Here is a 141,988-nt window from a genome sequence, read left to right on the forward strand (position 1 = left end):
CTCCTGCGTGTGTGTTCATCCACGTTCAGAGCGGCATTTTCCACAGTAGCTGAAGGGAAAACCCAACAGCCCACCAGCACGGGCAGGCATAAACAAAACAGGGCCCGTCCGTGCAGTGGGCTGCAGAGGCAGCTCCGCCCCCGGGTCGGGAAGACCTCCCGGAGGAGGGCACGGCAGTCCGCCCCAGTGTGCCTGCCTGGAGAGGCCCACGGACGGAGGAGCCTGGGGGCTGCAGTCCACGGGGTCACAGAGGGTCAGACGCGACTGAGCGCCCAGCACTGGCTGGCTGGCCGGAGCCGGGCACACAGGACTCTGCTCTCGTAGGGCCTCCGGAACTGGTGGACTTGCAGGGACGAAGCGCGGAATGGCGGCTGCCGGGAGGAGGGGTGGGGGAGCGGGAGGCTCTGCTTCCGGGCGGGGCGCAGGAGAACTGGAAACCGGGTCACAGTGCAGGCCGCGCAGCACGCTGAGCGTGCTGATGGTCTGCCTGTGCGCTCAGAAGTGGTTCAGATGGTCTGCTGTGTATTTCACCATAGTAGGAAAATGCGTAATGTTAGAAAACAGCATAGACCACGCCATTCGCAGTCTTAGACAGATATTGAATAGATATGGAACCAACGGCATTTTAAATATTTATATTACTAAATAAGTTAAGATTAATATTTACTTTTAACAACTTTTTTGCATTTAATTTTTAGTGACGCAGATTTGCAACGCTGCGTCAGTCTCTGCTCTGCAGCACTGTGAGTCAGCTACACGTGCGCGCTTAGTCGCTCAGTCGTGTCCGACTCTGCAGCTGACCAGCCTCCTCTGTCCGTGGGATGCTCCAGGCAAGGATACTGGCGTGGGCTGCCAGGCCCTTCTCCAGGAGATCTTCCTGACCCAGGGACTGAATCTTGGTCTCCTGCACTGCAGGCGGATTCTTTTCCATTTGAGCCGCCAAGGAAGCCCACGAATTAGCTCTCCATATACAAACAACTCCTTTTTAGTTTCCTTCCCATCCAGCTCACCACAGAGAACTGAGTAGAGTTCCCTGTGCTGTACAGCAGGTTCTCATCAGTTATTGACTTTATAAAACTGTTTAGACCTCTACGTGAATATTCACAGCAGCCCTACTCATAATAGCCCCAAACTGGAAGCAATACAGATGCCCTTTCAACAGTCCGATGAGTCAGGAAACTCCAGGGCTTTGACACGGGGGAATACTACTTGGCGGTAGAAAGGAGCAGACTGTTGGGATAAGCTAACAATCGGAACCATTTCCAGGGCGCTACGGTGAGTGGAAGGAGCCAGACTCAGGGGGCTACCCGCTGTCTGATTCTATTTATACAACATTCTTGAGAAAGCAAATGCACAGGGCTGGGGAGCAGACCCGAGGGGTGCAGGAGACCTGAAACTCAAAAGGGAGCTCCAGGGGGTCCAACTGGGCCTCCCAGGCGGCTAGTGGTCAAGCGCCGGCCTGCCAGCGCAGGAGACGGGGAGGCGCAGGTTCCGCCCCGGGCCGGGCAGAGCCCCTGGAGGAGGGCGCGGCAACCCGCTCCAAGACTCTTGCCTGGAGAAGCTCATGGACAGAGGGGCCCGCGGGCTACAGTGCACGGGGTTGCAGAGAGTCGGGCACGACCGAAGCAACTCAGCACACAAGGGGCTTCAGGGACGGGAAAGGACCTTAGTTCCGTGTCCCATCTCTGCTGGGGGGCGCACGAGCCCGCGGCTGGGTTAAAACTCATAGTGCCCAACACCAGACCAAGTCCGTTGTCTTGTTTGACCGGAGCAGAGCTGGTTTACGGTGCTGCCTTAGTTTCGGGTGTACAGCGCAGTGATTCAGCGGAACGTTCCCGTACATTCTTCTGAGCATTCTCTTCAGAGTGTTCCCTCCTGGACCAGCCCTCCCCACCCCGTGTCCCCGCCGACTGTCTCCCTGCGGCCCCCGCGGAGCTTAGCCCTTGGCGCCCGACCCCCTGGGGGCAGGGACCCTCCTGTCTTATCGGGATGAGATTAGAAGCCAGTAAAAGTGAAATGTGCGTCACCGGCTCCTTACATGTGGTCACCCGGTTCCCAGCCCCGGGGTGGGGCGAGGGGATGTTTTTCCCCAGGGGACGCTGGGCAGAGTCTGGAGACTTCAGCAGGGGGATGGTGTGCTGTCGCCTCCAAGTGTCCAAGGCGTTGAGGGAGACTGGACCACATCCTGAGCGCCCCAGACACTTCCCGGCATCTGTGCGCCCCGCTTGAGCAAACCCACACTCTGGCGAGGACTGTCCTTCCACAGGCATGTCTGAACACAGCTTTGCATCCCGGCCTCGTAAGATGTGACTGCAGGGGAGCCGGGGCAGGCGGCCCTTGGAGACCCATCTGCGAGCCTGCATCCGCTGTGTCAACCACCGTGAAGGGAGCAGAGACACGGCCGCCCCAGGAAGTCAGGGCACACCAGCCATCGAGAGCATCTAGGGACAGTCCAGTTCAGTCGCTCAGTCGTGTCCGACTCTTTGCGACCCCATGGACCACAGCATGCCAGGCCTCCCTGTCCATCACCGACTCTTGGAGCTTACTCAAACTCCTGTCCGTTGAGTCGGTGATGCCGTCCAACCGTCTCACCCTCTGTCGCCCTGTCTCCTCCCGCATCTAGGGACACACTCCGCAGACAGCTGCGGCCTCAGTGTCTGCATGGCCTGACGACAGACGGACCCAGCAGCATCGTGTGGGTCCCAAGCAGCCTCTTCTTCCCAGGGCCTTGCCCCTCAGCCTGGGGGAAAGTCCATACTGAGTGGTCAGGTTCAGCTTTTGCCTGGTGATGGGACTTTTTTTTCTTCCCCCCGTTTCAACTGAAGTATAGTTGATTCTCAATGTTGTATTAATTTCGGGTGCATAGCAGAGTGGTTCAGTTAGAGACACACACACACGCATATATATCGTTTCTTCACATTGTTTTCCATTATAGGTTATGCCAATACGTTGAATAGAATGCAGTTTCCTCTTCTGTACAGTAGGTCCTTGTTGGTTATCTATTTTACATACTGTTGTTCAGTTGTGTCCGACTCTTTTCGACCCCACGGACTGTGGAATGCCAGGCTTCCCTGTTCTTCCCTATCTCCCAGAGCTTGCTCAGACTCATGTCCATGGAGTCAGTGATGCCATCCAACCGTCTCACCCTCTGATGCCCCCTTCTCCTCCTGCCCTAGTCTAGCAGTGTGTGTATATTAATCCCAAGCTCCTGGTTTATCCCTCGCCCCCGAATCCCTCTCCCCTTTGGTAACCATAGGTGTGTTTTCCATGTCTGAGTCTGTTTCTGTTTGTAGATAACTATTCGTGTCACTGTTTAGATTCTTATGTGAGTGACATCGTCTGGTGTTTGTCTTCCTCTGTCTGACTTAACTGCACTCAGTGTCCATCCCTATTGCTGCACATGGCATTATTTCACTCTTCTTCGTGGCTGACTAATATTCCATTGTGTGTATGCACCACGTCTTCCGTATCCTTCTCTCTGCCAGGGGACGCTTAGGTCCCTCCTTGTCTTGACTAGCGTGAGTACCGCCGCTGTGGACACAGGGCTGCGTGTGCACTCTCAATTTACAGTTTTGCCCAGATGTACATCCAGGAGTGGGATTGCAGGATCATACGGCAGCTCCAGTTTTAGTTTTTTAGGGAGCATCCACACTGTTCTCCATACTGCCTGCACCAATTTCCATGCCCACCAACAGTGTAAGAGGGTTCCCTTTTCTGTACACCCTCCCCAGCATTTTTAGTTTGTAGACTTTTTGATGACTGGTGTGAGGTGAAACCTCACTGTAGTTTTGATCTGCATTTCCCTAGTAACTAGCAGGGCTTCCCAGGAGACGCTAGTGGTGAAGAACCCGCTTGCCAATGCAGGAGACGTAAGCGATGAAGGGTCGATCCCTGGGTCGGGAAGACCCCCTGGAGGGGGGCATGGCAACCCACTGCAGTGTTCTGGCCTGGAGAATCCCGTGGACAGAAGAGCCTGGTGGGCCACAGTCCGTGGGGTCGCAGAGAGTCGGACATGACTGAATCAACTTTGCACACACGAGCACACAGAGCAGTTACTGGCACTGAGCATTTTTCACGTGCCTGTTGGTCATCTGCATGTCTTCTTTGGAGAGATGTCTGTTTACAGCTTTTTTTTCAGTTGTCTGTTTCAGTATTCGGCATGCATGGACTGTTGGGCGACGTGACATTCGAGCTTCATCCCCTTGGGCCCTGAGGGCTGGGGTCAGAATGTTTCTTCCCTCTGAGTCTTCTTTCCTGTGTGGCACTGGATGAAGCCCCTGGTCCCCAGACCTAGGTGCTGTGTGTGTGGATAACAGTGTTTAGTGAGAGAGGGGGCCCTGGCTTCCTTTCCTAAATTGGTTCGAGGGACCCCCAGGGTCCCTGCCTCCTGGTGTGCACACCCTCCCCAGTGAGTATCACTGGGACTCAGGACTTGGCTCTGGCCTGTGGACCACGGCCAAGACCCTTCGATGCCACTTCCATGATTGTGTCTCATCCCCTAAGCTCTGTCCTGCCAGCAGACGGACTCTGGTTTCTCTCCGCTTCTCATAAACTGACCGTGTCGGCAGAACTCAAATGGCCAAGGAGCCACGGGTGGCCCCTAGTCGACAGCCAGCGAGAAGCTGGCCCTCCGTCCTATGGAAGTGAGAGTGTTAGTCATTCAGTCGTGTCCAACTCTCTGCAACCCCACGGACCGTAGCCCGCCAGGCTCCTCTGTCCATGGGATTCTCCAGGCAAAAATACTGGGTTGCCATTCCCTTCTCCAGGGGATTTTCCCCACCCAGGGATCAAACCCAGGTCTCCCACATTGTGGGCAGACGCTTTGCTGTCTGAGCCACCAGGGAAACCCTCCTCAGTCCTGTAGTCCCAAGGAGACAGGTTCTGCCGACCCCCTGAGTGAGCTTGGAATCACGTCCTCCCCCGTCAGAGCCTCAGTGGGAAACAGCCCTGCTGTCACCCGGATCACGCCCTGTTGAGACTGAGCAGAGGGCCCAGCTCAGCCACGCCTGCATTCCTGACCCACAGAAATGGTCATTTTTCAGCCTCTAAGCTTGTGGTTATTGAAACACAACAATGGAAAACTAAGGCGCTCACCACCACCACCCCCCAAAGAAAGCAAATAGGATGATTACTATATGCTGTTGTTCAGTCACCAAGTAGTGTCCAGCTCTTCGAGGCCCCACGGACTGCTATGCCTATGCATGTCTGTTTCTACATGAAGTTGCAAAGTAAGAAAAATGAGATTCCTCCCATGTTTTCCCCCCAGGAACACAGGGTGTCTTTATAATCAGAGTGCAAGAGACCTGGTTAAACATGACCCCAAACCATCAGCATAAAGATGTAAATTCATGAATATGCCACAGACAGTTTGAAGATGTAAGTACCTGGCGGGGCCAGGGCAGAGAAGAGCCCGCCGTAAACAAGGTGGGTGGCGAGTCTCTCGAGGGCCACCCGCTGGTGACAGGATCCAGCCCACAGCCCTAGATGATCTGAAGTTTGCGGGGCAAAGGGGGACACGCTGTCTTGTGGGCAGTGAGGGCCACAGAATTTCCTCTTCAGGGGAGCTTGGAGGAGGCAATGTTTTGCGAGAGGTGGGAGGTTAGGAATATATCTTGAAACGTCATTTGTTTGTCTTCTTGACTCTCCACGCCTAGTTCTTGTGAGAGAGGGAAGCAGAGACTTCCCTGGTGGCCCGATGGCCAAGGCCTCACCTTCCAATGCACCGGGTGTGGGTTGGGTCCCTGGTTGGGGACCTAAGGTCACACATGCCTCATGGCCAAAAAAACCCAAAACATATAACAGAAGCCGTGTTGTAACAAATTCAGTAAAGACTTTAAGAATGGGCCACATCAAGAAAAAAAAAATTTTAATACAGATATTTTGAATAAAATATATTTTATTCGAATATTTAAAGATACTTTAAATAAAATATTTAAAAAGGAAGTGAAAACAGAAAGACATCCCTGGTGGCCTAGTAGTTAAGACTCAGCACTTTCACTGCTGAGGCCCAGGTTCAATCCCTGGTCCCAGAAGCCCTGCTGCATGGCCAAAAAAGAAAAAGGAAAGAAAACCTAATATTACTGTGTGTATATATATTTCTACATGAAGTTTCAATGGAAGAAAAAGTAGACTCCCCCCTCCCCCATTGTTTTATACCTTTCATTTAACTCGGGGATGTTTTTCCGGAAATCAGAGTGGAGGGGCATTTATGGATCACTAATTATGTGGCAGGCATTGCCATCTCCATCAGGGACTCAAAGCCATTACATTAGAAAATGAAAGAACAGATTCTCAGCCTTTGAAAAATCCGGGAATAATTACAGCCGGTGGTCTCCATGGAAACGATCAGCAAAACAATCTTAATGGACTCGAACACCTTTTTTTTCCAGCACCATTTTGAAAAGGGCATCTCTTGAATAATGAGCATATTGTGGTGTTTCTGAGAGACCCATCTCCTTTTGCTATTCATTAAATGGCAAGTTGCATCCATACACAGGGACTGGGCGCCCGATCGGGACTTCATCATGAATTTGGGGAGTTTTTAATGTCACAGCTTGGGCCCAGGTCCCTTGTATACACACCTGGTGTGCCCTCTTCTCAGGGGAGGAATTTCAACCCCACTCCCCCCAAAGTCAGATCTTATTTGGGGCGTTTTATCAGCTCAGAGCATCCCTAACTTGTTGACAGCATTTCAGCAGCAGAGGCTCTCTGTCTCCATGGCAACCCCCATTAGCCTCAGGTGCCCGTCTGCCCTCGGCTCCCAGGTACCCGCAGCATCTCCCTCCGCGGACCCCTGGCGCGGCCCGCCCTCTCCCGCGAACCGGGCAGCCTTTACGCCCTCCCTGCCTGCTCGCCCTCCTGGAAACTCTGCCCTCACCTGGCGTGTTCAGCTAAGGACAGCGGCGTCACTGGATGACTCAGAAACACACGATTTTCTCTACCCGCAGTTTGCCTCTGATGGGATCGATCCCCTTAGGAGATAAACACCTTTGAGGGACAGTGGGTATCTTGCTTCAGCTGTGTCGTAACCTCAGCGTGATGTTTTTCTGTTAAAAATAACTTCCCTCCACCCTGACCCCCTGCCCCGAACTTTCCACAGCATTTGCGCAAGTTTGAGCTTTAAATCAATCAGTGTACAACCTGTCAGGTTCTTGCTGTTTCTGGGTTCAGAGAGCTATTGATCTTCTTCCCCAGTTTGCTGAATTGATCTTACTTCTTGATTGTTCTATGGAGTATTTTGTCTCTCGAGTCCGTCCCTGTCCTGAAATCGGGGCTTTCTTTCCCTCTTTACCCTAATGATCCGTACCTGTAGATAGCCATCTCATCCCCCATTTAATTCTTCCCCTTAATTTTCATTGCAAAATGAACTCACACACGCTGTTTGTTTTTGGAATCAAATAACATTGATCTGTGTGTCTGTGAAACAAACAAGGGGAAACGGAAAAATCTTTCATTGTGGCAAAGGAGCAACCAAATATTTGGAAGACTGTTTTCAAACACAGATGGACCTAGAGATTGTCACACCGAGTGAAGTTAGTCAAACAGAGAAAGACAAATACGTGGTGATATTGCTCATATGTGAAATTTTTTAATGGTGCAAACGAATCTACTTAAAGAACATAAACAGTCACGGACGTAGACAACAAACTTATGATTAACAAAGGGGAAAGTTGTGGTTATTGAGGGGGCAGAATAAACTGGGAGCTTGGCACTGACATATACACACTGCTATAAATAGAGCAGATAACTAATAAGGAGCTACTGTATAGCGCAGGAAACTCTCCTCCGTAATGACCTTTATGGGGAAAGAATCTTAAAAAGAGTGGATTTATGTCTATGTATAACTGATTCCTTTTGCTGTACAGAAGACACGAACACAGCACTGTAAATCAACTATACTCCCATAAAAATTTGAAGGGGGGGGGGAAAAAGATTGTTTTCAGTCATGTTCCTGGAGACCACCCGCATCCAGGGCTGGCTGAAAACGCAGGACACCCTGGGAAGCAAGGTCTCCGCCTCAAGCAGCCTTCCGCGCCGCCCCGCTCCGGTTCCTTTCGCCGTATTCCGGTGTTTTTTTGTCACAGTCACCAGTGACTGAAGTCATCTGGTTTGTGCCTCTGCTCGCTGGTTTATTGTCAGTGACCTGGGGAGAGAATCGGGCCCCCCCACCCACCCCCCGAGTCCCGAAACGCTTGCCTATCTGATTCACCTCTGCGTTCCCAGGACCCTAAAGACGCCAGATTTTTGCTGTGCTCGGCATACATGTTTTGAGTGAATATAGGATGTGTCAAAGGTTATCTCAAATATGCACGTGTCCTTTGGCCCAGCAAACTGACTTGTAGACTATATCCTGCAGGCGAAGCTGAACCTCCGCCAAATACAATACAGACACGTTGCTTTTCCGTGGCTTTTCGGGAGCGGGGGAAAAGAACTGAAACAGCCCGCCGGCCCGTGGGTGGAGGAAAGCTGAAATCAATGCCGGTGTCTGCGCGCCGTGAAGGATTCCGCCAAAGCGAGCGGAGAAGCGCTGAGTCCTGACAGGGAGCCATGCCCACCACGGGCTGTCAGACGCAGCACAGGTGTCAGAGAGTCTGTACTGTCATGTTGTATGATGTGCAGACAAACGTACTCGTAACCGCACGTGAGGGTGTAATTGTGCACAGTTACGTGTGCTCAGCGCTGGGTAACACGGCAGAAGCTGGTGTTCTGGAAGCTGCCACCACCCAGGGAAGGGAGAGGGGGAAGAAGAAGCAGTGAGGGCGGGAGACAGATTTCTTTCTGTTCTGTCTGATGAGGGCTTTTGTGCTCTCTTCAAAATGAATCATTCAAGGAGCGAGCCTAACGGGAGACAGCGATTTGCATGACGTTAGCTGAAAGCTCCATCTTGCGAGGTGGGCGAGAGGCTAGGGTTTCTGTGATGTGTGTGCTGAGACTTCCCAAACTGCTGCCGCAGAGGGCAGAGAGAAAGAAAAAGATGAACGCACAGGATAAAAATTAAAGTTTTAAGTCATGAGGAAAAGGTAAACGGCATTTAGAAGGTGATCAAGGAACAGCTGGAAGATGAAAATTTTAAAGGAGCATGTTAAGATGCAAAAATATGGGGTGGCTAATGTAAATTGCACAGAAGATACAGGAGGTGGTCTAAGAGATCACAAAACATTGCTGAGAGGTTAAATAAGACCCAAATAAATGAAGAGACACATGAGGCTCAGATGTTTGAACTCTTTTTTAAAATTTCAGAATATATATATTTTACTGAAGCACAGTTGACTTACAACGTTCCAGGTGCACAGCACGGTGATTCAGCTACATATATACACATATATCATTTTTCAGATCATTTTCCATTGTAGGTTATTACAAGATATTGACTCTAGTTCCCGGTGCTACACAGTAAATCTTTGTTGCTTGCTGCATATCTGGTTTTTTTTTTTAATTTGAAATCTATTATTCATAGTCAAACAAGTGGCGTCAAAATGTCATAAATTTTTTTAGTTAGGCAAAAATTTATAAGTTTTCTAAGATATAGATATTATACATGTTATTTATGTAATATGTATACAAAGGCTTTTCTATGCTTGATAAAGGCTTGAGAAAGAACAGCAGAAAGAAAGAAAGATGAAGAAATTGGAAAACAAAGTAAATGAAATGAGAGCACTGAGCATGCTCCAGAAAAAGTGAAACGAAAAAAAGAAAAAGAAAAGCAGCCGTGAAACGAGCTCGGCGAAAGATCCAGAACTCTCGGCAATGTCAGCAGGACTGTTTCCTCCAGGCTGGTCTCATATTCCCAGTGCCGTTTTTGTTTTTTGTTTTTTTTAGAATCAACACACTGATTCTAAAGTTTATCTGGAATTATGGGAGGGGGGAATAAAGTAAGAGCTTGAGATGAATAGATATACACTACTATATAGAAACTAGATTTAAAAAAAAAACACCAAGTACCTACCGTATAGCACAGGGAGCTATTGACATATTCTATATACCTCAATAGCTGTAGTGGGAAAAGACCTGAAAAAATATACACATATATAAATATCAATATGCACACAAGTGCATTTCCATGCAAACCTGAATCACTTTGCTATGCTCCCGAAACTAACACAACATTGTAGGTCAACTGTTGATTGCTGTTGCTTAGTCACTAAGTTGCGTCTGACTCTTTGGACCCCGTGGACTGCAGCTCACCAGGCTCCTCTGCCCTTGGGATTTCCCAGGCAAGAATACTGGAGTGGGCTGCCGTTTCCTTCTCCAGGAGATCTTCCCCACCCACGGCTCGAACCCGAGTCTCCTATACTTCAGCTAAAAATAGATCAATAAATTTTATATGGAATCAGAAAGGATCTAGAATTGGAAAAAAAAAATACTTAAGGAAAACAACAAAGTCAGGGGATTTAAGTGATCTGACTTCCAGTCTTTGTTAAATGCATTCGCAAAATAGATAGAACCGATGAGGCAGAAGGGTACCTATTGCAAAATTCCCTCCCATCCTCCATCCTCCAACTACTGACTCCTCCTCTTGTGAGGCAACCAAGGTTATCAGGTTTTTGCTGTATGCTCACAGGTTCTGGGCCGTCCTGTAGTGGCTCAGCTGGTAAAGAGTCTGCCTGCAGTGCAGGAGACTTGGGTTTGATCCCTGGGTCAGGAAGATCCTCTGGAGAAGGAAATGGCAGCCCACTCCAGTGTTCTAGCCTGGAGGACCCCATGGACAGAGGAGCCTGGCGGGCTACAGTCCATGGGGTCGAGAAGAGCTGGGCATGATTGAGCAACTAACACTTTCACTTGCACAAACATACTGCCTATGCAGAACAAGTATGCTCTCTCTTTTTCCTACATTAACACAAGGCGTGATGCTCTGTCAAGTTTTGTGTTTTACTTTTTTTTGGTACAGTTATGTATCTTAATGATTGGTCCATAGCAGTTGCACAGAGAGGCACTTCGTCCCTTTTCGTGGCTGTATAGTATTCCACAGCTTATATGCTGAAGTGTGAGTGGACGTTTAGAGTGTGTCCATTTCTTATTACAAATTCTGCGGACGTGAATAACTTGTTGGGGACGGTCTAGGGCTGTGAAGAGAGATGCTAGCGTGAGGCATCCAGGCCTCCATGTACCTGGACAGTGCAGACCCCACCCCCCACTGTCTGTGCATTTGACAGCCTCCGCCTGGGTCATCTCAGCAAGTCCTGAATGTGTCTGGGTCATTGCTTCCTGCTTAGAGCTCATCTCCATACACTTAATAATAACAATAATAAGACCCATATCACCTTGATTCTGAACTGTTTTCAAAACTAAATGTTAAAAACTTAAAAAAATGAGATAGAAGCAACCTAGATATCCATTTATGAATGGATAAAGAAGATATGGTGCATATATATATCTAACCCTAACCCTAACCCTATATATATATAGTGGAATATTACTCAGCCATGAAAAGGAACCAAATAATGCCGTTTGCAGCAACATGGATGGACTTGGAGACGATCGTCCTAAGTGAAGTCAGACAAAGACAAATACCATATGGTATCACTTGTATGTGGAATCTAAAAAAATGATACAAATGAATTTATTTACAAAAGAGAAACAGGCTCACAGACTTTGAAAACAAACTTACGGTTACCAGAGGCAGAAGGGTGAGGAGGGATGGATTAGGAGTTTCCAGTTAACACACACACACTATTATACATAAAATAGATAACCAACAAGGACCTGCGGTGTAGCCCACGGAACTGTATTCAGTCCTCTGTAATGACCTATGTGGGCGAAGAGTCTGAAAAAGAACATATATATGGGCTTCCCAGGTGGTGCCAGTGGTGAAGAACCCGCCTGCCAGTGAGGAGACGTAAGAGTCGAGGGTTCGATCCCTGGGTTGGGAAGATCCCCTGCAGAAGGGCATGGCAACCCACTCCAGTATGCTTGCCTAGAGAATCTCCGTGGACAGAGGAGCCCGGTGGGCTACAGTCCATGGGGTCGCCAAGAGTTGGACACGACTGAAGGGCCTCAGCACAGAACGCATGTATAACTGGATCACTCTGCTGTACACCTGAGGCTAAGGCGACTTTGTAAATTAACTACAATCCAATATAAGATAAAAATCAAATTAAAAAATAAATGAGAGCTTATTCGGTGTACTGAGAAGAAAAATATAATATTTGACAAAGCAGACGTTGAGAACCCTGTGCGCTCTTCCATCAGCCTCTTTCCTGGGTGGCGGAGGAGGCACGAATTTTCCATCCTGCTAATGGCTGTTTTAACTGCTCCATTCCGGGCTAAGAGGTTGACATTTAACCGATAAATGTCACGTCTCGAAACCCAGCACAAAAAGACATTTCTACAGAACTGTTAAGAGCCCTTTTCACTTGCAAATTTCCAACCTGAGCCCATCTCCGCGGGCTTGCATTATTCATATAATTTGGAAAATGACTCACCATTCCTGAGTCGTGATTGTCTGCAGGGCACAAGCCTTGAAAGGTGCCACGAAGCAGCTCTTTCCAGCTTTTAAACAAGACAAATATTCACCTTTTTTTTTCCCCCCTCTTCGGTGTCATGGGATTATATTTTCTTACAGCAAAGGATTGCTCACACATTTTTAAAAGTTTCCATAATGCTTCTCACTGGGAGATATAAAACACAAGGGGGGAAAAGAAGGTGCCTCGAGCTCATTTGTACAGCTTAACACACTAGTTCCCAGGTAATAAAGGAGCCAGGGCTCCCCAGGAAAAAACCACCACCACCACCCCTCCTCCAGAGATAAACACCATGCCAGCTTTGAGGATAATCACTCCCTGGCTGTTCCTCTTCGTTTCACCCGCCCGGGGTAAACCACTGTTGACTTTTGTTTGTAAAACAACCACCTTTTCATTTGTTAAAATGGTGGTAATCCTTGTTTTGTTCTGTTTCTTTCTTTCTTTTCTCCCCAGCTCCTCCACGCCCCCCTCTTCTCTCCCATTTAAAGCACAGGAAACTGTTTTGCTTTTTCTCCATCATTGCTGGGATTCAAGTTGCTCCCTCTTTCTGAAAACCTTCACTGTGGTCCAATACACAGGACGCAAAGTCTGCCCCCCACTGTTTTCAGCGTCCACTCAGTACACTCACGTTGCAGGGCGCCGTTTCTCCGCCTTCCACCTCCTTAGCGCCTCCTCTTCCCCAACTGAAACGTCCCCGTTTCCCCCCTGCCAGCCCTTGGGAATCGTCATCCTATGTCTGTTTTTATAAATCTGACTCTTCTGTTGTTCAGTCGCCCGGTCGTGTCCGACCCCTTTGCGACCCCATGGACTGCAGCACGCCAGGCTTCCCTGTCCATCACTATCTCCTGAGTTTGTTCAAACCCTTGTCCATTGAGTCGGTGATGCCATCCAACCACCTCATCCTCTGTCGTCCCCTTCTCCTCCCGCCTAAAATCTTTCCCAGCATCAGGGTCTTTTCAAATGAGACAGTTCTTCGCATCAGGTGGCCAAAGGATTGGAGTTTCAGCTTCAACATCAGTCCTTCCAATGAACATTCAAGACTGATGTCCTTTAGGATGGACTGGTTGGATCTCCTTGCAGTCCAAGGGACCCTCAAGAGTCTTCTCCAACACCACGATTCAAAAGCATCAGTTCTTCAGCGCTCAGCCTTTATGGTCCAGCTCTCCCAACTGTGCACGACTACTGGAAAAACCATAGCTTTGACTAAATGGACCTTTGTCAGCAAAGTGATGTCTCTGCTTTTTAATTCGATGTGTAGGCTGGTCATAGCTTTCCTTCCAAGGAGCAGGTGTCTTTTGATTTCATGTCTGCAGTCACCATCTGCAGTGATTTTGGAGCCCAAGAAAATAAAGTCTGACACTGCTTCCACTTTTTCCCCTTCTATTTGCTATGAAGTGATGAGACCAGATGCCATAATCTTAGTTTTTCTGATGTTGAGTTTTAAGCCAGCTTTTTCTCCTGTTCTTTAAAGATACTAATTGATATTTGTATAACGAGCGAGAGAAGGAAGGAGTAAATTAGTAAACGGTGAGAAGCGCTGAGTGTCACGCCCCAGACACTTGTCCAGCTGTTAGAAAGCTGTGCTTTCTGCCTCGCAGAGGCCAAACACACCGGTTTTGAAGCCGCGTTTTGATTCCCAGCCAGAAACTGAAGTCAGGCCCGGGCAGTGAGAGCTGAATCCTAACCAGTCGACCGGTGGTCAGTGACAAGGCCCTGGCCCCTACGGCTTTGCAGAAAATGAAAATTCCCACAAACAGACAGAAAGTAGTGAAACAACTCAGGTGTTTATTAGGAGGAAAAAGACCTCAGTATGCATGGACAGACTCGCGGGTGGGCTCAGAGAAGCACTCGAACCCTCCTGGTGGTTAGAATCCTTGTGGCCAGAATCTTGGCCTTCTCTGCCACCGAAGCCGAATTAAAAAAAAAAAAAAAAAGAAAGAAAGAAAAACAAAGACAGAGTTTGGAGGAAACAGACAGGTGACTTTAATTCCCGGCCGTGGAAGTGGGGAACACAGCAAGCTCATGCTGCGAGAGCTGTGGCCCCGACTCCGTGTAGAGTCTAGGGGCTCATGTGAGACCAGGGCTCCCGGGCAGGACCCAGGGGCGGAGAACAAAGGCGTCGGGGTCTTGGCCTCTTCCTTGCTGCGCTATTTCAGAACCGGTCGTAGCCTGGCTTTGGTGACCCAGTAATTGAGTCTGGTTACCCGTGGCCCTTCTTTCTGTGAAGCAGAAAGGGAAAAACTCCAAGAGGTGGCCTGCCAAGACAGGACTGTAAAGGTGAGCACGGCATGCAGGAGGTCATGAGCATAGAGTCAGAGGACAGTAGGTGCAAATCGGGGCTCCCACAGGGTTAGGGGGCAAAAAGGCAAAGTTAGTTACAGACGACCAAGAACAGCTCGTGTGAAAGCCAGGAGCAGTCAGGCCTGCTCACTGTTGTTGTTCAGCCGCTCAGCCGTGTTGGACTCTTTGGGACCCCATGGACTGGAGCACACCAGGCTTCCCTGTCCTTTGCTATCTCCCGGGGTTTGCTCAAACTCATGTCCATCGAGCCAGCGATGGCATCCAACCATCTCATCCTCTGTTGCCCCTTCTCCTCCTGCCCTCAATCTTTCCCAGCATCAGGGTCTTTTCAAATGAGTCAGCTCTTCGCATCACGTGGCTAAATATTGAAGCTTCAGCTTCAGCATCAGTCCTTCCAGTGCATATTCAGGACTGATCTCCTTTAGGATGGACTGGTTGGATCTCCTCGCAGCCCAAGGGACTCTCAGGAGTCTTCTCCAGCACCACAATTAGAAAGCATCAATTGTTCAGCGCTCAGCCTTCTTTGTTCTGGGGAAAGAAAGCCTCATTCCTCTTTTCCTTTTCCCTGCAACAGAATCACTTTTATGGGGCGTTTCTTCTGGGTTTCCTCTGGCCAGTCATCTTGCTTTGCCTGGTTCTGAGTCTGTATTTGGTTTAATCTTAGGTTCCCTCCCCGTGTGTGTGGTCATCTCTCAGCCAAGATGGATTCCAGTTACGAGGCCTATGGGTAGGTTAACATTCCTTTTCTGACCTCCAGGGAGCTCTGTAGTCAGGAAGCTCTCCTTGACCTCGAGAAGGAGAAGTATGCAGTCTCTTTCCTGGGCAGGCTCCTCTCCGCCTCCTCTTCATCCTGCAGTCTGTCCACAGGCGACAGACTCCAGCTGCTCAGCCTGGGGCTTGTCCGTCTCTTGCCTCAGTTTTCTCCTTCTATAAAGTTGTTCTCCAAAGACACGATTTTTAAATTTATTTCTCTTTTTTTTTGGCTGCACTGCATGGTATATGAGGCCTTAGTTCCCCAACCAGGAATTGAACGCTCACCCCCTGCGCTGGAAGCCCAGAGTCCTAACCACTCGGCTGCCAGTTGTTGAGTTGCCCGGTCGTGTCTGACGCTTTGCGACTCCTTGGGTTGCAGCGCGCCAGGCTTGCCTGTGCTTCCGTGTCTCCTGCAGTCCAAACTCACGTCCTGGGCCGGGAAGATCCGCTGGAGGAGCGAGAGGCTGCGCGCTCCAGTGTTCTCAGGCTCCCCTCGTGGCTCAGCCGGTAAAGAATCCGCCCGCAATGCGGGAGACCCGGCTTCGATCCCTAGGTCGGGAAGATGCAGGAGACCCGGGTTCGATCCCTGGGTCGGGAAGATTCCCTGGAGAAGGGAAAGGCTAACCACTCCAGTGTTCTGGCCTGGGTTGCAAAGAATCAGACACGACTGAGCAAACTTCACTTTCACTTTTTAACTTTCATGTCCATCGAGTCGGTGATGCCGTCCAACCATCTCATCCTCTGTCGTCCCCTTCTCTTCCTGCTTTCAGTCTTTCCCAACATCAGGGCCAGGGAGGTCCCCAAAGACACAATTTATTTAACACGCATGATACACAGGCCTCAGCCCTACTGACTGAAGTCTCAAGCCCATGCTTCCTCTCTGGACCCCCAAGTCGGGCCAGTTTCGGGGTCCCCTATTCCAGTATCCACATTCTCTCCTCAAGCCCCTGGTGATGGAAACAGGTTCAGGTAGTTGCCATGGAAACCAGTGCTCTCCTGAGCTGGTGAATGATTTCTGAAATTAAGTGTAAAAGCCAGGTCTGAAGGACTCAGAGTGAAAGCGCTATTATTTGTTGTTAAAAAAAAAAAAAAACACAGAATTGAGGTTAGAAATTAATGCACATTCTCAGAGAATATAGAAACACACAAGAAAATTGTCACTGGGAAGCGTGGACGAGAGAGAAAGAGGATAAAGTGAGCGGCGGGGGAGGCATATTTGTTTCTGCTTTATCGTTTCTCTCCTGCTCTCATGCAAAGAATCACCTGTCCAAAAATTAAAATAAGCAAGAGCATCTAGAAAGTCAGAGCCGCTGATACAAAGTCCAGCTTGCACCCAAATTGCTTCAGTGAAAGGTGGACGATATGATTACCAAAGTAAAGTGACAAACAACAGCAAAGTGCTTCTCCGCGGGAAAAGTAGACCCAGGAGCAACTTTAATAACCCTAATAGAACCATCCGTGTTCCTATGAGCCCTGTTGGAACAAACAATGAACTGTCTTAATATATAAAGCACTGAGGGAAGGGCGGCCAGCCCCCGAGGCAGGCAATATGCATGCAGTTACGGCCGCTCCCGCTGTTGTATGGAAGAAACCAACACGGTGTTGTAAAGCAGTTTTCCTCCAATTAAGAGATAAATAAGCAAAAAGAATTAAATTGTCAATAAAGAAAAAAGTAAGTATCTCAAGGGAATAATAAACTGCAATAATTAACAAGTGAATCATCACGGGAAATGCAAAAAGAAAAAAAGGAATATTACTCAGCCATAAAAAAAGAATGAAATAATGCCGTTTGCAGCACCATAGATGGACCTAGAGATGATCATACTGAATTAAATGGGTCAGAGACAAGTATTACATGGTATCGTTTATATTCAGAACCTAAAATATTATATAAACGAACTTATTTACAAAACAGAAATACAAATGAAAATACAAAAAACAAAATGGAGATATACCCACAGATATAGAGAACAAATTTACGGTGACCATAGCGTAAACGTGGGGAAGGGTGAGGGATAAAGCAGGAGTCTGGGATTAACCGATCCACGCTCCTGCATATAAAATAAATAAATTCAATTTTTAAGTTACTTTTTTGTGCTTTAGGTGTATGTTTACTAATATGGCAACCTGCAGGTAACAGGCCAATCCAGGCAGTATAATTAAGAGACCTGTTAATGAGATAAGTAGGTAATATATATGCAGGTCTAGTAACTATTTTTTTTTAAGCCTCATTAACTGCTAGGGGTGGGCTGGACCGGGCAGGCTCAGTAGTTGCCATGGGAACCGCAGCTGGAGGGGGAAGGAGGGGCTGGGAAGGGGGCGGAGAGAGCCCCAGCGACTGGGACTCTGGACTCCAAGAGAGAGTCTTGGAAGTGGGGGAGGAGAGAGGAGGGGAGGGGTCACAGCTGGAACTGGGTGGCCCCAGGGGTGTTTACAGAGTGAAGAATGAAATGCAGGGTCTGCGTTGAGCAGTTCAGCTCGGGGAATAATCTTTTCTAGCTCATTGTGTCCTTGCAAATATCAGATGATGTTTATAAAGCATATGGTGCATTTCTGGCGTTTCCATGGTGACAGGCAGACACACTGCCAGAGAATCACCTGTTCTGATGGTGGAATGGACCTGATAAAAACGCAGACTCTTGAGGCTTACCTTAGCCCAAGGAAGTAACTCTCTTGGTTAGAGAACTGTACCTCTTCTCGAGGTGTAGCAGGAATCTCTCTTAGCCTTCTGTCTGTCCGTCTCTCTATCCATCTATCTGTATGAATATACGTGATTTGTTTGCTGTTCAATACTGGCTGAATTAAAATTATTCTCCGTTGACTGTCATCTCCCACCCACTACAGTGTGTCCCATGAAAGCAGAGGTCTTTCCATCTGCTTCCTTCAATGCGTGGAAAATCACAGTTCTGGCTTGAATGGGGTCTCCCAAGACTAAGATTTTGAAGTCCTAGCCCCTAGTCCCCCAGAATGTGACTGTGTCTGGAGACAGGGTTTTTAAAGAGGTGATTAAGTTAGAACAGGGTCATTAGGATGGCTTTTAATCCCTCCTGTGGTTGTTCAGTTGCTCGGTCGTGCCCCACTCTTAGCGACCCCATGGACTGCAGCACGCCAGGCCTCCCTGTCCATCACCAGCTGCCGGAGCTTGCTCACATTCATGTCCATCGAGTCCGTGATGCCATCCAACCATCTCATCCTCTGTTGTCCCCTTCTTCTCCTGCCCTCAATCTTTCCCAGCATCAGGGTCTTTTCCAAGGAGTCAGTTCTTCTCATCAGGTGGCCAAAGGATTGGAGTTTCAGCTTCAGCATCAGTCCTGCCAATGAATATTCAGGACTGATTTCCTTTAGGATGGATTGATTAGATCTCCTTGCAGTCCAAGGGACTCTCAAGAATCTTCTCCACCACCACAGTTCGAAGCATCAATTCTTCAGCGTTCTCTGGTGTTCCTATAAAAAGAGGAGATTATCAAGAGGGAGGGGACATAGGTATACCTATGGCTGATCCCTGTTGATGTATAGCAGAAACCAACACAATATTATAATTATCCTTCAATTAAAAATAAATATTTTTAAGAGGTGATTAGAACATAGACACGCTGAGAGAAGACCGTGGCCATTTACAAGTAGAGTCTTCAGAAGAAACCAAGGCTGCTGACACCTTGATCTTGAGCTGCCAGAATGAGGAGAAACTCAATTTCTGTCGGAAGGCCCACCCCCCACCCCCAGTCTGTGGTACTTTGTTATAACAGCCCTAGCAACCTAACACAGTCACCCTTTTTTTTTTTTTTAAGTTTGTGGTTAAAAAGCAAGAAACAGTCTGAAAACATGTGCGTAGAATTGATGGGAAAGCAATTACTTAACATCTTAGAACCACCATAAAGTCTACAAATATTGATAATAGATGCTGGAGAGTGTGCGGGGAGCAGGGGACCCTCCTACACTTTTGGTGGGACTGTAAGTTGGAGCAGCCACCATGGCGCACAGTACAGAGGTTCCCTAAAAACTTGAAGACAGAGGTAGCCTATGGTCCCGCAGTCCCGCTCCTGGGCGTAAGTCTGCGGAAAAACATGGTTCGGAAGGATACGTGCAGCCCAGAGTTGTCTGCAACGCTGCCTCCAGGAGCCAGCCCAACGTCCATCCACGGAGGGGCGGATAAAGAAGATGTGCGTTTGCACACTGGAATATCGGTCAGCCACGAAGAAGAATGAGGTTCCGCCATTCGCCGCAGCTCGGAAGGGCTGCAGATTTCCACACTAGCGCAAGTGAAGCGACTCGGAGGAAGACCAGCGTCGTATGGGACCATTTCTATGTGGAAGCGTGAAGGATACGAATGAACTTACAGAACAGAAATATGACTCACAGGCATAGAAAACAAACTTATGGGTACCAAAGGGTAAAAAGGGGAGGGATAAATTAGAAGTTTGAGATTAACAGGTACACCCTGTTATATATAAATAGATAATCAACAAGGTCCCACTGTATAGCACAGGGAACTCAATATCTTATAATAATCAATAATGGAAAAAATATTGTATTATAGGAAATTATAAAATATATAAGATACATAAAAATTCTTCCCAGGTAGTGCAGTGGTAAAGAATCCACCAGCAATGCAGGAGATGAGAGTCCCCTTCCTGGACTGGGAAGATCCCCTGGAGAAGGAAATAGCAACCCACTCCAGTACTCTTGCCTGCAAAGTGCCATGGACAGAGGAGCCTGGCGGGCTACAGTCCATGGAATTGAAGTCAGACTCAACTTAGCTAGTAAACAACAACCACGTAGACACATACGTATAACTGAATCAATTTGCCATCCTAAAACGTTGTGAACCAACCACACTTCAATAAAAATAAATAAATGGGGAAAAAGCTTATATTAGAAACTCTTTAAACAAAACCCTGCAGGACTCAAACAACCTGAACTTTGGAGACCCATGAGTGAATTCCGGCAGAAATGCCGATCCACAGACTGGGTCTGTGCTTCCCAGTATCTAGTGGGAATCCCATCCGGCTGTCCCCCGCGAGAGTGTGGGCAGTGGTCAGGAGGAAACACGTGGCCTTGGGGTGAGTGGTGGGAAATGGCAGCATCGTTCCCTCTTCACTGCCCCTCCCCTGCAGCCCGTGGGCATCCCACACTCCCCAAAGGAGCCAGAGTGAGAGCTTGAAGCCCTCACGCAGACCCGGCGGCTTCCCCTCTGCCACCCAAACATGCGTCTTTGCAGTGGACTTTCCAGGGGCTATAGAATGAAACCCCATGTCCTCACCGGGACAACATCCTGGAGGAGGAATCTGCAAGCATCTACAAAACTCGCAGGCGCACTTTCCCTCTGGCCTGCAGGCCACTGATCAATACTTAATCTAAACCACAAGCGCACGCAACCTTGAATCTGCAGCGGCTCCCTGAGTTCATCCAAGAGTCAGAACAGAATTTGGGTGGAAGGACATCTGTGCAGTCATGGATCGTTCACTGCCCCGGGGCATTGTCGTCGTCATTTCTGTAGCAGAAACACACCAGAAATGCGTCAGGAAGTCAGCCTGTGAGATTGCAGCAGAGGCGCGCGTGGAACAGTCCATAGCCGTTAAGAATGCAGAACATCTTTGTGGCTGCAAGGACATCAAACCCATCCATCCTAAAGAGAATCCACCCTGAAGATTCACTGGGAGGACGGATGCTGAAGCTGAGGCTCCAAAACTTTGGCCACCTGATGGGAAGAGCCAACTCATTGGAAAAGACCCTGACGCTGGGAAAGATTGAAGGCGGGAGGAGAAGGGGGTGGCAGAGGATGAGATGGTTGGATGGCGTCACCGACTCGATGGACATGAGTGTGAGTAAACTGCGGGAGATGGTGATGGACGAGGGGGCCTGGCGTGCTTGCAGCCCATGGGGCCGCGTAGAGTCGGACACGACTGAGCGACTGAACAGAAACAGCTTTGTGCCTCAACGCGGGATCAAGACGTGGTGTGAAGTGATGAGGGCGAAGTGTCAAACAGCGCAACGCCAGCCACGCTGTGTGTCTGTGAAAAGAGACAGAAGGGTGTGAGCATCAAGGTATATGTTGCCGCCGATTCACGTATAGAACACTCTGCAGGGAGACCTAGGAACTGGCAGCCGGGTTTGTCTCAAGAGCAAGTGTTGGTAAGCTTTTTCTCTAAAGGGCAGGTACTCAGCTCTGCCCCTGGGATGGCAAAAGCGGCCACAGATAGTTGTTAAGGAATGGAAATGACTGTGTCCCAATAAAGCTTTATTTACAAGCGTAGGTGGAGCCAGGTGTGAGCAGATGGAGGGCGATTTCCCCTTTTTATTTACTTTATTGAACTTTAGTTGAGGTACAATGTGGTGTTAGTTTCGGGCGCACAGCACAGTGATTCAGTTACACACATAAATAATAGCCTGCTTTGGCTAGCTAACCCCAAACTCCCGATCCTCCCCTGCCCCGTGGAGACCACTAGTGTGTTCTCTGTGTCTGTGAGTCTCTTTGTGTTTTGTAAACAAGTGTGATTGTATCATAGCTTAGATTCCACGTGTAAGTGGGTATCATCTGACGACTTTGTTTTTCTAACTGACTTCCCCCGGCATGGTGATGTCTAGGCCCATCCGTGGTGCCGCAAAAGCCACTGTGGGATTCTTTCTCACCGTTGACTAATGTTCCATTGTCTATGCACGCCTTCCCGACCTGTTCCTCCGTCGGTGGACGCAGAGTTACTCCCTTGTCTTGGCTGCAGTGAACACCTGAGGGGCATCTGTCTCATCGAATTAGAGTTTTGTCTGGATATGTGCCCTGGGGTGGGATTACTGGATCATATGGTAACTCTGTTTTCAGTTTTCAAGGCACTGTTCTCCGTGGTGGCTGCACCAAGGTACATTTACAGGATGTTTCTGGGGGCTGGGTTTTCTGATCCCTGGGCTGGAGCGTGAAAACTAGGGCAGGAGCGTCGGGCCAGAAAGAGAAACACACCCTCCTGGTTCCCTTCCACGCAGCTCTTCGAATCCTCCAACGACGCCTACGGGAGAGGAACTGTTTTTATCCTCAACACACAGGGTTGGAAACCTCTCTTTAGAAAATTGCACAAGAACGCAGCTGGGAAGTGGGGGAGCCAACACACACCCACGCCGAGTGACTCCACAGTCTGATGGTGGCCACGTGTCACTACCCGGCGCTCCCCCGCGAGCAACCAGCCTTCTGGCTCCAGCCTGGAAGGAGGGAAAAGACCGGCTGGCAAGGAGAGGGGAGTCGGGGCTCCCTTCCATCTCCCCGATCCAGGTTTCGGGGCTGAAGTGCAAGGGGCCTGGGGAATTTTAAACTTGGGTTTGGTCTCAAGTCAGTCCATATAAGCCGCTCGAGTTGCTGGAAGTCGGGTTTTCCTCACTGAGGGACTCCTTGCTCCACAAAAGGCTCTGATGGCAGCATTTCAAGTTCCCTAGATTGCAGATTTTCGGTCCTCCTGAGGACACGGGTTCCCAGGCTGTTTATACATTCACTCCCGGTTTCATCCATCACTGCCTGCGTTTCGGTTTTTGTTTGTTGGTTTTTTCTTTTGTCGTGCGTTTGACTTGGCTGCCCCGGGTCTCAGCTGTGGCACTGGGAGTGCCGGTCTTTGTTGAGGCATGAGGGTCGGGTGTTTTTTAGTTGGGGTATGCAAACTCTTAGTTGCAGCTAAGATATAGTTCTTACTTATCTTACTATCTTAAGATATATAGTAACATATAGTTCCCCAACCAGGGATCCAACCTGGGCCCGCTACACTGGAAGTGCAGGGTCTTAGCCACTGCGCCACCAGAGTGAAAGTGTTAGCTGTTCAGTCATGTCTGACCCTTTACAACCCCATGGACTGTAGCCCACCAGGCTGCTCCATCCGTGGGATTCTCCAGGCAAGAACACTGGCGTGGGGAGCCATTCCCTCCTCCAGGAGATCTCCCCGACCCAGGGATTGAACCCAGGTCTCCTGCACTGAAGGCCAATGCTTTATCATCTGGACCCCCAGGGAAGCCCCAATCGCCAGCGTGTTTTAAGGGAACAAAAGCGGCCAGAGCTGGTCAGTGTTTTACGTGCTACCCCCCTTACCTTGGCTTCGCAGGCAACACAGTGGTAAAGAATCCATCTGCAGTGTAGGAGCCGGAGGTTCAGTCCCTGGGTCGGGAAGGTCCCCTGGAGGAGGAAATGGCAACCCGCTGCAGTACTCTCGCCTGGAGAGTCCCGTGCACAGAGGCGCCTGGCGGGCCGCAGTCCATGGGCTCGCAGAGTCTGACACGAGCAAGCGCACGCATGTTACCGTGACAGAGGAACTGTGTTTCTCCCATCATTGACGCAGGAAGGAATCAAAGCACAGAGAGACTGAATAAGCCTCCGCCGGACACACAGCCCGTCAGGACCCACACTCAGTTCTCTCGAAACCCGCTTCTGTCAGCGGACAAGGTCTACTGATAGCCTCAGGTGCCCGAGTGTCTCCTGATCTCCTGGCATCCCTGACCCTCCCCTCCTGAGCCCTTCCACCAATGGGCTGGACCCCACCCCTTCAGCACCATCCCAGAGTTATAGAAAGGCCCCCGAGACTACGTGCACCTCGGATCCACCTCTCTCGGTGGTGGGGACACCACCTCTCCATCTGATGAGCATAGCTTCATCACTCAGCCTCCGTGACAACCGCAAACTATTTTCTCTCTTGTAAAAAAGTCTTCCAACCTCTGCATTTAACCCAAGGCATCCAAACATGACCCCTTCAAAACGTAACCCTCATCACAACGATAAAGAGTATGTTCTACGATCTGTCCTGCATTTATCTCACGCGTGTTTCATGGATACAGCCCTTCTCCGTTTGAAAGATAAATCTGATCAGATACACTTGATGTGTATCGAGAATTCACACCATCTGTGGTCGCAAGAGAGGCTTCTAGCAACTGTGTTGTCCAAACACACCTTGAAACGTTCCCACAACGGAACCGAGTCTTGGTTTTCAGAACTGAAGTTACGCTCGTTAAAATGAACCGAATGCAAAACCCCCACCCTGTGGGTTACCGAGCTGCATCTCGTGGTGTGGACGGGCCGGGTCCCGGTGGGATGGGTCACTTGCTGTGCGTGAGAGAGCCTGGAGTCGCACCCAGCTTTTGGCGACCCTGAGGGTCGGGCTGCTCTAAACCTTTGCATTCAGGTTTTCCTCTTTTTGCAGGTCAGATAACTCAGACGGAGAAAGCTGGATGGGAGGGTGAGTGTGTGTTTACCTGTGAAAGGAGGGACCAGTCGTTTTCCTGGGGGGCGCGCTGTTCTGTGCGCCGCCCCCGCGGTGGAGAGAGTCGCTGAGGCCTTGGTGCGGCCAGCAGGTGATGCCCCTGTGGCTTCCGGCGGCTGTGGGGTGTTTCAGCGCATCGGAGTTCAGTCCTCCTGGGGGCTGTGATTGGAGCCCATTCAAGACTTTGCCTGCCTCGCCTTGGTGAACCACCTGTTCAAGTCTGTCTTTCTTGCTCTCGTTTTTTTTAAAAAATACTGAGAGCTTTATTGTATGCCTCTGCCAGTGGACGTAAAACACTTACGCTTGTGAAACAGAAATTCACGAAAATTCAGAGGTAATGTTAAGGACTGGCAGAAGTGGAAGTTTGTATTGTGCGGCCGGTGTTACAGAGACAGGCTTTGGAACAGGCTTCAGATTTAGACCTCCTTTGAATAGTCACTGGTTCATGAAGAGTGGTCTAGAAAACCTTGTAAAGATTCCTTTCTCCATGAAGAGGAGCAGGCTTTCTGGGGTCTGACAAGTCTCCTTTGTAAAATTCTATTTTTTAAATAAAGATTATATATATTTAAGGCAAACAACAGGATTTGCTACACACATACATAGGGAAATGATTACTGCAAGCTAAATAACATAGCTTCTCACACAGTTGCCAGTATTTGTATGATGAGAGCCCCTAAAATCTACGCTCTCGGTAAATGTCCAGTATTCAGCATAGTGTTTTTTGGTTGCCTATTTGCTTCATTTATTTTTACTGAAATATAGTGGATTTACAATGGCGTGTTACTTGCAGGTATACAGCAAAGTGACTCAGCTATATATATAACTGAGTATATATAATTATACATACATTCTATGTATATTATAGTATGTATATATATGTGTGTGTATATATATATATATATATATATATATATATATATATGTCGTTGTTTAGTTACTAAGTCATGTCCAACTCTTGTGCGGCCCCATGGGCTGTAGCCCACCAGGCTTCTCTGTCCGTGGGATTCTCCAGGCGAGAACACTGGAGTGGGTTGCCTCATCCTCCTCACGGGTATATTCCCCAACCAGGGATCGAACCCGCGTCTCCTGCGTTCTCCTGCTTCGGAAGGCGGATTCCTTACCATTGAACCACCAGGGAAGCCTTTTTTTTTTTTTTCCAGATTCTTTTCCCATATAGTTTATTGCAAAATGTTGATTGCAGTTCCCTACGCTATACAGTAGGTCCTTGTTGTCTGTTTTCTATGTAGTAGTTTATACCTGCTAATCCTAGACTCCTAATTTATCCCCCCCCCCCCGCATATTTCCTCTTTGGTGATCATAGTTTATTTTCTGTCTGTGGGTCTGTTTTATAAATAAGTTCATTTGGATCATTTTTCTAGATTCCACCTGCAAGCAGTGTCTTATGACATTGTCTTTCTCTGTCTGACTCACTTCCCGTAGTATGACCGCCTCTAGGCCCATCCACGTTGTTGTGAGTGGCACGATTTCATTCTTTTCGACAGCTGGGTAATATTCCATTGTCTATGTTTACCACACCTCCTTTCTGTCGATGGACGCCTCGGTGCTGCACACTAGGCCTCCAGACGTCTTCATCCGTCACAGCTTGACGTTGTCCCCTCCGCCCGTCACCCGTTTCCCCATACCCCCTCTCTGGCAACCATCAGTCCACTCTCGGCTTCTGCGAGCTGACTTTTCCAGATTCCACCCGCGTGAAAATGCGCACTTTTTCCCTTTGCCTGACTTGGGTCCCCTAGCATAGCGTCCCCCGGCTTCACCCGTGCTGTTCCAGATGGAAGGATCTCTTTCCTTCTTCAAGGCGGAGTCATACTGCATCACATCTCTATCCCTCAATTTCTTCATCCATTCCTCTGTCTGGGAAGACCGGTCTTTTGCCTGTTTTCCGACGGGGTCATCTGTCCTTACCTGGAGATGTTTTTTAGTTCCTATCCCTTAACTGATTTTTATGAGGAAGGAAATGGAAGCACAGAAAGGTTAAGTGACTGGCCCGAGAATGCACAGCTGACCCCTGCAAGAGCCGGAAAGCAGGAAGCCAGGCCTCCTCATTGGCGGAGAAGAAGCAGGAAGCCCTCAGCCCTCTGGACTGACCTTTACAGACACACGATCGTTCTGTGTTCTGAGAAGCAGCTCCAGAGGGTGTCCCGGAATGGGATTGTCCAAGGACCTCTGAGGGACTGACTTGTACCCACCTGAGGGCCTTTACACCTGCTGCCCTGCCCTTGGCCGGGGAAGTCCTTACCCAGACATCCTGCGTCTCACCCTTCAGGTCTCAGCTGCCACATCGTCACCTTGGAGGGCCATTTCCAGAGTTACTCTGACTGTCTCCTCCTTCCAGGAGAGTTTGAGCTCCATGAGGTGGGGTGGTTTGTCTGCGCTGGGTCACATTTCCACCCCATCTCTCACCAAATGCTTTCTGTGCCCCCAAACATTTTTACTTCCTCAAACGTCCCACATTCTTGAGACTTCCCTGGCGGCCCAGCCGTTGAGACTCCGGACTGCCGCCGCAGGGGCACTGGCTCAATCCTTGCTCGGGGAACTAAGATCTCACACGCTGCGCGGTGTGGCCAGAACTTTTCAAAAACAACAAAAATATAGTGCCACGTTCTCTGCAGATACAACCCAGCAGAAGCGACACACGACACATACTTGTTGAATGAAGTAACAAAAATAGCAAACGTGAAATCTGGGAATGCACTGTTTTTAACAAGTTGGCAGCCACCAGATTAGAATCATGGAAATTGTCTTCTCCCGAGAAAACACATGCTGTTTTTGCTCGAGTTCTGACGCGTCTCTGGTTCCAGGAGAAATTCCCTGTGCACCGTTAGGTTAGTGAGGAGGGTCCCTGCAGACCCCTGCAACAAGACAAGGGGCAGGAGCCAGCCCCCAGGCCGGTCCCACCTCCCTGGCCAGCTCCTGTTCACGGTCTCATGAAATGACTTTTTTTTTTTTTTTGGCCTCACTGCAAATGGGATCTTAGCTCCCTGAACCAAGGATCGAACCTGTGCCGCCTGCAGTGGAAGCACGGCGTCCTAACCGCCGGGCCACCAGGGAGGTCCCTTGGGAGGTGAACCTGACGGTGCTGCAGCCGCCCCCGTCTTCCGCGGAGTCCCCTGCGTGGAGGTGGCGGGCTCCAGCACCCCGATGGAGTTCTGTCCTACAGAGAGGAGAGGACCCTGGTGGGCCTGGCCTGACGGGGTGAGCCCTTTCCAAGCTTGTCACAGAGGAGCCAGAGAGACACTCTCCTGGGAAGAGGGGAAGCGCCTGCCGTGGTGGGATTCCCTGCAGGAAGCCCCGGATGGGGAGCTGGAGCCACCCCCACCGACAGCAGAGGAGAGGCAGGGGTCCCGGCCGTGGGACTGCGAGACTGATTCTGCCTACGGCCCGTCTCGCTGTGCCTGCACGCCTGTGTGTGTGTGCTCGTGTGCAGGCGTCTGCGCGTTTCTGAGCGTTTGTGTGTGTGTCTATATGTGTCTCCTTGTGTCTGGGTGTGTGTGTGTCAGTCAGTGTGTGTGTAGGTGTCTGTGTGTGTGTCTTTCTGTATCTGTGTGTCTCTGTGTGTGTCTGTGTGTGTCTCTGTGTGTGTGTCAGTGTGTGCCTGTGTGTGCCTGCATGTGTTTCTGTGTGCCTGTGTCTGTGTGTGTCTGCATGTCAGTGTGTGTGCCTGTGTGTGTCAGTGTGTGTGTAGGTGTCTGTGTATGTGTCTTTGTGTATCTGTGTGTCTCTGTATCTGTGTGTCTGTGTGTCTGCGTGTGTGTGCCTGTGTGTGTCTCTGTGTGTCTGCATGTCAGTGTGTGTGCCTGTGTGTGTCTGCATGTGTCAGTGTGTGTGTCTGTGTGTCAGTGTGTGCCTGTATATGTCTGTGTGTGGCTGTGTGTGTTTCTGTGTGCCTGTACGTGTCTGTGTGTCTCTGTGTGTCTGCGTGTCAGTGTGTGTGCCTGTATGTATCTGCGTGTGTCAGTGTGTGTGTCTGTGTGTCAGTGTATGTGCCTGTATGTGTCTACATCTGTCTGTGTGTGTCTGGGTGTGTCTGTCAGTGTGTGTGTCTATGTGTGTCTCTGTCTGTGTGTCAGTGTGTGTGCCTGTATGTGTCTCTGTGTATCTCTGTATGTGTGTCTGTGTGTCAGTGTGTGTGCCTGTATCTGTCTGTGTGTCAATGTGTGTGTCTCTGTGTGTCTGTGTGTCAGTGTGTGTGCCTGTATGTGTCTGTGTGTGTCAGTGTGTGTGTCTGTGTGTCTCTGTGTGTCTGTGTGTCAGTGTGTATGCCTGTATGTGTCTATGTGTCTCTGTATGTGTCTGTGTGTGTGCCTGTATGTGTCTGCGTGTGTCAATGTGTGTGGCTGTGTGTGTTTCTGTGTGCCTGTATGTGTCTGTGTGTGTCTCTGTATGTGTGTGTATATGTCAGTGCGTGTGCCTGTATGTGTCTGCGTGTGTCAGTATGTGTGTCTGTGTGTGTCTCTGTGTGTGTATCAGTGTGTGTGTCTGTGTGTGTCTGCATGTCAGTGTGTGTGCCTGTGTCTGCGTGTGTCAGTATGTGTGTCTGTGTGTGTGTCAGTGTGTGCCTGTATGTGTCTGTGTGTCTCTGTATCAGTGTGTGTGTCTGTGTGTGTCTGTGTGTCAGTGTGTGTGCCTGTATGTGTCTGCGTGTGTCAGTATGTGTGTCTGTGTGTGTGTCAGTGTGTGTGCCTGTATGTGTCTGTATGTGTCTCTGTGCCTGTCCGTGTCTGTGTGTACCTGTCTGCATGTGCGTGCTTGGAAGAGGGCCCAGAGCAGACCGCAGCCCGAGTGACACCTTGCTCCCACCCTGGCGAGGCCCTCCGAGTCACCCGGATCCCTGGCCAGAGGACGTGCTCACGTGGACTGTGACACAGCACGGGAGACCATCGCACGCCCCGCGGGGCATCCCGCGAGTGCTCCCGAGGACAACACACCAGCAGGGAGACCGCAGTGCCCCACGCCCAGACCCCAGGACAGAGGCTCTGGCTCGCGCGTTAGGATGAGCACTTGGGGGCCACTGAGCAGAGTAGTTAGTCCCGGGGACCCGCCTGGGGCCACACAGACCTGGTCCACGGCCTAGCTCTGCCCCGTCAGCCAGCGTCAGAACTCCCTGGCCCCAAGCTGTCCCTCCGTAAAGCGAGGGGTAAATGCAGCGCTTTCCCCGTGAGTTCTTGGAGTTGAGTGACTTGACCCGTGCCCACAGGCCGCCTGCAGTCGTCAGACCCAGACTCTGTTTCACATTGCTTTTGCTGTTGCTGCTCAGCCGCTCAGTCGTGTCCGACTCTGCGACCCCGTGGACTGCAGCACGCCAGGCTTCACCGTGCTTCACCGGCTCCCAGAGGTTGCTCCAGCTCCTGTCTGTCGAGTCGCTGATGCCATCCAGCCATCTCATCCTCTGCTTAGTCCACACTGCACATCAGGTGACCAAAGTATTGGAGCTTCAGCGTCCGTCCTTCCAATGAATATTCAGGGTTGATTCCCTTCAGGATGGGCTGGTTTGATCTCCTTGCAGTCCAAGGGACTCTCAGGAGTCTTCTCCAGGACCACGATTCGACGGCTGAACGAGTGTATAAGGGCACATGCAACGTATTGTTAAATGTCACAGACACACACACGGGCACAGCAAGACTCCCAGACAAAGGGAACCCCCCTTGTTTTAATTCACATCTCCGTGGAATTTGTCCAGTAAGCATTTCATGGACAGCCGCTGGCTCCAAGACCCCGGCAAGAAGGGTCTGTGGGGCAGAAAACAACTTCCTTTGCAAAACAGAGTTGCGAAATGACCAATTCTCCAACTGCAGGGGGAAAACTGCTCAGGAACAGAATGTGGTGATAACGACTTGCCAAACAGATGGTTAGTGTTAAAGGTTTCCTCCGAGTTTTGGAAAGGACTGTCTCCAGCACGCCGGCTGCACCGGGCTGGGTCCCAGAGAGCGGTTCCCATCCTCTGTTCCGCGGGAATACGTCCTGCCTGGCCTTGAGCTCAGTGCAGGCTCCGTGGGATTCTGGAGAGCCGAGGGTCCGTCCCGGCCACGTGGCCACATGAGGGAATTCTAACTGCCCCTTCCCATCCCTCTGCAGCCCCTGGGAGCAAGAGAGCTGCTTGCTCTCTTGCCGAGGGTCCGTCCCGGCCACGTGGCCACATGAGGGAATTCTAACTGCCCCTTCCCATCCCTCTGCAGCCCCGTGAAGCAAGAGAGCTGCTCTGCTTGGGTGTAAAATTTAAGTGGGCAGGGGGGCGGTGGTGACGGGGCTGCAGACATCAAGCAAGATGATATTTGAATGCAACGTCTCCTTAACATTTCCAGATTCATGGGGAAAAAATGCAGGATGAAGAAAATATCTGCATTTTAACCAGAGACAGGATCTCACAGAGTTGGGTGTGTTGGGCTGGATAATGAATGGGTAAATCCTGCAGTGTTCAGAGTCCGATCCTCTCCGGATTATAAATGCTGGTGTTGCCTGCATCCTGGATTTCTGGCATTATTTTTTATTTTTCCAAATATCACGTCAGGGCGGTCCAGCGGTTAAGACTTCCGCCTTCCAATGCAGGGGGTGCGGGTTCAATCCCTGGTTGAGGAGCTAAAATCCCAAGTGCCTCGGGGCCGAAAAACCGGAACACGAACCAGAGGCAGCAGTGTAACAAGTTCAGTAACGGGCGTTAAAAAGTGTATCCCAGCAAAATCTCACCTCGAAAAAATAGCACCTTGATCCTACCGTGTGTAGCAGAGGGAACCATATTCAGCACCTTAGGACAAAGCATAATGGAAAGGAATATGAAAAATAACACCTAGATGCTGTATAACTGAGCCACTTTGCTGTGCAGCAGAAGCTGAGCACTGTGAATCAACTGTACATCAGTGAAATTTAAAAAATAAAAGCGAGGGCCTTCCCTGGTGGTCCAGTGGCTCAGACTCTGTGCTCCCAATGCAGGGGCCTGGGGTTCAATCCCCAGTCAGGGGACTAGATCCCACGCGCCACAACTAGGACCCGGCACAGCCAAATCAATAAATATGTAAAAAGGAAAACAAAAACAAAGCCAGATTAACTGGAGAAAACAAATTTTAAAAAAAAAAATGAAAATTAAGGGCAGCTTCGCCGAGGTCCTTGGCACTGCAGGCCTCTGGGGCTGGCGCCGCAGGCCTCTCGGGCTGGCGGGTACCTGTTGCAGGGCCGCCTCCGTGCGCGGTGGCATGCACAGCATCCCAGGTCTCCACCCACCGGATGCCCCTCCCGTGTCCCCCTCGCACTGTGACAGCCACAGGCATCTCCAGCATTTCCCGGTGTTCCCTAGTGGGCACCGGCACCCCTGACTGAGAACCGTTGGTTCAGCCACACTTTCCACACTTTTGTTTTCAGTGTATTTCCTTTTTAAAAAAAATTATACATTTTATTTATGTTTTATTTTTACATTATGAAAATATGGTAACACATTTACAGGAAACTTGAAAACCACAGAACAAAGTTACATACGTCATATGTGCTGTGCTTAGCCATGACTGACTCTTTGTGGCCCCCATGGTGCAGCCCGCCAGGCTCCTCTGTCCATGGGATTCTCCAGGCAAGAACACTGGAGGGGTTGCCATTCCCTTCTCCAGGGGGATCTTCCTGACCCAGGATTTGAACCCATGTCTCCAGCATTGTAGGCAGATTCTGTGCCATCTCAGCCACCAGAGGGGCCCAAGAATACTGTAATGGGTGGCCTATCCCTTCTCCAGGGGACCTTGCTGACCCAGGAATCAAACCGGGGTCTCCTGCATGGCAGGCGGTTTCTTTACTAGCCGGGCTACCAGGGAAGCCCCAGAGTTACATATAGTTTCACATATGTTGCAGTTATTTTTACGTAGAGAAAGTAAGATTCTATTTGGAGTTTCAATATCAAATTCTCAAAAATTAATAGAATGAACAGACAGAAGTAGAAGGGTATGGTAGGCCTGAAGAGGTCTATGAACCAAGTCAGCGTAATTAAGATTCATACAGTTGTCCCGCAACAGCAGGGCACAAATGCTATCCACGTTTGCAGAGTCTATAAGTTAGGAGACCCTGGGACATATCCGGGGATGTAAACCAACATGCAAAAATTTCATGATCTAGAAGTTTTGAAATCACACAGAGTCTATTCTCTTACCCCTGTGAAATTATGTTAAAAGTCAGTATCAAAAACTATTTGAAAATAAGCCACATATTTTCAAGTGCAATAAAACTTTTTCAAATTGCAAATGGAAAATAAATTTTTTAGAGGAATTGGGTTCACAGCAAAACTGAGCAAAGGGGGACTTCCTGGCGGTTGGGGGGGGGGTCCAGTATTTAAGACTCGTCACTTCCAATGCAGAGGGCACGAGTCTGCTCCTCGGTCATGGAGCTAAGATCCCAGCACTCGGAGGCCAAAAAATTAAAAAAAAAAAAAAAAAAAAAGCCTGAGAAACCGGCAGGGCCAAGAGGTACCTAAGAAGTCACGACAACTAAACGTAACATCGTATCCTGGCTGGGATCCTGACAAAGACAAAGCAGATGGGGGGAAAACTGAGGAAATCGGATGGATTTGAAAAAAAAAAGTACAGAGGGCCCCCTACACCTGCTGTCCTGTACACGCCCAGTCCCTGTTGTCAACACCCCCCACCAACGAGGGACGTTGGTCACAACAGATAAAGCCGTCACAGCAGGCGAATCTCACTTCAGGCACTGACACCTCGTCATAGCCGTGTGTCCCCATTCACTGTGTGTCAGTGATACCGCTATCATTGTACATCGTGGGGATTTGCACAGCCGTGTGAGGACATGGACACACCGGATGGCCTCAGACGGAGCGTCTCGGTGCCCTAAACGTCCTCTATGGTCCATCTGCCCATCCCTCCTCCCAGCCCTAGGCAACCTCACACACACACACACACACTCACACACACACTCACACACACACACACTCTCTCTCCCCACACACACACTGGAATGCCCCCAGCTCTCTGCTAACCCCCATATCCCGAGTTCCCCCTTGACTGCTGGGAGCCTGGGACCATCTCATCCCACCCAGGGTGAGGACATGCGGATCCCGAGGGCCAGCGAGTGTGCGTCTGTGCACACGGATCCCTCACACGTGTCTCCGAGGTGGCGCAGAGCAGTCTGGATGTGGGACAGGTGTGGAGGTGAACGATGGCTGTGGAGAAGGATCGGGGAGGGTCCGGAAAACATGCAAGAGGCATAAGTCTGCTGGGTTTTTTTTCTAATTTTTTATTGAAATTAATTGACAGTTAATTTCTGATATACAGCAGAGTGATTCAGTTATATACATATATATATATTTGTTGCTGTTGTGCATGCTAAGTCCCTTCAGCCGTGTCTGACTCTGCGACCCCGTGGACTGGAGCCCGCCAGGCTCCTCTGTCCATGGGATTCCCCAGGCAAGAGAGCTGGCGTGGGGTGCCACGCCCTCCTCCAGGGGATCTTCCCGACCCAGGGATGGAGCCCACACCTCTTATATCTCCTGCACTGGCAGGCAGGTTCTTTACCACTGGTGCACCTGCGAAGCCATTGTTTATATGTGTGTGTGTGTATGCGTCTAAATACTCTTCTCCGCTACGGTTTATCCCGGGATATTGAATGCGGTTCTGTGTGCCGTGTAGTATGCAGTAGGCCCTTGGTGCTTATCCATCTCACACAGACCGGCTCGCGTCCCCTATATACTATATATATTGTTCTTGAGTCGCTCAGGCGTGTCCGACTCTGTGCAACCCCACGAACTGTAGCTGGCCAGACTCTTCTGTCCGTAGGATTCTCCAGGCAAGAAGACTGGAGTGGGCTGCCATTTCCTTCTCCAGAGGATCTTCCCCACCCAGGGATGGAGCCTCCGTCTCCTACACTGGCAGGTGGGTTCTTTACAGGGAAGCCCTGTAGACTGTTAACATGAATGTTAATACTAATCCCAGACGCTCACCTGTCCCTTCACCTCTGTTTGTAAAGCCCCATGGAAAGTGAAAGTGAAGTTGCTCAGTTGTGTCCGACTCTTTGTGACCCCCACGGACTGTAGCCTACCAGGCTCCTCTGTCCGTGGGATTCTCCAGCAAGAATACTGGAGTGGGGTGCCATTTCTTTTTCCAGGGGATCGTCCCGACCCAGGGATCGAACCTGGGTCTCCTGCATTGTAGGCAGACGCTTTAATACCAGAGTCTTGTGGACTTTCAGTTTTGGGGTTTTTTTGTTGTGTTTTGTTAAAACTCACTCTGTCCTTGTGCTCTGCCCTGTCTGTCCCACAGAAAAGAACACCTGTGGACCGTGGCCTGCCAGGCTCCCTGTCCATAGGGTTCTCCAGGCAATAATACTGAAGGACGTGGCAGCCCACTCCAGTGTTCTTGCCTGGAGAATCCCAGGGATAGAGGAGCCTGGTAGGCTACAGTCCATGGGGTCGCACAGAGTCAGGCAGAACTGAGTGACCAACCACTACTGCTAGACGCCTCTTGTGGAGTCCTGCTGCTGCTGCTGCTGCTGCTAAGTCACTTCAGTCGTGTCTGACTCTGTGCGACTCCATAGACGGCAGCCCACCAGGCTCCCTCGTCCCTGGGATTCTCCAGGCAAGAATACTGGAGTGGGTCGCCATGTCCTTCTCCAATGCATGAAAGTGAAGAGTGAAAGTGAACTCGCTCAGTCGTGTCCGACTCTTAGCGACCTCATGGACTGCAGGCTTCCAGGCTCTTCCACCCATGGGATTTTCCAGGCAAGAGGACTGGAGTGTTGCGGAGTCCTAGGTTTCTCCATTTCCAAAAAGCCAGACGAACACGGCCTGGATTTCTGAAAACCCTGAGTGTGTGTTGTAAAAGCATCGTGGTGGGTGGAAGGGTTTGCCTCTACAGGGGGCAGGCTGCAGGGCGAGCCGGGATGTCGCAGACCCTCCTGCCCTTCCTCCGGAGAGCCTGCCGCTCTGACGGGTTCCTCGGAGCTCGCGCTGATGAGCAGCAGCCCCCTTATCGACAGTCTGGCAGCAGCTGCCGGGCGATCGAGGCGGGGACGCGGGCCTCTGTGGCCTTCACGTGCGGCTCAGAATCAGCCTGCAAGTACCGGGGCCGTGCAGCTGTCGGGGGATTAGCTGTAAGGAAAGGCGATCCCGTGACGAATGGGTCAGGTATGTCCGCCCCTGGGAAGCCGAAGCTCCAAGATCTGCCTGATAGGAAACCGGTCGGCTTTGCAACAACAGAAAACTCGTTTGTCTTCTGCGTCCTTGTCGGGAAGCCGTGCTGTGGGCTGCCTTGAACGTGGCCGGAGAAACAGAACAGGCTTCCGGGGGCGGGGGGGAGCGGGCTCAGATGGTAAAGAACCCGCCTGCAATGCAGACGTGGCTTTGATCGCTGGGTCGGGGAGATCCGCTGGAGGAGGGAAAGGCTGCCCACTCCAGTATTCTGGCCTGGAGAGTTCCGTGGACAGAGGGGCCTCGCGGGCTACAGGCCAGGGGGTGACGGAGTCAGACACGACTGAAGGAGTAACAGTGGCAAGAGAGGCAGGAGGCCTCGCGCAGGCCGCCCGCCGGCGGTGGGGCTTTGGTTGGGGAGCCCCTTGGGCACTTTGCTCAGAGTGCGTCACCCATGGTTCCTGAGATGTTCTGTTTCCTACTCGTGATCCCAAGGAGGGGTGCTTGGCAGCAGAAGCATTGTGCTTCCCCCGAAAGAGAGCCTGTACCCACGGTAGCCAGAGTCGTGACCACAGGTCTACCCACGCTTTGCTTGCTTCTCCTGCAGCTGAGAGGCGCCTGCCACCCCGGACGTGGTAGGGATTGGACGAGACTCGGACGAAAGATTACTGTTTAAAATTAAAGATCGCCTCTTTCTGAGTCTCCCCCTCACCTTCCCAGGGAGCGGTGGAGTTTGAAATAAAAGGAAGGGACGTCCCTGGCGGTACAGTGGATAAGAATCCACACGCTAGTGTAAGGGACACGGGTCCCATCCCTGCTCTGGAAAGACCCCGCATGCTGCGGGCAGTTAAGCCCGTGCGCCGCCACTCCTGGAACCTCGCTCTAAAGCCCACGGTCCAAACAAGAGAAGCCACTGCTCCCCACAGCTAGGGAGAGTCCGCACCCAGCACAGCCGAAAATAAAAATGAATTTTAGAAGTATTTTTTAGAAAGAGAGAAAGAAGGATGTGGTCAGACGCACAGTGTAGAAAGATGGCTTTGGCCTTCAGTGCATGAAGTGATGCGTGGAGGATAGTGTCCTTGGAAAGTTTAAAAATAGACAAAAGTAGACAAAATCGCAACATTTATCCCATTGCACTCATCATTTCAGTACTTTTCTCTACAGCAGAAACTAACACGATGTTATAAAGCCAATAAAAATTTATTTTATTGTTATATGTCAATAAAAAGTAATGTTAAAGAAAATAAAATTATTCCTTTTATTTCTTTTTTTGAAAAAGAAAGTTTTTTTTTTAACTTGTTAGGAATTCCCTGTTTAGTGGTTAGGACTTGGCGTGTTCACTGCTGCAGCCCAGGCTCATTCCCTGGTCAGGGAACTAAGTTTCTGCAAGCCTTACAGCAAGACCAAAAAAAAAAAAAACCAAAAAACAAACAAAAAGATTTTTACTCATCAAAGACTAGATACAACGCAGAATAATAATGAATAATAATAATTCATAATAGCATTATTGTTTCATTATTTTTGGTTTAACTCATAAAGTGGAATACTATACAGCTGTTAAGAAGCACAGGCCAAATGCTGTGTAGTTTATGTAAAGGGGCTGCATTCATATGTGAGGATAACTATCATTCTAAGGTTGTTATAAATGAAGATCTACCAAAAAAAATTAGCTTTCATCAAACTTAAGATAAAAAAGAACAATAATTGAAGGACATGGGGAAAAAAAAGGAACACAGAAGTGTTCTAAATTCCAATATGGGATGATCTCCAAAATATATTTTGGTGGGAAAAAACAAGATACGGAACGGGGGGTTTAGTACACTACATTTTGCAGGAAAAATGGGAAATTTATACACGTATCTACTTGTGTGTCCATAACTCTATGAATAAACAAAGTATTGCCTGTATCACGGGGTTGCTTCATAAGAAGGAAACTGGGTACCATAGGATGGGGAGAGATCCTTTTTATTTCACATTTTAAAAATTTGTATAAATTTTAAAGTTGAAGTGTAGGTTAATTTACAATGTTGTGTTAGTTTCAAATGTACAGCAAAGTTATTCAGTTATCCGCACACATCTGTTCATTTCCAGATTCTTTTCTGTTACGTCGTTTCAAGATATCAGGATCCTTCCCTGTGCTATTCAGTAGGACCTTGTTGTTATATCTGTTTTATTAATATAGAGAGTAGTGTCTGGCTGTTAATCCAGACTCACAGTCTGTCCCCCTCCCCACCATCCCTTTGGTTCTCTAGGTCTGTGGGTCTGTTTCCGTCTGCAAATAAGTTCATCTGCATATTTTTTTGCCCACATATAAGCAATGTCATATGACATCCGTCTTCATCTGACTTCATTTAGTACCACAGTCTCTGGGTCCATCCATGTTGCTGCAGGTGGCATTATTTCATCCTTTTTTATGGCCGAGTAATACTCCATTGTCTATACGCCCCACAGTGCCTTCATCCGGCCATTTGTCAGCGGACGTTCACGTGGCCTCGCGGTCTTGGCTATTGTGAATCGCGCTGCTGTGAACACGGGGGTGCCCGGATCTTCTCGAATTATGGTCTTCGTCTTTCCCGCATCGTTGCCAAGAAGTGGGCTTGCTGGATCATGTGGGAACTCTATACTTAGCGTTTCAAGGAACCTCCGGCCTGTTTCCGCAGTGATTACCCCAACCCATTTACATCCCCACCCACAGTGCAGGAGGGTTCCTTTTTCTCCACGTCTTCCAGAGGGGTGTCTTTCCACTGCTTGTCTATTTGAATCTTTGAATGTGTTGCCTGTTCCAAAAAATGAATAAAGGTAGATTTTAAGTGAAAATAAATAACCTTGAAGATAAACTAAAACAGGAGATTTCAGCCCTGTTTCCCTAGCAGCCCCAACCTTCTCCATCGTGCTGATGGAGCTCACCACAGGAGCCCAGTGGCACTTAACCGAACTTCCACTTAACCCAGCTTCCGCTTAGCCGCACTCTGACCGCGTCTGCGGAGCGAGAATCGCCCTCCCTTAACGAGTGTTCCGTCTTCCCTTCCCAGGTGTGTCGTCAGCCCCAAGGAAGAGGCCTTCAGCCTGAGACCAAGAGGGTCCAAGGGCGAGTTCCCCCGGGTAGGAGCGAAGGTAAGAGCGCAAGAACCACCCCACGCATCACCTCCCAGCCCTCCTAGGCCCCGCAGGTTGTGGGGAGGCCGGTGGGGACCAATGAGGCTGGGCACCGCATCTGGTGCAGTCACAGTGAGAGCGGGTGGGGATCCGGCAAGAAGGCTTGGGGGCGAGGCTTCCCTGGTAGTCCAGTGGCTAAGACTCTGCGCTTCCAAGGCAGGGGGCCCAGGTTCGATTCCCGGTCAGGGAGCTAGAGCCCACAAGGCGCAACTAAGACCCGGCGCAGCCAAATAAATACATATAAATAAACATTTTTAAAGAAGAAGGTTCCAGAGGGGACCTGGGGTCAGACTTGCCTCGAATGTCAGCACTGTGTACAACCTGTTCCTTCTCCCGGAGGGCAGGATTCTAAACAGGAGCGGCTCCGTCTCAGATCTGCCTTTTAGGAAGATTATCTGTGCTGCTAGAATGATAGTCACCAAATTCCAGGCCTCTCAAAACTGCTTCTGTAGTCCCCGTCATTAATGTTGTTGTCTGTGTGGTTCCCTCCATAACAGTTTTTAAAAAGTTTCACTGGACTCCCTGCTTAACTGAAAAAAATCTCATTAAAGGTAATTTAAAATTTATTTTTCTTGCCATGTTAAAAGAAAACTTTGATTCGTAACTTACAGAGTAAACCAACATTAGCTCAAAATTTTAATTAGCCATCCAAGGAATCGAAAATATAAAATTACTAGAAGGAAGCTTAGCAGAAAGTCCTTCTGATTGTGAGTTAATACAAATATCTCTTTGATATTACTCCAAAGCCACAATTCAAAAATTAATAAAGAATGATCATTTGGACTTCATAAAAATTAAGAATTTCTGCTTTTCTTTTTTTCTTTTAAATTTTTCTTCTGGGTCACACCTCGAAGCTTGCGGGATCTTGGTTCCCCAGTGAGGAATTGAACCTGGGCCCCCTGCAGTGAAAGCGCTGAGTGCTAACCACCAGACCACCAAGAAAGTCCCAAGAACTTCTCCTTTGAAAGACTCAAAATATGGAGCGCTTCATGCATTTGCTTGAGCCTGGGCCATGTTAATCTTATCTGGATCGGTCCAGTTTTAGTATATGTGCAGCTGAAGTGAGCACGGTAATTTTAAAATGGAAGCTTAGTCGATTTACAGCATTGTGTTAGCTTCTGGTATATAGCAAAGTGATGCAGCTATACCTGCCTTTGTATATATCTGTATTCTTTTTACACTTTTCCCATTATGGTTTATTGCAAGATACTGAATGTAGTTTCCTGTGCTGTACAGGAAATCTTTGTTGTTTATTTTATACACATGGTGCATGTGTATATTAATCCCAAACTCCTAATCTCTCTCTCCCCTCATAATTTTTATACAATGATATGTGCCCATCATTTCTCAGGACACCTGGAAAAATAATTTAAAACAGTAATAAAAAAATAGAGATAGGTTTACTGTTCAGCCATTTAAGAAATGAAATAATGCCATTTGCACCAACGTGGACGGACCTAGAGATGATCATAGGAAGTGAAGTGCGTCGTAAAGAGAAAAACAAGTACCCTGGGATATCAGTGATAGGAGGAATCTAAAATATGACAGAAATGAACTTATCTGTGAAGCATAAACAGACTCAGACGTAGAGAACAGACTCATGATGGCCAAGGGGTGGGGGTGGGAAGGATTGGGAGTTTTGGGGTCAGCAGATGTCAGCTATTATATACAGGATGGATAAACAGCAAGGCCCTACTGTGGGGCACAGGAAACTCGGTTCAATATCCTGTGATAAACCATCATGGAAAAGAATCCGAAAAAGAATGTGGATGTGTGTGTGTGTGTAACCGAATCACTGCTGGATACCTGAAACCAACGCAGCACCGAATCAACCGCACTGCAATGAAAGCCGTACAAATGGAGGCAGTTTTCCTTCAACCTTGGGAATGACCCGAGCGAGACTGTTCTAACCGGATCCGCTGTGCCCTCTAGACTGGGAGGGCTTCGCAGGCGGCGCTAGCGGTAAAGAGCCCACCTGCCAACGCAGGAGGCAGATGCAGGCTCGACCCCTGGGTCGGGAAGACCCCCTGGAGGAGGGCGCGGCAGCCCACTCCAGGGTCATTGCCTGGACAGGGCCGGACAGGACTGAGTGGCTTGGCGCGCACGCACCAGATTGAGCAAAGGCCCTGGGGCAGGGCCGCGGGCGGCGGTTCCGGGAGCAGCAGGAAGGCCCCCGGGCGGGAGCGCGGCGGGCAGTGGGGGGGCCTGTGCGCCAAGGCCGGCGGGTCTCCGCAGGGGCTGACGTCAGATCCGTGTCTACACAGGAGCCCCCCGGCCGTGCGGCGCCGAGGACGCGGTGGGCAGAAGCCAGAGGCCGCGGGCTGGGCCCTCCTGCGCCCCCCGCGGTCCCGGAGGAAGAGGCGGGTGTGAACCAAAGCCTCCGAAGAAAGGGGTCCCAGGAAGCCACGCCGCGGCCCTCAACCGGGCGACTGTGCCCCCGGGAAACGTTGGGCAATACCTGGGACACTGCGGGTTGTCCCGAGGGGCCGGAGGCGGGGGCGGCGGGGGTGGGGGTGGATGCTGGGGTCGGTGGGCGGAGACCAGAGACGGCGCACAGCAGAGAACCATCGCCTGCAGAACGGCAGGAGCGCCCCGGCTGCGTCATGGCCCGCCCCCGCCCCAGGTTCCACCTGCTTTCCCTTCATCTGAGACCCGTGCACGCGCAGGCGTGCCTCCGTGTGTGTGCAACGACGCTGCCCGTATACACATGACCTGACAAGCTTGTGTGGGTCTCAGCTCTTCCCAGCCCCACCCACCAGCTGTGTGCCCTCGGGCCAGTTGCTTAACCTCTCTGAGCCCCAGTCGTCTTGAAATCGGGGATCATCAAAGGAGCCCCTCACAGGGTTGTTGGGGAGCGTGGTTCATTTGGAAAGGGCCTGTGGACAGGGCCTGTCCCAAGAGAGGGCGTTGAACATGCGGTGGCCATCATCACCACTGCTTTTCTCAGTACTGGTCTGCTCAGGACATCTGCGCTACCAGCTGGGTTCTGAGGATGGCTGGGATGGCTCAGTTGGTAAAGAATCTGCCTGCAGTGCCGGAGACCCAAGTTAGGGAAGATCCCCTGGAGAGGGACATGGCCACCCACTCCAGTATCCTTGCCTGGAGAATCCCGTGGACAGAGGAGCTTGGCGGGCTACAGAGTCAGACACGATGGAGCGATTAACACGAGCTGGGTTGAGGATGGGGGGGATCTTGCCATGTCTCACCTGGTGGGCCACGGGTGGCCGTGCACCCTACTAGGGGAGGACCTGTGGTCACCCTCCACGGGGTGGAGGGGGTCCTGACCCCACTGGGAAGACGGAGATGGACACTCTGACGTGTTGTCTGGGGAGGACACAGCACGGAACTAGATGACACCCAGCCCGTCAGCCCCCAGCCCTGCTGTCTCCTCCACGGAGAAGGGGCCCTCTGTGGCCACAAGCCTGTTCCTTTCTCAGACTGCCTGCTGGGTGCATTTCTTTCCAGCTGGATAGGTTTTAGAGTAACTCTGTGATGTTTTTCTCTTTTTTTAACCTAAGAAAAAAATCATCTTTGTTGTAGAAACTTGAGAAAATGCAGATTAAAATAAAGAAAGAAAAACTGTTTACAGTCCCCGCCGGCACCAAATCTGTTTTCAGGCTTTTTTTTTCCCCCCTCTTTGTTTTTGTCTGGTTTTGGCTTCCTAGGTGGCTCAGTGGTATTTTAAAAAAAGAAAAAGAAAATCTTCCTGCCAACGCAGAAGACCTGGGTTTGATCCCTGAGTCAGGAAGAACCCCAGGAGAAGGAAATAGCAACCCACTCCAGTATCCCTGCCTGGAGAACTCCATGGACAGAGGAGCTTAGTGGACTACAGTCCATGGGGTCACAGAGCTGGACGTGACTAAGACTTTCGGGCTTCCCCGGGTGGATCAGACTGTAAAGAACATGCCCTCCCTGTCACCACCACCTCCTCTCTGAATTCAGAGATAGTGGATTTACAACACTGTATGAGTTTCAGGTGTACAGCATACTGACTCACAATTTTCAAAGGCTAGACACCATTTGTAGTCACTGTAAATTATTGACTACCTTCCCTATGCTGTATAGTTACAGTATATCCACATAGCTTATCTATTTTATGCGTAGAAGTTTGTATCTTTTAATCCTCAGTGGTAAAGAACCAGCCTGCCGATGCAGGAGACTTGGGTTCAATCCCTGTGTCAGGAAGACCCCCTGGAGAAGGACATGGCAACCCACTCCAGGATTCTTGCCTGCAGGATCTGATGGCAGAGGAGCCTGGCGGGCTACAGGTCACCAAGAGTCGGGCACGACTGAGCAACTCAGCACCTCCCCTGCACGGCGTCTCCCCACTTCCCGCTCCCCACTGGTAACCACAGGCTTGCTCTCACATCTGTGAGCCTTTTCTCTCTTTTCTTTTCGTTATCTTCACGTGTTTGTTTTGCATTTCAGATCCCGCATATGAGTGATATCATGCAGTCTTGTCCTTCGCATTTCAGTAAATCCATGCTATTCTCTGTCGCCCTCTGCTGGCGATTCTGTTCATTGTGACCAGCGTTCTTCCCCCAGCCACGCGCCCCACCAGAAAGGCCCCCCGGCTCGCAGGTCCCGAGCCCTCGAAATGTGGCTGGCGGGAACCGACGTGTGCTGTAAAGTGTGACCCACACCGGGTTTCAGAGGCTGCAGGAGAAAAGGAGATGAGGCAGCTCGTTGGCAGTGCTGGTTTGGTTTTGTTTGTTCTTAAGCACCTCGCCTGACTTTGGGGATCTTACTTCCCAACCAGGGATGGAAGCCGGGGCCCTTGGCATGAGAGGGCAGGACCCTAACCACCGGAGCCCAGGGGGTTCCCAGCCGTGATACTGAGGACGCGCGAGGAGATCTTGAACACGTAGGTGACCCTTGAGCAGCACGGGCTGGGGCGGCGACCTCCGAGCAGCTGAAGATTTGAGTGTAGCTTACAGTCAGCCCTTGTGCCCAGGGTTCCTCTCTGTCCGGGGCTGTGTACTCAGGGCGTGTCTGCTCTCCCGTTCCCTCGCGAAAAATGACCGGCGTACAAGTTGGCTGCATTGGGTTAAATGAGAGCTGGTCTTAAAATCGATGTCACCGGTGCTTTTTCTATTTTTTTAACGAGGACATTAGGAAATGGTGTTACCTATGTGGCTTGAGTTATATTTCTTTACATGCCTTTGGTCTGGACTATTATAAATGTATGTGTGTGGACCAGGCTTGGGGGTCAGGTCCCTCTTTCCTGTGGGGGCCGTCCAGTGTGCTGTGGGATACTGATGGGGGTCTTTGGATAGCAGCAGCATCAGCCCTCAGTTGTGACAACAAAAATACCTCCAGACGCTGACAAATTGTCCCCTGAGGGGCAAAATCACTCTCAGTTAAGAGCCACTGATTTATATGTGTGTGCGCTCAGCCTATGAATTTTTAATTTATAAAATATATTATGTATTTTATATATAAATCTATTTATTGATTTTAGGTACATATATACGGATGTGAGAGTTGGACTATAAAGAAAGTTGCTGCTGCTGCTAAGTTGCTTCAGTCATGTCGGACTCTGTGCGACCCCATAGACAGCAGCCCACCAGGCGCCCCCGTCCCTGGGATTCTCCAGGCAAGAACACTGGACTGGGTTGCCATTTCCTTCTCCAGTGCATGAAAGTAAAAAGTGAAAGTGAAGATGCTCAGTCGTATCCGACTCTTAGCGACCCCATGGACTGCAGCCTACCAGGCTCCTCTGTCCATAGGATTTTCCAGGCAAGAGTATTGGAGTGAGTTGCCATCGCCTTCTCCGAAGGAACTCCCTAAGCCATGGTTTTTCCAGTAGTCACGGATGGATGTGAGAGTTGGACCATAAAGAAAGCTGAGCGCAGAAGAATTGATGCTTTTGAACTGTGGTGCTGGAGAAGACTCCTGAGAGTCCCTTGGACTTCAGGGAGATCCAACCAGTCCATCTGGGTGTTCACTGGAAGGACTGCTGCTGAAGCTGAAGCTCCAATCCTTTGGCCACCTGATGTGAAGCACTGACTCACTGGAAAAGACCCTGATGCTGGGAAGGATTGAGGGCAGGAGGAGAAGGGGACGACAGAGGATGAGATGGCTGGATGGCATCACTGACTCGATGGACATGGGTTTGGGTGGACTCCAGGAGTTGGTGCTGGACAGGGAGGCCTGGCGTGCTGCAGTCCATGGGGTCCCAAAGAGCTGGACACAACTGAGCAACTGAACACACAATGGGTAAAATACAGCTGGCCCCTGAACAATACAGGTTTGAACTTCACAGATCCATTTATGTGCAGTTTTTTCTCAATAGTACTTCCCGCAGTGCCACATGATTAGACCTACGGATACCAAGAAACCAAGCGCACAGGGGACTGACAGCAAGCCATGTGCAGATTTTTAACTGCACGGAGTCAGCACCTCTAACACCCCCACGCTGTTTAGGGGCCGACTGTGTATCGGTTACTAATTATCTACCATATGTACTGCAAAGTGAAGTGAAGTCACTCAGTCGTGTCCGACTCTGTGCGACCCCGTGGACTATAGCCTACCAGGCTCCTCTGTCCATGGGATTCTCCAGGCAAGAATACTGGAGTGGGTTGCCATTTCCTTCTCCAGGGGATCTTCCCGACCCAGGGATCGAACCCGGGTCTCCTGCATTGGAGTCGGATGCTTTAACCTCTGAGCTGTGTGCCTAGAGCCATGTACTGCAAGGTATACACATATTTATGAAGTGAAAAACTATATACAAAAGACAGCTAAACGTAATCCCTCCTGAGCCCCAGTCATGTGCAAGCTCTGGAGGCACAGGGAGGTTAAGCCACTGGCCCCCGGGTGCACAGCTCATTGACCCGGATTCAAATCCAGACGTACCACTGAGGAGCGCCTGCCCCGCAGCCAAGGGCAGACCTGTAAGCCCCCGGGATGTCTGTGTGCCGTAGAGCAGTGTGACTGTAGTTAGGGCCGTGTAGTGTAAACATGCAGTTTGCTAAGAGGGTCGTTGAGTGTTCAGCACAGACCTGAAGAGGAAGGGGAGGAGGGAGAGGAGGTGGAGGGAGGGGAGGAAGGAAGGAGGAAGCCAGGAAAGGAGGAAAGACTGGTGACTTGGGGATGCCGGATGCATTAACGTGGCTGTGACGGTTATTTCACAGTGAACACTTGCATCAAATCTCTCCTCTGTCCATCGTAAACGTATACCGTTTTAACGCGTCGGTTACACGTCAATAAAGCTGAGACAGTGAAGCCCAGGCCCTCCATCCGTGGGGGTCCGTGTGCCCTTCCTGGAACAGGCGCCCTCCCGGGGGAGGGGGTGTGGAGGAGGGGGGTCAGGGTCACAACTTCTGCCTCCCCTGGAGGCCGGAAGAATCCAGGCACTCGGTCCCTCCCAGTCTGCTCCTGTGAGACTGTGGGAGAACAGGAAACACTGATCCGCTCACCCATTCGCTCACCCGAGTCAGGCTGTCCGTCCTCCAGACCTACTACGTGCCGGGCACGGCCCAACGCTGTCAGGGCCCCCAGGTAACTAGGGCAGCACAACTCTCAGAGACCCCTGACCCCAGCAGAAGACAGGACCCTGCAGCAGGCACACGCAGCTCGTTTGGAGGAAGTCAAGCGGGCGGGAACCTGTCTGGTGGCTCAGACAGTGAAGAGTCTGCCTGCGGATGGGGGAGACCCGGGTTCCCCTGGGTGGGGAAGATCCCCTGGAGGAGGGCCCGGCCCCCCACTCCAGTATTCTCGCCTGGAGAATCCCGTGGACAGAGGAGCCTGGTAGGCCACATAAAATCCACGGGGTACTAAAGAGTCGGACGCGACTCAGCGCGCACTACAGGAAAATGATGGGCATGGGATTCTGGAAGATTCTAGAATCTTTACCTTTATCTAAAAATCTCTACCTTTCTCCAGGGCAGAGAACCCCATGAAGTCTCTTCTGCATCGGGAAAGGGAGGTTCAGAATGGGGGTGGGCGAGAGGCCAGAGCCCCCTTCTCAGCATCTCCCCCCAAGAAGCACCCCCTCCCCAGAGTCCAGGCAAGGGTTCGAACACGCACGCACATACAGTCTAAGTCCTGCGCCTGGAAAATTCCAGGCTCCAGGGTCCCCCCACCGCCCCTCTCCTGCTCCTGCCGCAGCCCCACCGCCTCCCTGCCGGCTGCGGTTTCCATAGCAATGGATGTCGCCCGCCGACAGCTCTCCAGGCTGATAAACGACCGCGCGGCCTGATGAGGGGGAGGAGGGGGAGGCCGGAGCAAGGGCTCCCCATTAGTAGGCCACTCACGACTTTGATCCAATTAAAGTGCATCTTTAGACTGGGGTCTGCGCGGGGGCAGGCGGGGAGAAGTCCAGGCGGGTTTTCTGCAGACATCCCAAGTGGCCCCGAAGAGCCGCAGACACCATCCACCCCACCTGTTCGCAAGCGTGCTCCTTCATTCCTTAAACCACTTATTTATTCCAAACATATTGACTGGATTAAATAGATGATGAACACAGATAATTCAATTGCTACATTAATTCTGTGCCTATTTTAAGCTCCAGGCTTCTGTCTGGAGAGACCTAGGAGGACGAAGAAAAAGCCGCAGAGCCTCCTTCGAGGAGGCTCTGGGACTGCGGTTCAGCTGCCGGGGCGCGGACGCGGAGACTGTATTGTTATGACGGCAGGCGCGCAGTTCTGGGAAGACAGACCCCGCAGCATCAGATTCAATTTCGTGTTTTCCCTTTTTAACAGTAGTACATTTTATTATTATTTTTTTGTATACCTGTGGCTGATTCATATTGAGGTCTGGCAGAAAAAAAACAAAATTCTGTAAACCAATTATCCTTCAACAAAAAAAAAATTAAAAAAAAATATTCATTGAAGCATGCTTGGTTTACCATGCTGGGTTAGTTTCTGGGGTCCAGCACAGTGATTCAGACATAGATATAAAGATACATATATATATTTTTCAGATTCTTTCACATTCCAGGTTATTACAAGATATTGAATATAGTTCCCTGATCTGTATTGGTTATTAAAGTATATATCTGATAATTCCAAACTCCTAATGTATCCCTCCTCCCCCCGCCCCCACTCACCCCCTTGGTCACCATAAATTTATTTTCTATGTATGTGACTCTGTTTGCGTTTTATAAGTAAGTTTGTTTTATCATGTTTTTAGACTCCACATATAAAGCGATATCATGAGCTTTCCTGGTGGCTCGGTGGTAAAGAGTCCGCCTGCCAAGGCAGGAGACATAGGAGATACAGGTTTCATCCCTGGGTGGGGAATATCCCCCGGTGAAAGGAATAGCCACTCACTCCAGTATCCTTGCCTGGAAAATCTGATGGACAGAGGAGCCTGGAGGGCTGCAGTCCATCAAGTGAAAAAAGAGCTGGACACGGCTGAGTGTCTAAACAACATAAGCAATATCATATGATGTTTGTCTTTCTCTGACTTACTTCACGCAGTGTGATAATTTCTAGGTCCATCCACGTGGCTGCACAAGGCATTGTCTTATTCTTTTTTATGGCTGAGTGATACTCCAGTGTGCATATATACCCCATCTTCTTCATCCATTCACCTGTCGATGGAAACTTAGGTCGCTTCAGTGAGAGTACATTTTAAATGGTGATTACGTCTCAACTCTGTGGACATAATAATCTTATGGGAAGTATTGTCTAGTGAAAACTCAACTTTCCTGCCAGTCCCCAGTCACCCCGTTCCCTCTGAGGAATGTGGAACATCATCCTTGACGAGGCGTTATAAGCACATCACATTGGCAGCTCCCTCCTTTTAAAAACAGAATAGTGATTTTTGCATCCACGTTTTCTGCAGCTTGCTATTTCCTAATGTGAAGACAGCATAGTTTGGTGGTTAAACGCCTGGACTGAACGCACTGTCTAAATTTGACTCCCAGCGTGTCCACCTGTTACCCTGGGACCCTGGGCTTCCTCTCTCGGTCCTCCATTCCCCCAGCTCTAAAATATCACTGACTCGGTGAACGTGAGTCTGAGCAAACTCCGGGAGATCGTGAAGGATGGGGGAACCTGGCGTGCTGCAGTGCATGGGGTCGCAAAGAGTCAGACACGACTGAGCAACTGAACACCAGCAAAACAGGGGTTGGGGTGAGAGCTGAAAGAAGAGCAGCTGGGCGGCGGTTGCCTGTGGGGTCTGTATGCACGTTAAATAAATGAGTCCTTGGTGGTCAGTCTACACTGGGACTTCAGCAGATGACCCATTCCTCTTACAGACTGAGGACACCCCACGGTATGGTTGTCACGCGATATCTCACCTTGACACTGAGGCTGGGCCCCTCCTCTGGCAACTGACATGGCTGCAGTCAGCTCCGCGACGCCCCTGCTGTTGCACGTCTCAATACAAGTGCAGCTGTGCAATTTATCCTTGGAACTAAAACTGCCAGGTCAAAGGGGAAAAAGCCATCTGATTTTGCATCTTTAATGCAAATTGCCCACCGTAAAAATTGTGCCTAGGGGATTCCCTGGTGGCCCAGTGGTTAAGACTTTTCACTTCCAGTGCTGCCAAGGCAAGGGGCACAGGTTCAAACCCTAGTCAGGAAACCAGGATCCCACGTGCCGTTCAGTGCAGCCAATGGAAAAAAAAAATTTTTTTTTAATTGTTAACTATTTAAGCGTGCAAACAAAAAGCCCACCAGTGCATAACTGTATCTCCAGAAAAAACTATCCTTCAAAAATGAAAGAGAGGGACTCCCTTGGTGTCCCAGTGTTAAGAATTCACCTTGTGATGCAGAGGACACAGGTTCGATCCCTGGTCAGGGAACTAAGATCCCCCATGCTGCAAGCAACCAAGTCTGCACACCACAGCTGGAGAACCCTCAAGCCACAGCAAAGCCCTGATGCAGTCACAGAAATTAAAAAGTAATTTTTTAAATGAAGAAAAAACAAAACACTTTCTCAGACAAATAAAAATGGAAGGAATTCATTCCCAGACCTGCCTTGCAAAAAACATATATATATTAAAAAGAAGTTCTTTAAAGAGAAGTGAGGAAAACAAAAAAGACGGAGCCCCTTTACAAACCCGCCACCGATGGATACGCCTTGACGCAGCAGCGAAATCATGGGAGAGCTCATTTCAACATAAAAATACAGCTTTCTGATTTTTCTCGAAACTTCAGAGCACCTAGCGGCACTGGTTCGATGTCATGCGCACAAGCCACTGGCTGGAGTCCGGAAAGCAGCTGCTCAAGTTACCGAGTCCCACCTTCTCCGCGTGGCCACACTGCCCACCACCCCCTGTACGTTCAGACGCTGATCAGCGTCCGCTTCGCGTGCTCGAGGCCGTGGTTGCCTTTCATAGGAGGTGTCACTCCGCACCCTTGAGAACACTGAGGCCAGACTGAAGAGAAGCGCTCACTTTAGGGAAATGCCAGGGCTTTGTCCCCAATGGCTGTGCCATTGGGGACAACGTTTCTGGGGCTGCACACATCTCCCCAGTGCTCAGGGCGTCATTCTCTTTATTTTTCACCCTTCTAGTGAGTCTGTAATGGTGATCACTTATTTTATTTTTTATTTTATCCTGGAGTATAGTTGGTTTACAGTGTTGCATTAGTTTCGGGAGCACAGCAGAGTGATTCGGTTGTGCGCCTACTAATACGTGCTTCTGTTCTTATTCGGATTCCCTTCCCATTTAGACCGTTACACAGCGCGCGGCAGAGGTCCCTGTGCTCCGCAGGAGTAGGTCCTTGCTGGCTCTCCATTTCAAATACACGGCAGTGCGTGCTTGTCCATCCCAAACTCCCAAACCACCCCTTCCCTCCCACCCTCGCCACCCCCCAAACGACCATAAGTTCGTTCTCCAGGTCTGTGGGTGTCTCTGTTTTGTAAATAAGTTCTTTTGTATCGTTTGTTTAGAGCCCACGTATGAGTAATATCACAGGATATTTGCTTTTCTCTGACTGTACTTCACTCAGTATGATCATCTCCAGGGCCGTCCAGTTGCAGCAAATGGCATCACTTCAGATACTTAGTTTAAAACAAAGGAGAGCGAGAGGATATATTAGTATCCTTATGGAAATGAAAACTACTCTGAACTGTACATTGGGCACAAGCCCCAGCCCACCTTCTTGCGTTCCTGTGTCACCCTTGTGAGACTCTGAGCTGGGACCTTTGGGTTTCAGGGGTGTCTGGGGCCTTGGGAGTGGGCGCCTCTCCCTGGGAAGAGATGCCCCTGAGGCTCCTCTCCCCCTTCACCTCTCCTGTGCTCAGCCCCAGGGTCAGACAGCGAGGTCTCCTCCCGTCTGAATATCAAGGTCCCCTCAGCCCGCCTCCCTTAACTGTTTATCCCCCCACAAACGTGTCCTCTGTCTCACCCTCCATTTCCTAAGTCATTCTGCCTTTCAGACGCCTCTCCTCCCACCAGACAGTGCGTGGATGCCTCCACACATCTGCGTGCATGGTAGGTGAGGCACCTGCTGTGTGCAGGCACTAGGCTGGGCCAGGGGTGCAGGGGGAGACCGAGACAGACGGCTCCATCCCACGGAAGGGGGCTCACTCTGCAGTGGGGAGTGGGGGGGTGATAAAGCAGGACAAGCGTTAGGGTGAACAAAAGACCCTGATGCTGGGAAAGATTGAGGGGGTGGGGGAGATAATAAAGCAGGAAAGGGGTTCAGTTCAGTTCAGTCACTCAGTCACGGCCAACTCTTTGCGATCCCAGGGACTGCAGCACGCCAGGAGAAGGGTTAATTAGGGCAAATTAAAAAAAGGGTTAGGGAAGAAAAAAAAAGGCTCTGATGCTGGGAAAGAGTGAAGGTGGGAGGAGAAGGGGGTGACAGAGGATGAGATGGTTGGATGGCATCACCGACTCGATGGACATGAGTTTGAGCAAGCTCTGGGAGTTGGTGATGGACGGGGAGGCCTGGCGTGCTGTGGTCCATGGGGTCACAAAGAGTCAGACACGACTGAGTGACTGAACTGACTAGGGGAAATACAGAGATGGGGGTCAAAGGGTTGGAAGTTTCAGTTATGCAAGGGAATAAGTTCTGCAGATTTAATGTACAACCTGGTGACTGTGGTTAATACGACTATGCATGTGTTAGCCACTCAGCCATGTCCAAGTCTTCGTGACCCCATGGACTGTGGCCTGCCAGGCTCCTCTGTCCATGGGGTCCTCCCAGAAAGAATACTGGCTTGGATAACCGTTCCCTTCTGCAGACAGTCCCTTCTCCATCTGCCATCTTCCCAACCCAGGAATTGAACCCAGGTCTCGTGCATCGCAGGCAGATTCTTGACCGTCTGAGTCATTATAAAAGTATACAAATTGTGTACCTGACCTGTGCTAAGAGAGTTGATCCCAAATGCACCCACCATAGACACACACAAAGTTGTAACTGTGGGGTAAGGGGTGTGTCCGTAACTTGATTGCGGTCATTTCCCAACATATACATATATCAAAATATCTCATAATTATGCCTCAATAAAACTCGGGGAAAGAAAAGAAGAAGGTACTCTCAGGTGAAGGTAACCTCAGATGCTATGTATAAAATAAAGCAGGACTCTGAGTCGGGGAGAGGAGGGAGCAGGGGCTGAGCTCTTCTTTCACTAAGGGTCTAAGGGCAGCCCAGGGCTTTGGGTGTTCAATTACTTCTCTCTCCCTCGTTTCCCATTCTGACTCAGGTGAATCCTGGAACGTAGTTTTGTTTTTTTTTTAATCCTGGCTACACTAGGACAGGCACGGTGCCGAGTGATTTACAGACAGCATCTATTATCATCTGCACCACACTCCAAGGATACAGAAAAATATACGTATCTCCCCACTTTTAGATGAGAACGCTGCCTCAGAAAGGTGACGTCACTTTCCCATGATCCCGTATTTTTGTTCAAACTCCCCTCCCCCCACCCCGGCCAACTATTTATTGGGAATCGGTTCGTATGGCAGGCTGGAACTCTAACCCCCACGCAGTCTGGAAAGTTCCACCCGCTAAGTGGCTCTCAGCCTCGTCCCCATCCCTCGGCTGCAGTTTCCATGGCAACAGAGCCTGCCTGCCTCCCTGAGACCCCGCCAATGCTCTTAAGGACCAGGGCCGAGTAATGGATACCAGAGCTGTCGAGCAGAAGGGCGCGGTCTGGGGGAAGGGCACACGGGCTTCTGGGATTGGGGATTCTGTCTTTTGAGAAGGTCACAATGGCGTCTTTGCAGGAGGGGCGGGGAACCTGAAGACCAGAGTGGAAGTCACAGGTGTCCGTTGCAGCCTCCGGCACCAATGACGTAAACAACCTTTGCTCTCGCCAGTAATCAGTTATTTGACTGATTCATTCTTTCAACAAAGGTTTATAGAGTCACTGCTGTCTGCCAGAGTCTTCTGGGTGGTGGTCGCCTAAACCAGAGCTTTCGTTTTCAAGCAGGTTGGTTTCCTATTGGAAGATGCAGTAAATACAAATATATATATGTAAATACAAGCATGCTTTTATTTATATACAAATATATGTAATATACAAATAATACATAACAGCGATGTGTGCAATATATGATTATTACATATACTATCATAAATAATATTTGTTTACTTGGTATACACAATATTTCTGTGTAAATAATATATGCACATATAAACAATATAGGGATTCCCACGTGGTGCAGTGGTAAAGAATTCGCCGCCATGGCAAGAGACACAAGAGATGTGGGTTCAATCCCTGAGTTGGGAAATCTCCTGGAATAGGAAATGGCAACCCACTGCAGTATTATTGCCTGGAAAATTCCATGGACAGAAGAGCCTGGCAGGTCACAGCCCATGCGGTCGCAGAGTTGGACACAACTGAGCATGAGCATACATGCTAACATGTGAAACACACATGTAAGTAATATGTAAGCACATGCACATATATGACACACACATGTGCGTATATATTGTCAACTTAAAAAGAATAGTCACAAGCTGAAAGCAGAGAGTCATTTTATTGGGTAGGAGTGTTTAGGACTCCAAGCCCGGGAGACAGAATCTCAGTAGCTCTGAGAAAACTGCTCCAAGGAATCAGGAGGGTAAGTCAGGATATATGCAAGTTTGCAACAAAGGGAGCAGGCAGCTGAAAATCAGAGATCAGGTGTCAAGGAATTCAGCGTTCGATGGACGAGGAGACGCAAGGCTCTGGGCTTGCTGCGTTAGCTCCTTTGTTACACACCTCAGCTGTCTGGGGCCGCTTCTGTGTCCTTGTTCACCTGGCTTCTTGCATTTCCCCAGCTCCTCAGCAATCACTGTGGGGGCGGCAGGATCCGCTGGGTCACAGTTTGGGGGGCGCTCATTCCCGTGTGGAGGCCAGAAGTCGCTGATGGCTGTGACATTCTTGTTTATTAAAGTGGCAGAAGCACTTTTGTTTCACAATATGTTAAAATCTATGATAGCATTACGTTCTCTGAAGAATAAAATATTGGGGTAAGGCACAAGCGACAGGTCAGGAGTGACTTTGGTCAGGGGAGTGATCAGGGAATTTACAAGAGGCTAGGCCAGTTATCTCTGTCGATGAGTGGATAGACTTTGCATGCATTTTCCTCTAAACTCCAAGTCTAGACTATTCTCTTGGGACAATTTTGGACATCCGCCCCCCCCACAGCCCTCCTAATATTAAAAATTCCTAGTTTCTCCAGCACCCAAAGCTAACACATCAGATGAGGTCCAGGTTTAGCCGAAAAGATTAATGACAGAATTTTCCTCTGCAGCCTTCTGACATTCAAGGATCTCTTCTCTTCTGAAATATCTCCTTGAGATTTCAAGTCACTAAAAATATATCTCCTAAGGGCCATATGTGTGTATTTAATACAGGACCAACAAAACAGACAAGATCTTTCACTGAATGTTCACCGTCAGGCAAGGATGCAGAAAGCAAATGAATAAGAAATAAATCAGCACGTTATTTCAGACAATAAAACGGCACAGTGGAAACACAAAAGAAGCCACAAGTGTCCAATTTTCCAATAGTCACATTTAAAAAGAAGATAAAGAGACATAGGCGGAAGTAATCTTAACAGTAGGTTTTATTAAACCCAATACAAAATATTGCCATTCGAACCAATAACACCGATGTAAAAAATAAAAAAGATCGATGAAATGTTTCAATTTTTTTTGTTTCTAGGTTTTTAAAAATCCGATGTGTAGTTCACAATTACAGCCTGTCTCGGGGGAGACTAGACACATTCCAGGCACTGAAATAGCCGCAGTGGCTTGCAGCTGCCATGTTGGAAAACAATCTGTAAAAACTGCTGGGAAGAAAATTATCAGGGTGAGAGGAAATGAAAGACAGGTGGGAAGGTGGGTGAGTGCTTGGACAAGGTGTTTTGCTTCAGAAAGTCTTGGGAGTAGCCCTGGGTTTGCCTTTCACCTGCACAGGCGATCCTCCAGGGACACCCGACTAGTAAGGCCTAGGAAAACCAGACTGATTGAATCCTCCAGTAGCGTGGAGTGATGACTGTTCCCTTTTGAGCAAAGTAACGGGAGGTTTCAGAGAGGCCAAGCCAAGCGCTAAAGACCCTGTGTTTCCCCAAATTACAGACACCAATATTTTTCTATACCTGCTGTCTTTTCTCTCCTTGTGGCTCAGTCGTGTCCTACTCTTTTCGACCCCCTGGACTGCAGCCCTCCAGGCTCCTCTGTCCATGGGATTTTTCGGGCAAAAATCCCGGAGTGGGTTGCCAGTCCCTCCTCCAGGGGATCTTCCCGCCCAGGGATTCAGCCCCTGTCTCCTGTGGCTCCCGCACCGGCAGGCGGATTCTTTACCACTATAAAGCCACCGATATTTCTCTGCGTTTCATACACATTCTCAAATAATCGATACAGATATTTATTGACTCATTCGCAGATAATCAATAGAGATATTTATTGACAGGCCGCCCTCTGTCTACACTCGGCTCAGCATCCGCTCGTCACGTGATGTGAGGGACTGGAAAATTCCAGTCTCCCGGCCTCCCGCCGCTCCTCACCCCAGCGCATCTCCCACTCCGGAGGTGGTCTCCATGGCAACCGTCTCCGCCGCTCCCGTCGGTCGAGTACCCTTGAGGGGCTGGAGTAGTCGTCTAGTCGGCCTCGGAACAGCCTGGACTCGGGGATGGTGTGATGGGGGTGTGGGGAGGGCTCGGTCCCGGGATCCCTCCCCCGCCCACGTTACGTTTAGCGCTCGTTAGCAGTGTCTCCTCGAGTGGGGTTTGTGCAGAAGGGCAGAGATGAAATGGGCCGTGCAAGCTTCTGCTGACTTAAAGGAATAACAGCTTCCTCCGTTAAGCAGCTGCTGGAGGTGCCGGCGACAGACGTCTTATCTCTGCCGACCATTCAGCCGTGTCCCATTCTTCCTCGGACACACGGTGATTGAGTGCCCGGGACATTGTGCGCACTTGAATGTAATAATTGTGAGACAAGGCCTGGCTATGCCGAACGCAGCCTGGGCTTCAAAAGCTTCAAGTGTCTCTCTCCCCCTGACGAACCTCAGCACGAGGGTTCCACTCGGCCTTCTTTCAGGAGATGCCCCGCACCTGCTTTCTGGTTCCCATTAGCACCCAAGTACCCCCGCGAAGCTGCAAGGGTTTGAAAGACGCCAAAGACTCGACCGCGACTCAGGAGCCAAACGACTGGGCTTCTAGGGCCCGTGGGGGAGGGTGGGGTGGCGGGGGAGGTGGGCTTTGTCCGCGCATTCAGAAATGGACTTTTGTGGATTTTGAGAGGTGGCCGTGGTTCATCAGAGTTCAGGATCTGGGGACAGGTGCCTCCCCGTGGGACTCCGGAGGGCTGGGGAAACTCAGAAACTCGGTGCTTCAGGAGGAGAAGCAGATGGTGTGAGGGACAAAGGGCTGAACATCTGCTGGAGCAAATGTTTGCCTGTGTTTTTCTTCTTCCCCGTGAAACTATAAACTGTCAGTGTTGTCCTCTAATGATTATGGGCCTTTTCACAGAATGGGTTTAAAGAAAAAAAAAAAAAAAGCCTGGTCATGGTGGCTCTAAAGTTTGCTCCTAAGAAGATGACGCAGTTTAGAGGGAAGAGTTTGTGCAGAGATTTTGTTGTCCAGTCGCTCAGTCGTGTCCGACTGTTTGCCACCCATGGACTGCAGCACACCAGGCTTCCCTGTCCCTCACCAACTCCTGGAGCTTCCTCAAACTCACGTCCATCGAGTCGGTGATGCCATCCAACCACCTCATCCTCTGTCGCCCCCTTCTCCTGCCCTCAGTCTTTCCCAGCATCAGGGGCTTTTCCAGTGAGTGAGTTCTTCGCATCAGGTGGCCAAAGGATTGGAGCTTCAGCTTCAGCACCAGTCCTTCCAGTGAATGTCCAGAGTTGATGCCCTTTAGGATGGACTGGCTTGATCTCCTGGCAGTCCAGGGGACTCTCAGGAGTCTCCAGCAACACAGTTCAGCAGCATCAATTATGCTGCGCTCAGCCTTCCCTGTGGTCCAATTCTCACACCCGTACGTGACTACTCAGAAAACCGTAGCTCTGACTATATGGACCTTTGTCGGCAAAGTGATGTCTCTGCTTCTCAATATGCTGTCTAGGTTTCTTGTGTGTAGGTTTTTTCCAAGGAGCAAGCGTCTGTTAATTTCATGGCTCCAGTCACTGTCCGCAATGATTTTGGAGCCAAGCCGAGGTTTTGGTGGGGAATAAACTTGAACTGTTTATTCTCAGCCGGAATTCATGTCAGAATCCTAAACAGAACAGATAACAAAGAATTCAGAGATGACAACAAACACCCACACAGGTAGATAACCTGAAATACCCAGAGTGTGGGTGAGTCTAATCAGCCGGGGAAATCGAACTATATGAATTATTCCTGCTTCATCCCTCGGCTTGGTCATAGAAAATGTACATTTTTACAAACTCCAGCTCTTATTGTACCATAACCCGAGGCAAGCTCAGTATTCTTCAAGAGAGGGGCTGGCTACATAAATTCTGAGGACTGCATTCGATGGAATTCAATGATGCTGGGCAAAACCATAAAGACATCCTTTAGAAATTGAAAAAGCAAAATATACAGTGAAATGAAAGCTAGGTGTGTAATGGTATGAAGGGCTGCTACAATTTATGTAAAAAGGGGGAAAAGCAGCATATATATAAATATATATAGTTTGATACAATATATTGACTTGGCTAAAAAGTTCCTTCGGATTTTTCCATACGATCTTAGGGAAAAACTCAAACTTTTTGGCCAACTCAATAGTACATTAGATAGCAATTATAAAATAGGCAATATGTAAAGGATATAAATAACATCTACGCACACGGGCTACCTCTCTCACATCACTGGGTGAGCTGATGTCTTAGGTCTATGCTGTAGACTGAACATTTGTGTCTCCCCAGAATTCCTATATTAAGCCCTAATCCCCCTGGAGGAAGAAGTGGCAACCCACCCCAGTATTCCTGCCGGGGAAATCACATGGACAGAGGAGCCTGGTGGGCTGCAGGATGTGGGGTCACAAAAGAGTCGGACACAACTTAGTGAGTAAACGACAGCAAATGAAAAATGGCAGAAAGCAGAGGGACAACACGGTGAATATGCCGGTCAGTAAAGTTCTTGGTGAAAATGAAAAAAAGAAAAAGAGAGACCTAATCCTCAGTGGGACAGTATTAGGAGTTGGGCCTCTTGGAAATGCATAGGTCTTGGGAGTAGAGACTTCATGATGGGTTTAGGGTCCTCATAAAAGAGGCCCCAGGAGCTCGCCCACCCCTCCCACCGCAGGGGTTTATAGCAGGAGGCCGGACATCAGGGAACCAGGAAGTGGCCTCACCGCCCACCAGCTCTGAGCGTTCCTTTCTTCCATGTTTATTGACTCAGTGTTGATTTATGAATTCTGTCTTTAGTTTGTGGGATATCATTTGTTACCATCAGAGTTTATTGTTTTCCTGGAACTGCTCCAGCTTTGATAGAGAAACTCCCTTCAAGTTTGCATCTGTGTCCTTTTGACATTTTTTTTTTTCAGTCCTCCCATAACTTTTAGGCACAAGATATTCTGGGCTTATCTTCTGTTTTTCTTGCCCAGCTCCAGAGTCAGCCATTTCTCCAGGCTGTGCTGGGTCCCTTGAGTGGAGAATGGCATTTGGAAACCAGAATCTGAGTGATTGGTTGGTTTGCTCTTTTATAAGTCATGTTTAGGTCAAGAGGGTTTTTTAACATTTTGTTTTATTGAAGTATAGTTCATTTTCAATGTTGTATTAATTTCTGCTGTATAGCAAAGTGTATATATATGTGTGTGAAGTCTCTCAGTCATGTCCGACCCTTTGCGACCCCATGGACTGTAGCCCACCAGGCTCCTCTGTCCATGGGATTCTCCAGGCAAGAGTACTGGAGTGGGTTGCCATTTCCTTCTCCAGGGAATCTTCCCAACCCAGGAATTGAACCCAGGTCTCCTGCATTGCAGGCAGATTCTTTACCATCTGAGCCACTAGGAAAGTCCCTATATGTATATATGTCTCCCATATACATATGCGGCTTCCCTGGTGGCTCAGAGGATAAAGCGTCTGCCTGCAACGCAGGAGACCCGGGTTCGATCCCTGGGTTGGGAAGATTCCCTGGAGAAGGAAATGGCAACCCACTCCAGTACTCTTGCCTGGAGAATCCCACGGACGGAGGAGCCCACGGACAGACGGAGTGACTAGCGCGCGTGTGTGTTATACTCATTTGTTTCATGCTCAGTCATGTCCAGCTCTTTGCCACCCCATGGACTGCAGCCCCCAGGCTCTTCTGTCCATGGAATTCTCCAGGCAAGAATACTGGAGTGGGTAGCCATTCCTATGTATACACATTCTTTTTCCTGGTCCTCACCATTGTGGTTTATCCCAGGATATTGACTAGCGTTCCCTATGCTCCACAGTGAGCCCTTCTTGCTTATCCATCCTGTAGTACTAGTTTATACCTGCTAATCTCAGCCCCTGCTCCACCCTCCCTGCCTCCCCATCACCTTGGCAACCACAGGCTGCTATGTCTGTGATTCTGTTTCTGTCTCCTAGGTAAATTCTTTTGTATCATTTTTTTTAGGTTCTTCATATAAGTGATATCAAATGATATCTGTCTTTCTCTATCTGACTTACTTCACTTACTGTGGGGAAATGGCAACCCACTCCAGCACTCTCGCCTGGAGAATCCCATGGAGGGAGGAGCCTGGTGGGCTACAGTCCACGGGGTCGCAAAGAGTCGGACACGACCGAGCGACTTCACTTTCACTTTCAGGATGACGCCTCGCTGCATCTGTGTGGCGCGCGGCATTCTTTCACTCTTTTTTATGGCCGAGGACTATTCCATGGTGAGCGAATTCCCATCTTCTTCACCCGCTCCTGTGTTGGTGGACATCTAGCTTGCTTCCGTGTCTTGGTTGCTGTGAGCAGTGCCTCTGTGAACACACGGGTGCGTGTAAATTTCTGAGTTAGAGTTTCATCTGGATATATGCCCAGGAGTGGGAGCATAGGATTCCATGGCAACTCTATTTTCAGTTTTTTGAGGAACCGTCATGCTGTTTCCATAGTAGCTGCATCGACTTACATTCTCACAAGTGGAGGAGGGTTCCCTGGGGAAATTAGGCTTTATCCTGAGAAGTGACGTGGCTAGATTTGCGTTCTAGAAAGGCCTCTTCAGATATGAGTGTGGAAAACAGACTGGTGAGCACAGAGCTTCCAAAAATACAGCCCTTTAGGACGGCCCTGGTGGTCTGGTGGTTAAGAATCCACCTGCTAAGGCAGGGGCCAGTTCCTGGGCTGGGAAGATTCCACATGCCGTGAAGCCGCTAAGTCCTCGAGCCCCGACTGCGGAAGCCCGCATGTTCTAGAGCCTGCGTGCCACAGCTCCTGAGCACGCCTCCGGCGACTCCCGAAGCCTGTGCCCCTCCAGACTGCCCCACAAGGGAAGCCGCTGCAGAGAGAAACGCGCGCACGGCAGCGGGGACCCAGGGCAGCCAAAGCCAGCTGATACTAAGACATTTTAAACAGCAAAATACCGGCCTTTATGGACCACAGCGACGAATTTTGCCACATCGGAGTCTTTGTGGTAACACTGGACACGATACTTTTTTTTTCCCTTTTAAATTGCTCTCTGTTATACCTGAACTATAAACTCCCTTTAAAGGAAATTTTAAATCATGACCCTGAATGGAAGCACCATTTTCTCTCATCGTGAAAGATAAAAATAAACATACAGGGAAAACACACACAAATAATGTTGCTTAGCATTCAGTTCAGTTCAGTTCAGTCGCTCAGTCGTGTCCGACTCTTTGCGACCCCATGAATCGCAGCACGCCAGGCCTCCCTGTCCATCACCATCTCCCGGAGTTCACTCAGACTCACGTCCATCGAGTCAGTGATGCCATCCAGCCATCTCATCCTCTGTCATCCCCTTCTCCGCCTGCCCCCAGTCCCTCCCAGCATCAGAGTCTTTTCCAATGAGTCAGCTCTTCGCATGAGGTGGCCAAAGGACTGGAGTTTCAGCTTTAGCATCATTCCTTCCAAAGAATCCCAGGGCTGATCTCCTTCAGAATGGACTGGTTGGATCTCCTTGCAATTGCCAGCCAAGGTTTTGAGCCAAAGACTTGCTTTTGTTTATTTGGGTTTTTTTTTTTTTTTTTTTCTCAAAGGAGATGTTGGTGAATAATATTCACTAAAGACATTCAGTGTTGATACTTTCAAATTCTGGTGGTGTGTGAGGACTCTTGAGAGTCCCTTGGACTGCAAGGAGATCAAACCAGTCCATCCTAAAGAAATAAACCCTGAGTATTCATTGGAAGGACTGATGCTGAAGCTGAAGCTCCAATACTTTAGCCACCTGATGGGAAGTGTGGACTCGTTTGAAAAAGACCCTGATGGTGGGCAAGATTGAGGGCAGGAGGAGAAGGAGACGACAGAGGATGAGATGATTGGATGGCATCACCGACTCGATGGGCATGAGTTTAAGCAAGCTCTGGGAGATAGTGAAGGACAGGGAGGCCTGGCGTGCTGCAGTCCATGTGGTCGCAAAGAGTCGGACACGACTGAGCGACTGAACAGCAAAGACATTCGAACCAAACCCTTTATGCGCTGAGATGGGCCTGAAGGTACTGAAAAGGAAATTTGTTTCTTCTTTTGATTCAAACATTATTTAATGTCGTGCGTCTAGCTTTTTTTGTTCGTTTGTTTTTGCCACGTGGCCTGTGGGATCTGAGTTCCCCGGGCAGGGATTGAACTGAAGCCGTGGCAGTGAAAGCTCAGAGCTGCCTGGCGAGCTACAGTCCAAGGGGGACAAAGAGTCGGACACGCCTGCAGCGACTTAGCACAGCACAGCACAGTATAAACGTATCTTCCCTAATGGCCCGTTCCTCTAGAGAACCCAGACTAACGCGCAGGCAGGCCTCGCTGGTGGCGATCTGCCCGGAGGAGAGAAACATGCGCACAGTGCTTTCTCCTGGTTCATTTTCTTTTTCCGGACTCGGTATTTTTGAGATGTCCATAGACAACGGGAGAAGCTGAAGTTGACTTCATGGCACCAGTAGAAGGACTGGGCACCGGGCTTCGAGAGCAGAGGGTGAAGAAGGCGCGACTTCTGGGATGTCAGCTCGGGCAAAGTGGCACCTCCCCGCAGCGTTCACTGACACAGGGCCAGCCCCGGGACACGGAGCGAGCCTGCGAGGCAGCTGCGATAATTACCCAGGAAATATACATAGGCAGCGCGGCCAGGCTGGGGGCAGGGGAAAAGGGAGCCAGAACTGGAGGGACATGACTGGGGACAATGTGAAGAGAACAGCTCAGAGACCGTGTGCTCTGGCAGGAAAAGCAGCAAGGGTGTGTACCGTCCTCACACGGCCAGGAGAGACAGCTTGCAGATTGTCAGTGGAATTTTCCACCGAGCTAAAGGCCAGGCCGGGCTCCATGAATGATATACATCCCCGTGTAATTAAGAGTGGGGAAGTTTTCTCTAAGACGCCAAATGCTGTGGACAGTCTCCCGGCGACATCTGTTTACCATCATTCATTTTGTCTCAGTACCCACCTGTTTCAGCAAATTTTCCCCGCTTTCAACCCTCCACCCAGTTTCCATCCAAATCTTGGGAACTGACGGCACTGAATTTTATCATCTGCGGGGCTTTATTTATTTGGACGTGTTAATCACGGTATCCTGGCACACAAGAAAATGCGCAGCGAAACGCTTCTGGGATCAATTTCCCTAATGTGGTCAAAGGCAGTGAGACATTCCGTGTTGCCTAATTTGCACCCTCTCCTTGAAAATATCAACATCCCTTTCGTATTAACCTAAGGTTTCCTTGGCCTCAGTGCACCGAGTGCGGAAGTTCCCTGCCCAGGAATCGAACCTGGGCCCCCTGCAGTGGAAACATGGGCTCTTAACCACCAGGCTGCCGGGGAAGTTCCCACGCTTTTCCTTTCTGACATCTCCACTCGGGCATCTCAAAGGCATCTCAGCAAAACAAATGCAAACGGAAGCCGCTGGTGTCTGCTGCCACCCACTTAACCTGCATGGTTCCCACAGCGGGGTCTCACAGACGTCACAGGACCTAGAACCACCGGTTCCTTTTCAGTTCTTTCTCTCACAGCCCATAGCCAGTCCATCAGAAGAATCAGGTCCCGGGACTTCCCTGGTGGTGCAGCGGATAAGAATCTGCTTGCCGGTGCAGGAGACTCGGGTTCGATCCCTGGCGGAGGAGGAGCCCACGTGCCTTGGAGCAACCAGTAAGCCTGTGCGGTAGAGGCCGGGAGGTGCATCCGCTGAAGCCCTGCGACAACAGCCCACGCTCTGCAATCAGAAAAGCCGCCGCCGCCGCGAGAAGCCTGCCCCCCGCGAGCAGAGCAAATCCCGTCAGGGCAACGAGACCCGGAGAGACGAAAACTAAATACACGAATGCACACAAATGTTTTCAAACAGAAAACCAGCTCCGGTACTCGTCCAGAGATACACCCGAAACCTCAACAACTCCTTGCCCTGCCCATCGCCACTGCCCCGGCCCCTGACGCCGACAGCTCTTGGCTGAATGATTTCAGGAACACACCACCGCCAGCCTGTTTTCCCGACTTCCAGTCTGGCCCCCCGAGTCTCCTCTCAGCACAGCCTGATTGTAATTATCCTAAAATTCTCTATATATTTTTCAAAGTTTTATATATTGATCTAGGACATCACAGCCTGTGGGATCTTAGTTCCCCGACCAGGGATCGAACCCAGGCCCTCAGCAGTGAAAGGGTGGGGTCCTAACCACTGAGCCACCAGGGAACTGCCCTAGACTCCTGGAAATCCTCCCCCGGCTCCCGTCTTGCTGGGGTAGAGAGAGGCGGCGGGCAGAGCCCTGTGTGTCTGTTCTCCAGCCCTCCAGCCTCTCCCCGACCCCCGCCCCGCTGCGGCCGCGCTGACCCCCGCAGGCCGCCCTCCGCCGCCCCGGCCTCCACTCGGGAGGCAGCACAGCCGGCTCCCTCTCGCCCTCTCAAGGACACCGCGCCCGGGGCGCCCCCCGGACCGGCAGCCCGGCCCCCTCCCCGCCTCGTGCTCCTTTCTCTCCAGGAGCAGGAGGGCGGCCCCCGGTCTGGGGGCTCGGGCTCCGTTAAACATCAACCCTCAGCAGTGTTCGCACATACAAATGGGCTTCTTTCCAAAACAGAGACGGACATAGAAAACAGACTTATGGTTACCCTGGGGGAGAGTGGAGGCATAAATTAGGGGTAGAGCATTAACCGGTGCCGTCTACCATATGTAAAGTAAACAGCAGTGACTCACTGAAGGCACGAGGTGCGAGCGTGCTCAGCCGCTCAGGCCTGTCGGACTCTCGGTGACCCGGTGGACCGCATCCCGCCGGCTCCTCTGTCCGCGGGCTTCCCAGGCAAGAGCACTGGAGAGGGTAGCCATTTCCTTCTCCAGGGGGTCTTCTCGACCCAGAGATGGAAACTGTGCCCTCCTGTACTGACTGTTTGCCCCTGAGCCATCTGGAAAGCCGTGGGGCACAGGGGACTATATTCACTACCTTGTATGCATTTTTTATCTATACACAACCGAACCACCTCGCCGTACACCTGAAATTCAACTCCTCTTAAATTTAAAACAAAACAAAACAGCGTGTTCTCACAGCACATCAGCCTCAGAAAAGGCCACTCAGCAACCGTAATGGATTGAAACAAAACGCAGTTCTCCGAAATCGTGTCTGAACACAGACAAGACACGAACATCGTCCACGTCACAGAAATGAACACAGTCCTCACTCCCGGGTAACTGTTGCTGGCGTTTTGCCACTAAATTGTGTAGCCACTAAGTCCTGGCCAGCTCTTTGCAGCCTGGTGGACTGTGGCCCGCCAGGCTCCTCTGTCCATGGGATTCTCCAGGCAAGAACTCTGGAGTGGGGTGCCATTTCCTCCTCTGGGGGACCTTCCCACCCAGGGACCCAACCTCCATCTCCCGTGTCTCTGGCATTTGCAGGCAGATGCTTTACCACTGAGCCACCTGGGAAGCTCGGATTCATCTTCAATTCCTTTTCTCACATCCTGTGGCCAGTCCATCAGAAAATCAGGTCCAATACTCATCCAAAAATATATCTAAAAATTCATCCACAGCTCACTTTCCCCGTCATCACTGCCCTGGTCCATGACACCCTCAGCTCCTGGCTGAATGATTTCAAGAACACAGCACCCACGATCTGTTTTCCCAAAATCCGTACCCTCCCCCTGGGTCTACTCTCAACCCAGCATAACTGTCATTATCCTAAAATCCTCTTTATTTTAAAATTGTTTTGTTTTTTGGTTTTTCACTTTGTTTTCGGCTGCTGCATAGCTTGTGGGGGGCTTGCAGGAGACCTGGGTTCCATCCCTGGCTCGGGAAGATCTCCTGGAGGAGGAAATGGCAACCCACTCCAGTATTCTTGCCTGGAAAATTCCATGGATGGAGCAGCCTGGTGGGCTACAGTCCATGGGGTCACAAGGAGTCAGACATGACCAAGTACACGTGTGTGCAGAAGACAGCTTGTGGGGTCACAGTCTGCCCGCTGGGATCGAACCCAGGCCCTCAGCAGTGAAAGGGTGGGGTCCTAACCACTGAGCCACCAGGGAACTGCCCTAGACTCCTGGAAATCCTCCCCCGGCTCCCGTCTTGCTGGGGTAGAGAGAGGCGGCGGGCAGAGCCCTGTGTGTCTGTTCTCCAGCCCTCCTGCCTCTCCCCGACCCCCGCCCCGCTGCGGCCGCGCTGACCCCCGCAGGCCGCCCTCCGCCGCCCCGGCCTCCACTCGGGAGGCAGCACAGCCGGCTCCCTCTCGCCCTCTCAAGGACACCGCGCCCGGGGCGCCCCCCGGACCGGCAGCCCGGCCCCCTCCCCGCCTCGTGCTCCTTTCTCTCCAGGAGCAGGAGGGCGGCCCCCGGTCTGGGGGCTCGGGCTCCGTTAAACATCAACCCTCAGCAGTGTTCGCACATACAAATGGGCTTCTTTCCAAAGCAGAGACGGACATAGAAAACAGACTTATGGTTACCCTGGGGGAGAGTGGAGGCATAAATTAGGGGTAGAGCATTAACCGGTGCCGTCTACCATATGTAAAGTAAACAGCAGTGACTCACTGAAGGCACGAGGTGCGTGCGTGCTCAGCCGCTCAGGCCTGTCGGACTCTCGGTGACCCCGTGGACCGCATCCCGCCGGCTCCTCTGTCCGCGGGCTTCCCAGGCAAGAGCACTGGAGAGGGTAGCCATTTCCTTCTCCACGGGGTCTTCTCGACCCAGAGATGGAACCCTGGCCTTTGGCATTGGCGGGAGGGGTTTCTATCACTGGGCCACCTGGAAAGCCCGTCTGGCACAGGGGACTGTATTCAACATCTTGCATGTGTGTGTGTGTGTCTAATATATGGAGAGAACTGCCCGTACATCTGAAACCAGCATGATATTTTAATTCAACTACACCGAGATTTAAACCAAACAACAACAAAGAGTGTGTTCTCACAGCACATCAGCCTCAGAAAAGGCCACTCAGCAACCGTGATGGATCGAAGCAAAACAGCCACTCGGTAATGGTGTCTGACCGCTCCAGTGTTCTTGCCTGGAGAATCCCAGGGATGGGGGAGCCTGGTGGGCTGCCCGCCTATGGGGGTCACACGGAGTCGGACACGACCGAAGCGACTTAGCAGCAGCAGCAGCAGCAGCAATGGTGTCTGAACACAGACAAGACGGGGACACCGTCCGTCTCATGAAACATCTCACCAAACTGTCCTCACTCCTGGCTAACGCTGCTTCCTAACCAGTTACAACTATAGCCTTGCTCTCTGGTCAAGACCCTCCTTCTCCATAAGATTTCCTAAGAAACTCAGTCACAGAATGAAGCTCACTTTCTGACACAGCTCATCTACAGAACATAACCCAGCTTCCATAAGCTGTCCTCAAAATCCCCGACTCAAATCCGAGCCCTGTAATAGGGTTTTTAACATAGTGCATCGAACACCCGTTCAATATAATAGGTATTTTCAATATCATCTCACAGCTTCCTGTTGCACTTTTGCTCCCTCATTTGAACCATAACCAAGGAATTCACCATAGATGTCTTCCAGGAGGTCTTTGCGTTGGGGCGTCAATTCCCCTTAACACCCAGCACTAACAGCCTATGGATCTCATTTTATCATATCCACCGTCTCTTCGTTAGAACATAAGTTCTTTGAAGACAATGACTGGCAGAGTTAGGGCTCCACGAATTTTTAAAAAACACCTTTAATTTAATTTATTTATTTAAAAAATAAAGGAGGCTGAAGGAGGTCTTAGTTGCAGCATGGGAACCCTTAGCAGGGGTATGTGGGATCTCCTTCCGTGACCAGGGGCTGAACCCGGGTCCCCTGCATTGGCAGGCTGACTCTTAACCGGTGGACTTCCAGGGAAGTCCTTCAGGAATCTGTGTAAAGAAATCATCCAGGAGGAAGCTGAAACCCAGCGGAGGGAGTTGTAGGGGGCAGCACCCTCTTTTTTGACAACTGACCTCAGTCCTTGGAGAAGGTCTGGCGCCAAGCAAGTGGGCACCAAGCAAGTGGGCCCCAGCGGGAGCGAGAGGTTTGGTTCCTGCCTTCCCGCCTGGGGTCCTGGCCCTGCCTCTCAGCTCAGAAGCAGCGGGGAACACCTCCGTGATTCCACCAGGGGGCCCCTCCTCCCGCCCCCTCCCCACCTCCCGTGCTTGGTCCAGGTTTGGCTGGAGGCCTTCTCTCACCTGAGCCCTCCCAGCCGCTCCGCAGGCTGTCTGCCTCTCTACCTTGGGCAGGGACTCTTCCCTGTGACTTTAGGTTCCTGTCGACTTGATGTCTTTCAGAATACGTCTCTGGCATGTCCCTCCTTTCACCAAGATTACGTTGAAAATTCGTACACCTGTGTTCATAATACCGTTAGTCGCAAACGCTGAACTGTGGAAGTGGTCCAAGGGTCCACTGAAGAATAGATGGGCAAACAAAATGCGATGGGTCCGTATAATAGGATACCACCCAGTCTCAAAAAGGAAGATTTTTGGTGTCCAATGTGCCGGAGCCTTGAGGTCATTATGTTAAGTGGAATAAACCAGTCACAAAAGGACAAGTACTGTATGACTTCACTTATATGCGGTTTCCAGGGAACTCAAACTCACACTCAGGACAGTGAACATTGGTTTGATCGATTCAACCGTATTCAAACTTTCCCAAACGCCTCAGGCTTCCTCAGTTCTGCAGTATCACCTCCACCGAGAAGGCCTCCCAGGTTGCCCCCTGTAAATCACGTCTGCCTCACTTAGCCTCTATTTTGGGTGTGTTTAGTTGCTCAGTTGTGTCCGACTCTGTGACCCCATGGACTGTAGCCCACCAGGCTCCCCTGTCCATGGGATTCTCCAGGCCAGAATCCTGGAGTCGGTTGCCATTTCCTTCTCCAGGGGATCTTCCCCACCCAGGGATCGAACCCAGGTCTCCTGCACTGCAGGCAGACGCTTTACCGTCTGAGCTACAAGTCGGCAAACACTTTCTGTAAAATGCCAGGTTGTTGGTTTTGTTTTGGGGCCTCATGGTGCAGCTCGTGGGATCGTAGTTTCTGTACCAGGGATCCAACCTGAGCCCTTGGCAGTAAGAGCGCCAAGGCCTAACCTTTGGACTGCCAGGGAATGCCCCAGCTTGTAAATCTTTCAGGCTTTGTAGCACAGAGTTCTCTCCCTGTTGTAATAGGAAAGCAGCCACAGGCAATATGGAAATTAATTAGTGTGGCCATGTTCCAGTAAAACTTTATTTATGGACACTGGAAAAAGATAAGAATACATTCAAGGTTAGTTAAGCTGTAAGACCCACTCGAGGTGGGAGGCTTGCGGGGTGGAGTGCCCTCGAGAACGAGACAGGCTGTGCGCTGCACAGAGTTCACACCGAAAGACAGACCCTTGGCAGATGAACCGATTTTCAAAACCCACTTTGGATATGGACTTGTGCTCAGAAGGAAAGGGAGCAGGGTGATAGTTAATATATTTGTTCACTTATTTTTAAATTGTGTTTACTGATTCATTATGGCCGCGCTGGGTCTTCCTCGCTGTGTGCAGGCTTTCTCTAGTTGCGGCGAGGGGAGGGCTACTCTCTTGTTACGAAGCTCGGGCTCAGTAGTTGCGGTGCACAGACTTAGTTGCCCAGTGGCGTGGGGGATCTTCCCAGACCAGGGATCAAACCCGTGTCCCCTCCATTGGCAGGAGGATTCTTCACCACTGGAGCACCAAGGAAATCCCCCATTCATTTATTTCCCCAGGGGCCACAAAGGGAGCTCAATTTTTAATGCCAGAGAGAAAGACAATACTGGAGAAAATCTGACTAGAAGTGGAGAGCTGTGGGCTTCAGTGCCGTTTTTTGCCAGTTCCTAGCCAGGCGACCACAAGACACCGTCTACCTTCCCAGCTTCGACTGGCCTGCCCGTCGGGTCAACGTGAATAGTCTGTACAGCGTGCGCGTGTCTCAGCAATTTTGTTGCCTTCTCCCAAGTTTTCCATCCACTGAACTTCTGCTTATTCCTCAAAGCCCCCCTCATCTATTTGCTTCACTTTTTGCAGCACCACACAGCAAGGACTTAGTTCCTGACCAGGGATCGAACCCGAGCCCCCCTACATTGGAAGCACTGAGTCCTAACCACTGGACCGCCAAGGAAGTCCAGCAGGGTGCGATTTCAGAGCGAGACTCTGACGAGGAGAGCTTTTGCCTCCTTTTTTAGTTTTAGGGACCCCAGGATTCTCCATTTGCAACAGCAGCCCCCCTCTGCCCGAGTGCCCCGAGGCACGTGGTCTCTGGCTCCACTTTGAGAAACTTGGGCTAAAGGTGAAAAGGAAAAGTTAATATTTTCACATAACCTCCTGCTCTTTCCGCCTCTATAACTCAGCTTGCTCCTTGCAAAGTCTAGGTCACACAGTCTCAGAAAGTGGGGACTCACAATAACTAGGAACCGGAGTTTATCTCACTCACCCTTGTCCTGCTCTTTGCAACCACCCAGCCGCTGCAAACCCGCAAATCATGCCTGTCCGTGTATAAAACCTCAGTAACCCCTTTGTTTGGAGCGCAGAGCTTGCAGGGTTAACCCCGCTGGCGTGATAACCCTGAGTTCCCCAGCTCTGCGAGTGCGGTGCTTGGTGTCCCGAGTACTGGTTTCTGCAGCGAATGGCGTCAGATCTGCTGCTGAGGACTTTGTAAGATGCATCTGCTTTACGCTCACGGCGACCTCTTGATCATGGAATGCTTGTAGTTTGTGTTCTAGAAGAGGAAACTGGGGCTTCGAGAGGCAAACCCACCTGCTGAGTTTCCTTCTTTCTTTTGGGCTCTGCCGGGTCTCCGTTGCTTCTAGCTGCGGGGAGCGTGGGTTGCTCTCTGTTGCGGAGCAGCGGCCCTAGGGCACGTGGGTTCAGGAGTTGTGGCTCCCGGGCTTAGTTGCTCCGTGGCACGTGGGATCTTCCCAGATCAGGGCTCGAACCCATGTCGTCTTCACTGTCGGGCGGATTCTCAGCCACTGGGTCAGCAAGGAAGCCCCAGTTCCTGAGGGCCTCCACTGCGCCTTCATACCTTGGGTGCGTCCCCTGTGTGGACAGGAGGGACTTGAGTCCCACGTGGTCTGCAAAGCCCACGACCTCTCGGTCTCTGAGGCTCCTGCTGTCCTTTCCCCAGCTCCTCCTTCTGGGCCCCCATCCCACCTCGGTTTCCACGGCAGTAGCCAACAGCCTCTATCTTCACACCAGGTGGGAGGGAATTTCTATGACCTGAAGAGGGTAGAGGGGTTGTCTTCGTCCTTGGGGCTGTTATAGCAGAACCCCCACAGGTCCGGTGGGCTGTGAACGACAGACGTTTCTCTCTTACACGTCTGGGCGGGAAGTCCAAGACCCAGGCTCCAGCAGATGAAGCGCCTGGTGAGGACCCCACTTGTGGAAAGTGCAAGTATCAGCGGCTTAGGCGCGTCGGCCTCTTTGAGGTCCCATGGACTGTAGCCTGCCAGGCTCCTCTGTCCGTGGGATTCTCCAGGCAGGAACACTGGAGCGGTAGCCTTTCCCTTCTCCAAGCGGACCTTCCCAACCAGGGAACGAACCCAGGTCTCCTGCACTGGCAGGCGGATTTTTTTTTTTTTTTTTTTTACCATCTGAGCCACCAGGGAAGCCCTTACTGGTTCGCAAATGGCTACATTTGCTGCTGCTTCTTTTTTTTTTTTTTTCTAGGCACGTGGCACGTGGACTCTTATCTACCTCCCGCAGGATGGAACCTGCAACCCCGGCCCTGGAAGGCGGAATCTTAACCATCGGACCACCCGGGAAGCCCTGTGGAGGGCCACTTCTAGCTATGTCCACCAGAGGGAGCTCTTGGGGCCCCTTTTCTGGGGATATTAATCCCCAGCCTCGAGACCTAATCAATCACCGGAGGGCCCGCCTTCAGATACCAGCACACGGGTGGTGAGGATCCGACAGACGCATTTGTGCGACGCAAGCATTCCGTCCACAGCCGAGGGGACGCCAGGCCCGCGTGGCTGGAAAAGGAAGGGCTGAGAAAGCCTGAGACCTCCTGCTGCCCAGGACGTGTGTCACGGCTGCTTTTGTCCCTATTAAAATGAACATTTGCATTCTTTACAAAAGGATGAAAAAGAAAATGAAAATTCCCTGGTGGTGCAATGGTTAGGGTTCTGTGCTTTCACTGCCCAGGGCCCGCGTTCAATCCATGTTCAGGGAATTAGGATCCTGCTGGCCATACAGCCATACAGTTAAAAACTAAAAGGTTTTGTCGTCTTTTGCGGACGCTGAAGAAATCCCAGATTCTAGGCAGCAGTGGCTGCAAGTGCCAGTAGCTCAAAGCATAGTTATTTAAATAATTAAAAGTAAAGCTGTGATTTGTGACAACATGGATTACATCTCAGAGCATTATGCTAAGTGAAATTAGCCAGGCAGAAAAGACAAATACGCTGTGATCTCGCTTATAGATATGTGGAAACTTAACAAAAAGGAAAAAAATCAGATTCATAGAGCAGAACAGTGGCTTCCAGGGGCTGGGGTGAGGGTGGGCGAATAGGAGATGCTGGTCCACGTGTACAGGCTTTCAGTTTTAAGGCAAATTCCGAGCTCCGGTGTACAGCGTGGCAGCTGCAGACGCTGACACTGTCATATGCGGGACATTCGCTGAGAGAGCCGGTCTTCAGCCTTCATTCGCAGTGGGGGCACATGAAATCACTCAGATAAAAGCAACTGGACACCGACTTTTAAGGTAAATATGGAGTAAACGGGTAAGTGCATGCAAGCGCCCGAGGCCCTGCATTCCTGAGGGGCTGGGCTGCGGAAGGGCCCTTGCGTTTCTCCAGTGGGATTGCTGGCGGTGGGCCCGCACGTGCCAAGTGAACCCTGCGCCGTGATAGACGCGCGTTCATGTTATAGGAGACACAAATGGGGCGAGATGCCTCAACGCGTGTGCAGGGTGTGAGTGTGTGTGTGTGTGAGACTGTGGATGCACGTGTGAGTGTGTATGAGTGTGTGTGTGTGAGTGTGACAGTGTGAGACTGTGTGAGAGTGTGCATGTATGTGTGACTGTGTGTGGGTGTGTATGCGCGTGTGTGTGACTGTGAGTGTGTATGTGTGTGTGAGACAGTGTGTGAGAATTTATGCGTGTATGTGTGACCGTGTATGTGTGTGTGTGCATGTGACAGTGTGAGTGTATGTGTGAATGTGTGTGTGACACTGACTGTGTGAGAATGTGTGTGTGAGTGCGTGCGTGTGTGTGTGACTGTGAGTGTGTATGCGTGTGTGTGACAGTGTGTGTATGCGTGTGAGTGTGTGAGAGTGCGTGCGCGCGTGTGTGTGCGCGCGTGTGTGACTGAGTGTGAGTGTGAGTGTGTGTGAGTGTGAGTGAGTGTGTGAGTGCATGCGTGTGTGAGTGTGTGTGAGTGCATGCGTGTGTGTGTGAGTGTGAGAGTGCGTGCGTGTGTGTGTGACTGAGTGTGTGAGAGTGTGTGTATGTGTGAGTGAGTGTGAGTGCATGCGTGTGTGTGTGAGTGTGAGTGCGTGCGTGTGTATGTGACTGAGTGTGTATGTGAGTGTGAGTGTGTGTGTGTGCGGTGGGGAGGGCACTCAATACTTCATAGCGCCTCCTTGTCACCTGCCCTGCTCTGCCCTCTCCTTTTCTTCGAATGATCCCCTCTTGCCCTAATTCATCCGCTTCTGTCCACACTCCCCCAGTTTTGAGGGGGAAACAGGACCAGAACCAACGAGAGGGCAGAGCTTTCCTCTTCGCGTTCCGCTGCCTCCCCGCCGTCTGTCTCCCCCTCCCTCTCCGCCCGGCTTCTCGCCCGGGAGGCAGCCGAGGTCAGAGGTCAGAGGCCAGAGGCAAGCGCGGGCCTTTCCGGGAACCGCGGGCGCCCGGGGACCTGAGACCCCGGGCTCGGGCCGGCGGCGCCGCGGCAGCTGCGGGCTCGGAACGCTCCCCGCTGCAGGAACCCCCGAAGGTGAAGGAAGCCGTCTCAGGGGTAAGGATCACTCGCAAAACGTCCCGGCAGACACAGCCTCCCGGCGCGTCGGCCAGATCTGGGTTGCCCCCCAGTGCCACCATTAGCGAGGAGATCGGGGCCTCCCAGGGAGAGCGAGACCCATCAGGATTTGCTCCCTTCGCGAGGGCTGGGGTCGCTCTTTCATGACGCAGATTCTTGCCGCAGGTTCTCACAAACCTGACTCCCCCACCTCCCCCCTTTTTCTTCATTTTCCCTTTTTAATTGGCCATGCCACCTGGCATGTGAGATCTTAGTTTCCAGACCGGGGATCAAACCCGTGCCCCCTGCTGGGGAAGCTCGAGTCTTAACCACTGAACTGCCAGGGAATTCCCCTTGCTCCCTTTCATCATTCAAGCTGCAGCTCAAAAGTCACCTCCTCCGAGAAGCCCTCCTTGAACGCCCCATGCAGAGTAGCCTTGCTAGGCGTGCACTTTCCCTCACCAACTTGTCTGTCCCAGGAGTCTCCAACCTCCCGGCCTCAGATCGGTACCTCCTGTCAGATCAGTGGCAGCATTTGGATTGGAAATAAAGCGCACAATAGATGCAGTGGGCTTGAATCATCCTGAAGCCATCTCCCCACCTCCCCATCCATGGAAAAATCGTCTTCCACAAAACCGGTCCCTGACGCCAAAAGCTTGGGGACCACAAGTCAGGATATTTATCACAATTGTAAATTATCTTGCCCATTTTTGATTTCTAGCAGGTAGATACCACCATTATTGGCATTCGACAGGTAAGGGAAACAGGCATCTTCTCCAGTCCCTGCTGGGGGAGGGGGGCGTACCCTAACTCCCTTTCATCACTCAAGCCACAGTTCAAATGTCACCTCCTCCAAGAAGCCCTCCATGAACACCCAATGCAGAGTCAATGTAAGGGTGGATGCTGAGTGTGCACAGGTGTAGATGTTACCATTGTCAGTGGAAACCATCAGTAAACAATCTATAAAAAAAAAAAAGAAAAAAAAAAAACACTTTCCTGCTGGTCCAGTGGTAAGACTCTAAGCTTCCACTGTAGAGGCACATGGGTTCAATCCCTGATCAGGGAACTAAGATCCCACATGCCCGCATGCTGTGGACCAAAAAAAAAAAAAAAAAAAATCTATGGTAGGAATAGAAAAGAGTTTTATTTCCGCTGGATTACAAAATGGAAGAGTGTCATAAAGGCAAAAACCACAGGTAACAAATTGTTTGTCCAGAATTATCATTGAATCTGTTCAGAACATGTGCTTGAAGAGCGAGGATTGGCTGGGGTCTGAAATGGTTGCTTAGTTACGAGGGGAGACCTTGAGCCCGTGAGGTTGCAGCTGGCAGCGGTTCGTAGCTAACGTTTTGCGCACCGGCTGGTGGTAAATGGAATCCCGGATAAGCCAGAACGGCTCCCCCACCCCTCAATATGTGAACGTTTCTCCTGTCTTCGTCTTGGCTTCCTCCCCATCATTTACCTGTGTTGCCTCAGCTGCGGTTGCGGTGTGACCCTGGTTCTCTTAAATTATAAATCTGAGACATGCCTACCATTAAGCAAAGGTGGAAAAGGAAAATGCCCGCAGGCAGGACTCCTGAGCGGCTGCAAAGCACAGGGCAGCTGGGGCTCGAGCAGCTAGCCAGGGCCCACGAGGGCGGGTTAATGCTCGACCAGGCGCCAGGCGTTTGCAATGGCTTCCTTGCCCATCAGGGTCAGCACGAGGGCTCTCAGGCGGATGTGTGATGTTGGCAGAGAGGAGGCTGAGGCGGCGGGTGGCGCGTGGAGGAAACGCTGTACCTGGGTGCTGCTTCTCACCCTGGCACTACTGGCCTTTGGCGTCTAATGCTAATCTGGGACTCATTCTTAGTCCCGGGAGAACTGGGGCCTGGCCTCCCCCACCCCCCATCTCCTGCCCCTTGTGAAAACCCGAAACGTCTCCAGACATCCCCCAAGTGTCCGCCAGGAGGCAGACCGCCCCTGGTTGAGGAACAGTGCTCTCAGCAGAGCCCGCTGTAAACAGGGCTGAGCCCCCGAAGCAGATCTTGGTTTCGGAGGTCTAGGAGCGTTACCTTGAGAAGTTCGTGCTCGAAACCATCCAAATTCCCTTTCACTGATTGTCCAGTGCGCGTGCTTAGTCACCCCGTCCTGTGCCACTCTTTCTGACCCCACGCCTCCTCTGTCCGTGAGATTTTCCAGACAAGAATACTGGAATGGATTGCCATGCATGCCTCCAAAGGAGCTTCCCAAGCCCAGGGATCGAACCCAGGTCTCCCACATTGCAGGCGATACCATCCAAGCCACCAGGGAAGCTCAAGAATACTGGGGTGGGTAGCCTAGCCCGTCTCCAGGGGAACTTCCTGACCCAGGAATCGAACCAGTAGTCCCTTGCATCGCAGGCGGATTCTTTACCAGCCGAGCCACCAGGGAAGCTTCATTGTCCACGCAAGTATTTAAATCATGAAAACATGTAGCTAGTCAAGAGTGGGACGATTGGGGGGAAAAACGAATGGGACGTCTGCGTATTGCCGAGCCTTGAATAGACGTGCAGTTTCTGAGAGAAAACGGACTGTATTTCTGAGCACACAAATGGATCCTTGGATTATTTGTTTTATTTTATTATTTTATTTTGTCTTTGTACGTGTGATTATGTCCGCGAATTTCGGTGGCAGTTGCTATATATTACCACTAGATGGTGCCCGAAGACAAGAAATAAAGCCTTTTGCGGCATCTCCAGCGAGACTGCTACTCTCTATTTTACCACGAGGTGGAGCCAGAGGATAAGAGATAAAGCCTTTCTGTCCGTCTGCAACAAGTACGTTCCTCTCTCCTTACAGGTGTCTGTTGTTAGCTGGTTAAATTGAGAAGCCCCACAAGTGAGACACTTCAGCGTCACGACCAACACAGCTTTCCGTATTATCCGACTCTCACAGTTTTTCTTGAAATAGGCACACTTTATTCATTTTCTTATTTTATTTTAATTATAGTTGATTTATTACAACGTTGTGTTAATTTCTGCTGTATAGCAAAGTAATTGAGATAAACAGATATATACATTCTTTTTTAAAACATTATTTTCCACTATGGTTTATCACAGGATTTTGAACAAAATCTGTGCTTTACAGCAGGGTCTTGTTACTCCATTCTAGATGTAAAAGCTTACACCTGCTAACCCCGAATTCGCTCTCATTTCTCCCGCAGCCCCTTCCCCCTTCGCAACCGCAAGTCTGCTTTCTATGTCCGTGACTCCGCTTGGCAGAAAGGCTCCTTTGTGTCATATTTCAGATTCCACATGTAAGTGATCTCTTTCTGACTTACTTGCTATGACCATGCCTAGTTCCCTTAAAAACAAATTTTAAAAAGTACATCAATTTCAACAGAAAACTGCAGCAGCTGCGATAAATACAAGATGATAGCAAGAGAGAGGAAAACGGAGAGCGGGAAAAGTGGAGAGGAGGAGTCTCTAATCAGGACACTAATCCTGTCAGAGCCCCAGCCTTGTCATCTCCTTTAGGCTTAATTCCCTCCATCAGGCCTCAGCTCCAAACACAGGCGCGCTGGCCCCTGGAGTTTCAGCATTTGGGAGGAGTGGGCAATGGCAGCTGAGCCCACAGCATTTATTTTTAACTGGAGGATAACTGCTTTACAGTGTTGTGTTAGTCTCTGCGGTACCGCGAGGGGAATCAGTTACCTGCACGCACGCCCCCTTGCTCTTATCCCGCCCCTCTCGGTCCTCAGGGAGCACCAGGGTGAGCTCTCAGCGCTGCGTAACGACTCCCTGCTCGTGTCCGCCCCTCACATGATAACGTGTATGTCTCCTGCTACTCTCCCAACTCTTCCCTGGTGCCTCAGACCGTAGAGAATCTGCCTGCAATGCGGGAGACCAAGGTCTGATCCCTGGGTCAGGATAGATCCCCTGGAGAAGGGAAGGACAACCACTCCAGTATTCCTGCCTGGAGAATCCCGTGGACCGGGAAGCCTGGCGGGCAACAGTCTCTGAGTAACTATCTTGCTCTCGATTCATGTGACTATTGATTTTTGTCATTACTTCTTAAAGACCTCTCTCTCTTTTTTCCCAGAAAAGAACCCTAAATACTCCAATGGAAGACTTGGCAGTGAATATAAACAGAGTCCTCAAAAGAACTACGAAAGGGAGAGGCGAGAATTCTCCAGCGGTTCAGTGGTCAAGACTCTGACCCCCAGCACAAGGTTGAGTGCAGTCCCTGGTCAGGGGACTAAGGTCCCACAAAGTGCAAAGCGCGACCCAAACAGGGAAATGAGAGGAAAAAGAAGCTGTGGAGAGAGCGGAGTGATGGGATAAAGGTGCGGGTGAAGAGAAAAGGAAGAGCGCTTCAACTCTGGAAGTTCTGCTGGACATTCATGTAGGTAAACGTGACGGGTGAAAGTCTTGCTGATAACTAACTGAGCCTGAGCATCAGTTTTGCATACGAACACTAGCCACTCTTCCTTGTTGCCTGTTTTAATTCACGCTGAAACTCCTAAGCAATGTGACGGCCAGAACGGAAGGGAATATTGTTTTAGTTGAGATTTTGCCAGGTGGGGAACATCATTTCAAAAATCACAGTGCCCCGAGCAATGCCCTTCCGGCCATCTGAGCTGTCAGTATATACCGAGTCGGTGGTTGTGTGAAGGCGACTCAGCCGGTGCGCAGATAATCTGACTGCTTGTGTTTTGTTGTTGTTCAGTCGCTAAGTCCTGTCCCACCCTTTGCGACCCCATGCGCTGCAGCACGACAGGCTTCTGTTCTCCACTGTCTCCCTAGTTTGTTCAGATTCACGTCCACTGGGTCGGTGATGCCGTCCAACCACCTCATCCTCTGTTGTCCCCTTTTCCTCCTGCCCTCAATCCTTCCCGGCATCAGGGTCTTTCCCAATGAATTGGCTCTTTGTATCAGGTGGCCAAAGTATTGGAGCTTGTGTTTGACTTCAAGCAAAATCATGCCAGAACACTTAGAAATACATGTTATTATTTTTTATTATAAATGACTTTCCTTTTGTTTTTCCATCATATTATTGTTAAAACATTATGTTGATGTTTTAATATTATGCCTCTAGAAAGGCAGGGTTGGGAGGGGTTGGTTTTGGGGGTTTTTTTGGCCATGACACCAGTTTCCTGACCAGGAATTGCGCTTGGGCCCCAGCAGGGAAAGTGCCAAGTCCTCACCACCAGACCTGAGGGGGAGTCCCCAGAAAGGCAGCATTAGCTAGGAGTCTCATCTCAGTATCGTTCATGGGGACGTATAAAGTAAAATACCTGTTATAAAAAGTGAGCCCTGGGTTTGATAAAGTCAAGAAGAACTTAGCCAGGAGAAAGAAAACCGTGACTTTCAAATGGACTTTTTGGTAGATGCAGGGAGCTATGAGACTGAAGTCAGTGGTTGAGGAGGGAAAAGGAACTAATGAATTTGCAAGATATGATGATGAAGGGAAGGAGAAGAAAAGGAGGTATCTAAGGAGAAGAACTCTTTTAAAATCAGTTTTATTGGTGTATGGCTGCTTTACGGCGTCGTGTGAGTTTCGGCTGTTGTTCAGTTGCTAAGTCAGGACTCTTTGCAACCCCATGGACTATGACACTCCAGGCTTCCCTGTCCATCACTAACTCCCAGAGATTGCCCAAACTCATGCCCATCAAATCAGTGATGCCATCCAACCCTCTCATCCTCTGTCGTCCCCTTCTCTTCTTGCCTTCAGTCTTTCCCAGCATCAGGGAGTCAGCCAGTGACTCAGCTCTTTGCATCAGGTGGCCAGAGTATTGGAGCTTCAGCATCAGCATCAGCCCTTCCAGTGGATCTTCAGAGCTGATTTTCTTTAGGATGGACTGGTTTGATCTCCTTGCTGTTCAAGGGACTCAGGAATCTTCTCTAGTGCCCTTCGAAAGCTTGTACACACTTCTTACTGAATGTGAAATTGTGAGAAATGCTTAGTTTCCTGATTACTAGGCTGTGATGCGCCTCTTCCACAAAATGTGACCTCCCCGGTTCGCTTCTTGGGTCAGGAAGATCCTCTGGAGAAAGGATGGTCTACCCACTCCAGCATTCTTGGGCTTCCCTGTGGCTCAGCTGATAAATAATCCTCCCGAAATGTGGAGACCTGGGTTCAGTCTCTGGGTTGGGAAGATCCCCTGGAGAAGGGGAAGGGTACGCAGGCCAGTATTCTGGCCTGGAGAATTCCATGGACCAGAGTCCATGGGGTCACAGAGTCAGACATGACTGAGCGACTTTCGCTGAGGGAGAAGCATTTGCTGTCTCTTCACTGAGGCATCTTCGGCACCTGGAACAGTGCCTGGTGTGTGGCGAGCACCCAACAGCTGTTGTCCAGTGGACGAATGAAAGTTTCTTGTGAAGACAGGTTGGGTGAAAGTCAGAGTTCATAGGAAACTTACTTGGAGGGTGTACAGCTATACTTTAAAACTATAAAGGTGATGGAGTTATATGCAATGTTTTTATATACATGTCTATTCATCTTAATTGTATTTTTTTAAATTTTTATAGGGTTAGGGCGTTTGGGATCTTTGTCCCTGACCAGGGATTGAACTTGCACCCCCTACATTGGCAGCTGGGAAGGGACCACCAGGGAAGTCCCTTAAGTTTAATTTTTATAAATACCATTTATCATATACAACTTAAAAATCTCTAGTCAGAATAAGCATTAAAAAAAATAGAGAATAAGCATTTAAACCAGAGTTGCTCTCCACTACCTTCTCTGACAGAATTCACATCTGTAAGGCCAAAATTATTTAAATAGTATCACTAAGATATTTTATGCCTTTTCAACACTCATTCTCTCATAATTGTCCAATGGCATTTTCCAGCAGCTACGTAGTAAGTGATATCACAGCAGATTGAGGGCAGAAGCAGGTAGGAGATTTCAGCCGTCTTCTGTTAACTCAGACAACAAATAGACTGCAAACCTGTAAAACAATGCAACTGTTCTCACTTAAAATAATTTTTGGTTTTAGAAAAAATTAATTATTTTTAAAAAATCGTGTTACTTATGATAGCATATAATGGGTTGGTGATTGTGGGAAATTGATATATAAAAACATTAAACTAAATTGGTCAGAAATAGTACACCTTGGAACACAGGATCTGTAAAATGGGCTTTGGGGACGTATTCACACTTATTATACGAGTTACACTGAAGAACTAGGAGCTCTATCTGTGTGTGCATGTGTGTGTAAATGCACAAACTGTCTTAAAAACTGGAGTGTGCATCTGTGTGTGTGTGAGCATGACCACATTCACCGGTTCATCGAGTCCTTATTGACTGTCTACTGTTGTGAGCAAGACGGCCTCTTTAACAGAGCACGCAGACAGGCAGAAGGGAGCAGACAAGAAGCACAGAAAGGGCCTCAGGAAGGGCGCGTGTGGTGTGTCTGTGTGTGTGAGAGGCGCTGGGAGAGGGTGTGTAAAGCCACTTTTTCACAGGGTGACAGATACGATTATTTTAAAATAAAAACTCAAAACCTGAACCTGCCGCAATCTAAAAGTGAAAATCATTGCAGAGTTTCCGCAAAGAATGCAAATTAGAGAAAAAGGTGGAAACTACATTAAAGCCGGAAGAAAAATGTTAACCACACTATTTGGTGATTGTTGGCATTAGCATTAGATTGACATCTATTCTTACATCTTATTTTCTACCAATACAGTATTGTAAAGTAAAATAAAGTAAAAATAAAAATTTAATAAAAAAATATATATATGTATGTGTGAAATTTATGGAAAGTAGACTGTGCATGTCTTATTTTGTTTTTCACTCAAAAATATATCTTGTATATCAGTACCTTTCTTGTAAACTGACAGAAGCAAGTTTAAAATATCTTGTAAAACTACTTCACAGTATCAATGAAAACTCTATCAACTGTCTATAAATTGTAAGCTTAAATCACAAATGGTGAAAACTGCATTGTGTCGGTAAGAATAACTGATAGCCTTCATTTGTAAAGAATTTTTATAAATTAATGGGGGAAAAGTTAACTCACCTTTAACTTAAGAGATACATAAGCAAAAGCATTAGTAAGCAGCCAAAGAGAAAACATACATAATCAAAAAATAGATAAAGATGTACAAACACTTTGTACTACAAAGAAGATACATTTCTGCTAAGCTACTGACAAAAATTAAATGATTGTAATACATCAGTGATGGAAAAAGTGAAAGTTGCTCAGTTGTGTCCGACTCTTTGCAACCCCATGGACCTTCTCCAGGCCAGAATACGGGAGTAGGTAGCCTTTCCCTTCTCCCAATCCAGGATCTTCCCAACCCAGGGATCGAACCCAGGTCTCCCACATTGCAGGCAGATTCTTTACCAGCTGAGCCACAAGGGAAGCCCAAGAATACTGGAGTGGGTAGCCCATCCCTTCTCCAGGGGATCTTCCCAACCCAAGAATCGAACAGGAGTCTCCTGCATCGCAGGCGGGTTATTTTCCAACTGAGCTATGAAGGAGGCCTAGATACATACTCAAATACTGTCAAGGTGATGTAAATTGGTGAAAGTGAAGTTGCTCAGTCGTGTCCAACTCTTTGCAGCCCCGTGGACTGTAGCCCACCAGGCTCCTCTGTTCACAGAATTCTCCAGGCAAGAATACTGGGGAGGATTGCCATTTCCTTCTCCAAGAGAACCTTCCCAACCCAGGGATTGAACCCACATCTGCTGCGTGTCCTGAACTGGCAGGCAGACTCTGCCACTGAGCCAGGAGGGAAGCGGAGTTGGAGATGAAGAAAGCCTGATTCAACGTGTTGATTCGGGAGGGCTTTTTCCATTCTCTGTGACCTTGGATATTGGCATTTTCAGAAGGGAGTGCTCATCCAAAGCTGGAATGATGACAGCTGCCTGCCCCTTGACGTCTCTTCGGGGAACAACCGGTGAACTCGAATCCCGATGACTCCTCCTTTCGGGGACTTTAAGGTCCAGTGAAGGCAGGTTCCTCTGAAGGGGGCACTGAAGTCATGGCCTGCCAGCAAAGTGACCAAGGGCATAGAATGTGGCGGGAGGGTGGCAGGGGCACCCGCCCGTGCCCTCTCTTCACCCTCCAGACCTTGTGTTAGGACCGCTCAGGGAATTGAAGACGCGTTCATTATCATGATGGAAGATCTTTCCTTTCCCCTGCGGCGTGCTGGGCTCAGCACTGTTAGTGGCGGACCGTGAAGGAAGGGGGTCACTCCCTGCCCGCGGTCGTTTCCAATGATGCATCCCTGTTGCCTTAGTTGGGTGACTCAGAAAAGCCCCTTAATCTAATGTTTTGGGAGCTCAGTCTCCCTACTGGTCATTTTTTCCATTTTTGGGCTGTGCTGGGTCTTCCTTGCTGTGCAGGCGTTTCTCCCTCTCCTGTGGTGCATGGAGGCTGCTCTCTAATCGTGGTCCAAAGGCCGCTCACCGTGGGGGCTTCTCCGGCGTGGAGCGCGGGCCCCAGAGCACAGACTCAGTAGTTGCGGTGTGTGGGCTTAGCTGCTCTGTGACTTGTGGGAACTTCCTGGATCAGGGATCGAACCCGTGTCCCCTGCATCGCCAGGAGGATTCTTAATTACCAGGTTCACCAGGGAAGTCCCCTACTGGTTAAATATCGATAAAGCTGAATATTGCATGCTCACTTGCAAAATTAAACTGTATTGAGGAATTTGAACCAAATAGACTGATCTGCAAGAAACCTGAATACCAGTCACAGAATTCTGCTTCCTGCAGGAACAGAACCCCAGATCTCCCCAGATGAGGCGCCCTGGTAGTTTAATATAGTCTATGCTGCTGTTTTGCTATTGCTAAGTTGTGTCCGACTCTTCATGGCCCCATGGACTACAGCACGCCAGGCTCCTGTCCTCCTCTGTCTCCCAGAGTTTGCTCAAACTCATAACTATTGAATTGGTGATGCTATCTAACCTTCTCATCATAGCAAACAAACAAAAACCCAGACACTTAAAGTTCTAGGCTGTGAGACGTCAGAACAACCCTTTAAGTTAGACTAGAGGCATGAAGCACAGGGTTTCTGAAACAAGATGAATTGTTAGGCTTGGTTGTGGCAAAGAGTTCCAAGTCAGCTAGTCAGTGTTAGGCTTGTGGAAGTACTAACATAATCCAGGTGATTAGGGAGGGGTGCGCTTGGAATGCTTTTGAGGGTGGATAAACTTACAGGATTGTGGAGGGAGATGAGTTTAAAACGTGTTATCTTTTCCTCATAAGTAATCATTGCCCAGATGTGACCGAGGACAGCTCTCCAGACTGACTCATGTCTTTTGGGGATGAACTGTGGCTCGGCAAAGGGCAATTTTTATGTTGGTTTCATTGGGGTTCTGATGCTTCTTTTCTAAAATTGAAATATCAGAGGGAAGTCACCATTCCTGACGGCCTGAAAAGAGATGAGCAAATGAGTGCGGAAAAGAAGGGAAATTAAGAGGTTTTTTTTTAAGTTTCTGAAAGCTCTCTGTCTCTGTTTTGAGATGTATGTCTCTTCATGTCTGTCTCTCTTTCTCTCTCTCTGAATTTTGATAATTATCTGCTATGAGAGTTGACCATCTCACTCCATTCCCTTCCTCTGTATATACATTTGAATGTATTTATTTAGCCTGTGCGGGGTCTTAGTCGCTGCCTGGGCTTTCTCCAATTGCAGTGAGCGGGGCTACTCTCCACTGCAGCGCAGAGGCTTCTCACTGAGCTGCTTCTCTTGGTGCGGAGCCCAGCTCTGGGCACGTGGGCTCAGAAGTTGCAACACGCAGGCCCTAGAGCTCGGGCTCGGTAGTCGTGACACATGGACGCCGCTGCACCACAGTACACGGCCTCTTCCCCGACCGGGAATTGAACTGGGGTCCCCTGTATTGCCAGGTGGATTCTTTAGCACTGAACCACCAGGGAAGCCTTCTGTGTTTCTGTTTTGAGATGTATGGCTCTCTCCCTCTTGTCCCTCTATCTCTCTCTCTGAATTTCGCTAATTATCTGGTACACCAGCTCATCACCTTCCCCATTCCCCTCCTCTGTGTATATTTGACATGGGCGGTTGTATACCCAGCGTTTATTTTTCTCCCAACCAATTCTTCCTAATGTGGCGTTTATCACTGAGCCACGTCGACTCTTTGCGACCCCATGGACCATACAGTCCATGGGATTCTCCAGGCCAGAATACTGGAATGGGTAGCCTTTCCCTTCTCCAGGGCATCTTCCCAACCCAGGGATTGAACCCAAGTCTCCCACGTTGCAGGCGGATCCTGTACCAGCTGAGCCACAAGGGAACCCCAAGAACACTGGAGTGGGTAGCCTACCCCTTCTCCAGGGGATCTTCCCCACCCAGGAACTGAACCAGGGTCTCCTGCATTATAGGTGGATTCTTTACCAACTGAGCTATCAGGGAAGCCATTCTTCCTAATAAAATTGTCCCAATTTTCCTTGTAACAACCCTTCTGCCATCCGGCCCTCCTATTACAATGAATGCTGATTTATCCCCAGTTGCAGGGTAATGATAATTGTTTTAGGATTGACCAGCCCTTGACACAGTGAAATATCAGTAGTACTTCATGGGAAATAGATGGGGAAACAGTGGAAACAGCGGCTGACTTTATTTTTTGGGCTCCAAAATCACTGCAGATGGTGACTGCAGCCATGAAATTAAAAGACGCTTACTCCTTGGAAGGAAAGTTGTGACCAACCTAGATAGCATATTCAAAAGCAGAGACATTACTTTGCCAACAAAAGTCCGCCTAGTCAAGGCTATGGTTTTTCCAGTGGTCATGTATGGATGTGAGAGTTGGACTGTGAAGAAAGCTGAACACCAAATAATTGATGCTTTTGAACTGTGGTGTTGGAGAAGACTCTTGAGAGTCCCTTGGACTGTAAGGATGTCCAACCAGTCCACCCTAAAGTAGGTCAGTCCTGGGTGTTCACCGAAAGGACTGATGCTAAAGCTGAAACTCTAATACTTTGGCCACCTCATGCAAAGAGTTGACTCATTGGAAAAGATTCTGATGCTGGGAGGGATTGGGGGCAGGAGGAGAAGGGGACAACAGAGGATGAGATGGCTGGATGGCATCACTGACTTGATGGACATGAGTTTAGGTGAACTCTGGGAGTTGGTGATGAACAGGGAGGCCTGGCGTGCTGCAGTTCATGAGCAAAGAGTTGCAAAGAGTTGGACACGACTGAGTGACTGAACTGAACTGAACTGGTTAAATATCATATCACTGTATCTGTAACTGAAAGTGGGTTCCAGCTGCTCAAAACTCAAAGGCCACTAGAGAGGCCAGGTTGATGGAAAGGAAAGTTTGCTTTATTTTAGATGCTGGCAACTGGTGGGGGCGCTGAACTCCCTCTGCCCACCCCAACCCTACCCCCACTGACAATCAGAGGCCAAGGGCATTTATAGACAGAGGGAGAAACAGCAGAAACAGTCAGACCATGCAGAAACAGCACAGTCAGCTCTGACAGTCACCTTGAAATTGGTCATCAGTGGTCTGACCCACGTTGTCTCCATTGCTTTAGGTACAGTTCATCTTCCGTTCCGTGGTTTGCTCCCATCTCTTTGAGGCCAGTTCTCAGAACTGTGGCAGCTATGTCGTGGCCACAGTTTGGTCATCGTCTGGTGGGGTTTCAGTACCTACAAGACAGCTCACAGGATATGGCTCAGAATATTATCTATAGCCCCTGAGACAGAACTAAAGGTCTTTGACTCTGCTTATTGACTAAACTATTACTATTTGATCTCCTTTGACTGTTTTCCTTTGCTTCTGCATTTTCTCGCTTCTCTGATTAAACTTATTCTTTGGCTAAAATCTTTCCACAGCCTAAAGGCAGGCTGAGGACTTGGGAGGCAAGAACCATAGGGTCCTCCTCCACTTCATATGAAGAATAGGAAAAAGCCCAGATGGGAGAATGCTGGTAAGCCGATTTGCCCAATAATCCGTGGTGCTTGGAACAAAGAGATCATTAAGGTAAGAAGAAAACGTTGGCATGTAAAAGAGAAAAGTCAGGGACAGGACTGTGAAGTCATTGAACGAAGAGGCTAGATTTTTGTTCCAGTAAACGTTCAGAACTGCCTCTTACAAATGGTAAGTTGTCTAGATCTGCAAATAACTGCTCTAAGGACATGTTTAGAGACCTGATCCTAGGCCTCCTCTTCTCCCTGGCTATAAAACTCAGGTTTAATTGGTTAGTTGACTTCATTCTGCATGATCATGACTTGATAAGTAAAATTAAATGCCACAGGAAAGAAAACTCAGAAGCAGATATAGAAATCCCCCTTGGCTTACCTAACTTCAGCAGCATGACTGGGTAACATTAGTTATCCACCTTTTAAGCCATCCTTCATCACCCGCCCCTCCTAACAGCCCCCCGACAGAGCTTACATTTTTTTAATGTTCTTTTTTCTTTTTAAATTTTTTGCTTGTTTATTTTCGCCCACGCTGGGTCTTCATTGCAGTGTATGGGCTTCTCATTGTGGTGGCTTCTAGAGCACAGACTCAACTGCTCCACAGCACGTGAGACCTTCCAAGATGGGGAATCAAACCTGTATCCGATAAGCGCCTTCTTATCCGCTGCACCACCAGGAAAATCCAAAACTGTATTCTGAATCTGTGTCTTCTGGAGAACTGCCACGCTTCCATGCCAGCTCGCTCAGTCACGTCCAACTTGTTGTGGCGCCTCTGTCCTTGGGATTTCCCAGGCAAGAATACTGGAGTGGGTTGCCATGCCCTCCAGGGGATATTCCCAACCCAGGGATCGAACCCACGTCTCCTTCAGCTTCTGCATCGCAGGCAGGTTCTCTACCACTGAGCCATCAGGGAAGAACTGCATAGCTTTAGCATGTAAGTAGTCCCCCAAAGTGTCTTTTAGCTAAGCCTAAGGAGAACACGGAGTGAATATTATTACATAGGGTTTTCCACTACTGATGATGCATTCTAGCTTAAAGTGTATGTGTGTACTTTTTTTCTTCAGGTCACATAAATTTTCCTTGCAAAGAAGAGGATGAATCCTCTAAAGATACACAGCTTTGTTCACATTTGGAGCAAGAGAGAGAAGCTCTTGTGGAAACAGTGGAAGGAGAGAAGGAAATTAGCCTGGCAGGCGTCTTCAACGCTGAAGGATTTATCCGGGTTTTTCAGCTCAGCAACAATATTACAAGTGTGGTCCTTACACACTGTGGAAAGAGACAAGGCTGTCTGCATTTAACTCTGCAAAACAATAGCTGCTTGTTCATTGACAAATTATCCCACAGGGATGCTGAACAGTTGAAGGCCTTCCTGGACGCAGTCTGTCAAAACAAATCCCAGCCACCCATGAAACACAATCGTGATTGGGGTGTTTTTGGTGGGAGGAACACACAGAAGGAAACGGACAAAACTCCATCTCACCAAGTCCGTGACAAGCCCTGTGGTGCACCCTCTAATACAGAAAAAGCAAATGAAACTCTCTCCCCTCCAAAGATGACTTTGTTCAAGTCACCAACTCTTGCCAGAACAGGACTCTTAGAAAATCAAGGAACAAAGAGGGAAAAAATGCTATCACCTGGTCGAGAGATGAATGAAGGGTCCCTGAGAGAAAGTAACCCTGAAGTAAACAGAAATTGAAGACCAATTCCTTTGAGTATACAGAAAGTAACAGGGATGAACTGTTGCACTCAGAAGGTCAAGAAAGACTTAGAAATTCAACGTGTGAAGACCATCTCTACTGAAAATAGCAGTCTAGCTCAGACCGTTGTTTTAATCCAGGCTCTCTCTTGCAAAACAGGTTCGGAGTTTCCATCAGAACAAATATATAGCCATGACGACCTAAGATGGGATGACCTTGACACTCACCCAGAATTCTGACAAGGGTTCCCCGACCTAGGGAACACCTGTTACATGAATGCAGTTTTACAGTCACTGTCTGTGATTCCCTCATTTGCTGACGACTTACTCATGATGCCCTTTGTTGCTTTTATTACGTGCCTGACCCAGCTACTTGCTTTAAAAGATATTTGTAACCCGGAGGGCAAGAAAGAGCTACTTGTCAATATTAAAAATGCTATTTCAGCCGTCGCAGAAACTTCCTCCGGCAGTGTGCACGCAGTGTGACGCGTATGAGTTTTTAGGGTGCTGTTCGGAGCAGCTGAAAGAAGACGTGGAAAAGTTAACCACCACTTTGAAGACTGAGAGGAAAACGGGGGTGGAAATTCATCGCTGCAGATGTAAGTGGATGACGCTGCCTGCCAGACCTTTGTTTGTCCCGTTGTGGCTAACTTTGAGTTTGAATTGCAGTGCTCCATCATCTGGAAAGCCTGTGGACAGGTCGTTCTCAAGACAGAGCCAAGTCATTACCTACCTTGTATCAACCTTCCCCAAGAAATGAAACTACAACCGTCCTCCATTCAGAATTCTTTTGATCTTTTCTTTAGGGCAGAAGACCTTGAGTATAGCTGTCATGAATGCACCCACGAGATATCTGTTGCAATGCACAAATGCAGTAAGCTTCCCAGGGTGCTCATCGTCCATCTGAAATGCTATAGCTTTAATGATGCTTGGTTGCTAGTGAAGGAGAACCAGCCAGTTGCTATTCCTAAATTTTTAAACTCATCTTCTCATTGCAGTGAGAGCACCAAGTTAGCTTTTCCTACTGCCGCTAACACGCCTCCCGGGGACTCCGAAATGCTAGAAGTCTCTCCAGAGGTGTTTTCTGAGATCCTCGCCCCATCGTCACCTTCAAAGAAGTTGATCTCAGAATCCAGCGATTCCTTGGCAAAGAATGCTGAACCACTAATGTTCCAGAAGATCGTTGGAGGGTCAAGCCAAGAACAGCAGCAGAGAGACCTGGAAAATGGTCCCGAATGGAATAAAGCAGCTTCAGGAATGGCAGGAAAGGAGCTCCCAGCAGCTGACTCAGGGATGGGTCAAGAACACACATATCTTACGATCTGTGAAGATGCACGTGAACTTACCAGCAGCCCACACCAAGTCTCAGAGAGGCTCAGCTCCAAGAGGTGCCTGAAGATCAGACCTTCAGAGATCTGAGAAGGCAAGGCATTCGTAGAGCAGATGCGGGCGGTGTCATGGAGTCCACTGAAGCCTTTTACCAGGCTCATGAAAACAGGATTCCGGAAAGATCTCAAGGCGTGGCTGAAAAACTGCCTAAGTGCAATAGGAAAAGAATCATCCAGGAACTGCCCTGAAGGGAATCGCCTCCAGGCGTCAGGAGCTGGGTGCCCAGGAATGCGCGGGAAGGGACTTCCAGGATCATCAGAAAGACCTCGGGGACTCCCTCGGTGCTTTGGGTTCTGATGCGAACCCTGGAATTTTAGACTGGGAGACGCAGGAACTGAAGCCGAAGGGTAAAAGGAAATGCCTGCCGGCTCCTCTGTGTCGTCAGCCATCTCGGGAGCCCCCAGATTCAGGCCATCACATCAGCGATGTTTAGGACTTTCGGAAGCAGGTTCACATACCATGGCCTGCTGGAATCAGAAATCCGAGTCCGTGATGCAGGAGGCTGGGCTTCACACTGGGTGTGTCTTCTTTAATGTGCACGATGAGATCTCTCAGGCGCTGTTGAGAAAGGCAAGGAATTCTCACTTAGGGTGCAGATAGGGGAGCTCCCTCAAGAGGCGTAAGAAAAAGGTGGCTCGGGACTCCCCTGGCGGCTCAGTGGATAAGAATCTGCGTGCCAATTCAGGGGACCCAATTTTGATTCCTAGTCCGGAAGATCCCACATGCTGCGAAGCGACTACGCCCGTGGGCCACAACGACTGAGCCCATGTTCTAGAGCCTGGGAGCCGCAGCTGCTGACGCTCCAGCATCCAGGGGCCACGCTCCACAGCTAGGGACGGCACCGCAGGGAGAAGCCCGCTCACTGCGGCCAGAGAGGAGCCCCTGCTTACCGCAACGAGAGAAAGCCTGCTCTCCGCGCCGAAGACCCAGGGCGAGCAAAAAGTAAAAATAAACAAAGATTTAAAAAAGAAAGAGGTTTCACTTTTTAAAAAAGGAAAGAAAGAGATGACTCTTGCACAAATCTGCTTGCCTGCTGCACCCAGTCCCTCTTCCTCCGTGGAAGGAAGGTTCTGAGCTCTACCCAGAGATGAGAAGACAAGGAGCTTGAGAGTGGAGTTCAAACAGAAACTCTTCTTATGGGAAATAACCATGCTAACTCTGCAGCAGACCCCGAAGCTCAAACTGAGGTGGGTCGTCCTAGCCTGTAAGATTGGAAAATCACTTTTCGCATTAATGGGGTGGTTTTCAAAATGTTGGTACCAAGTGGCAGCAGTAGCCGGAGGCTGGTTAGAAATGAACCGACCTGGAACCCGTTTCAGACCAACTGAATCAGAAACCGGGGCCACGACTCAGTAATTGACGGAGATCTGGTGTTCCAGAAAATATAAGAGCTGCTGCTTTCTTGTGAAGGGTATCTTCGTACATTTCACTAATGTATATATGAGTTATTTGTTTTATGTAAAGGATTTTTTTTTTGTTTTATGTAAAGGATTTTAATTGTGTGTTTTCAAGTTCCTCACAGGCATGCATACCTTTCCAATGTAAATCTGTTAAAATAAAACCCCAACCAATACATGTACCATTGACTGGGCTTCACAAAGTTTTGTGACTGATTACTGGTAAAATTTGCTATTTTACAATACAATCAACAGTATTTTTACATTCTTCCAGGAATTGCAGGGAAATAATACATGGGAAATTGAGTATATTAAAAAATTGTATGAGGTTGATTTTGAAAATTCAAAAGCATCTTAAAATGTTGCTGAAGTTATTAACATGAATAAGACTATAAATATTCATACATGTATAACATAACTTAGTAGCCAAGGCTTTAACAGTCTTTCAGTACTGAGTGTCAGCAGGCCATAGGAGTAAGGGTATGAAAGATGAGAGGATTTTGTGAGTACAGAGAGATAAAGTCCTGGTGAGGAAAAAAATAACTAATCCTGGTGGGAAATTCCCTGGGGTTCCAGTGGTTAGGACCTGGGGCTTTAACTGCCAGGGGCCCAGGTTCAGTCCCTAGCTGGGGAACTAAGACCAAAAAAAAGGAAAAAAAAATCCTGGTGATGTATAAAATACAGGACATGTTTACACAGTTAGATGCAGGAAAGAGGAGGTGGGAGGAAGTAAACAGAGCTATGCACAAGTTTTTTTAAGTATTATTTTTAGCATTTAAGGGGGAAAGACGGTACTGTATAAAAAAGAAACTTTTTTTTTAATTTAAAAAAAGAATTAAAAATAAATAAAGGAATTAAAAAAAAGAAACAAACATGTCAGTAATTCCACTGTTAGTATTTTTGTGTTCTCTTCCAATCCTACATACACAACTATGAAATACAAATTTGTTTACACATAGTTTAATGTCCACAATAATGTGCTTGTCCGTGTGTTACCTCACCTGCTTTGCTCTCTCGACTTCTCACATGTGTGCTTGACCTTCTTGGGCGTCACTGGAGGGCAGGGAAAGCAATCAGAGCAATAACTCTATAAGTCTACCCAGGCGTTGGGAGGGTAACAGGCAGGAAGGCCAGGGGTCTCCAAACAGAGGACACAGGCTGCAAGTGTCAGACATTTTCCTCTCACTTAAGCGGCAGGAGGAAACAACTAGCGGTATATTTTTTTCTATATATAAATTTAAAAGGAGGTTTGTCTTGAAATACTGTGTCGCCATAATGACACCTGGTTTCACCTGAAGTTAACTATTCTCAAACCTTGAGTAACCAATGCATTTTTCTTATGGAAATGTTTGTCTTAAGCTATGTTAATGTACTATGCATTTTCCCCTGACTCTGTCTTCAAGTGGGTTCCACCTAATGGCTCAGAACCTACTTGACAAACCAGTATGTTATACTCAGATATTGTTCCCCTAACCTATGTAAACGGAACTATTTGTATGGTGATCTGCCCTTCTACAAGATTCAAGTCAATCGTTTTATGGCCCGGGATGAATCATCTGGTGCCAAGATTATCCCAAAATGCATTTTATGGATGGGGGGCCTGGTGCCATCCTGAGTTTTAAGGCACTGCTTTCTTTCATGAACAGACTGCTAGTGACTATATAACATCCAGCTGAAGACTGGCAGGGGGGTACTCATTCTGCCCCCTTCTGATGACTATGTCCAAAGCTTTCTCTATCTCCTTTATGCTTTAATAAAACTTCATTACACAAAAGCTCTGAGCGATCAAGCCTTGTCCCTAGCGCCGGATTGAATTCTTCTCCTCCAGAGGCCAAGAATCCCGGTGCGGTGCCTTTTCGTTCAGCAACAATCTTTCAGCATGGTGTAAAGCCCTTTAAAAAGTAACAGCCAAGTTTTGTGAAGGGAAATCTAGGGCTCAAGTCACATTCTGCTTTCAAAGTCATAACAAGGTCAGATGAATTAAAATGAAAACATAAAAGCAGTAACTCTAAAACCCACTGCGTTTACAGATGCCACGAGAAGGAAGGCCATCAATTCCAAGGTCAAAGTCTCCTTCACGCCATGACGGCACCACTGACCGGTGAACCCAGCGTGGAGTCACACAGGCTGATTTACGAGCCAGCCTTGGCGCAGTGAGTTTAGAGAAAACTGCCAGGCTGCGTGGGTACCACAGACCTGCAGCATCCGACGATCCCCTGGACGCTTGGCTTTCATTTAACCCCTTCATGTGTAACGCGATTTCCCCTCTCCTGTCCTCACCCGTGACTTCACAAGGTCTCCTAGCTTCCCCCCCGGATCTTCCCTCCGCATCCACGTCCTCTGTTCCTTGGCCTCCGGTTACCTTCGCCTTCTTGTGCATTTCTTTTCTCCTCCCCCAGGGCACTGCCAAGTGTAAAGAAAGCTCAATATCCAAAAAAGAAAGTCGTGGTGAGCAATCGTCTCTTATTGATTTAATTCGTTGCTTTACCATGTTGGGTTCGTTTCTGCTCTAGAGCGAAGGGATGGTTACACGTACATGCAGCCTTTTTCCTGTTCTCCGTGATGGTTTATCCCGGGTACTGAACATAGTTCCCTGTGATCTGCAGTAGGACGTCGTCGTTTATCCATGCTATATCCAGTCGTTTGCACCTGCTAATCTGAAACTCCCAGTCTGCCGTCTCCCACCCCTCATCCCCCATGGCAACCGCAAGTCTGTCCTCTGTCTGTGAGTCTGCTCTTGTTTCACAGACACGTTCACTCGTGTCGTGTTTTAGATTTCACAAGTAAGTGGCACATGGTCATTTCTTTCTCTGACTCACTTCACTTTGTGTGATGATCTCTAGGTCTGTCTGGGTCTCTGCAAATGGCATTATTTCACTCTCTTTTGTGGCTGAGTAAACTCCGGGAGTTGGCGAGGGACAGGGAAGCCTGGCGTGCTGCAGTCCACCCTTTGCTGGGGTCACAGAGTCGGACGCAACAGAGCAACTGAACTGGATATTCCATAGTATTTATGTACCCCGTCTTTCTCCATGTCCCTGGTGACGGACATCTAGTTTGCTTCCAGGTCCTGGCTGTTGTAAACAGTGCTGTTGTGAACATAGCGGTGCATGGATCTTTTCAAATTATGGTTTTGTCTGACTGTATGCCCAGGAGCGGGATTGCTGGGTCATACGGCAGCTCTATGTTTAATCTTTTGAGGAATCTCCATCCTGTTTTGTATGGTGGCCGTACCAATTTACATTCCCACAGTGTAGGAGGGTTTCCTCTTCTCCACACTCTTTTCAGTGCTTGTTATTTGTAGGTTTTTTTTCTTTTTTTTTTTTTTAGGAGACACCTCATGGCAGGTGGGATATTAGTTCCCCAACCAGGGATCGAACGTGTGCCCCCTGCTGCGGAAGCTGGACCACCAGGGAAGTCCCCAAGGCAAGAACTGTAAATGCAGGTACACAGTTTATTATTAGAGACGTAGCGCAGCAACCAGTGGGAGAGGACACAGAGAAGCATCTCGTGTAGTTAAGGCAGAACCAAGGCAGAGATGCACACCCTGAGAGAAAGGATGTGGGGTTCTCGAGAGGAGGAGTGCAGCAAGAGGCAGTCAAGTCGTTTAGGTAGGACAGGTCTTCTGGGCCTTTGCGTACCTTTACCCGACGATCTGACTCTTTCCACACTTGACCTACCCCAGGACCCTCCCCCAGGGTGCACACGCACCCTTCAGCTGAGATGGATCTCCAAGTGAAGGCTTCTGGGAGAAGCAAGACCCATGATTCAACACTGTGTGTGTTCAGTCACTACGTCCTGAGTCTTTGCAACCTCATGGGCTGCAGCACGCCAGGCCTCCCTCTCCATCCCCATCTCCCAGAGTTTGCTCAAACCCATGTCCATTGAGTTGGTGATGCCATCCAACTACTTCATCCTCTGCCGTCCCCTTCTCCTCCTGCCCTCAATCTTTCCCAGCATCAGGGTCTTTTCCAGAGTTGGTGCTTCATCCCAGGTGGCCAAAGGCTCATTATGGCCTGGAATTATCCTGATTTTTTGACCCCATGAAGGCTTTTGCGCGTGTGTGGTGCTGGAGAAGACTCTTGAGAGTCCCTTGGGCAACATGGAGATCAAACCACTCAGTCCTAAAGAAAATCATTAGAAGGGCTGATGCTGAAGCTGAAGCTCCAATACTTTGGCCACCTGATGAGCCAACTCATTCGGAAAAACCCTCGTGCTGGGAAAGATCAAGGGCGCAAGGAGAAGGGGGTGCAGAGGATGAGCCGGTTAGATAGCATCACCGACTCAATGGACATGAATTTGAGCAGACTCAGGAGGACAGAGGAGCCCGGTATGCTGCAGCCCACGGGGTTGCAAAGAGTCAGATACAACTCAGCAACTGAACAACATTGTCTCCCTTGCCCCAAGGATGGGAGGTGAATGATCTTGTAATCTTTTTAGAGGGTTTAGTCCAAGTCTGTTCCTGCCGTAAAAATGCCCAATGTCTGGTGATTTACCCTATTCCCATTGCTGGTTTTTATACCAAGGTGTAGATCTTGAAACAGAGACGGGGGTCCAGTCATGAATGTATAGTCCCTGAGCCCCCTGGTCTCTTGCTTCAGGAAATGTAAACGGGGGCTGCTGATGAATGCAAGGTCCCAGGAGGTGTGAGCAGGAGGTCAGTTGTTAATGCGTAGCCTGGGGCCATCTCCTGCCCCAACAGCACTCCAGTCACCATCCTTAATATAATATTTTCTCAATTTATTGTCTAATCCAAAAGTGAAAAGATTTCACCTTATTCTTATCTCTTCCCCCTGCTGTGACATCTGTTGTGTTCTGTCAGCGTTTAAATTAATTTCCAGGTTACAAGAGCTTCCCTGGTGACTCAGAGGATAAAGCGTCTGTCTGCAGTGCACACCTGGGTTCGATCCCTGGGTCAGAAAGATCCCCTGGAGGAGGAAATGGCAACCCACTCCAGTACTCTTGCCTGGACAATCCCATGCGTGGAGGAGCCTGGTGCAGGCTACAGTCCACGGGGTCGCAAAGAGTCGGACACGACTGAGTGGCTTCACTTTCATTTTTCCTTTACTTTCTAGGTTACAAGCTATAAAGACAAGGTAGTGGTTGAACCTGCAATCATTTAGGGAGGAAAGGAATGACTCGGAAGACTTACTTCCCCAAGGGAGAGAGGGTGAGTGTTCCCATTTAAATGAGGGATGGTTGTATTATGTGAAGCAGGAAGATGTTTCTGCTGTCGTGAGGAATTCAACTTTCTGAAGACCTCCATCTCCATGGGTGGACTGTCCATGGCAGAGGGTGAATCTAACTAACACCCATTTTAATCCTCTTCTAGCTTACCTTCCTGTGTTGCAAAGTCTGATTAGCTACAAATGTTATTTTCCAGGCTCCCTTGCTTTTGCTAAGCAGACATGTGTGAGACTTGGAGTAAGATACTGCCTGGCAGTGAGCAGCAAAAATGCATGCAGACTTCCCCGATGGTTTGGAGGCAAAGACTCCACACTCCCAATGCAGGCGGCCCGGGGTTGACCCCTGGACAGGGAACTAGATCCCAGATGCCACAACTAAGCCCCAAACAAATAAATGCTGAAAAAAAATACATGCAATTCATGGACAGACTGGTTCCAGGTATCAACTAAAAAAGATGTACAAGGTAAGAGCTATGAGTTAAGTTTTATTGGAGGCAAAATGAGGACTATGGCCTGGGAGACAGGGTCTCAGATAGCTCTGAGAGACTGCTCCAAAGGCCAATATGTGAGATTTTGGCGAAGGGGGAGTTCAACGCAATCAAGCACTTACTTTACAAAACATTTTCTGCTACTCATGAGGAGCTGATGTCACCATGAAGAGATTTAGTGATTTTTCTAGATACAGGAGATGCAAGGACTGGGATCATGAAATCAGTTCCTGAAAATATCCAACTGTCTAAAGACCAGTGCCATCAATTTCTCTGGCACACAAAGTGCCTCTCTCTACCCTGAACTCCGTTCAGGCATAGAATTCAGTCTCTGCAGAGGCAGATGGCAGATGCCCTCAGCGAGAACCAATCTGTGGTCGACACAGGAAACTAGGTGCTCACAATGGGTGGAGTCACCATTCTGGGGTTTTTCCTCCTGCTCACCAAGAGAGATGAATTATCTCCCCTTTCTCTGGGAAAACAAAGTGAAGTGGGGAGGAGGGCAGAGGTTTTTGTGGTGTGAAACAGCTATTTGTCCCTCTTTCTTTCCCAACTTTGAAGACTTACCAGGTACTTTCAGTATATTTCTCCTGGGTTGCTAAATTCGTTGACTTAACAGATCGTGTTCCCAAATAAAAAGCCCCAAATAAATAAATACTAGTATACGCTAACGGAGAAGGCAATTGGCACCTCACTCCAGTACTCTTGCCTGGAAAATCCTATGGACGGAGGAGCCTGGTAGGCTACAGTCCATGGGGTCTCTAAGAGTCAGATATGACTGAACGGACTTCACTTTCACTTTTTACTTTCATGCACTGGAGAAGGAAATGGCAACCCACTCCAGTGTTCTTGCCTGGAGAATCCCAGGGATAGAGGAGCCTGGTGGGCTGCCGTCTATGGGGTTGCACAGAGTTGGACACGACTGAGGTGACTTAGCAGTAGCAGCAGCAGTATATACTAATACAAATAAATACTACTACTAATATAATCCATCCAGGGCATTTTAGTGATGCAGCTGTATTGTTCCATTTTATGTTTATTGTCCCCAATTAGTGATAGTATTTATATTAAAAAAAAAATACATGGGACATCCCTGGAAGTCCAGTGATTAAGACTTTATACTCCCAATATAGGGGGCATGAGTTCGATCCCTGGTGGGGGAACTAAGATCCCCTGTGCCCCACAGGGCAGCCAAAATAAATAAAATTAAAAATTGAATTAAAATTTAAGAAGACTTCACCTTCCAATGCAGGGTGTGCAGGTTCGATCCCCAGTTGGGGAGCCAAGATTCCCCCATGCCTATTGGCCAAAAAAGCAAAACATATAATAGAAACAATATTACAACAAATTCAATAAAGATTTAAAAAAATGGTCCAGGCTGAAAAATCTTTAGGGCTTCCCTGGTGGTCTGGTGGTTAAGAATCCACCTTGCAATGCAAGGGACACCAGTTTGATCCCAGGTCTGGGAAGATCCTACATGCCTCAGGGCAACTAAGCCTGAGCACCACAGTACTGAGCCGGCACACCTAGAGCCTGTGCTCCGAGACCAGAGAAGTAGCTGCAATCAGCAGCCCCTGCTTACTGCGACTGGAGAAAGCCCAAGTGCAGCAGCAAAGACCCCCCACAGCCAAACATAAATAAGTACATCTTTTAAAAAATCTTAAAAAAAATAATAAAGAGATGTATTAAAAATAATAATAATAAATAAGGAAAATTTAAAAATGGAAACCACAGATTGTAGTCACTAGAACAAAACTCCATGAGCATTTTTGTCAATTTGGTTTATTGCCACATTGTCGTGTTTAAAAGTATCCCTGGTATACAAAAGGTACTTAATATTTGCTGAACAATAAACAAAATCAATCTTCAAAGGGTACACAGCACTCCCAGGCTGCCCTCCGATGGAGTGTTCTTACCGATCATTCAGTGGGAACTCCTGGAGGACTATTCTAGGCTAGCCTCTAAGGGGAGCATCCCCCTATTTTAATGTGCAGGAGGTGTGTATCTGTTGTGAATTCTTCTCTGGTGTTTGATAAGATACGACATGACAAGGAAGACTTTTCCACATTCAGAACACGCATGAGGTTTTTATCCAGTGTGGATTTTCTGATGCAGGCGGAGGCCTAACTTCCAGGTAAAGAATTTTCCGCATTCCTGACATTGGTAGGTCTTCTCTCCGCTATGAATTCTCTGATGGCTGTGAAGATTTGACTTCTGAAAGAAAGCTTTCCCACACCTATCACATTCGTAGCATTTTTCTCCAGTATGGATTTTTCTGTGTTGAATGAGATTTTTCTGTTGGATGAAGGTATTGCCACATAGCTCACAGGTGTAGGCTCTCTCGTTAGAGTGGATTTTCTCATGGTCAGTGGCATTGCATTTCTGGGCAAAAGCCTTTCCACATACGTTGCATTTATAAGGCCTCTCTCCTGTGTGTGTTCTCTGGTGTTTGACAAGATCTGCCTTGTAGATGAATGCTTTGGCACAGTGGTTACAGCTGTAGGGTTTTTGTCCAGTGTGAATTTTTTTATGTTGAAGGAGGGTTGAGCCCTGTTTAAATGACTTCCCACATTTATCACATTCATAGGCTTTCTCTTCATTGTGAATTTTCTCATGATTAATGCAGGAGGATTTCCAGGAAAAGCTTTTCCCACATGTTTGACATTCAAAGGGTTTCTTTTCCGCATGAGTATTCTGGTGTTGGACAAGGTTGGGCTTTTGCTTGTAGACTTTCCCACATTCGTCACATTCATAGCATTTTTCTCCTGTATCAGCGTTCTGATGTTCAGCAACCCTACTCTTCTTGCTGAATGCCCGTCTATGTTTATTATGTCCAAAGGATTCCTCAGTGGCTTGTGTCCTTAGGGGACTCTGAAGGTATGACTTTGAACTGAGTGACTTTCGATGGGCATTCCACAAAACTTGGTTTTCTTTAAGTTTAGATGAATCATTGCCAATTCTTCTTTTGTATATATTATACATATTATTTTTTACATAGCTTTTCTTATCTAAACTATGTTTCGAATGTTTTCCGCATGAGTCACCGTCAAGGAGTCTGAGCCTCGAAGGAACACTGTCTGTGCTTGGTAGGAAGATGTCTTTAGGTTTGTCATATTCAAGGTCTTTGTGCTCAGTCAGTGTCTCCTGGTTGCCGGATGCAACTTCTGTCTTGAGGTTCTGCTCTCTGTCCTGCAACCTCCAACTCTGCTCTTCAATGGCCCAGTCTTTTTCTAAAACAGAATAGAAAGAAACGGACTTCCCTGGGGACACAGTGGATAAGAATCCTCCTGCCAATGCAGGGAACTCGTGTTTGACTCCTGGGCTGGGAAGATAGCACACGCAGCAGGGCAACTAAGCCCGTGGGTGCGCAGCTGCCGAAACCCGCCTGCTCTAGAGCCCGAGCCCCACAAGAGAAGCCACAGCAACGAGGGGCAGCCCCCACTGGTTGCAACTACGGAAAAGCCTGTGCAGCTCTGAAGACCCAGCACAGCCAAAAACAAACAAACAAATAAATATATAGATTTAAGAAGACAAAGAAATGCTCTGTGTGAATCTCCCCACTCACATGATTGAAATGAGATACTGTAAATTCTCTATTGAAGAGATCACTCTGGTTTCAGGTGTAAAGTCTGTGGGAAACTAACTTAATTGAAGCTTGATGGAGGAACACTAAAGGAGTGGATATAACCTCAGGTGATATTGATCAAGAATGATCAAAAACAGGACTTCCTGTGACAGCTGACCACAGCCGAATACCTGCCGACCGCTTACTGAAGGGCACGTGTTGTGTAGCAACTGTGTCTTCAGTTTCAGATAAATAGAGCTTAAGATCCAGGACAGACTTATACTCAAAGTTGCCTGCAATATGTGCGTTCTGGTTCGTTTTTTCCTAAATAAACACGTGTGTGCTTAGTCGCTCAGTCGTGTCTCACTCTTTGCGACCCCATGGACTGCAGCCCGCCAGGCTCCTCTGTCCACGGGGATTCTCCAGGCAAGAATGCTGGAGTGGGTTCCCATTCCTTTCTCCAGAGGATCTTCCCCACCAGGGATCAAACCAGGGTCTCCTGCATTGCTGGCAGATTCTTTACCAGCTGAGCTACCAGGAAGCTTTACGATAGACTTAGGTAACCCCATGCTTATGAATTGCTGTGTGCATGTAACTGCGTCATGCTCTCTCCCATTTTGAGCTGCATTTGGCCTTCGCTGCAGGGCCTGGGCTTTCCCAGTAGAGGCATGTGGGCTCCACTGCCCTGCAACATGTGGGATCTTAGTTCCCTGACCAGGTATAAAGCCGCGCGCCCTATACTGGAAGTCAGAGTCTCAGCCACTGGACCCCCAGGCAAGTCCTGGATCTTGTTCTCTTTGTGGTTTGCTTTGATTAATTTTTAAGTTGAAGTACAGTTGGCTTTCAGTGTTGCGTTAGTTTCAGGGGTACACCAAAGTGATTCTTTTTCAGATTCTGAATATGTCTGAATATTCTGAACATATTCAAAATATATCAGAATATATATACAAAAGAAGATGCGCTATGTGTATATATGTACACAATCTGTACATATGAAAGTTAAAGTGTTAGTTGTTCAGTTGTGTCCAACTCTTTGCAACCCCATGGACTATAGCCCACCAGGCTCCTCTTCTCCAGGCAAGAATACTGGAGTGGGTAGCCATTTCCTTCTCAAGCAGGTCTTCCCAACCCAGAGATCAAACCTGGGCCTTCTGTATTGCAGGCAGATTCTTTACCATCCGAGCCACCAGGGAGGTCCATCTGTATATATGTATACACATAGATTTCTTACCTAGATTCTTTTCCCATATAAGTTAAGCAGCTGAATTTTGGATCTGACTTTTTCAGTTCTTTTGCTATGAAGCAAATTATTGGGAAAAGTCATAAAATTTGAATGATGTTTATAGACAAATACTAGCATTACTTTCGGTGCTGCGTACCCAATGTCAACCCCTGTACTGTGATCATGCCCTCATAAGAGAAGGCCCTTGTGTTAAAGAAAACACTTGAGCGCAGGGAGCAGAGGAGAGCCCAAAGAGAGGAGAAACAGAGTTTACTCTGAAAGGAAAATTCAGGTTAAAATTAAGGAACATGGCTGTGTGGAGAAAAATACCTGGAGATTCTCTCGTTACAAAAAAAAGTCAGTAGCTTCCATGTGACTTTGGTCCACTGAGGCTAAAGGACTTAGTGATTTTTCTAAAAGGTCAGCTGGGATGGGGGGAATTCCCTGGCCTTCCTATGGTTAGGAATCGGTGCAGAGAGAACGGGGTCAATTCCTGATCAGGGAACTAAGATCCCACAGGGGGCGCGGTGCGGCCAAAATAAAAAGGATGACTTCCATCCAAGTGACTTTAGCCCTCCCTTTCCTGGTTATGTACCTGCTGGACCGCAACTCCTCAGCACCTGCGTTTCTACCATCCACGGCTCCTCACCATTTTCCAACCGCAAGATCACTTCCGGTTTGGCGGAGTCCTCTCCTCCTGTCCATGGAAAATACAGAGTTTGAAGCTGAGTGTCTGAGTTTTTGTGGGGACGTGGTGTGTGTTTGTGTGTCTTTCCATGAGTGTGTTTGTGTGAGTTCCGTGTGTCTGAGGGTGTTCCTATGTGTTGGAGTGTTTGTGTGCTTGTATATGTGTTTGTATGAGTACCATGCCTGAGGGCGTTCATCTGTGTTGGAATGTTTGTGTGCTTGGGTGTGCGTTTCTGTGTTTGCGTGAGTGCTATGTGTCTGAGGGTGTTCAAACGTGTTGGAATGTGCGTGTCTGTGTGTGTATGTGTTGGTGTGAGTGTTGTGTGTCAACCTTTGGTGGAGGGAACAGATGGGAGATACAGCTAGGAGTGCCTGGGGGCTGTCAATCCAAATACAATTTTAAAATGCTTTTTTTTTTTGGAGGATGATGTTTCCCCATAAATCAGGTCCAGAACTGAGGTGGAGAGAGAGGCCCCCACCCACAAAACTAAAAGAGGCCCTCATCCTCAGGGTACTCACACAACCTGAGATGGAGGGTTCCTTAAATTTAGCCCATGTGCACCTCACATGCCCTAATCTCTGTCCTGCCATGAACATATCCAAAGCAAATAGCATCTAACAGCCAAAATTGGTAAGCTACTCGGGGTGAGTGCCATGAGGTTCAGGCTTCAGGTCTTGAGTGACACTCCCCCAGGAGCCGTGCTTACCCATGGAGGCCAGGTTCCTGTAGTTCTCCAAGGTCACATCCCTGTACAGGCCCCTCTGCTCAGGACTCAGCTGCTGCCACTCCTCCTGTGTGAAGTCCACGGCGACATCCTCAAAGGTCACGCCTCCCTGTAGCAAGTTCCTGACCTGCAGAAAAATACCCCCAGCCCCAGAAGCCTGGTGAACAGGGATTTATTCCCACTGAGCCAAGATGGAATTGTGCATCTTATTCACCGAATGTTACGTGTGCTCACTTACTAAGTTGTGCCCACCTCTCCGCGGCCCCATGGACTGTAGCCTGCCAGGCTCCTCTGTCCAGAGGGCTTCCGAGGCAAGGATGCTGAGAGTGTTGTAAAGCAATTATCCCTCAATAAAAAAACAGACTAAAAGAGAAAATGCTGGAGTGGCTTGCCATTTCTTTTTCCACAGGATCTTCCGAACCTAGAGGTTGAACCCACAGCTCCTATATTAATAGATGGGTTCTTCACCACAGAGCCACCTGGGAAGCCTCTCTATGACTGCTGCGTCTGAGAGAAAATTAATTGTACCTGAGATATCTTGCCAATGAGCCGTAGCCTCAGGGTTACATTTCTACAAACCCTATCCGGTTCCATCGATTTTACTTTCTAAACCTCTCTCAGCTCTATTTGGTGGTCTCCATTTCCCCCACTGATCCACAATATCTTTTTTTTAAAGATAATTATGATTTATTACATGCTAAACTCTTTGCAGTTTTCTTGGCTGTGCCACAAGGCATATAGGGTCTTAGTTCACCAATAAGAGATCGAACCTGTGCCCTCTGCAGTGGAGGCTCGGAGTCTTAACCCCTGGGCCGCCAGAGAAGTACCTATGATCTTTTTTTTTTTTAACCATTCTTAATTTTTTTTAAATTAGAGGGCAATTGCTTTACAATCTTGTCAGTTTCTGCCAAACGTCGACATGTACCAGCGATGGGTATACAGCCACAGGTGTCCCCTCCGTCTAGAAGCCCCCCTTTCCACCCCTCCAGGTTTTCACAGAGCACAGAGCAAATTCCCACCAACTATCTGTTTTTCATATGGTAAAATGGGTATATATTTCAATGCTACTCTCAGTTCATCCCACCCTCGCTTCTCCCTGCTGTGTCCACAAGTCTCTCCTCTATGTTTGCGTCTCTATTTCTGCTCTGCAAACAGGTTCATCAGTACCGTCTTTCTAGATTCCATGTATGTGCGTTTATTTTTTTTTATGTGCATTTATGTACAACATTTCTTCTTCTCCTTCTGACTCACTTCACTCTGTATAACAGGTTCTAGGCTCACCCACCTCACTAGAACTGACTCAAATAAGTCTGTTCCTTTATTTAGAACAAGGCATTAGCACCCTAACTCTAGGAGGAAAAGGGGACGACGGAGGATGAGACGGTTGGATGACATAACGGGGTCAATGGATATGAGTTTGAGCAAATTTCGGGAGACAGTGAAGAACAGGGAAGCCTGGCGTGCTGTAGCCCATGGGGTCCCAATGATTGGACATGACTTGACGACTAAACAGCAACATCCTTACTCTTTCACTGCTCCTAAACTGACGCCTTCCAATCTGTTTTTCACAGGGCGTGGAAATTGGATTGTGACACACCCCCGTTTAGCGGCTTTCCTTGGTTTGGGGAAATGGTGAAAAGCGACAGTTGCTCAGTCGTGCCTGTTTCTTTGTGACCCCATGGGCTATACAGTCCATGGAATTCTCCAGGCCAGAATACTGGAATGGGTAGCCTTTCCGTTCTTCAGGGCATCTTCCCAACGCAAGGATCGAACCCAGGTCTCCCGCACTGCAGGCGGATTCTTTACCAGCTGAGCTACTAAGGGGAAAGGGCACCCCTCCTTTAGACATGCGAGAAATAAGATACTGTCTCCCAGATCAGTGAGCAAAGGATGTCACAGGCATCAGCGATTAAGGGAAGTTGGTGAGACCCAGGGGAATTCAGGGTGTGAAAACACAGGACACTGCCCCAGAGAAGTGTGGAGCCTTTCAAAGAAGGAGGGAGGGGGAGGGGATGGAGGAGCGGAGGAAAACTGCCAAAGAGGCTAGCAGAGGTTAATTCTGAGGAATGGGAATATAGATGGCATGTTTGCTAGTCTGAGATGATTTGGATTTTAAAAAAAACCACTCACCTGGATATTTTTCATTTCCTGATCCTTTTGAGCCATGCCGGTCTCGGGAAGGAAGAGCTGAGGGAAAACAGAAAAAAGCCATGAAAAACAGAATGTCCGGAGCTGCCCAGTCCTCCAGTACAGGCAGCACTGCCCGGACCCTTCAGAAAAGCCCTCGCCTGTCCTCGACGGTCCCTGTCGGGCGACCCCGCCGGGTGGCATCAACCCACAGAATTCCCTTGACCTCTCACAACTTACATCTCCTGGATCCTGTGATTCTACTAGTGATCCTCTGCCTTCAAGTAGATAACTACGGGGCCTTTTCCGGTCACTCAGCGGTAAAGAATCTGCCTACAATGCAGGTCTCGCAGGAGATGCATTTTTGACCTCTGGGTCAGAAGATCCCCTGGAGGAGGGCATGGCAACCCACTCCAATATTCTTGCCTGAATAACCCCCTGAACAAAGGAGCCTCACGTGCACGGAGAGTCAGATACCACAGAGGAGACTTAGGGTGGCGCAAATAACTACGAAAGTGCAAAAACAGGATCGAGGACAAGACATCTCACCATCGGCTTATTTTCCTCATCGGACGAGTGGAAGCAACTTGCAGGTACAGAAAGCAAAGTTTTCTTTCTTTTTTTAAGAATTAAAAAATTATACTTTTATTGACTTTTTTATTTTTGGCTGTGCCGGGTCTTCCTAGCTGCACAGGCTTCTTCTCTGCTAGCGGGGAGCGGGGGCTGCTCTCTAGTTGTGAGCAAGCTTCTCATTGTGGAGGCTTCTCGTTTCATGGAGCTGGGGCTCGAGGGCTCGAGGACTTCAGCAGCTGCGTTTTCCGCCCCTCGAGCACAGACTCAGTAGTTGTGCTTAGTTGGAGGGAGGGAGGTGTGGAGCTTAGCGGCTCCTCGGCATGGGGGATCTTCCCGCACCAGGGATCGAACCCATGTCTCCCGCTTTGGCAGACGGATTCTTGACCACTAAGGCATCAGGCAAGCAAGCCCAGGTGCTACAGTCAAAGGTTTCTTAAGGACCCAACGGTGCAGGCTCTATTGTGTACTAGCAGAGTCGTCAGGTCAGCCACCTGCACACCCCTCCAGGAACCCGCCTTCATGCCTCTCACCCGTGAGAGTTTTCAAAGGCACGGTTGTCTCTGAGTCAGTTCAGCCTGATTTGCAGTGGTCCATAAACGTGCCAGATGGCTCAGGGGTAAAGAACCCACCCCTCCAATGCAGGAAACGGGTTCGATCCCTGGGTGGGGAAGATCCCATGGAGGAGGAAATGGCAACCCATTCCAGTCTTCTTGCCTGGGAAATCCCACGGACAGGGGAGCCTGGCGGGCTACAGGACACAACTAAGCGGGTGTGCACAGGCATAAACTTGCCAAACGGGTGCGGAAAGGACAGCCACCTTTCTCAGAACCCAGCCTGAGACCCAGAGCAAACCAAGAAAAGGTCCTGAGAGACGTCTTTCTGGATTTTCTGCCTCATCAGAGAAGGCAGGGTCCCTCTATTTCTTTGAACTGCTCTGAAGTCTTCCAAACCGCAGTCTTCCCTCTCACGGGGAAGCAAGGCAGGAAACAGGCCCCATGACCCAAGCAGGTCCCTTTCCCAGGAGGGCGGAATCCAGGCAGGAGCAGCCTGGGCGGAGCAGTACACGCCCTTTGCCCTCAGTTCAGTTCAGCGCAGTTCAGTCGCTCAGTCGTGTCCGACTCTCTGTGACCCTGTTGACTGCAGCACGCCAGGCCTCCCTGTCCATCACCAACTCCCAGAGCTTACTCAGACTCATGTCCATCGAGTCGGTGATGCCATCCAACCATCTCATCCTCTGTCATCCCCTTCTCCTCCCACCTTCAGTCTTTCCCAGCATCAGGGTCTTCTCAAGAGTTAGCTCTTCGCATCAGCTGGCCAAAGTATTGGAGTTTCAGCTTCAGCATCAGTCCTTCCAATGAACATTCAGGACTGGTTTCCTTTAGGATGGACTGGTTGGCCTTAGTAGTTTCAATTCTGAGGACATCTTCTTTTCTCTTTCTAATAATAGCCACGTTTTCTTCATCTCTTTTATTTGATGTTCTTTCTCAAGCTTTTGTCAAGTATAGTAGAAAGGCTTTCATATACATATATATAAATAGTAAGTAAAATATAATATATATATATTTTAGAAAATGTAGGCATATTTGCCTTGCTAAAAAATTTAAGACATTTTGATTCCACTTGTTTGACTTAGTATGAATAGAAAGCTAGATTTCTAATTTTAAAAACATAGATACACAACAAGCAACAGAGGTTTACTGTATACCACAGGGAACGATAGTCATTATCTTATAATAACAAAATAATATACGTGTGTGTATATGCCTGAAGATCTTAGTTCCCCAACCCAGGACCCAACCTGAGCCCCCTGCAGTGGAAACATGGAGTCCTAACCACAGAACCACCAGGGAAGTCCCGTATTTTCATTTTTTTAGATTGAAGTAAAGTTGTACAGTACTACATCAGTTACAGGTGTATAATATGTACATGCTAAGGTGCTTCAGTGGTGAACGACTCTTCGCAGCCCCAGGGACTGTAGCCCGCCAGGCTCCTCTGTGCATGGGATTCTCCAGGCAAGAATTCTGGGGTGGGTAGCTGCGCCCTCCTCCAGGGGGTCTTCCCCGTCCGGAGATGGAACCCCGGCCTCTTATGTCTCCTGCACTGGCGCTAGCGCTGCCTGGGAAGCCGTCCCGGTGTGCCGCATAGTGAGCTGCGAGTTTTACAGGTCACACCCCATTATAGTCATTAGAAAGCACCGGCCGCATTCTCCACGTGGCACGGTATGTCTTTGTAGCTTATCTCGCACCTACTCGTTTGCCCCTCTTCATCTCGCCCCCCTTGCCTCCCTCCCCCCACTGTTAATCCCTAGTGTGCTCTCTGTATCTGTGAATCTGCTTCTTTTCACTACATTCACTAATTTGCTGTATTTTTAGGTCCCACATATAAGCGAGACTGTACAGTATTTGTCTTTCTTTGTGAAGACATCTTAGTTTCATCTTTCATTCTTCTCTGACTTTTAAAAAGAACGTATTACATGGCAGGGAATTTCCCAACTAGGGATTGAACTTGGGTCCATGGCAGTGAAAGTGCAGCATCCTAACCACTGGACCACCAAAGAATTCCCTCCCAGTTTATTTATCTTTTAAAAAAAAGATTAATATCTCAAAAGTATGGTTCAAAGGCTTTTTTGTAACTTCACTTTTTCTTCCAAGTTACTGATTTATCCATCTTTTCTGAGTTGCTACCAGTGAACATTTTCCTACTTTCACAGATTTTGGAGTCATTTGTACAACTTCTGCTCAATGGATTTTTTTTTATCACAAGTAATAATTGCCTTCTGATCTCTTTTTCAGTTTTTCTAACGCTTGTGTTTCCTTATTGCTCCCTTTTTAGGTAACTTTGCTCTCTTGAAGGACAATTAGAAATAATATATCGGTTATAAGGATTAGAGAAACAAGAGGGAAAACATTTTTTAAGAATACAGTTTCTATACAATTTGTAGTTTCAAAATTAAACATTGACATGTTCCTCTTTTTAAAACAAAAATGTATAAAATCCCTATTGTATGTGTTTTAGAATATTCTTTACTAGTGGGCAAAAGTCATGCAAGATAATTAAAAAAAAATTTTTTTTTTGCTAAAAATCTGTTCTAAACTGAATAAAGAAGTAAAACCCTACATTCTCATTCATTCATTTTTAAACAGAAACAAAAAAGGAGACAAATTCATAATTTGGGGATACGGAGAGTAGATGTTACCTTTTCATATAAACAAGGATTTCTCAACCTCAGCACCATTGTCATTTGGACCAAATGTTTACAGCAGCTTTATTCATAATTGAAAAACTTGGAAGCAACCAAGATGTCCTTCAATAGGTAAGTGGGTAAATAAACTGATATATCCAGACAATGGCATATTATTCAGAGCAAAAAAGAAGTAAGCTATCATCATAGAAAGACTTGTGGAGGAAAATTAAATGCATATTACTAAGGAAAGAGACCAGTCTGAAAAAGCTGCATACTGCATGATTCCAACTGCATGACATTCTGGAACAGGGGGAATTATGAGGACAATAATGAGACTAGTTTCAGGACTCCCCGGTGATCCAGTGATTCGCACTCCCAATGTTGGGGACCTGGGTTCAGTCCCTGGTCAGAGAACTAAGACCCCCTATGCTGCAACCAAGAAGTCTCCTGTGCCTTAATTAAAGATTCAGCGGCAACTCAGACCTGGCTCAGCCGAATAAATAAAGATTAGTTGCCAGGGGGTGGGGGAAGGGAGAGATAAACAGGCAGAGCAGGAGAGCACAAAGGGTCTTTATGGCAGTGAAAAATACTCTGTATGATACTATGTTAATGGTTTTATGTCATTACACGTGTATTCAAACCCGAAGAATGTTCAATAACAAGAGTGAACCCTTAAAAATAAGTAACAAGGGAGAAAAAAACCCAAACGCACAAGAAAAGAGTGGACCTTAGGAAAACCATGGACTTCGTTGGTAATGATTGGTTAATATATGTTGATGGGGAGGGACTATACGTGGATAAGGTAGGAAGCATATGGGAAATTTCTGTACTTTCCTCTCCATAGTATTATAAAACTAAAACTGCTCTAAAAAAACTAAATCATTGGGAATTCCCTGGTGGTTCAGTGGTTAGAGCTCCATGCTTCCACTGCAGGAGTGCAGGTTTGATGCCTGGTTGGAGGACTGTTTCCCTGGTGGCTCAGACAGTAAAGCGTCTGCCTGCAGTGTGGGAGACCCAGATGCGATCCTTGGGTCGGGAAGATCCCCTGGAGAAGGAAATGGCAGCCCACTCCAGTACTCTTGCCTAGAAAACTCCTTGGATGGAGGAGCTTGGTGGGCTACAGTCCATGGGGTCACAAAGAGTTGGACACGACTGAGCGACTTCACCTTCTTTCACTTTGGGGGACTAAGATCCCGCATGCCCCCTAGCCAAAAAAAAAAAATCTTAAAAAAACATCAAGGACGCCTCTGACAGTTCAGGGGTTAAGACTCCATACTCCCAGTGGAGGGGGTGAGGATTCAGTCTGGTCAGGGAACTAAGATTCCACGTGGTGTTCATGGTGCAGACCAAAAAAAAAAAGGAAACAAAAGACCCTCTACCCCCCAGAAATTTAAAAACAAAATTATCAAAAACAATCTTGGGGGCTTCTCTGGTGGCTGAGCGGTGAAGAATCTGCCTGCCAATGCAGGAGACACAGGTTCGATCCCTGGGGTGGGAGAATCCCCTGGAGGAGGAGGAAATGACAACCCACTGCAGTATTCTTGCCTACAGAATCCCAGGGACAGAGGAGCCTGGCGGGCCCCAGTCCACGGGGTCGCAAAGAGTCAGACACGACTGAGCGACGGAACAAGATGAAGGTAATGGGTACAGGTATGACACTGGGATATAACACAGAGCTAAACGGAGGGAAAAAGGAGCAGAAATTCAGCTGCACTTTTGCAATGAGCCCGTGCCAGGACCGTGGGGCCCAAACGGGCTCTGCTAGAGAACAGACAAGCAAGCTGAGCAGAGAAAACAGTGAGGTCAGAACCGAACCACGGGCCGTGGTGCTGAGGATTCAAGGCCACTGAAAGTACTGCGGACATCCTGGGAGCACCACTTTCTAACATGGAAATTCAGATCTCCTACGTACAAACGTACAATGTTTGACTTTCAAGGAAGGGGAAAGGACAGCCTACCTCCAGCAAAGTCTGGTATGAGCTCTCTAGGTTGATTCCCAGCGCCTGTGGTTGTTTCTTCTCCTTGGGTGGACTGGAAATGAAAAAATGTGTGTATTTAAAAGCTAAATGAACCAGCAAATAAATGTAATCAGCCCCACCCCTCTCATCTTAAGATCCTAATCTAGTCAGGAAACAAAGACTATCTGGTCAGAAACAGGAAGCCCCACCTATTCTAATCCTATCAAACATCTTCAGCTACAACTTCCATAAAACCTCATGAATAAATGTTGTGAAAGGCAGGAGAAGAAGGGGATGACAGAGGATGAGGTGGTTGGATGGCTCACTGACTCAGTGGACTTGGGTCTGAGCAAGCTCCAGGAGACAGTGAAGGACAGGGAAGGCTGGCGTGCTGCAGTCCGTGGGGTCACAAAGGGTCGAACATGACTTAGCAACTAAACAACAAAACTTTTCTATTAAAACAGGCCAGTATATTTCCAATGGAAAGTTTAAAAATCCCATTCAAGTGAAATCTTTCGTCCTAAATTGAAAAGATAAAGAAAAACACGAATGTTTATCCAAATGAATGAAAGCCCCATGAAATAAACAAGAACATTTTACTTGTTAACTTATTCTTTGAGCTCCCCGACAATGGTTTTCAATGTTTAAAAAAAAAAAAAGTTGAATGTTTTTGGATTAAACTATCAGAAACTTCGATGTAAAAATAAAAGTTAAAAATGCCTTTTTATCTTCATAAATTTGTTTCTGGTTGCAAACAGCTAGCAACCTGAAAACGGCTTGCTTTAATCAGCTGACTACACCGATAGGGAATTGTTCTCACAGAGGAAGAAGCCCCTCTGCCTCAAGGGGCTGCGCTCCGTTTCCTGCGTGCTCACTCTCATCTTTTGCCATCCCATGAGTGTAGCCCGCCAGGCTCCTCTGTCCACGGGATTCCGCAGGCAAGAATACTGGAGTGGGTTGTCATTTCCTCCTCCAGGGGATCTTCCCCAGCTAAAGATCGAACTTGCCTCTCCTGCACTGGGCAGGTGGATTCTTCGCCACTGAGCCACCTGGGAAGCCCCTTGCGCTCCAACAACAGGAGCTCTTCAGCCATTCTGATGCTGCCAAAATGAGACCAACGTGCCAGGCAGGTCCTAGCCTCATCTGGGTCTTGAATTTAAATACTTGTTTCATGATCCCCTGCCTAGACATAGCGACGCTCCAAAACGAAATGGCCTGATCAATTCTGAAAGATTACCGCAGACTCCATGAGGTAGGCTGCAAGAGACGTGGTCTCCTCTCAAACATATCTGAAGATGGATACTTTAAAAATACGTGTGTGCTCCGTCGTGTCCAACTCTCTGTGGCCCCACGGACTGTAGCCAGCCAGGCTCCTGTGACACTGGGATTTCCCAGGCAAGAATACGGGAGAGGATTGCCATGCCCTCCTCCAGGAGATCTCCTGATTCTTGGATCGAACCTGCATCTCCTGCGTCTCCTACGTTGGCAGGCAGGCTCTTTACCACTAACGCCACCTGGGAAACCATGTTTTAAATGACCTGACTGGAAAGGGGAGGGATGAAAATGCAAAACACAAAGGATTTTCGGTAAATCGTATTAACAGCAAATGTGCTTCTCTGCTGGGGGATGTGGATAAGAGGGGAAGGTGGGGGGAGGGGGCAGGGGGCATATGAGAACTCGATACCTTCCTCTCAATTCTGTTGTGAACCTAAAATCTTTCTATAAAAAATGTCTTTTGGGAAAATGACCTGATTCTACCAGCCAGCCCCCGGTAGAGGAGGGTGGTAAAATGAAAGGGACTTGGGGGAAATCCCTGGTGGTCCAGTGGTTTAGACTCACTGTTTCACTGTGGGGGCTAGTTCATTCCTGGTTGTGGAACCAAGATCCTGCAAGCTGCCTGGCAAGGCCAAAAGTGATAGTGGCTCCGCTGTGTCCAACTCTTCGCAACCGGTGGACTGTGGCTGCCAGGGCCCTCTGTCCGTGGAATTCTCCAGGCAAGAATACTGGAGTGTGTTGCCGTTCCCTTCTCCAGGGACTCTTCCCAACCCAGGAATCGAACCCAGGTCTCCTGCATTGCAGGCAACTTCTTTACCATCTGAACCATCAGGGAAGCCCAAAATTCAGGGAAAAAAACGAAAGGAATGTTTTACATCACTCTTTTTTTTTTTTTCCCCTAATGGTGGCAAAGGCCAGAATTTCTATGAGAAAGTTGCTTTATTATCCCTCAAAAGTGTTAGGACTCAGAATTATTGTTCGTGTTCATGGAGAGGGTTTCTTCAGATGGTTTTGACTCACAGTCTTGGAGAATGCATTTATGGTTGTGGGTTAGGTGGGGAAAGATGGGAGCTAGAGATAGGGAGTTTAGGATGGACGTACACACACTGCTATATTCAAAATGGATAACCAACAAGGACCTACTGTAGAGACAGGGAACTCTGCTCAGGGTTAATGTGGCAGCCTGGATGGGAGGGGGCTTTGGGGGAGAATGGATACATGTGTATGTTTGGCTGAGTCTCTTTGCTCTTCACTTGAAACTATCACAATACTGTTACTGGCTACACTCCAATACAAACTTAAAAAAAAATTTTAAAGATTTTTTTGGAGAAGGAAATGGCAACTCACTCCAGTATTTCTTGCCTGGGAAGTCCCATGGGCAAAGGAGCCCGGTAGGTTACAATCCGCGAGGTTGCAAAGAGTCCAGGAGGACTGAGCACACGAGTGTCACGTCATGTCACTGTTACAAGTGCTGCTTGACTGTTTTTTGGCAACTTAATTTTTAGTGACCTGTAAGGCGATGGCACCCTGCTCCAGTCCTCTTGCCTGGAAAATCCCAGGGACGGAGGAGCCTGGTGGGCTGCAGTCCATGGGGTCGCTAAGAGTCGGACACGACTGAGCAACTTCCCTTTCACTTTTCACTTTCATGCACTGGAGAAGGACATGGCAATTCACTCCAGTGTTCTTGCCTGGAGAATCCCAGGGATGGAGGAGCCTGGTCGCAGGCCGTCTATGGGGTTGCACAGAGTCGGACACGACTGAAGCGACTTAGCAGCAGCAGCAGCAGCAGCAACCTGACTATAATGGTGATATATATATATATATGTATTTAATCCCTTTCCCAAAGAAAGCATTATTTATTTCCCAACCCAGATCCTCAGATTCCTTGATGAACAGAAACCGATCAGAGGTGAGATGAGAAATTCAGGCAAGGCTTTTCTGGGACTCTGACTGCAGCACAAGGGAGCAAGGACCAGTGACAGGTGCCCTGGCTCCTTCTGGAGGACAGCGGGCTGGTTCCTTAAATGGGGGGAGGGCGGGCGAGGACCCAGAGGTCGTGGGTCACCAGAGCGGTGGCCTGGGCTGTCCGCACACTCTCTGGTGGTGCCGTGTGTTGGGATCCTATGCAGCAGAAGCTTTTGCCCCAGGCATCCCAGAATCGGCAGTTGGTCTGTGGCCTCTTTGTACCTTACTGCATAACCGTGTTGAGTGCACACGGATGTTAGATCTTTTGAATCTGCTGCTGGAAGAGGCCTCTGTCTGGTTGCACGTGCTCCAGTGGCTGGTCCCAGGTCCCAGCCTCTCAGATTCAGAGATAAATGGTGGCAGAGCCCATAGGGATATTCCAGTCTGGAGTCTCAAAGTCTTATTTGACAATATCACTGTTAGTCTCCACAGAGTCACAACAAGAATTTCAGAGCGGTGTAGATGGTCAGAGATTTGATAGAACTGGGTTTATCCCCAGCACATAAGAACATCAGAAGCTGGTTTACTGTCTCTATGGAAATTCACCTGAATCTTTCCCTACCTCCAGTCTATTCCCTGGGAAGTTTCCTGGATGTCTAATGGTTAGAACCCCTGTTTGGGGAACTGAGGGCCCACAAGCCTCAATGTGACTGAGATTTTTTTTTTTAAGTGAACATGAGGTTTCCAGTGGTAGGTACTGTCCCCAGACTCAGAACTGGAGTCCAGTGACAAAAGCATGTTTCTTAAATAAATATAATTTGAAAGGGAATTCCCTGGTGGTCCACTGATTAAGGATCCATGCTTCCACTATAGGGGAAACGGGTTCAGTCCCTGGTGGGGGAACTGAGACCTCGCATGCCTCTCAGTGCAGCCAAAAAAAATTTTTTTAATTAAAATTTAAGTTTTTGATAAGTAATTATAACCTAACATGTTATAAATATGATCTAGGAACCTTCTTTCTATTGTAATACCTTACCCTATTCTGCTATAGTTTACAACACATGGAAGCTTGTCGCTGTTCAGTTGCTAAGTCGTGTCCGAGTCTTTGGACCCCGTGGACAGCAGCACATCAGGCTTGCCTGTCCTTCACTATTTCCCCAAGTTTGCTCAGATTCATGTCCATTGAGTGGGTGATGCCATCCAGCCATCTCATCCTCTGTCGTCCCCTTCTCCTCCTGCCCTCAATCTTTCCCAGCATCAGGGTCTTTTCCAATGAGTCAGCTCTTCGCATGAGGTGGCCAAAGTATTGGAGTCAGTTTCAGCATCAGTCCTTCTGATGAATATTCAGGGTTGATTTCCTTTAGGATGGACTGGTTGGATCTCCTTGTATTCCAAGGGACTCTCAAGAGTCTTCTCCAGCACCACAGTTCGAAAGCATCAGCGGAAGCTTATGGCTCTCCAATGGATATTCTTCCAGCACTGACCCTCTGAACTGAAGCCGTGCCCACTGACAATCTCCCCACGCTGGGATAGGCTGGGGATTTAGTGGTTAAACAAGGCACACTCCGGCCCCACTTGCCACAGCCACTGTACCATCAGCAAAAGACTTCCGTACTCCAGACCTCAGTTGCCCCATCAGTAATGACACGATGAGAGTGGAGAGGCTGTGAGCATTAGATGATGTAATACATGTAAAGAACTCAGAAGGATGCCCAGCACAGAGTTAACTGTTTGTGTTCATTATTATTAATATCTTTACCTTGAGAGTTGCCATTCCTCAGACAGATTCAGGGGTTTTGAAGTAAACCATGAAGTCACAAAGAGTCAGACATGACTGAGCAACTGAACAACAACCAGCAAACCAGGTGGACGGGACATTTGACTTTCATCTTAACCCAGTCTGATATTATGCTCTAACTCACAGCCGTAGCTTCTCTTCCACTGGCTCTCAACTGTTACTTGCCCTCTTTATTTTCCAAATGGATGCCCTTTTAAGCATAAGTTCAGTTCAGTTCAGTCGCAGCACGCCAGGCTTCCCTGTTCATCAACAACTCCCAGAGTTTACTCAAAGTCATGTCCATTGAGTCCTTGATGCCATCCAACCATCTCTTCTGTCGTCCCCTCCTCCTCCCGCCTTCAGTCTTTCCCAGATCTTTTCCAATGAGTCAGTTTTTCGCATGAGGTGGCCAGAGTACTGGAGTTTCAGCTTCAGCATCAGTCTTTCCAATGAACACTCAGGACTGATCTCCTTCAGAATGGACTGGTTGGATCTCCTTGCAGTCCAAGGGACTCTCAAGAGTCTTCTCCAACACCACAGTTCAAAAGCATCAGTTCTCGGTGCTCAGCCTTCTTCACAGTCCAACTCTCACATCCATACATGACCACTGGAAAAACCATAGCCTTGACTAGACGGACCTTTGTTGGCAAAGTAATGTCTCTGCTTTATACTATGCTGTCTAGGTCGGTCATAACTTTTCTTCCAAGGAGCAAGCATCTTTTAATTTCATGGCTGCAGTCACCATCTGCAGTGATTTTGGAGCCCCCCAAAATAACGTCTGTCCCTGTTTCCACTGTTTCCCCATCTATTTGCTATGAAATGATGGGACTGGATGCCATGCTGTTAGTTTTCTGAATGTTGAGTTTTAAGCCAACTTTTTCTCTCTTCACTTTCATCAAAAGGCTCTTTTGTTCCTCTTTGCTTTCTGCCATAAGGGTGGTGTCATCTGCATATCTGAGGTTATTGATATTTCTCCCACCAATCTTGATTCCAGCTTTTGCTTCATCCAGTCCAGCATTTCTCATGATGTACTCTGCATGTAAGTTAAATAAGCATGGTGACAGTATACAGCCTTGAAGTACTCCTTTTCCTATTTGGAACCAGTCTGTTGTTCCATGTCCAGTTCTAACTGTTGCTTCTTGACCTGCATACAGATTTCTGAGGAGGCAGGTCAGGTGGTCTGGTATTCCTATCTCTTTAAGAATTTTCCACAAGTTTTATGATCCACACAGTCAAAGGCTTTGGGATAGTCAATAAAGCTGAAGTAGATGTTTTTCTGGAATTAACACTGATTATAAATCCTTGAACGGCTCAACGTTTTCCCTTTCTGTTAGATCTCGAATTCCTATAAGGGCTGCCTCTTTGGCCACCCGTTACTTAGAATTAACTTTCTCCTAAACATCAGATCAGACCATCTTTCTTCTGGTACATGGATATTTTGTTTCTCTCCTGCCTGAGGACACATTAATACTCATATTAAGTGCTTATAATTTTTTTTTAATTTTTGTTACACTGGGTCTTCACTGCTGCTCGTGGGCTCTCTCTGGTTGAGGCGCACACGGGCCACTCTGCTGCAGCGTGTGGGCTGCTCACTGGGGCGGCTTCTCTCATTGCAGAGCGTGGGCTCTAGGGCGGGCCGGCTTCAGTGACTGCAGCACGCAGGCTCAGGAGATGCAGCTCCTGGACTCCAGAGCAGAGTCTCAATAGTTGTGGCTTACGGGCTTAGTTTCTCCTTGGCGTGTGAGATCCTTCTGGACCGGGGATTGATCCAGGCAGGTGGATTCTTCACCCCTGAGCCAGCAGGGAAGACCCATGTTAAGTGCTTTAGTGCAATAGTTTTAAGTTTTTTCTTCTGGGCCATGGATGTATATTCTCTTGAAATATATCCTTATAGTTTCGGTTCTGTTGTGATGACGATATAAATTTAAATTATACTTTCAAGCCTATTAATGCCATCATATAAGTAGGTATCAGTGTTTGAAGTGCACATTTATTAAATCAGAAAGACAATGTTACTTTTTTTTTTGGTCACACTTCGTGACATGCAGGATCTTGTTCCCTGATCAGGGATCAAACCCTCTGCTCCCTGCAGTGAAAGCACATAACTCAACCGCTGGAGCACCAGGGATTCCCTGTTCATGCACTGTTGAATGAAACAGTTATTCACTTTCTGTCACACTCATCATTTCTAGTACCCAGTGGTCCACTGTGACTTGTGGCTACTGTATTGTTTCAGGGTGTGTGTGTGTGACTATTATGTTGTTTCGGGGTGTGTGTGTGTGTGTGGCTACTGTGTTGTTCCGGGGTGTTGTGTGTGTGTGTGACTACTATATTATTTTTTGTGTATGTATATATGGCTACTATATCAGACATACATTTGGGTTCTGGACCCAGTTCCAACCAACCAATGCTGGAGACACCTACAATTCAACCCGATTCTGACTCTGTTGACTTGGAGACAGTGCCGTATTCCAAGCGTTAGGGGCTCAGTCCTAAGACTCTGCTACCAAACTCAAGTTCCGCTGCTTATTGCTCAAGAATCCAATACTTAGAGACATGTGTCGGGTAAAAGCAAAGATAGCTTTATTGGGAAAGCTGACAATCCTGGGAAGAGGCTGGACTCATGTTCCAAAAAACCAAATCCCCATTGCTGATCAGAGGGCAAGAGATTTTAAAGAAGAATTTCAAGAATACACAGGTGGGTGTTAGGGGTGGCTGCATGCAGAGTACAGTCATCTCTGACAGTCAGCTTGAAATTTTTCATGGATGGTCTGACCAGTGTCATCTAGGTTGTTTTAAGTACAGTTAATCTTCGGTTCCAAGGTCAATTTGCTCCTATTTCCTTGAGATGAACTCTCAGAATTGCGTAAGATGGAGCAGCTTATGTTGTGGCTCTCGTCTGGTCATGATGTAATCAACTTCTTCCAACTGATGGGGGCTCCGGCATTAAAGGACATGGCTCAGAAAATGATCTAGAGCCCTTGCGTGCTAAGTCGCTTCAGTCATGTTGGACTCTTTTTGACCTCATGAACTATAGCCTGCCAGGTTCCTCGGTCCGAGGGATCCTCCAGGCAAGAATATTGGAGTGGGTGGCCGTGCCCTTCCCCGGGGATCAAACCCTCATCTCTTAAGACTCCTGCGTTCACAGGCAGTCTCTTTACCACTAGTGCCTCCTGGGAAGCCCGAGATAACCCTTGTGGGAACTAAAGACCCTTGACTTTCATGGCTGAAGTATTTCATCTTTTTTTTTTCAAAACTTAAACTTTTTATTTTGTATTGCACTATAGCCACTTAACAATGTAGTGGTAGTTTCAGGGGACCAGTGAGGGGACCTAGCCGTACATATACGTGTCTCCATTCTTCTCCAAATCCCCTCCCATCTGGGCTGCCACCGACCACTGAGCAGCGGGTCCTGTGCTTACAGCAGGCCTTGTTGTTATCCATTTTCAATACAGCAGTGTGCACATGACCTTCCCAAACAAGATCTCATCTTGTTTGACTGTTTTCCTTTGTTGCTGCATTTTCCTCATTTCTCTGATTAAATCTATTCTTTGACTATAAATGCCTCCAACCAATCTCAAGTTCACATGGTTACCTGTATGTCCTTCTGACCAATAGGCTATAAATCAAAGGTTCCCAGAAACCCTTCTCCTTGGGTCCAATTAATTTGTTACAGTGGCTCACAGAACTCAGGAAAGTCTCTAGATTACAGATTTATTACAAAGGCTATTAAAGGATATAAGTCAACTGCTGCTGCTAAGTCGCTTCAGTCGTGTCCGACTCTGTGCAACGCCATGGACTGCAGCCCACCAGGCTCCCCCGTCCCTGGGATTCTCCAGACAAGAACACTGGAGTGGGTCGCCATTTCCTTCTCCAATGCATGAAAGTGAAAAGTGAAAGTGAAGTCGTTCAGTCGTGTCCGACTCTGTGCGACCCCACGGAATGCAGCCCACCAGGCTCCTCCGTCCATGGGAGTTTCCAGGCAAGAGCACTGGAGTGGGTGCGGTGGCCTTGGCCACATAGGGTTGGTGAGGTATGTGCCAAGGGGCTCAGAGCTCCCATGTCTTCAGTGCATCAGTCTCCCTCCTCCCCATGCTTGCTCTGAGCCCATCCTTTTAGGGGTTCACTAGAGTCGGACACCACTGAGCGGCTTCCCTTTCAATTTTCACTTTCCTGCATTGGAGAAGGAAATGGCACTCCACTCCAGTGTTCTTGCCTGGAGAATCCCAGGATGGGGGAGCCTGGTGGGCTGCTGTCTATGGGGTTGCACAGAGTCGGACACGACTGAAGCACCTTAGCAGCAGCAGTTTGATTAAAATCACGATACCACACATTTTGATGATTTTTGCTTGAACCAGTAGTATTCTTATGACTGAAAAAAAATGATACTATTTATAATTATTTCATTGTCCTCAAGATTTGTTGAACTCTGAATCTGGATTTGGTCACTAGGGCTGCGTGGTTGTTTGTGTCATCTGTACCATCTCCAGAAGCTAAAGCTGAAGGTATGTTTAGAGGGATATGTTAAGGAAGATAATTAATGTGGAGTCCAGGCTGATGACATCAAATACACCGAATCCGTCTCCCTGTTCACTTTGTTCTTCTGGCTCCAGAGAAATAAAACCGTCACTATGGAGTGCCGTTCTGTATACCTAAAGCGGAAAGGGAAAAGAAAAATGGAAGAAACCAGTTTCTTTCCAACTTTCCAGTCAAATCTGGAACCTCCTACCCCTTGGGAAAGCCGTGCATTAGCCAGCCCCTGGCAGAACACACCTGAGGATTCATTCTGCCAGTAACCCAGTCATACCTTCCACAAAATCTGATTGTTTACCATGTGCCAGGATGAGGGAAAATATGAATAAACAAAGGGTTTCTGGGTTCCAGTTCAGAGCTTGAAAAGTGGGCAGTGGAATTCCTCGGGAGGACCACAGACTTGGGAAGAGCCTTGGGGACTGTGACCACCCCCTGACCCCGCGGAGGCACACTTGAGTGGAAAGCTCATCCACTGCCCCAGAGGAAGCTGGAGCTGACTCCACCGTGTGGAATAGCTGGCACTCAGGAGACTGATTGTGAGTCACATTGGGAACAGCAGGCTAGTACCTTGAACACTCCCGTATCAGAGATCCTGTCCCTGGTTCTGTCTTCGGTCTAAAGCTCCTTCAAGGCCTCTTTTTCTCTGGATACGGAGTCTAGATCTTCGGTTTTGGAACCAAATCTAAGTAGGTAAAACAAGGAGATTTAATGAAAAAACAAACTGATGTCAGCAAGTCTCACCATGGCTCATCTTATAAGGCAAAGGAGAGGAAGAGATGGTTTCTTTTAGGCATAATTCTCAAACCACTGACATTCCATATGACATCTGGGAAAGTCTATCACATCTCAAGATAAAGTTCAAAATTCGGAATTTTTTTTTTTGGGGGGGGTTGTTGTTGTTGTTGTGTCTGTGGCTTACGGGGATCTTAGTTCCCCACCCAGGGATCAAACCCGTGTCCCCGCAGTGGAAGCATGGAGTCCTAACTCCTGGACCACCAGAGATGTCCCTCAAAATTCTGAATCTTGTACAAATACCTTAATGATTTACTGATAGGTTTCATATCCTGAAAGTCCCCACAATTCCCTCATTAAGTATTAGTTTTTCCGAAAGGGCCATACCTGTATTTCAGCTTTTCCCCTGCCTGGAATCCTCTTCCCACTTCTCTCCTTCCTCTCAAAAATGCCTGATTTTACTCTGTGACCCAGAAGAGGGTAATGTCTTCTAGGAAGACATTGTTATCCCACGGGTGCATGCATGCTCAGTCGTATCCAGCTCTCCGGAACCCCCGTGGACTGTAGCCCACCAGGCTTCTCTGTCCATGGGATTCTCCAGGCAAGAATGCTGAAGTGGGTTACCATTTTCTCCTCCAGGGGATCCTCCCCACCCAGGGACTGAACACGAGTCTCCAGTGTCTCCTGCGTTGAAGGCAGATTCTTCCCCTACTGAGCCACTGGCGAAGAACTATTCAAGCCAGAAATCCCACTTTTCATCTGTCCTGCTTATCTTCTTTTCATTTACAACATACTATGCTGTTTGTTTTTCTTAATATTTATTTTATTTATTTGGCTGCACCAGATCTTAGTTGCAGCACGTGGTTGGGGTTTTTATCATCGCAGCATGCAAATTCTTGCCTGTGGCATGTGGGATCTAGTTCCCTGACCAAGGATTGAACTGCACCCCAGGTATTGGGAGTATGAAGTCTTAGCCACTGAACCACCAGGAAAGTCCCCATCTGTCCTGCTCACGATGTCTATGAGAACAAGTCCCTGATGGAGAAATCACTCAGAGATGTCTCATTATGTACACACAATATCAAGTCCCTTTTCGATTACCTGGACTCTTGACTCTGGAACCCCAATTTTTTCAGCAAGTTGCTCTCTGGAGTCAATCCCAGGATAAGGGTTTTCTGTGAAGGCGTTCTTGAGAGTTTGCAACTGAGAAGAAGTGTAGCTGGTACGACACCGTCTGTCTCTTCCATCTGGAGCAGGGGTAGGATTGAAGGTAGAGAAACACTTGGGATCAGCTTACATATTCAGATGAGGAACCCAAACAGGCTCTCACCATCTAACTTGGATCTGTTGCCACTCCTTGAGAAGGTGACTCAAGGTGGAGGGTTCTAGAAGAGTGTGTGCTCAGTCGTGTCCTACTCTCCACGGACTGTAGGGCGCCAGGCTGTTCTGTCCGTGGGATTTCCCAGGCAGGACTACTGGAGTGGGTTGCCATTTCCTCCTCCAGGGAATCATCCCGACCCAGCAATCGAACCCACGTCTCTCTGAGAAGCAGCAGCATTTGGCTGAATTGCTAGACTCCAGCACAAATAAGCTAAGACTCAGAATATCTGGACCTTGTGGGGAGACTTTCCAGGGGCCTTATTGAACCCTGTGCTCCTGGGATGCCTTGACCAGGAAACCCTGAAGGAGGAAATATTCCTCTCCCACTCTCCTCTTACAAGGCGGAGAGAGGAAGAGATGGTTTCTTGTAAGTGGTGCCACGCTCAAGAGGCACTTGCGTCCCAGGAGGCTCTGGAGGGGAGCAGGGCTGGAGCAGGCTGTTTACCTTGAATCTTCTCTTTGGGGGAGGCGTGGTCTTTGCTTGGGTCTAACTTCTTCTTGGGTCTCTTCAGGAATCCATGCCTCGCTCTTCGATTCTGAAACCATATCTAAGAGAGGAAAAGAAAACAAGAGAATTAAACATGTTTATGTCGTCTCGGCTCCACTGCTGCTCTTCTCCAAAGGGAGTGATTCTGGGGCTGCCCTGGCGGGCCAGTGGTTAGGGCTGTGTGCTTCCACCGCAGGCGGCACGAGTTCAGTCCCTGGTCAGTTCAGTTCAGTTCAGTCGCTCAGTCGTGTCTGACTCTTTGCGACCCCAGGAATCGCAGCACGCCAGGCCTTGCTGTCCATCACCAACTCCCGGAGCTCACTCAGACTCACGTCCGTTGAGTCCGTGATGCCATCCAGCCATCTCATACTCAGTCGTCCCCTTCTCCTGCCACCAATCCCTCCCAGCATCAGAGTCTTTTCCAATAAGTCAACTCTTCGCATGAGGTGGCCAAAGTACTGGAGCTTCAGCTTTAGCATCAGTCCTTCCAAAGAAATCCCAGGGCTGATCTCCTTGCAGTCCTAGGGACTCCCAAGAGTCCTCTCCAACACCACAGTTCAAACGCATCAATTCTTCGGCGCTCAGCCTTCTTCACAGTCCAACTCTCACATCCATACATGACCACAGGAAAAACCATAGCCTTGACTAGACGGACCTTAGTCGGCAAAGTAATGTCTCTGCTTTTGAATATGCTATCTAGGTTGGTCATAACTTTTCTTCCAAGGAGTAAGAGTCTTTTAATTTCATGGCTGCAGTCACCATCTGCAGTGATTTTGGAGCCCCAAAAAATAAAGTCTGATACTGTTTCCCCATCTATTTCCCATGAAGCGATGGGACCAGATGCCATGATCTTCGTTTTCTGAATGTTGAGCTTTAAGCCAACTTTTTCACTCTCCTCTTTCACTTTCATCAAGAGGCTTTTTAGTGTCTCTTCACTTTCTGCCATAAGGGTGGTGTCATCTGCATATCTGAGGTGATTGATATTTCTCCCAGCAGTCTTGATTCCAGCCTGTGTTTCTTCCAGTCCAGCGTTTCTCATGATGTACTCTGCATAGAAGTGAAATAAGCAGGGTGACAATATACAGCCTTGACATTCTCCTTTTCCTATTTGGAACCAGTCTGTTGTTCCGTGTCCACTTCTAACTGTTGCTTCCTGACCTGCATACAGATTTCTCAAGAGGCAGGTCAGGTGGTCTGGTATTCCCATCTCTTTCAGAATTTTCCACAGTTTATTGTGATCCACACAGTCAAAGGCTTTGGCATAGTCAATAAAGCAGAAATAGATGTTTTTCTGGAACTCTCTTGCTTTTTCCATGATCCAGCGGATGTTGGCAATTTGATCTCTGGCTCCTCTGCCTTTTCTAAAACCAGCTTGAACCTGGAACTAAGATTCCACGTGCCATGACATGGCCCCCAAAAGGGGGGTGGGCAGTAATTCTTATGAACCCTAAACTCAGGATTATCACCGATCTGGTTACTTTCAATTAAGCCTTAGATAAAGGCTTGGCATTCAGCATCTTCATGACCCGGTCCCAACACAATTTGCTATAATAATCTCTTTTTTAAAAGATTTTTTATATGGACCATGTTTAAAGTCTTTATTGAATGTGTTACAATATTGCATCTGTTGTTTACCTTCTGGTTTTTAGCCACGAGTCACGTGCGATCCTAGCTCCCCAATGAGGAGTTAAACCTGCACCCCTTCATTGGAAGGCAATGTCTTAACCACTGCACCACCAGGGAAGTCCCCTGTAATACTCTTTTCAAGTTAGTAAATGGATGCTCTAATTAATCTGCTTGTAAGATCTCTGTCAAGCCTGAATCTGCAACTTTACACCTGGGCTTCCCAGCTGGTACAGTGGTAAAGAATCTACCTGCCAATCCAGGAGACATGGGTTCCATCCCTGGGTCAGGAAGATCCCCTAGAGAAGGGAATGACAACCCACTCCAGTATTCTTGCCTGAGAAATCCCATAGAGAGGGGAGCCTGGAGGGCTACAGTCCATGGGGTTGCAAAGAGCAGGACACAACGGAGTGCACACACACCAGTCTGCTATTCCCTGGCCTTCTAGAATCCACTGGAAGGAGAAGGTTCACCCTCACACCATCCAGCATTCCTCGGGCAGCTACCGCGTCGACACTTGCTGATGTCTGTGACCACATCACCTAGACGACCCACCTGGCTTTTACACCCTGGAATAAGTGTGTCTTCCAGCCACCATGCCATCCCTCTTTTCTGGAGGTGCGTCTGCACGTTTCTTGCCCACTCCTGGAAGCTCCTTCACTCTCAGTGCCCACATTTGGATGGGAGGCTATGAGCAACATTCTTGGGAGTTCATTCTGAGGGTCAAGCAAAGCACTCCACGCAACACCCTTATCACACAGGCTGATGATGCCTGTTCAGTGAGTGGTCCCACCCCCTTTTTTTATATTTTATTTTTTATTTACTTGACTGTGCCAGGTCTTAGTTGTGGCACATGGGATCTTTAGTTGTGGCACGTGGAATCTAGTTCCCTGACCGGGGATCAGACCCAGGGCCCCTGCATTGGGAACATGGATTCCTATTCCCTGGACCACCAGGAAAGTCCCTCCTCTTATTCTTGAATAGAGGTTTCTCTCCAACAGCTCTCTGTGAGAAGCATGAAATGCTAAGACTTCCCTGGTGATCCTGTGGTTAAGACTCTGCACTTCCGCTGCAGGGAGCCCAGGTTTGATCCCTGGTTGAGGGATCAAGATCCCACATGCCAGGCAGCATGGCCAAAAACCTAATTAAAAAAGAAGCACAAAACGCTATGAATATTCTCACAATTACATTATTGCAAACATCCTAAGTTATCTTCTTGGCAAAAAAAAAAATCCTTAAAATGATATGCTATCAAATGTCATGAACATTCAGGTTTAATACATATTAACAGATTGTCCTCCAGAAACATTGCACCAATTTCAGTTAATAACTTTTGCGATTACTAAGATTTTTGGGGAAAAAGATTTTCACTCTCCTTGAATTTTGAGGTGTGCATTCTCAAAAAATTATGCAAATAGAGTATCTCCAGCCATATCAGTAAACAAGGATGTCACAGCCATCGCCGATTCCAGCCCTCCAGGGCACTCAGAAAGGAGAAAATACCTGGAATCTAACAGCCATCAGATCCCGCCACTCCTTAGGATGAGCCCCAACGGAGCTCAGGGTGTGAAAAAACACAGGATATTGGTCACACAGCTGAGGTGTGAGCCCAGACTCTTGCGCTTTCTCTTACATAGAAAAGCACTAAATTCCTTCATGGGGCTTCCTAGGTGGTGCTATTGGTAACGAATCCGCCGGCCCACGCAGGAGACACAAGAGTTTCCTGAGTCAGGAAGATCCCCTGGAGAAGGAAATGGCAACCCACTCCAGTATTCTCACAAGCGGTCGGACGTGACAATGCACAAATATAACCCGGCTCCTCCCTCTTCCCCTACAGCCTCCTTGGAGCAGTTCTCAGGGTAGCTTGAGATGCTGCCTCCCAGGCTTGAAGTCCTAAAAATTTCCACTGAATAAAAACCTAACTCGCAACTTTTAGGCTGTGACTGTTTTTTTAAGTTGACACAAACACCTGTAGCTATGTCTCGCTACATCTAGCTGGGAGTCTTAGCTACTGGGCCACCAGATAAGTCCCCAGCCCCCCCGTTCCCACCCTGAGTTTCTGCTTCTCGTCCTGGAGATCTGGAACCTGGAATGTACCTGGATCCTAGACTCCTCAGCGTTGATTTCCACAGCAAGCCTCTGTTTGGCGGTATAGCCAGGGTAAGGGTTTTGGCTGAATGCCTGGACAAGGATCTCCAACTGCTCTTCTGTGAACGAGGTACGGCTGCGCCTACCCTTTGTCACCATGGTCTCTGGGGAAAGAGGGACCGATAAATCAGAGGAGAGAAGCATTAAATGGGCCATTGTATGTATTCATGCTTCACCTTGGAGCTTGTCTTTCATTTCCTCTTTTCATTTTGAATCCACCAGAACCCAGATGGAAAGAACCCTCGATTATAAAGCCCTTAGGTGCACAAGGGTGGTGATTCTTGAAGCTTCCTTAGTTGACCTGGAGGCCATGACTAGGGACATAATGTCTTCTGTTTAAAAAAAGAAAAAAAAAACACATAAAAAACTGATGTGTCCCAATCCTATAGATCAAGAACAATATGAGTCAGGAAGACGCTGGTGACGTCATGACAGTGATGGACACTTGAACTCACAAAGAGCGCCTGTTACAGGTATTGCTGAGCTTCTTTCAGGTTTTCTGGTTAGAATTCCTAGGTACAAACTGACTCATTTTGAAGTTCATTGCCCTCAACAAATAGGGTCAGTTTTCAATTTTTTTTTTTTCTTGGCCTCACCGCATAGCGTGCAGGGTCTCAGTTCCCCGCCCAGTGCTTGAGCCTGTACCCCCTGCAATGGAAGCACCGATTCTTCCCTGCTGGACCACCAGGGAAATCCCCCTACAAATACTTTTTTAAACACCATGGGGCGAACACAATTCATACATTCAGTAGAACCTTCAGATAGGGAATACATGCCATGTGGCATGATTTTAGATATGATACAGCTCATTCAAATAGCCAAATCTGGAAAACCTGGGCTTTCGTTTGGGAACATGCATGAATTAGGCTTGGTAAACTAAATAAGATGAAAAAGAAAGCTACTGAATGCTAGAGGTTCATTTGGAGCTGGACTCATACAAAGAGGAAACCTAGAGATTCTGAGTTGCTTTGGTTGACACCTCACAGAAAAGAACATGCTGGATCATATGGCAGTTCTATTTTTCTTTTTTAAGGAGCCTCCACACTGGTCTCCTAGGTGGCGCTAGTGGTAAAGAACCCGCCTGCCAATGCAGGAGACGCAAGAGACAAGGGCTCCACCCCAGGGTCAAGATCCCCTGGAGAAGGAAACGGCAACCCTCTCCAGTATTTCTTGCCTGAAAAATTCCACAGACGGAGGAGCCTGGTGGACTACAGTCCATGGGGTCGCCAAGTGTCGGACACAATTGAGTGGCTAAACAACAACAATAGGTAGTTTTAACCCCAAATCCATTTCCTTGTAATGGATTACAAAGAATAATTTGTAATTCTAACCCCCAATACATCTCCATGACATTTTTCAGAATGCTGTTTTGTAGTAAGCTGAAGCAACTGAATACCCATTGCTAGGAGAATGGAAGAGTAAAACCTGGTATATTCCGGTAATGGAATTTTACACATAAGACGAAGCAATGAGGGGAAAAAATGACGGAGAAATAAGCTAGGTAGAGCAGGAGGGATGGAGGAGAGAAAATGAACCAGAAGCAGATGAGGTTTTAGACCTCCAAGTGGGCAGATTATATGGGTCCTCTTGAGGCCATGTGCCTTTGCCTCTTAGTATGGTGGGGCTTCCCAGGTAGACCCAGGTGCAATCCCTGGGTCGGGAAGATCCCATGGAGAAAGGAACGGTGACCCACTCCAGTATTCTTGCCTGGGAAATCCCATGCACAGAGGAGGCTGGCAGGCTACAGTCGTGGGGTCTCAGAGTGGGACACGACTGAGCGATCTTGGCTGGCCAATAGTGAGAAGAGTTGATCAGACAGTTTGACAAGATCACACAGGCTACAGAGTTGAAAACAGACTGAATCAGGGCCAGGATGGGAGCAGAGAGATCGATTCTTGCCATAATCCAGCGACGATGGTTTATGTTTAAGGGTTTTGTTAAAGCCAACAGAATTCTCAGCCTGGTTAGGTGTAGCTTATGAATTCCCCAGCAAGAACACTGGAGCGGGGGGCCATTCCTTCCTCCAGGGGATCTTCCCTACCCAGGGATCAAACCCAGGTCTCCTGCCTTGCAGGCAAACTCCTTACCATCTGAACCGCCAGGGAAGCCCTCCTATGAGAGAGAGACACGGTCAAGAATGCCGAGGTTTGGGGCACAAACGGTTGATATTTGGTGAGCAAGGAGAACAGGAGGAGGGAGAATTTGGGTCTGAACATAAGGAGTTCTGTCTGGGACATGTTGGTTTTGAGATACCTATTACAGACGAGCAGGCAGTTAGATGCACAGAGCTGAAGTTCAGGAGACAAGTTCAGTCTGGAGAGGGAAATCTGAAAGCTACTTTGATTCCAAAAACTTACTGGTCTCGGGACTTTAATTTCCTTGGGTTTCCCAGGTGGCGCTAATGGTAAAGAACCCGGCTGCCAGTAAGGGACGTGGGTTCCATCCCTGGGTAGGGAAGATCCTCTGGAGAAGGAAATGGCAACCCGCTCCAGTATTCTTGCCTGGAGAATCCCACGGACAGAGGAGCCTGGCGAGCTACAGCCCAGGTGGTTGCAAATAGTCGGACACGCCTGCAGCAACTTAGCACAGCACAGCACAGAGTTCCTCTTCCTTCTTCCCATCACGTTTCCCTTCCATCTCCCTTCTCAAAACAACTTCGTATTGTTCAGTCGTTTTCACCCTCCTCCTGTATTGCCTGGGTCTTGCGTGCCTCCATCTTTTTGAAATTCCCAATGCTCAGATGCAGAGAAAACAGCATGCTTTCATATTACACGAGGGGTCAATTTTCTCTTACCTAGCACAGTTATCGAAACGCTTGAAAAATGGGACTCCCGTACCTTCTCATAAGCTCAGTATGTTTTCAGTCCAATTCTCCTCCTCCTCCCCACTAACCAAGGAAAAGAGCACGGCAGTCTGAAGTGTGAGGAACTTACTGTCTGAAGGACTGTCTTGACCCATCTGCAAGAGAGCTCCAAAGTCTGTTTCCAGCAGAAGGCAGGTAAGCGGCACTGGCTAGGTTGCCTTTTATATGAGCAGTCTATTTGGCCCCACCCACTTACTTAAGTAGAAACCCATCTAATCCAGCAAGGACTAGATAGGATCTTTTCTTCCTTTGAATGAATTATTTATTTACTTATTTTTATTTTTTGACTGTGCCCCTTGGCATGTGGGATCTTAGCTGCCTGAAGGAGTCAGACCCATGCCCCTTGCATTTGAAGCAAGGTGTTTGAACCACTGGACCACTTATACCAACATCTATACCTGAACAAGTGCATTTTTGAGTAGTATTGCACTTATGCATTTCCCCCCAATGTTTGTTATGTACATATTATTCACTTTGAAATTGCTTTTTCATATTCTTCCCTGATCTTTTGAAGTGGTAGCCTTTTTTTATTTAATTAATAACTAGCAGCAGGATTGAAGTCAGGTAAAGTCACTAAGTTGTATCTGACTCTTTTCACTGGAGTGGGTCGCTCTTTCCTTCTCCAGGGGATCTTCCCGACCCAGGGATTGAACCCAGGTCTCTCTCCCACATTGTAGGCGACGCTTTACCATCTAGGGAAGTCAGGCAGCAGGATTAGGGTGAAGCAAATGAGGTTCTCATTTCTAGGGAGCAATATTTAAGGGGAGGATGCTAGATTTGTTCTGTGGTCAAGACAAATGATATTTGGATGCAGTACTTAAAAAATTAAAAGTAATTGCAAAAAGTCCATGTTTTCAAAATGTAAGAGTTGTAGATAAGGACTTCCCTGGAGGTCCAGTGGTTAAGACCTCACCTTGCAGTGCAGAGGGCATGGGTTCCAGCCCTGATCAGGGAACTAAGATCCCACATGCCCCTGGGTGTGGCAAAAAAAACAAACTGTCAATAAAAACAGGATCCTCTCCAGCAGTGTCAGGAGTTGTGCATCCGAGGGCACATGTGCTGCGGCTGAAAGGAGCTCTCCTTGGCAATTTCTTCTCTAGGTCATTGGTCAGTTTTGAGGGAAGCTGACAAGTCCTTTTAATTTTTTATAGTTGTCATCCACAGTAATGCAAAATGGAGAAACTTTTATTACTCGTATATGTTTGCGTGATTCAGGAGGAGTCAAAGTGTCAGGTGACAGCACTGAGGAGGACCGCTGCTGTAAGGAGCGCGTTCGGGAGCCCTCCCACGCTGTTGGTGGGACTGTAAGTTGGCACAGCCACTGTGGAAAACAGCATGGAGGTTCCTTAAAAAACCAGAAATAGAGTTACCATTGTTGTTGCTGGGTCACTCAGCTGTGTGTGACTCTTGGTGACCCCATGGACTGTAGCACACCAGGCTTCCCTGTCCATCACTATCTCCTGGAGTTTGCTCAGACTCATATCCATTGAGTCAATGATGCCATCCAACTATCTCATCCTTTGTTGCTCCCCTTCTCCTCCTGCTCTCGATCTTTCCAGCATCAGGGTCTTTCCCAATGAGCGGCCACAGTATTGGAACTTCAGCTTTATCGTCAGTACTTCCAATGAATATTCAGTTGACTTCCTTCAGGACTGACTGGTTTGATCTCCTTTCAGTCCAAGGGATTCTCAAGAGTCTCCGCCAGCAACACAGTTCGAAAGCATCAATTCTTCGGTGCTCAGCCTTCTCTACGGTCTACGTCTCACATTCGTGCATGATTACTGGAAAAACCGTAGCTTTGACTATACAGACCTGTGTCAGCAAAGAGATGTCTTTGCTTTTGAATATCCTGTCCAGGTTTGTCATCGCCTTTTTTCCAAGGTGTAAGAGTCTTTTAATTTCATGGCTGCAGTCACCATGAAATTAAGTTACCTTATGACCCAGAAATCCCATTCCTGGGCATATACGCAGAGAGTCATAATTCAAAAATTACATGCACCCCAATGTTCATAGCAGCACTGTTTACAATAGCCAGGCATTCTTCCCTGGTTCTCAGATCTCCCCTTATTGGCCGATGAACCTAAGTTATGTTGGGCTGTGCTAAACTCCTCTCTGGAAGAGTAGATTATCCTTGAAACTTAGTTTCAAGAAGAGGTACCTGGGTTATGGTAAATTGAAAGACTGGGAAGCCTTGCTGGAAAATCTCCCTAACCCAAAATCTAATTCATTGCCTCATTTAAAAAAAAAAAATTAACTGTATTTATTTATTTTTGGCTGTGCTGGGTCTTCGTTGCTGGGAGGGCTTTTCTCTAGCTTCCCTGAGCGGGGGCTGCTCTCTAGCCGTGGTGTGCAGGCGTCTCTTCTCACAGAGCACAGGCTCCAGGCCGGCAGGCTTCAGTAGCATGTGCAGAGGCGTGTGGACTCTAGGGCACAGTCTCAGTAGCTGTGGCTCACAGGCTTAGAAGCTCCACAGCATATGGGACCTTCCCAGATCAGGGATCAAACCTGTGTCTCCTGCATTGGCAGGTGAATTTTTACCACTGAGCCACCAAAGAAGCCCTCATCATCTCTTTAAGCCTCTTCTAGGGTTTGTCAAGGATAAATACAAATCTTTAAAGTCTTTCCCACAAATAAGAAAGCTTTAGTCATCTGAGCAAGCAGATTTAACTTACTCCAACAGTTCTTTATAAACTAGTAAGTTTACATTGTAATACCTGATTCACACCCAAGTGTCAAAGCCATGAGATCTCTAGTTTTGCCTGTTTATATGTCTGTGTACACATTATACCTTTGATAAAAGTTTCTACCTCTAGATAAGGTTTATCAAAATTAAATTTAGAGAAGAGCTCTATTTAATTGACTTAAAAGGTCAATGCTTAAAATTAAATATTTTTTAAATGTGAAAGAAGCTGGCTAAAATGAATTTCAGGTTCATGTGATCTAAGAAAAATCCGATTTTTTTCTTTCTTTCCTTTTTTTTTTTTGGCTGTGTGGGCTCTTTGCTGCCTTGCAGGCTCCTCCAGCAGAGGCGTGAGGTCTTAGCTGCCCTGTGGTATGTGGGCTCCTCGATCCCCCAGCAGGGACGGAACCCGCTTCCCCTGCATTGGAAGTCCCCTTGGCATAGGATTTAAAGCAAGTGTGAGTCCAGCCGGTGCATGGAGCAGGAAACTGCGGTGGAATAAAGCAGAAAGCAGTAAAAGATCATGAGGACTTTTGAGACCATGGGGCCAATGCAGTCAGATTTTTTGTAGAGAAGGCATCCTCTTATGTTGTATATTACTTCCATTGTGTATCACTTTCCTGTTGCTGTGTAAATGTTTTCATACATGTGTGGCTTAAAACAATGTACACCAATTATTTCACACTTTTAGTGGGTCAGGAGTTTGGTCATGGCTTAGCTGAGTTGTCTGCTTCAAGGTCTTACGAGATTGTGCTCAAGTCATGGTGAGGACCAAAGTCTCAGTGAAGACTGGACTGAGAATCAAGACACTTCAAAACTCATTCGAGCTATGGCTAGAATGTATTTTCTTGTGGTTGTAGGACTGAAGGCTGTAGCTTCTTGTTGTCTGTTGGTGAAGGTCACCCTCAGCTCATACAAGCTGCCTGCGCTTTCTTATCTCGTGAGACTGCCAACATAGTCACTTGCTTCCTCAAGCCTGTGAAGGAGAGACAGAATCCAGATAAGTCTAACCCTGCACACATAATCACACATATCCCACGACCTTTGGTGTGTTCTGTATGTCTAGAAGCAAGGTACAGATGTGGCCCCAAATTGAGGCGAGAGGTAGTACAAAGGCTAGAACATCAAGAGGCAAGGATTTTGAGGCCCACACTGGTTATATACATACATATATCTGTATAGATATCTATATAGGTATAGATATATTTGTGTATGTAATGATTTAAATGGACTGCAAGGAGATCCAACCAGTCCATTCTGAGGGAGATCAGCTCTGGGATTTCTTTGGAGGGAATGATGCTAAAGCTGAAACTCCAGTACTTTGGCCACCTCATGCCAAGTGATGACTCATTGGAAAAGACTCTGATGCTGGGAGGGATTGAGGGCAGGAGGAGAAGGGGACGACAGAGGATGAGATGGCTGGATGGCATCACCGACTCGATGGACGTGAGTCTGAGTGAACTCTGGGAGTTGGTGATGGACAGGGAGGCCTGGCCTGCTGCGATGCATGGGGTCGCAAAGAGTCGGACACGACTGAGCGACTGGACTGAACTGAACTGAACTGAATGATTTAAAAATTACAGGATATTAAAAAAAATTATTTTCTTTTATTTTTGACCACACTGGGTCTTCACCGCTGCGTGTGGTTCTCTCCTGTTGCGGGGAGCGGGGCTAGCCTTCATTGCAGTATGTGGGCTTCTCTTCTTGCGGTGCACAGGCTCCGGGTTCAGTAGTCGTGGCACACGGGCTTGGTTGGCCCGCAGCATGTGGGATCTTCCCGGACCAGGGACTGAACCCATGTCCCCGAGCTGGCAGGCAGATTCTTAACCATTGAACTATCAGTGAAGTCCAGGACATTTTTAAGAACAGCACAGAGAAACTCCATAGAGCCGTAATGTAGATTTATCCACTAACATTTTGTGACATTTGCTGGAGCATTCTCATTCTCTCTTTCCTTCCCATTATCCATCAGTTAGTATTTGCCTAAACCATTCGAGAACATTACACTTACTGTCTCTTTCTTCTTAAATATTTGTTTGTGTTTTTTTGAGGCGGGGGGAGCAAAGCATTATCTCACACAGCCAGAGGGAAGTTTCCAATGTTGGGGAATTGAACATTAAATCCATAGATACATACGGCTCATGTTACATTCATCATATATAATCCGTCATATGCAGTGTGGCTGTTGTTGCTGTTCAGTTGCTAAGTCATGTCTGACTCTTTGTGACCCCATGGACTGCAGCACGCCGGGCTCCCCTGTCCCCCACTATCTCCCAGAGTTTTCTCAAATTCGTGTTCATTGAGTCAGTGATGCTATCTCTCAAATGTAATATCATCTATCAAACAATGGATCAGTACCAGATTTGATCTGGTTAGGCAGAAGTTTGTTTTCTTTGGGGATTTAAGTATGGTCTTAGGTAATATGTATGAGTGCCAAATTGAGGAGGGGAGGGATACGATTGCTTGTTTTCTGTGTAAACTGGACTGGGTTATGCTACTCAGTTTTGGATCCAATACTAATCTGGGTGTTGCTGCAAAGGTATTTTGTTGATGTGCTCAGCATCTGCAATCAGTCAACTGATTATCCAATCTTTTAAAGATTTTATTTTGATTGAGTCTTCCTTATCTAATCAATTGTAAGGGCTTGAGAGGAAAAGTAAGGTTTCCCTGAGGAAAAAATTCAGCTTCAAGCCTGCAGCATTAGTTCCGACTGCAGTTTCCAATCTGTTCTCTACCCAGTGGATTTTGGACTTGCCAGGCCCCACAACCACATAACCCAATTCCTTGAAATAAATCTCACGTTGTTCAGTTGCTAAGTCGAGTTTGACTCTCTGCAGTCCGATGGACTGCAGCATGCCACGCCTCCCTGTCCTTCACTATCTCCCAGAGTTTGTTCAAGCTCATGTCCATTGAGTCAGTTATGTTACCTAACCATTTCATTCTCTGCCACCCACTTCTCCTCGTGCCCTCAATCTTTCCCAGAATCACAATCTTTTCCAATGAGTCAGCTCTTTGTATCCGGTGGCCAAAGTATTGCAGCTTTAGCTTCAGTATCAGTCCTTCCAATGAATATTCAAGGTTGATTTCCTTTTGGATTGACTGGTTTGATCTCCTTGCTGTTCAAGGGACTCTCAAGAGTCTTCTGTAGCACCACAATTCAAGAGCATCAGCTATTTCACACTCAGCTTTCTGTGTGGTCCAACTCTCATATCCCTTCATGACTACTGGAAAAACCATAGCTTTGACTATATGGACCTTTGTTGGCAAAGTGCTGTCTCTATTTCTTAGTGCACTGTCTGGGTTTGCCATAGCTTTCCTCCCAAGGAGCAAGTGTGTTTGAGTTTCATGGTGGCAGTCACCCCCTACAGTGATTTTGGAGCCCAAGAAAATAAAACCTGTCACTGCTTCCACTTCTCTCTTCTTAAAAAAAAAAATTAAATCCCTTAGGGGCATTTTATGCACTCTCTGATTCCATTTCTCCGTCTGTTCAGTTCAGTTCAGTTCAGTCGCTCAGTGGTGTCCAACTCTTTGCGACCCCGTGAATCACAGCATGCCAGGCCTCCCTGTCCATCACCAACTCCCAGAGTTCACTCAAACTCACGTCCATCGAGTCTGTGATGCCATCCAGCCATCTCATCTTCTGTCATCCCCTTCTCCTCCTGCCCCCAATCCCTCCCAGCATCAAAGTCTTTTCCCATGAGTCAACTCTTCGCATGAGGTGGCCAAAGTACTGGAGTTTCAGCTTTAGCATCATTCCTTCCAAAGAAATCCCAGGGCTGATCTCCTTCAGAATGGACTGGTTGGATCTCCTTGCAGTCCAAGGGACTCTCAAGAGTCTTCTCCAACGCCACAGTTCAAAAGCATCAATTCTTCAGTGCTCAGCCTTCTTCACAGTCCAACTCTCACATCCATACATGACCACAGGAAAAACCATAGCCTTATGCACCCTCAAATCATGAAAACTGTACTTTATTCTTTCAGCTCCACATTTATGGGGGGAAAATCAGCAATGGTGACTTCTCAGATTGCTTAGTCTACCTCTTGGTGGACACTGGAAGCTCTAACACGAGCTTGTTAGTTTCCTGTCATCGATTGCTTGGGTCTAGTATTCACACTCTGATCATTTTCTTCTGTCTTCACTCATTCCCTTGACAGTCTCATCTAACCATGACTTGAAATTATAGTGTAAGGTAACAACTTTGAAATTTATATATGCAGGCTTGAACTCTCTCTTAATGTTCAATCATAGGTTGAAATGCCTAAGTGACACATACTTTGTTGTCTCATAAACGTTTCAAATTGATCATGTTAAAAACCGGAGTCTTTGTCTTCCCTGGTGGCTCAGTGGTAAAGAATCCACCTGCTAATGCAGGAGACATGGGCTCAATCCCTGGTCTGGGAAGATCCCATATGCTGAGGAGCAACTAAGCTCGTCAGCTACAACTACTGAGCCTGTGCTCTAGAGCTGGGAGCTGCAACTATTGAGTCCACGGGCGGTGACGAGGCCCGTGTGCTCTAGAGCCTGTGCTCCACAATAAGAGAAACCACTGCAATGAGAAGCTCGCATACTACAGATAGAGAGGAGCCCCCACTCGCCACAACTAGAGGAAAACCCCGCACAGCAGCAGAGACCCAGGGCAGCCAAAAAAACCAAACATGGAGTCTTCATTTTTCCCCCAGGCCTCTTCAACTTGTGGCTTTCAGGGGATGGAAAATCCATCCTTCAGGTGATCTAGGTCAACTATATATGAAGGAGACTCAGGGTAGAAGATGACTCAGGGGAGTGCCGTAAGGCATGTGTGCAGTGCATCAAGATGGGACTTCTGGTTTCCTTGTCAAGGTAATTTTTAAGCTACTTTAAAACAATCTGTTCCCTCAGAATGCTACCAAGCCAAACTCGGGTTCACTCACTCCACGCACAGCAAAGCCAACCTGACACCGGGTTGTGGTGAAAGTACAGTGTTTATCGCAGGGTGCCAACCAAGGAGAATGGGGAGCTCACCCTCAAAAGACCTGAACACCTTGATGACTTCAGGCGAGGGTTTTTATTAAAACACATATTTATTGCTAATTAGTTAATTAGTATATGGCTGCACTGGGTCTTTCTATGGCACACAGGCTCTTCATGGCTAGGCTCAGGCTTTCTCTAGTTGCAGAGACTGTGGGCTACTCTTGAGTTGTGGTGGCTTCTCTTGTTGCTGACCACAGGCTATAGAGCATGAGGGCTTCAGTACTTGTGGTGCCTGAGCTTAGTTGCCCTGCAGCATGTGGGATCTTAGTTCTCAGACCAGGGGATCGACCCCATGTCCACTGCACTGACAGGCAGATTCCTAACCCCTGGGCCACCAGGGAAAGTCCCCAGGCAAGGGTTTTTAAAGACAGTGCTAGGGGAGAGGGTCCTAGGATACATGATCAGCTCATGGAGAATTTTCTGATTGATTGATGCTGAGGTAGCAGGGTGTGAAAGGTAAGGGCAAGGTCGGACATGTTGGGACATGTCCCGGCAGAGAGCTGCAGACAAGCCCAGGAGGCGGGCCGACAACCAAGCCATCCAATCAGGAAGCCGACACAGAGCCCTTAGACACCGCTGAAACCCTCGCTTTCTTCCTTATATGGGAACCCGGCCCTAGCTATAAAACGTTTCCTCACCCCTCCTACCTCGCAGACTCCCTTTGTCTCCTTGCTCACCCACCCCTGGGAGTTCTGCCCGAGAGCGACCGCCCAATAAAGGCCTTCACCAACGGTCCATAGGGGTGGCTCTTTCTTCCCGCGGCGTTTCCTACATCTGGCGCCCAGCGTGGGGCTCGAGGTGAGGGCCCCCAGCACTCGCCGTTGAGGCCCCCTCGAGCTCCACCGCCGCGGTAGCCCCCCGGACCCAGGCGGCTGACCAACCCCCCGGACGGCAGGATACGGGGTAAGTCCCTTCGGCTTTGGGGCCTGCCCTCCCTGGCGACCACCTCCTAGGACCCGGTAACCAGTGGCCACGTACTGGGTCCTCCCGGTCACCAGCTCGTGAGGGAGACGTCCGGAACGGCTGTATGGACCCTCTGGCTTCGGCCTTCCTCGGTCCCTCAGTTCGGGAGGAAGACGTTCCGAAGGGCTGTGAGGGTCCCCGGCTTCCCTTGGCACCCGAAGACGTTTGGGCAGCGAGGGTTAGTCTCCGTTTGGTGACCGCCATGGGATCGACGGCCTCCAAACCCGATCCCCAATATCCCACCCCCTTAGAGTGCCTGCTGGCTAACCTGCGGACCCTAAGACTAAAGGGATATATCCGCTCCAAGCAGCTCACTTTTCTGTGTTCACAAGCCTGGCCTCAGTATTCCCTAGATAATGGCTCACAGTGGCCAGCCACAGGGACATTTGACTTTGACGTCCTCCGTGATTTGGATAACTGCTGCCGGAGAACGGGAAAATGGTCTGAGGTCCCCTATGTTCAGGCCTTTTGGGCGTTGCGCTCTCGCCCCACCCTGTGCACCACGTGCACTCCCCGCCAAATCCTGCTTATCCTGGCTCCCCCGATTCCACCCTCCCGGGCCAAACCAGCTCCTCCCGTCTCTGAGCCCTCTGCTTTCTCTGTTCCCCCGGAGGATTTGGTGGCCCCTCCTCCCTATACCTCTCCCACGGCCGCCACCCCCTCCACTCCGGTCCCTTCTACCTCCGCTCCAGCCCCCGAGACTCCACCGCCGGTCCCGGATCCTCCAGCCCTTAGCCCTATCTTGTATCCTCCTCTCCCGCCCGTCACTCCCTCCCTTTCTCTGGTTAGCTCCCACATTCGCTCCCACAGCAACCCTCCGGGAGCCTCCCTTCCCCCTCCCCCAGCCCCGCTACTCCCTCTCCAACAAGTAGCCGGAGCTGAGGGTCTAGCCCAAGTTCATGTCCCTTTTTCCCTCCAAGACTTAGCACAGATTGAGCCAAACTGGGTTCCTTTTCCTCCAACCCCACTCAGTACATTAAGCAGTTTACTGGTCTGACCCGTGCCTACGCCTTGACATGGCAGGACATATATGTCATCCTGGGGTCTACCACCACCCCCAAAGAGAGGCAGGCCATCTGGACGGCAGCCAAGGCTCAGGCCGACCAGCGGCACTATGCCAACCCCTCCCCCGAGCGCCCCCCGGGGGCCCAGGCGGTTCCTGACACTGACCCTGGTTGGAACTACCAGGAAAGGGGTGGTGGCCAGCTGCGAGTACGCTATATGATAGAGTGTATCCTCGATGGGATGGAAACGTCCTCTCATAAGGTTGTAAACCTCCTCAAACTGGATGAGGTGATCCAGGGGCCCGACGAAAACCCAGCCATGTTCCTTAATCGGCTGACCGAGGCCCTCGTCCAATACACCAGGCTGTCCCCGGAGTCCCCCATCGGGGCGGCCACCTTGGCCAATCGTTTTATCTCCCAGTCTGCCCCCGATATCCGAAAAAAAGTTGGCCAAGGCCGAGGACGGCCCTCAGACCCCTATCCGAGACCTGGTAAAAATGGCTTTTAAGGTCTACCATGCCCGCGAGGAAACTGCTGAGGCCAGCCGGAAGGCAAGGCTCAAGCAAAAGGCCGAATTTCAGGCAAGCCTCCTAAACCAGCAAACCCAGGCCTTGGTAGCGGCCCTGCTCCGGTGGCGAGCTCGGGGCCCCAAAACCCCCCTCCAGGGGCCTGCTTCAAGTGCGGCCAAGAAGGGCACTGGGCCAGGATGTGCCCCAATCCGCGGCCTCCTTCCAAGCCGTGCCCGTTGTGCAAACGACAAGGACACTGGGCTAGTGACTGTCCCCAGGCCTCTCGGGCCTCGACCTCTAGGGGCCGGGGACCAGAGCGCCCCAGGGAGACCTCCTGCCCTCCTTCGGCTTTGGAGCTGCTGAACTTCGATGGTGACTGACGCCGCCCAGACTCGGGGACAACAGTAACCCAAGCCGAGCCCAGGGTAACGCTCCAGGTAGCGGGTAAGTCCATCAACTTTCTGGTTGATACGGGGGCTACCTATTCGGTCCTTCCCTCTTTCGGAGGCACTTTACGTCCTTCCCAGGTTTCAGTTATGGGCATTGACGGCCAGCCCTCGTGTCCGCTCCAAACCCAGCCACTATCCTGTCGGTTAGATTCCTGTCTATTTACCCACTCCTTTCTGGTCATCCCCTCCTGCCCTACTCCTCTCTTGGGAAGAGATATACTGGCTAAACTGAAGGCCACTCTTCAGCTAGCTCCAGGATCGCCTCCCACGTCAAGGGCCTTCCTAATGCTACTTGTTGACCCTCCAACCCCTTCTGTTAATCCTGAGGTCTGCGACACCCGAGTCCCGGTGGTGGCTCGACACCACCCTCCAGTCCTCATCCAGCTAAGGGACCCCATCTGTTTCCCAGCCCGGTCCCAGTTTCCTTTATCCACTCGCAACCTCAGAGGGCTAAAGCCCATCATCGACCATCCCATGGGACAGGGTCTCCTGATCCCCATGACCTCCCCCTGTAACACGCCTATCCTCCCTGTTCGGAAGGCTTCAGGAGACTACCGGCTAGTGCAGGATCTCCACCTGATCAACGCGGCGGTAATCCCTGCCCATCCACTTGTCCCTAACCCCTACACCCTCCTTTCTTCCACACCTCCTCAGACCTCTCATTTCACCGTTATTGACCTCAAGGATGCCTTTTTTACCATCCCACTCCACCTGACTGCCAATTCCTCTTTGCCTTCACCTGGACTGACCCCGACACCCAGCTGACCACACAACTCACATGGACCGTACTCCCTCAGGGGTTCAGAGACAGTCCCCACTACTTCAGGCAAGCTCTGTCCCGGGACCTGGCCAGGTGCCCGCTTCGCCCTAGCACCCTCCTCTAATACGTAGACGACTTGCTCCTTTGCAGCCCCTCAGAAGAGACCTCCCGACGACATACTGCAACCCTCCTCAATTTCCTCGGTTCCCAGGGTTACAGAGCCTCACAATCCAAAGCCCAACTGACTCGGACTTCTGTCGTCTATCTGGGCCTCCAAATCACTCCGACCACTAAAGCCCTGAAGCAGACCGGTGTAGCCTCCTCAGGTCCATCTGCCCTCTGGCCGACGGAGACCAGATATTGTCCTTCTTAGGACTGACAGGATTCTTCCGACACTGGGTCCCAAATTATGCTACCCTGGCCAAACCTCTATATTCGGCAGCTAAAGGGACTCCCACAGGGCCGCTGTCTTCCCCCACTGAAGTGACTCAGGCCTTCCACGCCTTACGCTCAACCCTATTGGCTGCACCCCCTCTCTTTCTCCCAAATCCCAACTATCCGCACCATCTATACTCTGATGAAAAGGGAGGGATAGCCTTTGGAGCCTTGGTGCAACCGATTGGCCCCGAATTGCTGCCTATTGCTTACATATCCAAACAACTTGACCCCACAGCCAGGGGATGGTTCCCCTGCCTGCGGGCACTAGCGGCGGCGACAACATTGTATGCCGATGCAAAAAAGCTGATTCATGGCCAACCCCTGACCATCTTCTCGCCTCACCGTCTTGGTGACCTTTTAGCCTCTAGATTTCTTTCTGAACTCAGCGAGTCCAGGCTCCAACAATTTCACCTGGTATTCCTGGACAATCCTCAGGTTTCCGTGGGCCGCTCCCCACAATTAAACCCACTTTCCTCGCTACCCTCTCTCTCTCTCTCCTCAGAACCCCCAACCCACTCATGCTCGGAGGTCCTTGAGTCCCTCATGCAACCACCCCACAA

General features: G+C 48.8%; 3 protein-coding genes, 3 long non-coding RNA genes and 2 pseudogenes across 6 annotated transcripts; 4 read left to right on the forward strand and 4 right to left on the reverse strand.

The window, feature by feature from the left end:
- Window positions 1–16,913: 16,913 nt before the first annotated feature.
- LOC138419391 (uncharacterized) lies at window positions 16,914–23,662 on the reverse strand. The gene is made up of 3 exons (XR_011248953.1): window positions 23,575–23,662; window positions 20,892–21,006; window positions 16,914–18,959 (listed from the first exon to the last, which is right to left on the reverse strand). It is a non-coding gene; the product is annotated as an uncharacterized lncRNA (long non-coding RNA).
- Window positions 23,663–39,988: 16,326 nt separating this feature from the next.
- LOC138419904 (U6 spliceosomal RNA) lies at window positions 39,989–40,086 on the reverse strand (annotated as a pseudogene).
- A 3,690-nt stretch (window positions 40,087–43,776) lies between these two features.
- On the forward strand, window positions 43,777–45,279 carry LOC138419390 (uncharacterized). The gene is made up of 2 exons (XR_011248952.1): window positions 43,777–43,881; window positions 44,479–45,279. It is a non-coding gene; the product is annotated as an uncharacterized lncRNA (long non-coding RNA).
- A 28,271-nt stretch (window positions 45,280–73,550) lies between these two features.
- LOC138418314 (ubiquitin carboxyl-terminal hydrolase 29-like) lies at window positions 73,551–91,361 on the forward strand. Its single transcript, XM_069549507.1, has 5 exons — window positions 73,551–73,851; window positions 77,910–78,212; window positions 86,611–86,758; window positions 87,247–87,631; window positions 87,762–91,361. The coding sequence occupies exons 4-5, from the start codon at window positions 87,514–87,516 to the stop codon at window positions 88,391–88,393; spliced, it is 750 nt and encodes a 249-aa protein (XP_069405608.1). The 5' UTR covers window positions 73,551–73,851; window positions 77,910–78,212; window positions 86,611–86,758; window positions 87,247–87,513; the 3' UTR covers window positions 88,394–91,361.
- On the forward strand, window positions 88,397–91,361 carry LOC138419654 (ubiquitin carboxyl-terminal hydrolase 29-like; annotated as a pseudogene).
- A 3,145-nt stretch (window positions 91,362–94,506) lies between these two features.
- LOC138418316 (uncharacterized) lies at window positions 94,507–96,779 on the forward strand. The gene is made up of 3 exons (XR_011248507.1): window positions 94,507–94,621; window positions 96,252–96,346; window positions 96,560–96,779. It is a non-coding gene; the product is annotated as an uncharacterized lncRNA (long non-coding RNA).
- Window positions 96,780–98,616: 1,837 nt separating this feature from the next.
- On the reverse strand, window positions 98,617–110,960 carry ZIM3 (zinc finger imprinted 3). The gene is made up of 5 exons (XM_069549509.1): window positions 110,892–110,960; window positions 105,180–105,236; window positions 103,032–103,176; window positions 102,233–102,334; window positions 98,617–100,080 (listed from the first exon to the last, which is right to left on the reverse strand). The coding sequence occupies exons 2-5, from the start codon at window positions 105,213–105,215 to the stop codon at window positions 98,939–98,941; spliced, it is 1,425 nt and encodes a 474-aa protein (XP_069405610.1). The 5' UTR covers window positions 105,216–105,236; window positions 110,892–110,960; the 3' UTR covers window positions 98,617–98,938.
- A 10,004-nt stretch (window positions 110,961–120,964) lies between these two features.
- Window positions 120,965–126,850, reverse strand: DUXA (double homeobox A). Its single transcript, XM_070289315.1, has 4 exons — window positions 126,701–126,850; window positions 122,932–123,041; window positions 122,215–122,353; window positions 120,965–121,063 (listed from the first exon to the last, which is right to left on the reverse strand). The coding sequence occupies exons 1-4, from the start codon at window positions 126,848–126,850 to the stop codon at window positions 120,965–120,967; spliced, it is 498 nt and encodes a 165-aa protein (XP_070145416.1).
- Window positions 126,851–141,988: the final 15,138 nt, after the last annotated feature.

This window comes from Ovis canadensis, chromosome 14 (genome assembly GCF_042477335.2).
Source record: "Ovis canadensis isolate MfBH-ARS-UI-01 breed Bighorn chromosome 14, ARS-UI_OviCan_v2, whole genome shotgun sequence".
Taxonomy (NCBI): Eukaryota; Metazoa; Chordata; class Mammalia; order Artiodactyla; family Bovidae; genus Ovis; species Ovis canadensis.

Excerpts from the sequence above, each read along its gene's own strand:
- LOC138418314 (XM_069549507.1), top strand. The coding sequence starts at position 87,514 with ATGCCCTCCAGGGGATATTCCCAACCCAGGGATCGAACCCACGTCTCC. Across the intron at positions 87,632-87,761 it reads GAACTGCATAGCTTTAGCAT|GTCACATAAATTTTCCTTGC; the intron begins GTAAGTAGTCCC and ends TTTTTTCTTCAG.
- ZIM3 (XM_069549509.1), bottom strand. The coding sequence starts at position 105,215 with ATGGCTCAAAAGGATCAGGAAATGAAAAATATCCAG. Across the intron at positions 103,177-105,179 it reads AGGAAATGAAAAATATCCAG|GTCAGGAACTTGCTACAGGG; the intron begins GTGAGTGGTTTT and ends ATTTTTCTGCAG. Across the intron at positions 102,335-103,031 it reads CAGGAACCTGGCCTCCATGG|GAGGAGAGGACTCCGCCAAA; the intron begins GTAAGCACGGCT and ends TTCCATGGACAG.
- DUXA (XM_070289315.1), bottom strand. The coding sequence starts at position 126,850 with ATGGTGACAAAGGGTAGGCGCAGCCGTACCTCGTTCACAGAAGAGCAG. Across the intron at positions 122,354-122,931 it reads GAGAAGATTCAAGGTAAACA|AGACAGACGGTGTCGTACCA; the intron begins GCCTGCTCCAGC and ends TCCAGATGGAAG. Across the intron at positions 121,064-122,214 it reads TTCCAGAGTCAAGAGTCCAG|ATTTGGTTCCAAAACCGAAG; the intron begins GTAATCGAAAAG and ends TTACCTACTTAG.